The 144179-nt window shown below is 38.2% G+C and overlaps 1 pseudogene; it reads left to right on the top strand.

Moving 5' to 3' along the window:
- Positions 1-28584: 28584 nt before the first annotated feature.
- LOC140518692 (splicing factor Cactin pseudogene) lies at positions 28585-85834 on the top strand (annotated as a pseudogene).
- The last annotated feature ends 58345 nt before the right edge of the window (positions 85835-144179 follow it).

The raw sequence follows: 144179 nt of genomic DNA on the forward strand, positions 1-144179 counted from the left end.
TACTATCTGGAAAATAGCCCAATTCATCTGAAGTAAATTAGAAACTGTTAAAGTCATACTAGTAGCTTCCGGTCCACAAAGGATAAATAAATGGTCAAAGAATCTTAACAGACAGTATTCAGAAGAAAAAAATAGAACTCTTTAATAATCCTTTGAGAAAATGTTCAACTTTTCCAATGATTAGATGCAAATTAAAACAAAATTGACATACCACTGCACACCTATGAAATTGGTAAAAATTATTAAGAGCAACAAAACTCAATTCTGGCAAGACTGGGGGGAGGGCAGAAACAGCCATGTTTATTCACTACTGTGGAATTGCAAACACAGAATCTTTCTGGAATGTATTTTGGCAATATGTAGTAATGGTTACCAAAAAAACTTTTAATCCAGACATTCCAGTGTTGGGAAAAATACTTTAAAAGTATCTAAAACAATTATAATTCACCTGTTCCAAAATTTATTCAAATATGTAATTGTAAAAAACAAAAACTGGAAGTGACCAAAATATCCAACAATAGGGGAATTAGGGAATGGTTATATTTATTGTGGCATGTTAATGTAATAGAATACTATAATGACATTAAAACTGGTATATATAAGTAATGCCGTTAGATCTGGGAGGACCTATATGACATAATGGAAAATGAAAGAAGAGGAGCCAGAAAAATGCAATACACACCAATATCATATAAGAAAAGTGCATAGAATTGGGGTGTGGAACAATAGACAGCACACTGGTTCTGGATTCGGAAGACATGGCTCCAAATCCTGGTTTTGATCGTCATTACCTATGAGACATTGGGCTTCCATGCCTCAGTTTCCATAGCTGGATAATAAATCATTTGGATTAGATAGATGGCTTTTGAGGCCTCTTCCAGTTTTGAGTCCATGACTCTATGATCCATGATCCAATGAACAGACAAATAATCTTGAAGAAACTTACAGGAGGCAACCAAAAAGCAATCTTACTTTATGCATTTAAATTAATTTAAATTTAAATAGCTGCTCTCAAGAAGAACAGGACTAAAGAATGTCATAATGTGTGATGAAAAAGAAGATGATTTGACCCCTTGGCACAGATAAGGGATAACAAATGACACTCAAGTGCTCTCCTGCTGTCCCCCAGAAATTCAGGAGACCACCTAACAGAAGGTCAAAGGATATGAACAGGCACAGATGAAGAAATTAAAGCTATCTATAATCATGTGATGCTCTAAATCGCTATTGATTAGAGAAATATAAATCAAAACAGTTTTGAGTTACCACAATACACTTAGGAGATTGACCAACATAACAAAATGCTGGAGATGTGGGAAAACTGGAACACTAATGCATTGTAGGTGGAGTTGTGAACTGATCCAATCAGTCTGGAGAGCAATTTGAAACTATGCCCAAAGGGGTATAAAAATGTGCATACTTGTTGACCCAGCAATATCACTAAAAGAGAAAAGGACCTACATGTACAAAAATATTTATAGTAACTCTTTTTATGGTGGCCAAGAATTGGAAACAGAGGGGATGTCCATTAATTGAGGAATGATTGAACAAGTTGTGGTATATGGATGTAATGGAATACTCTTGTACTATAAGACATTATGAGCAGGCAGACTTCAGAAAAACCTAGAAAGACTTACATGAACTGATGCTGAGTGAAGTGAGCAGAACCAGGAGAACATTCCATACAGTAACAGCAACATTGTGCAATGACTAACCTTGATGGACTTAGCTGTTCTCAACAAAGCAAAGATCTATGACAGCTTCAAGGGACATATGATGAAAAATGCTGTCCACGTCCAGAAAAAGTACTATGGAGTCTGTATGCAGATGGAAGCAGACTATTTGCTCCCTTATGTTGTTGTTGGGTTTTTTTTGTTTATTTCTTCTTTCTTGTGGTTTCTCCCATTGATTCTTATTCTTCTTTACAACATGACTAATAGGAAAATAGGTTTAATATGAATGCTTATGTAGGGCCTATATCAGATTGCATGACATCTTGGGGAAGAAGAGGAAAAGCAGGGGAGAAAATTTAAAACTCAAAATCTTATGGAAGTGAATGTTGAAAACTAAAAACAAATAAATAAATTTATTTTTTTAAAAAAGTTAGGAGAAAGCCAGAAAGGCAAGTTTATGGATGGACATGGACAGGGTAGCCATGAATGGGCTGTAATTTACATCAGTGCAAAGAATATCCAAATCGATAAAATCATCAAATGAGTTACCAAGCCAGTGTTGTATAGTAGCATTGGGTATTTAAATTTAAGTTTTAAAATAAAACATCTGACCTTTTAAAGTAGCCTAATTCCCTTTAAACTACTGTTCATCTCTCTCCTTGCATCTGCAGAGCCTGTCCTCTATCATGCCTGGATTCTACTCCACTTTTAAAACTCCACTCCTTAGAATTCCCTAGTTGCTACCAAAGCTTGGATCCAGAAACACATGAAACCTTTCTTAAACTCCCCATCTCAAAGTGCATCTCACAATTACTTGCTATTGATTTTATATATTTTTTTATACACACACACGCACGCACACACACACACACACACACACACATCTCTCCTAGTAGAAGATATGCTCCTTTATGGCATAAAAATGATTTCTTTTGGTCATTGTATCCCTGGTGCCTGAGACATAGTAGATACTTAATAAATACCTATGTGTGATTTATTAATTTATATACTTTTTTTAAAAAGAGGGTTTCTGGGTTTTTCCTGATAGAATACACATATTCTATAAAAGTCCTTCTCAGACGCCATGTGGGGGTGAGCTGGATACTGAGTTCTCAATGACTGTACCCCATTGGAGCACAAGTTCTGGTTGTTTCTAAAAAGATGAAAAGACCAAGAGGAATTAGGGTATATGCATATGTATACATATGTATGTATGTATGTATACATACATACATACATATATATTATATATACATACATGTGTGTAATATGTATGTGTGTATGTACTGAGGGCCAGTCTACCTTTGTCACTAATGGTTTGGCCACTAGTTGATGAATTCTTTGTCTTGAGGACCCTTCATTTACATACTGGATAAATTTGACTGAGTCATCAACTTCAGAAAGCGATGAGGTCGGGGTCAGTTTGTTAGAAGAAGTTTTGACGATGCTACCACAGGTGTTTGTGGACAAAAACTGCTGTCACAGACATTTTAGAGACCTCAGGAGGTATTTCTGAAATGTGAAGTGGAGAGTTGGATAAAATGATCTCTAAGGTTCCTTCTAGTTCTAAATTCTAAGATGTTACGGTGTCCTTTAGCTCTCCCGTTCCAGGTGACTGCCTTGGATTCAAATATAAATGACTATACCTCACTGGGGCTTAGTTCCTTCCTCCGTTCCATCCACCCATCTCTCTACAGAGATAGTTTTTAAAGTTAAACAAAAAACTCTTGGGAGAAATGAGATCTCTATGATTCCTTCCAGATCTATATCCTATGATCCTACCAAAGTCACATTTCTAAAAAATATACATATGTGTGCACATGTGTGTATATGTATACATATATTTGCATTATGGGGGTGTGTTAATACATGTTCATGTGCACACATGTGCACCATTTTCCTAGGGACTAACAGAAAGCTATAACTCATAAATGTAATAGATGAGTTTTATTTTATTTTCAAGGTAAAAATTTCCAATATCCCTTCCTTCCAGTTATTTAATTTTTTAGTACTTGAGATGAAATTGGAATGGCAGCTTTGAAGTTCAGAGGGAAAGTATCTAGAAATATGTACTTAAGGGAAGAAGGGAAGGGGTGGAGCCTGATAGGGTACCATCCTTCCAACAGTCTTGATGGGGGCTTTGACTATAGCCAGGAAAGCTTTCGTCACCATAATACAATTTTGTATGTTAAACAGATGTCAGATGGAAGAAAGACACCAGGGCTTTTCTTTTCTTATTCTGAGGGACTTGATTCCCCCAAAGCAGCCATTTTTTTTTTCAGTTACCATGACAGTGGTAACTCCTATTAGGAGTTTATCGTTTTCTCAAGCCTGCTGCATGTTAATGTGGAATCAATTCATGAATGTTACCCGTAAGACCTAAGAGGTTCTAAACCATAGCCTCCAATTGTATTCAGGGGAGAGAGAGACAGAGAAACAGAGAGACAGAGACAGAGAGAGAGAGAGAGAGAGAGAAAGAGACCGTTCTATTCCCCTTCTCTTTCCCTTTTTCTATCACCAACAACTCCTGAGTAGCAGCTATGAGAAAGCACAAATAATGATTTTTTAAAAATTCTTCCTATTTATTAATCCATCTGTAACAGTAGACACAGACCAATTATGCTTTTGCCTTTGGTAACCCAGATCCTCGAATGGCTAGTTTAAAAAAAAAAAACTCACCTGGTCCAGAATATGTTGGGACAAATGCCAGAATGTTCCCAGGACCATTTTCTGTCTAGCTTTATAAACATCAAACCAGTCTGCTTTGTGAAAGGAAGAGGCACTGTATATGACATAAGCAGTTTTGGAGGATGTGGGGAATCTGGCAAGACAGCTGACTTCAGAGAAAAAGAGAATTCAAAAACTTTTTCATGTCTTCAAAAGTAGCATTTCCTACATTACGGGCCAAGGGCACAATTAAACAAAGAAACTGTCAACGAGCAACTTTTGGCTCTTAACCGAGTATATTTCTGTTGTAACAAAATATCCAGATATAGACGCTTTCCATTCTGGCTGCTGGTGTTTACTTGTTAATACACTATTTATTTTTCAAGCGGGTAATATCTTGAGGAGCTGTTGAAATTATTTACTCGAATTGTTACTATATTACTACATTTAACAAAGTCACATTTTTCATTGGGGGAGAAGATCCTTCAGAAAAAAACTTAGCTTATTGTGGTCATTTTTATTTGCAACAGATTTTTCTTTGCTGGCATCTGGAGTATTTGATTCCGTTTTTGGTTATTTGGAGTTGTCCTTTTATCATTATCTTCAGGAAGCAGCATTAGCATGCTACAGATAAGAGGCACATCCAGATGTGCATATCAAAGGATGAACAACTGCTTATTAAGAAAAACTTTTTTTCTTTAAGCGGAGCAAGGTTCAAAGGAATAGTAAAAACCTATTTTTTTTAAGGTGACAAAACTGTCTGGCAGTTCTGGGGATTGTCACCATAATGCATTGAAATTTTAAAAAATTGAAGCTCAAAGAGAAAAAGTAAAATAAAAGATGGAAAACCAGAATGAATTGGTCTCTCTAAACTTGCCCTTTCACTTAATGCCATGTTTTATACCTGTTTTTTGGGGGGGGAGGTAATATTTAACCCACAAATTTGATTCAATTAATTTCAGGTTTTACCAGGTATTTATTATGATCATAAAACTATAAGACAACTGGGGGGGCATATAATGATAGCACACTGAGTTCATGGTCTAATAGAACAGTTAAGCTAGAAGGGAGTTCAGAATTGATCTAGCCCAACTTCCTTATTTTTCAGAAGAGAAAGTTAAGGCCACGAATGGTCAAGGGATTTGTCCAAGCTCACATGTGTAGCAGCAAACCACAGAGAGTCAGAAGTCAAATCCAGTTCCTCTGACCTTAAATAATAATAATAATAATAGCTATTACTGTAAGGTTTACAAAATATTTACAAATATTGTCTTATTTAATCCTGCTAACAACTCTGACAGGTAGGTACCAGCATTATTCCCATTTCAAAGATGCTGAAACTGAAGTTAGTGACTTACCCAGGGTCAGTCACATCGCTGGTAAGTTTTTGAGGCCACATTTGAATTTAGGTCTCCCTGACTTTAGATCCAAGGGTTGATCCACTATACCATCTAGCCATCTAAAAACCAATGATCTTTCTATTCTATACTGAGGTCACAACACATATACACACAAATAGTTATCATACAAAATGGAACATAAAAACCTGAGAGTGCTTAGAGGCAGCTGAAAGCACTGTACCTAGAGTCAAAAAGATCTGAGTTCAAAACTGACCTCACTTACTAGCTATATCACCCTAGACAAATCATCTAACCCTTGTTTGCCTCAGTTTCCTCATTTGTGAAATGGAGAAAATAATAGTACCTACCTCCCAGGGTTGCTATGAGATCAAATGAGGTATTTGAGAAGCACTTAGCACGGTGCCTGACACACAATAGGCTCTGTATAAATGCTAGCTATTATAATCATAATTATTTTTAAAAGGTATTGGATGAGTTTCTTCATCTCCCCTTGGGACAATATGACAGGTCCATGGAAGAAGTGGCATTTGAGCTGAGTCCCAAGGGAAATGACCAACCAGTATTTAGGCACTGAGGATGACAAGAATTTAGCAGCATTGACCCTCAAAGACTGATGCTGGGAAAGGCTGAAGCAATAGCAGAGGATGAGATGAAGCAATGAATCCAAACCTGGACAGACTTCGGCAGACAATGCAGGTTAGACAGGCCTGGCATGCTGTGGTCTCTGGTGTCCCAAAAAGTCAGCAGGACTGAATGACTGAACAACAACCACCCTAAAGGAGTTTACGTTCTGCTGAAGGATGGGATGATATTTCATTGTATGGGGAACTCTGAGGGAGAAAACTTCCTTTACCAATGCAGGTTTGTACCTACTTTGTACTTTATAATCTAAGACAGTTCTCTGGAGCACAGGGAGTTTAAATGAAGTGTCAGGAATTGAACATCCAGTATGTGTCACAGGCAAGACGTGAAGCCCCATCTTCCTGATTCAGCCTTGATATCCATTATAGCACACTGTTTCTCTACTGTACATGTATTATGATTTGCTCTTGTTGTTATTCAGTCATGTCCAACTCCTCATGACCCCATGTGAGGTTTTCTTTGCAAAGCTACTGGAGTGAAGTGTCATTTCCTTCTCTAGCTCATTTTACAGATGAGGAAACTGAGGCAAACAAGATTCAGTGATTTGCCCAGGATCACATAGCTAGTGTCTGAAGGCAGATTTGAATTCAGGTCTTCCTGACTTCAGTCCTGGCGCTCTATCCAATGATTTACTATAGTTGATATAGAGTTATCCTTGAAGTAAGGAAGACCAGAGTTCAAGTTTCACCTCGGATACATGCTGGCTGTGTGTGATTTTAGGCACTTCATTTAATCCCTCAGTGCTCTGGGCAACTCTCTAAGACTATAAGTTTCAGAGAAGTTGCCCTCCTGTGTTGGTAGAGGGCGTTTCCTCACCTGGAAGTTCCCTATAGCAATGAAATCACAAGTCTTGCCCTTATTGATCGATATCCTTGGTTTAACTGTGTCATAACTTTGAAGATCTCCTTCTACTGGACATTATGTATATTAATTTCAACCTCACTGTCACTGCCATTAACATAAAAAAAATTTTCTTAAGTGACCGGGGAAATTAAATATGTCAGAATGTACCAAGCCCTAAAATAACCCAGACTCAAAGGAGACATAATATGATAACTCCTTACTCTGCAATTCTGGAATTTTCTAGGAGTTTGTGTTTGTACATAAACTCTGTAAATAGAATTGCTTTTCAGTTACGAGGCAACTGATTCTGACTCTAATGGTTTGACTGGGTCCAGGCCTGTCTTAAGGGTGGTTCTAAATTCATATCAAGAAGTCTTATGCCTGTCATTTAAGTCAATTAAGAAAATAGTGAAATGTCTCCTATCACAAAGTCAATCACATTATCTGAGAGTCAAAAGGGGCTTCAGAAACTATCAAAGTCTAAACTTTATACCATGAACCCCACTACCTCCCCATTGCCACCTACCTGGACTATTGCAAACATTTTCAGTAATAATAATAATAATTCATATTTAATGATAATAACAACTCACTTTAACATATACAAAGAGTTTTCTGCCTTCATAACAACCTCATGGGATAGGTACTACTTGTATTATTATATTCATTTAACAGATGGGAAAAATGAGGCTCAGAGAAGTTGTGACTTTCCCAAAATCAATCACTCAACAAGAATTTATTAAGCAACCACCATGTATCAGGTGCTGTGGTAAGCCTGGGAATCATAAGTAAGACAAAACCATGGTCTCTTTCGCTAGGTAGTTCATATTGTAATAAGGGAAATAACATGCCAACATCTATGTACATACAAGATATATACTTGTTCGTGTCTCTTGATTGAAAATTTACTATCAATAAAGCCAGAGCCAGGATGGTAGAGAAAAGGCAATGACTTGCCTGAGCTCTCCCCCAAACCCATTCTAAAACCTTTAAATAATGCAATAAAATAATTTCTGGAGCAGCAGAACTCACAAAAAGATGGAGTGAAATATTTTCCAGCCAAAGACAACTTCTAAGGTCAGCAGGAAAGGTCTGTCACACCCAAGTGAGAGTGGAGTACAGTCCAGCACAGGCCATGGCAGCACAGACTCAGCCTCAGCAAACCAGGAGCAGGCCTTGGTAGCCATTGAATCAATAGTGGCAGTGGCAGCAGCAGAGGCTGCTTCCAGAGATCTGAGCCCACAATACCAGTTGTTCAACTGGCCAAAAGGAGATCTATAGGGATCTCTTTGCTAGCACTGTGCAGGACTCTGTTGCTTTGCCCATACTCGTTTCCAAGTCACAGTCCTTGGGGACAGTCCCAGGGTGATGAGGGGCACAAGGACACTAGAGCTTATGGCCTTAGTGGAACAGGAATCATCTCACGGTTTCAGGACAGAAAAGAGTGCTTATGGTCATTCATGGATCAGAGAACTGGCTAGAAGAGTAGGAAACACAACTTTCCTTATATCATACTACCTTGAAAGAACCAAAAAGTTACAGATCCCTAAAAGTATCTCTGAAAACAGATGGACAAAACCCCTGAACACTGGGAGAGTGTGCCCCCACCCCCACCATGGAAGTAGAGTCCTACTTTAACAAAGAGTTAAAAATCAAGAAATAGACTGGAAATGAGCAAACAACATAAAAAAAAATTCTGAACATAGAAACTTACTATGGTGTCAAGAAAAATCAAAACGCACACTCAGAAGAAGATACTAAAGTCAAAGCTCCTACATCCAAAGCCTCTAAGAAAAATATGAATTGGTCTCAGGTCATGGAAGAGCTCAAAAAGGATTCTGAAAATTAAGTAAGAGAAGTAGAGGAAAAATTAGGAAGAGAAATGAGAATGATGCAAGCAATTCATGAAAAATGAGTCAACAGCTTGGTAAAGGAGACATAAAAAGTCACTGAAGAAAATATGGTAAAAGAGGTCCAAAAAGCCAATGAGGAGAAAAATGTTTTAAAAAGCAGTTGGCCAAAAGGAAAAAGAGGCACTATTCACTGAAGAAGAAAAAAAAAACTTCTTTAAAAAATGCAATTGGCCAAATGGAAAGGAGGTACAAAAGCTCACCGAAGAAAATAATTCCTTAAAAACCTTAAATTAAAAATTCCTTAAAAAAGACTTGAACTCCAGGGAAGACAAAAAGGGAGAAGGGAGAAAGAAAAGCATGGGGGACGTGGAGAGGAATAGGATGGAGAGAATGACATAGAAAGTAATCGTAACTGTTAATGTGAATGAACTCCCCCATAAAATGGAAGTGGATAGCAGAATGGATTAAAATTCATAATCTTACAATATGTTGTTTACAAGAAACACATTTGAAGCAGAAGGATACACACAGGGTAAAGCTAAAATGCTGGAGTAAAATATACTATGCTTCCGCTGAAATAAAAAAAAGCAGGAGTAGCAATCCTGATCTCAACAAAGCAAAAGCAAAAATAGATCTAATTAAAAGAGATAAAGAATTTAGCTACATCCTGCTTATATATTATACACCAAGTGACATAGCAACCAGATTCTTAGAGGAGGAGAAGATAACAGAGTTACAGGAAGAAATGGAAAGCAAAGCTATACTAGTTGGGCACCTCAGCCTCCTCCTCTCTGAACTAGATAAATCTAACCACAAAATAAACAAGAAAGAAGTTAAGGGGGTGAATATAATTTTTAAAAAAGTTAGATATGGTAGACCTCTGGAGGAAATTGAATGGGAATAGAAAGGAATATACATTCTTCTAAGTGAGACATGACACCTACAGAAAAATTGACCATATACTATGGCATAAAAACTTCACAGTCCAATGCAGAAAGGCAGAAATATTAATTGTATCCTTTTCAGATCATAATGCAATAAAAATTATATGTAATAAAGAACCATGGAAAGATAGACTAGAAATTATTTGGAAACTAAATAATCTAATCCTAAAGAATGAGTAGATCAAACAACAAATCATAGAAATAATCAATAACTTTGTACAAGAGAATGACAGTAATGAAACAATATATCAAATCTTATGGGATACAGTGAAAGCAGTTCTTAGAATAAGTTTTATATCTTTAAAGGTAACTTATAGGAATAAACTAGAGAAAGAGGAGACCAATGAATTGGTCGTGTAACTAAAAAAGCTAGAAAAAGAACAAATTAAAAATCCTCAATTAAATACCAATTTAGAAATATTGAAAACCAAATGAGAGATTTAAAAAATGGAAATTAAGAGCTGATTTTATGAAAAATAGATAAACTTTTGACTAATTTGATTAGAAAGAAGGAGAAAACCAAATTACTGGTATCAAAAATGAAAATTGTGAATTTACCGCTAATGAAGAGGAAATTAAAACAATAATTAGGAACTATTTGGCCCAACTGTATGCCAATAAATTTGATAATGTTAGTGAAATGAGCAAATATTTACAAAAATATAAATTGCCCAGATTAACAGAAGAGGAAATAAAATACTTAAACAAACCCATTTCAGAAAAAAAAATTGAACAAGCCATCAATGAACTCCTAGGAAGAAATCTCCAGGGCCAGATGGATTTACAAGGGAATTCTAATACAATATAGACTATTGGGGAAACTAGGCAAAGAAGGAGTCCTACCAAATTCTTTTTATGATATAAATATGGTACTGATACCTAACCAAGGAAGATTCAAAACAGAGAAAAAAAATTACAGACCAATTTTCCTAATGAATATAGATACAAACATTTAAAATAAAATATTAGCAAAAAGATTACAGCAACTTATAGTGAAAATAATACACTATAACCAGATAGGATTTATACCAGGAATGTAGGACTGACTCAATATTAGGAAAACTATCAACATAATTGACCATATCAACAAGAAAACTAACAGAAACCATATGATTATATCAATAGATGCAGAAAAAGCTTTTGACAAAATATAACACCCATTTCCATTAAAAATACCAGAAAGCATAGGAATCAATGGAATCCTGTTCACATCCAGAAAAAGGACTATAGAGTCTGAATGCATATTGAAGCATTTTTATTTGCTCTCTCTCTCTTTTCTTTTCTCTTGTCGTTTCTCCCATTGGTTCTAATTCTTTTTTACAACACGACTAGTGTGAGAATTGGTTCAATATAAATGTATATGGAGAGCCTATATCAAATTACATGCCATCTTGGGGTGGGGGAGGGGAGAAATGGGGAGAAAATTTAGAACTCAAAATCTTATGGAAATGAATGCTTAAAACTAAAAATAAATTTTTTTAAAAAATTAGAATTGAGCAAATGGAAGCTAATGACTTTATGAGAAATCAAGAAACAATAAATAAAACTAAAAGAATGAAGAAATAGAAGATGACATGAAATATTTCACTGGAAAAACAACTGACCTGGAAAATAGATCCAGGAGAGACAATTTAAAAATTATTGGACTATCTGAAAATCATGATAAAAAAAGAAACTAGACATCATCTTTCAAGAAATTATTAAAGAAAACTGCCCTAATATTCTAGAATCAGGGAACAAAATAGAAATTGAAAGAATCCACCAATTACTTCCTGACAGAGATCTCAAAATGAAAACTCCCAGAAATATCACAGCCAAATTTCAGAGCTCCCAGGTTAAAGAGGAAATATTACAGAAAGAAACAGTGCAAGTATCATCTAGCCATAGTCAAGATAACACAAGATTTAGCGATTTCTACATTAAAGGATTGGAGGCCTTGGAATATGATATCCTGGAGGGTAACAGAGTTAGGATTATAACCAATCCAGAAAAACTGAGTATAATCCTTCAGGGGCAAAAAATAGACATTCAATGAAATAGAGGACTTTCATACATTCTTGATGAAAAGACCAGACCTGAATAGAAAATTTGACTTTCAAATATAACACTCAAGAGAAATCTATAGGAAAGAAGTAGGGGAAGGGAATAAAAGGTGGGAATGACAGATTGGAAAAGGGGATAGTCAGTAGCAAAAACACTTTTAGGAGGGACAGTGTGAAAGGAGAGAGAGAATAGAATAAAGGGAAGGAAATAGGATGGAGGGAAGTACAGCTAGAAATAGTAACTGTCAAAAAAATTTTGAAGTAAGTTTCTCTAATAAAGGCCTCATTTATTGAAAATCATTTCATTTTGTTCCTTTCATTTTAGCTAAAAAAACTTTCCCCCCCTTTTTGGCTGTGTTTCCATAACAATCACAGGTATCTCCATGCTTGGATAGATTTCTTTGCATTCTTGGCTCCCATTAACTAGAGAGAAAAGTAGGCTTTATTTCGGGGAAACTTATGCCTATGCACAGATAGGCTTTCTATGATTGTTTGTTTTTTAAACTATCTCAACAAGTCAACTTGCCCTCCCCAAAGTTTGACTGGTTTCTGGATGTCAAATCCCAGGCCAGGGCAGGTCATAGACTGTCTTTCTAGGGAAAAAAAAAATGTAGCCTTCTGGGGCAACTAAATCTCTCCTGAGACTGATGCGCCCTCTTCTCCCTTCCACCCATTTGGAAAGTCATGCCTTGCCACCTGGAGACTGTTTGCCAGTGCCTCCGATGTTGGCAAAGTACTGAATGACCTTCTTGGTATTTTCAGTCTTGCCAGCACCAGATTTTCCACTAGAGATTGAAAAAGAAACAGAGGCCCATGAAGAACCAGGAGACAGAAAGCACCATCACTATAACAGCAGCAGCCAGGATTCATATCAAGAAAGGCCATCCTTCCTAGTATCTCCTTAGTAGAATACAAGCTATGTGAGGGTGAGAGACTTTTTTTTTTTTTTCAAATAATTCTTCGTATTCCCAGCACCTCCATACTGAGAATAATGATAGGCAGGAGGGTGATCAGAGTGCTCCACTAATAACTTTATGAAGTCAGGAGAAAGTATAAGGCCTCCATCACCAGTGTGGTCAGTGCCAGGAAGACCTCAATGTAAATTTTTATTGTGAGCATTCACATCTTGGAAATCAATAAATACTATGAATTAAGAAAAAAAAAAAATAAAGGCCTCATTTCTCAAACATATAAAGAACTGAGTCAAATTAAAAAAAACAAGAGCCATTCCTCAATTGATAAATGATCAAAAGATGAGAAGCTTTCAGATGAAGTAATCAAAGTTATCTATAGCCATATGAAAAAAATGCTCTAACTCACTATTCATTGGAGAAATGCATATTAAATAAATTCTGAGGCACTACCTCATACCTATTAGACTGGCTAATAGGACAAAAAAGGAAAATGACAAATGGTGGAGGGGATGTGGGAAAAATGAGATATTAATACACCGTTGGTGGAGTTGTGAACCGACTCAACCATTCTGTAGAGCAATTTGGAACTATGCCTGAAGGGCTATAAAACCCTTTGACCTAGCAATACCACTACTAGGTTTATATTCAAAAAGAGATACAAAACAAAAAGAAAAAGGACCTATATATACAAAAATATTCATAGCACTTCTTTTCCAGTGGCACTGAATTGGAAATTGAGGGGATACCCATCAACTGGGGAATGACTGCACAAATTGTGGTGTGTGATTATAATGGAATACTATTGTGCTATAAGAAATGATGAGCAATATGCTCTCAGAAAAACCTGGACAGACTTACATGAGTTGATGCAAAGTGAAATGCACTGTGTTCAAAGTAATAGCAATATTATAAGATGATCAACTGTTAATAACTTAGCTATCCTCAGTGACACAAAGGTCCAAGACAACTCTAAAGGATTTATAATGAAAAATGCTATCTATACCCAGAGAAAGAACCAATTGAATCAGTACTTATTTTACTTTTTAAATTTCTCTTGAGGTATTTTTTTGTCTATGTGTTCTTTCACAACAGGACTGATATGGAAATGTTTTGCATGACTACACATGTATAACCTATACGAAATTGCTTGCCTTTTCAATGTGGGGGTGGGGGTAGAGAGGGAAGAAGGGAGAGAATTTGGAACTCAAAGTGTTAAAAACAAATGTTAAAAATTGTTTTTATATGTAACTGGGGAAAATAAAATACTAAATAATGTTTTAATCTACTAATAAGAATGTATTAAGCAGCTACAATGTACAAGGTACTAGGGGTTGCTAAACTTTGGGGATTCAAAGAAAGGCAAAAACATGGTCATTCCCAGAAACAGTGCTAAGCATTCAGGATACAAAGAAAGGGGAAAAAAGTCTCTGTATTCAAGGAACTTACATTCTCATGGTGGGGAGGGAGACATCATATGAACAACTAAATAAATGGAAAATACATCCAGAATAAATGGAAAGTAATTGGAACAGGGAAGGCATCCGCAGTTGGGGACATGAGGAAAAGCCTCCCCCAAAAAAGTGGGCTTTGATCAGAGTCTTGAAGGAAGCCAGGAGGCAGGAGATGAAAGAGCTGAGCATTCTAGGCATTTCAGTCAGTGAAAACACATGGAGTGGGGAGATGGAGTACCATGTTTAAGGAAAAGCAGGTAGGTTTCTGGGGATATAAAGAATGGTGGGGAAAAAACAGTCCCTTCTTCAAGAAGCTTATAGTCTAATGGAAGAGACAACATGCAAACAAGTATGGACAAACAAGCTATAAACAGGATAAAGTGGAAGAAATCAACAGAGGGAAGGCATTGGAAATAAGAGGGATTGGGAAAGGCTTCCTATTGAAGATGGAATTTTAGCTGGAACTTGAAAGAAGCCAGGAGACAGAGACATTGAGGGAATGTGTTCTAGGCATGGGAGATAGCCAGTGAAATTTCTTGAAGTTGGGAGATGGAACAATTTGTTCAAGGAACACAAGGAAGCCATATTGCTTTGAGAGTGTCACATTCATATATCTCCACACTGGCCTACAGTTACTTTCAAATTCAGCAAAAGTGAACAATTTCCCTTCCTCTTCCTCAACCCAGAGCCTTTATTCAGATTATTCCCAATGCCTGGAATGCCCTTTATCCCCCCACTCAACTCTGCTGAATTTCTATCCAAGTATGTAGGAATGATTTTAATTATGTGTGTGCACACACATATCTGTGTCTAATGGTAGCCATGGGGTGGGGAGGGGAGAGGAAAAAAGAAATTTACACGATAATTTATTACATATTTAAATAGAATAGCAAGTTATACATAATAGATATGCAGTTTCACATGCAATCATTTTTTCATTATGGTATGCTATAGAAATGCTTGTTTTATCCCATAAATTTAAAATTAAAATTTTTTTTTAAATCAAGTGTCACCTCATCCAATGAGCCTTGTTTGAATACTCCAGGCAATTATTACCTTTCTCTCCTAGGAGCATAGAGTTTTTTGCCTATTCAATCAAGCCACCAGCATTTACTAAGCACCTAATAAGTGCTAGACACTGTGCTAGACCAGGGGGCAAAAATTAAAGAATGAAGCAATCTGTACTCTCTAGGAGTAGTATAATCTTAAGAGCATTGACTCTGGGATCAAATATTGAGTACAAATCCCAAATCTAATGCTTTCTAGCTCAATGACCATGGACAAGTTACATTAGCATAGCTGTCATTTCTGTAGTGCATGCTATGTGCCAGGCACTGTATTAAGTCCTTTACAATTATCATCTCGTTTGATCCTCATGACAACTCTGGGAGACAGGTGCTGTAATTGTCCTCATTTTACAGATTAGGAAACTGAGGCAGACAGGTTAAGTAACTTGTCCAGGGATCACACAGCCAGTGTCTGAGGCAGGATTTTAAGTCAAGTCTTCCTAACTCTAGCACCATATGTAGTGGTCCACCTACCTTCCTCTATTACCCCCTTGGGCCTTAGTGTCTTCCCCTGTAAGCAGTTGGACTGGATGCTTCTGAGGTCCCTTCTAACTCTAAATTTATAAAGCTACAAGAGCTAATAATAACATATATAACTATGCTGAGTAAATATAAAATAATACATATAAAAAAATGTATTTATGTGGTAGATTGTGCTTGACCTTCACCTTTTATTTTGTGTTGTTGTTGTATTTGTTTTGTTTTTGGGAGGCAGTTGGGGTTAAATGACTTGCCCAAGATCACACATCTAGTAAATGTCTGAGTCTGGATTTGAACTCAGGTCCTTTTAACTTCAAGGTCAGTCAGGGTTTGACCTGCATCTTGAAGGAAAAGAGGGAATCTATGAGGTGGAGGTGAGGAGGAAGGACTTTTCTAAGAACTTGGGGAGGGCTAGTTTGAAAGCACCAAGAGGAAATATGGAGCATGATGTGTGAGGAACAGAAAGTCCCATTTGACTGCACCAGAGTTCAGGAAAGGAAGTAATGTATAATCAGTTTGGAAACATAAATTGGCTACAGATTATGAAGGTCTAGAGGATGATGCCTGCATTTATATGTTCTTATAACTTTTACAACCATGCGAAGGATGGATTGGAGAGATTTGAGTCAGGGAAACCAATTAGGAGACCACTGTAATAGTCTAAGTGAGAGCCGATGAGGACCCAGACTAAGGTGGTTGCTGTTTGAAGAGAGAGGAGTTGGATGCAAGAGATGTTATGGAGGTAGATGCAACAAGATATGGTAAGTGATTAAATAAGTGGGATTCAAAGATAACACCAAAGTTGTAAACCTGGATATCAGGAAGTCTTCCAAAGGAATCAGCAAGTTCAGAAGAGGGGGAAGTTCAGAGAGAAAGATATGAGGACAGTTCTGAACATGCTGAGCTTGAGATACCCATGGCATTTTCCAGTGTGAAATGTTCAGCTGGCAGTTGGTATAGGTGGGACTAGAGCACAGTAGAGAGAATAAGGCCAAATATATAGGTCTGGAATTTATCTGCATAGAGATGATGATTAAAGTGTAATTGCTAATACAGCCAGCAAAGGAATATGAGAGAAAAGAGGGTCCCGGACAACCTTGGGATACACACACAGTGGGAGAATGTGGTATGGATGTTGATCAAATAACACTTCAGGATCTGTGACCTTAGAATTCAAATGTAGTGGTTCCACTCTCATTGATGGAGAAATAGTCTCATAGAATCTTGAAAGATCCTCCTCTACCTCTTCTTTTTATTTGTTGTCACTCCTGCCCTCATACTTGGGGACTTTAACATACATACTGATACTCCATCCAACACCAGAGTCTCACAAATGTTCAACTTATTTATTTTGCATGACTTCCACTTCTACCCTACCTCAACCACACACAAAGATAGACATATCCTTGATCTTGCCTTCACCCACAAATGCTCCATTTCCACGTTTGTGAATTCCTTTATTTGATGACAATTTATTGTCCTCCTATCTCTTCTTTTGCCTTGAAACCTAAATCTCTGCTCTTTGTCCACCCCACTTCCTTCAATCTTTTAACCCCTCACTTCTCTCCCAAGTCATCACACCTATACTTGCTGCACTCTTTTCCTTCCCCCATATTGACACCTTGGTGAACTATTTCTACTCTACAATTTCCTCTTCCATTGAGTTCTTGGCCCTCTTATATCACCAATTGTGCCTTGCCAATCTTCAGCCTTGAATCACTCCTTTACCCACTGCCTTCAGTTCTGACACATCCTGCTGAATGAATCTGGAAAAAATTTTAAAGCTGTGTTGACTGGGTCAATTACAAATTTATGTCATATAACCTCAACTGGGCCCTCTCTGGTCCAGCAAGGCAATCCTTTTCATCTCCCTAATTAACTCATTATCCCACTCAACACAGCTGTTCTTCTAAACTTTCATTTGTCCTCAAGCATCTCATGGCTCCTTCACTCACCCTCTGAGCTGAGAACCTTGCCTCATATTTTACTGGAAAAAAAATGAGAATATTCATCAAGAGCTCCCTCTTCATCTCACATCATCCACGTCTTCTACCACTATCTCACATGAAGAAGTAGCCCTTCTCCTTGCCAAGACATACTCCTCCACATACACAAGGGATCCCATTCCATGCCATCTTCCTGAGCAGATTGCCCCCTCTATCATCGCCCATTCTCATTTATTTTGACCCTCTCTTTGCCTACTGGCTGCTTCCATGATACATACAAACATGCCCATATCTCCCCCATCCTCAAAAAATCTTCACTTGATCCATCCATCACTAATAACTATCATCCCACATCTTTCTGGCCTTTTGGGACAAAATTTTTTCAGGAGTCTGTCTATAGGTGACTCCACTTCTCTTCCTCCAAACCTCTTCCTAACTTTCTATAGTTTGGCTTCTGATCTCATCATTCAACCAAAACTATTCTTTCTGAAATTACTAATGACCTCTTACTCACCAAATCTAATGGCCTTTTTTCAATCCTCATTCTCCTTGACATTTCTCTGGCCTTAGACTCTATCCCATCACCCTCTTCTCCTTTTTACTCTCTTCTTCCTGGTTTTTTGTGACATTAATTTCTGCATATATGTGTGTGTGTATCCATATATGTATATAGAAGTACACACACACACACACACAACTTTAGTTCAGGTGCTAATCACTCCATACCTGAACTTGGTCTCCCTAACTCAAGCCTTTTCCAACTCTGATTCATACAACACTCAGCTGCCAAGGTGATTTTTTTAAAGCACAGACCTGACTACTCCACCTTTCTCCTCAATGAAAAGCAGTGACTTCCTATCATCTCCAGGAGCAAACAGAGTCTCCATTTGGGAGTTTAAAATTCTACATAGCATGGCTCCCTCCCATCTTCCCAGCTTTCATATACCTTATGCATTCTATGATCCAGCTACGCTGGCTTACCTAAGATTCTTAGAAAACTACATTCTTTCTCCCATTTCCATTCCTTTGCACTGATGGTTCCCCATGCCTGGAACGATCCTTATGATTATCAATTGATACCAATTAAGCAGAGTGGCAGTGTAAGAGTATTTGGTACAAAACAACCTCCCCAAACTGATATACTCCCAGAAGTAAATATAAAGTCCAAGGGAAAGTATGTGTGTGTTCATGCCATCAGAGATATGACTTGCACTTGACTTTGTTTTAAATGAAGGAGGGCTGTGCAGGTCACCAGCCTCACTTCTCCTCCAGAGCCATGTGAATCCAACGACCAGATATTCATCAGGATGACTAGACATGACCCAGGATGAGGCAATTGGGGTTAAGTGACTTGCCCAAGGTCACACAGCTAGTGAGTCTCAAGTGTCTGAGGTGACATTTGAACTCAGGTCCTCCTGACTCCTGCACTGGTGCTTTATCCACAGCACCACCTAGCTGCCCTGCAAGGGAAAGTGGGTTTAAGGTTAAGTGCATATAGCAAAGGGAGAACTGTTAGAAAGGATTTTTCCCCTTCATGGGAAACTCAGAAAGTCCCTCATAGACATAGTGTACCTTTTCTGCTAGGTTTCCCGTAGTTTTGAAGTTGCTTTTTCTCAGTGTGTCTAGTTTGTCCACAACTTCCAATGCAGACAACTATTCTTACAATTAGGAAATTGCTGGGAAATCCAAAATATTTTGACACTGAGAAGTTCACAAAGACCATTCTCTGATTAAGGAGTAAGGGGGAAGGGATGTAGACCAAGGTCAAGATTGAGGCTGAGATTCTCCTTACCCTCCAAGCAATTTCTCCTCAGGAGCTTGGCTGGAATGGTTCCAGGGACTAAACTTCCAGACTACAGAATCCTCTAGGCCCCAAATTAGTTTCTTATTTTATGCAAAATGTTTGTTATTTTATGCAAAATCCCCCCCAAGCCTACTCAACTAATTCAAATATGCTTACTATATGCAGTCTCTCTAGTTTATCTGATGACTTCAAGGACTTTCAAATTTATCAAGAATTTTTCACATTTAGTGTGAAGTCTTGGGTTGATTTATTGATTTTGTGTTTAGGTTTAGTTCACACCTAATTCACACTTCTGGTTGATTGATTGTTCTCACCTGACAAAAGTATTAGGGAGCCACCTTGTCACTTACTTTAAGTGGGATAGATTGTCTCAATTGACCTTCACCTTTACAATAAGATCCCATATTCAGATCTGGAAGGGACCTTAAAGGTTATTTAGTCTGACTCCTATATTGTTTACAAATGAGGAAACTTTCTGAGACTCAGGGAGGTTTAACTGACTTCTCCGAGATCACACAAGTAAGTGATAAAGTGAGTATTTGAACCCAGGTCTTCTAATTCCAAATCTAAGGCTCTTTCTACTGAACTATACTATATATCTGACCCAATACGGCAGTTCCTATGCTCTTATATTCCTATATTCCAATGAGGTGAAGTGTTTGGAGAGTAAAAATAAGTTGTAGGGGAAGGGAATCAGTAAAGACTTCATGTAGAGAGTAGTGTTGAAGCAAAGGAAGATATTTCATAGCCATCAGATTTGGCTGAAATGACAAAAAGGAGAAGTGAGAAATGCTGGAGGGGCTGTGGAAAAATAGGTACTAATGCAGTTATTGGTAGAGCATGAATAGCCCAACCATTCTGGAAAGCAATAACCCTTTGACTTATCAATACTGATAATAGGCCTATCCCCTAAAGAGATTTCTTTTTAAAAAAGGAAAAGGATATAAGTGTACAAAAATATTTAAAGCAGCTCTGTTCATGATGGTAAAGAATTGGAAAGTGAGGGAGTAGTCATCAATTGAGGAATGATTGACCAAGTTATGTTATATAAATGGAATGGAATACTATTGTGCTATAGGGAAAGATGAATGATGTAGTTTCAGAAAAAGCCTGAGAAGATTTATATGAACTGTTGCAAAGTGAAGCAAGCAGACCCAGGAAAACAATTTATATAATTACAGCAATATTGTGAAAATTGTCACCTTTGAAAGAAACTGATCAACCCAAAGACGAAACACAATTACCAAAGAACTCACAATGAAACGTCCGTATCCAGCTCTAGAGAGAGAACTAACAGACTCAGAGTATAGATGGAAGCATATTTTATTTTATTTTGTTGGAGGAGGGATACATGGCTAATGCAGGAATTTGTCCTCCATGACAGTATGTATTTGTAATGGATTTTGTTTTTCTTATCTTCTCAGTGGGTAGGAGAGGGAGAAGGCACACAGAGATAGAATTCAGAGCTGAAAACAAGATAAACCTGAGTTATAAGCAAACAAATAAATAAATAGTAGAAATTCAACAGATCAAAAAGAAAGAAGAATATTCCAAGCACAGGGAAGAGTATATGATACCTTATAGGCTCATATTTATACCTTATATTGATTTACAGTGATTGTACTTTTTACTGAAGTGATTCAAAGTTTGCAAAACATTTGATCTACATCACCTCATTTGATTACCTAAACAATCCCTGAAACAGCGCCATTATTAACCTCCTTTTTACAGATGAGGGAATAGAGACTCAGAGGGACTGAGTGACTTGATCAGGGTTACACAGCTACCGAGTAGCTGAAGCAATATTTGATTGCAGATTTTCTTCTATTTCTGACATTCTATCCATTGTGACAGGTGGCATGGTACATAGAGTGCTGGGCCTAGAATCAGGAAGACCTGAATTCAAATCTGACTTTAGACATTGGAAGGAAGGAAAAAAGGAAGAAAGGAAGGAAAGGAAGGAAGGAAGGGAGAGAGGAAGGGAGGAAGAAAGAATTTATTAAGCACTTACTGTGTGCTTAAGCACTGCGTGCTGTGAGAGGTATGATGTACTGGGCTTACACAGCTAATTAATGGCAGAACTGAGAAGGAAAAGGTTCCAATAAGGTCTAAACCAGACAGATCAAGAAACTAGTGGAAGTACTTAAAATTCAGTAGAAGTATTGGGGGGGAAAAGGGGGGAGTTGTATGAGAGCATAAAATTCTTGACTATGAGGCCTAGCTTTGCCACTAACTCTGTGGGCATATTGGAAAGTCACTTCAGATGATTATAGAATTCATAGTAGAAAGGAAACTTTTTTGTTGATCAGTTATTTCAGTCGTATCCAACTCTTCATGACCCCATTTGGGGTTTTCTTGGCAAAGATACTGGAGTGGTTTGTCATTTCCTTCTCTGGCTCATTTTACAGATGAGGAAACTGGTGCAAACAAGTCAAAAATGACTTGCCCAGGGGTCACACGGATAATACATGTCTGAGGCTGGATTTGAGCTCAGGAAGATGAGTCTTTTTGACTTTAGACCTGGCACTCTATCCACTGCACCTCCTAGCTGCCCAAAGGTGTACAGAATGCAACAAAACATAGTTTTCATCAAACTTTGGCTCAAACACTTCTATACAAGGGTTTTTTTTCTGATTTCCCCCACCTTCAGTATCTCACTGCACTCTTCACCCTCAAATAACTTTCATATATTTTGTATATACTTATATGTGTTAAGCCTTCTCCCCATTAGAATGTAAGCTTCTTTTTTAAAAAATTAATTTATTTGTTTTGTTTTCAACAATCACTTCCATAAGTTTTAAATTTTCTCTCCCTTTCTCCCCCTTCCTTCTCCAAGATGGCATGCAATCTTATATGGGTTCTACACATGCATTCTTATTAAACGCATCAGTCAGGTTGCATAGAAGAATTAAAATGAATGGGAAAAACCATGAGAGAAATCAAACCAAACCAAAACAAAACATAACAAAAGAGAAGATAGTCTCCTTCATTTCGCATTCTGATTTCATAGTTCTTTCTCTGGATATGAATGGCATTTTGAATCAAGAGTCCTCTGAGAATGTTTTAGGTCCTTGCATTGCTGTGAAGGGTTAAGTCTATCAGAAAGAGTCTGGAGTGTAAGCTTCTTGAGGGAATAGTAAATTTCACTTGTGTTTGTAACTTCAATGCCTGATATATAATATGTGGTTTATAAGTTAACCAACTAATGACAAACACTAATTAAGAGCTGAGTGCCAGATACTGTGCTAAACTCTGGTGATGCAAAAGAGAAAACTGGTCTAGTGTTGACTGATTGATCTGTAAAATGGGGCTAATAAGAAGTTAATGTATATAAAATACTTTGCAACTTTTAAAGTGCTATACAAATGCCAATTATTTTTATTGTTAATACTTGTACAAACTACTTCACACCATTTCAGAATAAGATAGTAAATGTAAAGTGCTTTGTAAAGTGGTAGAAATTCAACAACTTTGTTACTAGGGGCAATACTATTTGTTGGCCATCTCTGTATTGCCTCACTATAATGATAAAATCACAGGTCTAGTTAAAAAAAAAAAGAATGTACTAGTTACAAGAGAATAAGATGCTGAAAGAATGAACCATAGGACAGTGAAGGGAGTTTTTAAAAATTTAAATATGTATTTGTTTAAATATAAGGCAGATCAGTTTTGACAAGGAGGGAGGATTGGAGAACATCAAACAAGTGAGCAAAGACCAGATCAAGGCCAAGTGCCAGAAGACTCTTGGGCACTGGTCATTAAAAGGAGGTGAGAAAGTAGAGGTAGAAGGAGGGTTGAAGAAAAAAATTAGCCTATTTCATAGTGCCAAAGAAGCAATGTTGAATGAATTGTACCTGTTTTCCAGGAGCTTATTGTATAATTAATAGTTATGCATGTAGGTAGTACCTAGATAGAGTATTGAACTGGGAGTCAGGACCTCCTTAATTCAAATCAGATCTCAGACACTTACTAGCTGTGTGACCCTGGGCAAGTCACTGAACCTCTGTTTGCCTCGGTTTCCTCATTTATAAAATGAGGGTAATAATAGTACCTACTTGCCAGATTTGTTTTGAGGATAAAATGATATAATATTTGCAAAGCGCTATATAAATGGTAACTATTATTATTATTAGGCCAAGAATAAATGATGTTTTCCTTGGCATACTAGAAGCAGTACTAGACTAAAAGTCAAAAGATCTGATTTCTTGTCATGTCTCTGTAGCCAACTAGCTGTGTGAACTTGGACAAATCATTTCCATTCTTTTAGCCTCAGTTTTCTCATGTGTAGAATGTGAGGGTTGACCTACAGAATCTCTAAGTCCTTTCCTGACATTCTATGATCCTAGCAGTTCATCCCTAGTACAAAGTATAAGCCCCTTAATTCTCCCAGGATATCAGAGGACCCAGTGAGGAAAATGTAACATGTAACAGGAAAATGATACATTTAAGTAAATTTTTATTGTCAGCTTTTGGTTTTCTGTCACCCACACTTTCTAATCTGACCTTCTGTTCTCCTGCTACTAGAGAGTAATCCATTATGTCAAAGAAGAAAAAAGAAGGAAAAAAATGTTGAGTAAAACTAGCCAACACATCAAGAAAGTCTGAAAATATCTGTAGATAGACCTTTATTTCTTGTGGTCATTCAAATGATTTTACAGTTTCCCAGAACAATGTAGCCTGCCGTCTTCTTGTTCAGTCCTGGGCCCAGCTTATTCCCTGTAGTATCTATGAGAGTCATTACTTGAACCCCTAAGTACAGCTGTCAAGCTTTCATTGACTCCTACTATGTTAATGAGGGATTCTTCAACAGCATCACCCTGAGATATGTCTCCCTTGGCCCTCGTTCAGTCTCCCATGGGAATCAGCACATAACATTGTGGTGACCCTATTTTCTGAGCCAAATATTAGGAAATATGGTCAAACAAAAGACATTCCTTTTGCAAAGTCTTATTAAATGTGTATTATTTTCATAATGTAGGAAAAAGAATAGAAAAGCACTGGCTGGGAAGATTCCAAATAGTTTCAGATTTAGTCTTATTATTTCGTACCTTTAAGAGACACCCAGGACATGGTAGAGGGAGCGTCAGACTTGAAATCAGACTATGCAACCCTGGAAGTTACTTAATCCCTACCTTCCTCAGTTCCTCATCTATAAAATGAGGGGATTTGACTAGATAGACTAAGCCTTCCAGCTCAAAATCTCTGGTACTATATTTGTGTAACAATAGGCACAAAGGGACCCTAAGTTTTCCCCATCTCCAAACTCATGGACTGGGATTAAATGATCACTGAGTCCTAACATTTGATCTGGGTTACAGAATCTTCATCGGCATTTCTGACAACATAAGAAAGATGAGACTTTTACTTTATTTGGGTGTCTGACAGATTTTCTGGCTTGGAATACCAAAGGCGAGAGGATCTTGAACTGAGATTTTGGAGTTTTGGAGTAATGTAGTTGCTTTATTGCTTCCTCAGAGATCAAAATTCATAAGCTTTCCTCTGAAAATATGAGGTTGCATATCATGCTACATTTTAACAAATCTGTTTTTGTGCTATAATTCCTACCTCCAAGTTTCCTAACAGGTCAAATAACCCTTGGATTTCATTTAAGGTTTCCATTATTCTCTTTTGAAAGGAGCAAACCAGCTTTTATTTGAACAGCTTTGGCGATTCCAAAGGAAAAATTGGGCATTATAGGAAACACAAAAGATTCGCTTTCCATGCATTAGCTTTTCAATTCCTTTCTTAATGTGGAGTTGGACAGGATACCATAGACAAGAAAACAAGATCATTCTGTGTCTATAGCAGGATGTCAATATTGACAGAAATAAATGGAATTTCACAATAGATCTTTGCAAAGATAAAGCCTGTGGCATTCAAGTCCAGCTAAATTTTACATCATTCCCTGTGCTTGGCCAGAAGTATCCCTGCTCCAAACTGTGTTTTGTTTTCTAAGGTCAGCATGAAGCATGGAACAGGAAAGAAATATAAGGACTTGGTTTTCTTAGAATCTCATCCCCAAAGGGGGGGAGTGGATTAGTGATTTAAATCACAGTAGGTAGCTGGCTCCCCTTCATCTTGGATACTTAGGCTGCTGAATTGATGCACAGGCATAAAGACATAAGGTTTGATTCTTGCAGCTCTTAGATCTGTTGGCAGCTGCATATCAAAAACTATGGCCTGGAACTGGGCTTTCATTATATGAAAGAGCCGTCAAGAAAAAAAGAATGAAGAAAGTAGAAATTGTTTCTATGTAGCATGATAGGATCAAAGAATGATTGAGATCTGGAAAGGGAGCTTAGGGGTCATGTTGCCTAGCCCTTACAGATAAAGAAAATGGGGAAAGCTAAGTGACATACTGTGACTCACCCAGATAATAATAGCTGGTATATCTTGGGCCAGAGTTTTTCCATTATGCTTTTAGATGTCGTTTGATCTAGACCCCTTATTTACAAATAAGAAAACTGAGGCTCAGTGAGGGGAAGAAATCCATGGTCACCATGGACACCATGGTAACAAGACCAGGATTTGAAACTAGATCCTCTGACTCTAAGTGTTATAGTTTCCCTCCCCACTGCTCCTGTTTTGCCATTTTGGAAGCCATGTTAACATATTATGCTCTTATTTTCTGAATCAACCCAGAGATGTTTCAAAGTATAACCACCATTCCTATCCCACAACAGAAGCATAATATCATTTTTCAGAGTGCCTTACATTGCCAATTGTATGGCCCTAATCACAATGGGGCATCTTTGCGATATTTCCCATTTGGAGATATAATCCCTCAGGTTTTTCTATGAGGCCTCTTCCTCTCTAGTTACTGACATTTTTGTGTAATTATTGTTGGGACTTTGTCTATCTAGGATTCATACATAGATGCATGCCTCCAAGCAAAAATTGCAAAGGGAAATCCTATTAGCCTACATGACCCAGAAGTCCTCAAACTATATGCTTTTCAGACACTTGAGACTGCATAGCAGAATCTATACTTGTGCTTTAACTCCTGAAAACATTTATAAGTCTACATCTGTCACAAATTCCCACCAAACATGTGTCACAAAACCACCTAACCCCAATGAATATGCTCTACAAATTAACTGTGATGAGTTCTGCATGAAGAGATATGTTCCAGAAGCTTATCCATCAAGACATTTTTATCAGTAAGGCTGACCTTTCCTTCACAGACACACATGTGCTAGGCAGCAGCCTCCCAGTCATTCACCTGGACTTGCAGACCAATGAAAGCAGGGAAGAAAGAATGGAAGAAAGCCCTGGGCAGAAATGCTTCTTTTCTCCCACTTACTTTTGTCAATTACATGCATACATACACATAGATAAGATAACATATAAGATAGGTTTATGTCAGAGATATTTGATTTGCATAGATTTTTTTAAAATTTGAGTTTTTCTTATTCCAATTGTATTAACTCTCATGCAAAAAAATGTTTTTTGTAATTTTATTTAATTGGAATTGTGTATTTCAACTTTTATCCTTTTTGGGTTACAAATTTTCCCCCCATCCAGAGTTGTAAATGATACCTCTTTCCACTAGTGTGACAAAAGACTAGCATTTTTGACATAACTTTCTTCCTCCCACCCACATGAGGAGGCTTACCTAAAAAAAAAGGACAAATCTGTATACCCCTTTCCCAGGGACCTGATTGGTCTTAGCTTCCCTGACCAAGCTTCCTGATCATCTACAGGCATTAAAAGGTTCAGTCACATGGAGTTGGGGCCCCTAAAACTTGGTGGGGACCTAAGGGACATGTCACTTCATGATCTACTGACATGCATTCCAACTGGAGAAAACAGGAGTGGGCGAGGGAGAAATAACATCCAGAGAAGTTAAGTGGCACCGTATTCTTGCATTTTCTTATTGCAATAGGGCAAAATACATCTTTTTGTTAAATGTTCAAGGACTTGTAAGTGCTTCATTTCATCTGAACATGGAATCTGGGTGCTAGGATAGGAGTCTCATCAACAACTTCTAATTTTTTAAATCATATGACCTTTTTGATCATCTATCAATTTGAAAACTTATTGTGGAATATGGTATAAGACACTGTGCTAAACCTAATTCCTACCGAAGTGCTAATTCTCTAGCAGTTCTTGTCAACTACAGAGTCCTTCCTCTGCTAGTTTATGGTCATGGGTTTATCAGACACTGGGCTATTCTCTTTGATTCTTTCTGTATCTTGTTTATCTAGTCTGTTCCACTGATCCACTTTTCCAATTTTTTTATCCAGGACCAAAAAATTTTTATGGCTTTAGTGTAGCATATTGAACACAGTGCTAAGGTGGTGGCATGAAATGATGAGTCAAATCCCCACATATATCTTTGAACTACCATCTAGAACATAGAGAGATAGGAACAGAGGAATTGAGGCACATACCCCTCTCTTCTTTGGCTCTCCACTTTTAAAAGTGTATCTCCTGAAGGACAGTAGATAACAGCCACCAGGGTCTGAAACCTGAATGAAGCTCTTAGGGAGAATGATGGTGGTAGAGACAAAGTCTGGAAGTGACACTGAATATGGTGATTCCCCTCCAGGACCATTAATGAAACTGTATGAGAGAAGCTATGACCAATATTGGAAAACACATCCAAGCAGAGATGTAGCATTATCTTTGTTAACAAAGAATCAAGTTTTGGCTTTGCACAAGAAAATAATTCATAGATCTATTGAAAAGTGGAATAGGTGTGAGCAGAATCAAGATGGCAGATTAGAGGCACCAATCAGCTAAATTCTTCCAATATTCCCATCCAAAGAACTTTAAAATAATGCCTCAAATCAAATCTTAGAGCAGCAGAGCCAACAAAAGGTCAAGGTAAGACATTTTTCCAGCCTAAGACAACTTAGAAAGTTGGAAGAGACGTCTGTGAGACCAAAGCCCACATGGTGACAACATCAAGGGTAGACCCTGGAGGTGGTAGCTACAGCAGCTGTCGCAGCAGCAGCTTCCACGATGCTCAGCCCAGAGACTGTAAAGGGACTGGACAACTGATCAGGAAGAGATTTCAGGAGACCCTCTTCTGGCACTGGGTGTAGCTGGTACTGATTAGCAGCTCTACTGCCCATACACAGTTCAGGTAACAGTTTCCAGGTGAAAAGGAATGCCTGTGGTCAGTCACAAGTGAACAGGAGCCCTGGTCACAGTTATAGGGCCAGGAGGAGCACTAGAACTTGTAGATGCAGATAAGCGGGGCCCCTTTCTGGATAAAAAGCATAAAGCCGATCAGTAGAGCAGTGACCACGCTTCTCTCAGATCACACCACCTTGGAAGCTTTGAAAACTTGCAGATCCCTAGAACTAGCTCTGAAAATAGCAGCATGAAAAAGTCTGAAGCTCAAGGCACTGTTTCCCCACCCCTAGGTGAGAAAATCCCAACTTTAACATAGAATCCAAAGACAAGAAATAGGTTGGGAAAAAACGAATAAACAATAAAAAAAGAACTTGTCCATAAAAAGCTACTTTGGTGGCAGGGAAGACCAACACAGATTTTCAAAAGAAGATGAAACAGCTACCAAAAAAAGCTTCAAAGAAGAATGCTTACTGGACCAAAACCCAACAAGAATTCCTAGGAGTGTTAAACAAAGAGATGAGTAATAAAAGAAAAATCAGAAGTGGTTAGGATATGAAAGCATAAATGATTGTAATCCATACTTGTGAAGGGAATACTCATCTGTGAGCTTACAAAGCCATTAATGTATGTTTGTATATTTTATTTTTATTTTGTACAAACGTATTCTTGAGTTCTTTAGTGTAAATATTCCTATAGATCAAAGGTAAAAGAAGGAAATCATTTATTAGTGAAGTTTTCGATGGCCTCTTTTCAGATTTGGGAAAAATCTAGACAAGTAGGATCACAGATTTGGAAGCAGATGGGACTTTTGGAAGATATCTGGTTCAACTTCTTTTTTTATTTTATTTTTTATGGATGAGGAAACTGAAGACCAGAGAAGTTGAGTCATTTGCCCAAAGTGACACTAAATAGGCTATGGCTATTGTTGAATTCCTGCTATTCTACTGAAATGCCTATTTTGAAATGTGTGTGTGTGTGTGTACATATATATGTACATTATATATACATTTTATACACAATCATATGTGTGTGTGTGTGTGTGTATACACATCTTATTCGGCTTTATGTGGTATGGAAGGAAGAGACCTGAACTTGAAGTCAAAGGCCTAGGCTCTAAATCCAGATTCTACCACTAACTAGCCATGTGACCACGGGTAAGTATATTAGCAAGCATCCTAGCACATCCAGGATGGTTCTTTGATCTTCTTTATAAAGGAAAGACAGCTTCAAAGGAGTTAACAGTCCTTCTTTAATTAAACATATATGTCATTCACTAGTTCAGGGGAAAAGTTAACACCCTGAATGTGGAGAAAATACAAGCAGAGAAATTACCACAAAGATCAACAGACAGGTGTCCAACTGTCTTACAAAGTAATACAGCCACCTGCATACACCACTGGATAGGGGAGTGTCAACAACATCTGAGTAGTCTCAGGATCTTAAGGAACGGCTACTCAGAGTTCCAGCCAGAGAATCAGAAGATCTTTCTTATAAGTGAAACCTTCAAAGCAAAATGCCAACCTCCCAGAATATATACCAAAGACTCTTCTCCTGATTGGCTCAGAGTCAGTAGGCACGAAACCTATGTGACTCAGCACAGCTGTGAACCATCAGAGTTCAAAAGGAGGTCAATCCTTCAGATGTTTTCAATGAGGTTGGGAAACTAAACTCCAGAAAGAAAACAACAAAAAATTCCACTTTGCTTAGGCTTACAGTAAGTCACTTATCTTCTCTCTATATATGCCTTAATTTCCTCAAGTATAAAATGAGAATAAAAATCTCCACCACCACCACCCCCCCCCCCCCCATCCCAGGATTGTTTTAAGCATCAGGCTAAATAACAGATGTTGTGATGTGAATTATATCCTGATTCGTGCAGGTTAGGTTAGTTTTTCCTTCAAAAACTTTGAAACTTTCCTTGAGATTTAATTGGTTGAGGGGGAATAAGGCTCAGACTTTTTAAAAAATAAATTTATTTATTTAATTTTAGTTTTCAACATTCACTTCCATAAGATTTTGAGCTCTAAATTTTCTCCTCATTTCTCCCCTCCCCTTCACCCCAACCAAGATGGCATGTAATTTGATATAGGCTCTACATATACATTCATATTAAACCTATTTTCACATTAGTCATATTGTAAAGAAGAATTAGAACCAATGGGAGAAACCATAAGAAAGAAGAAACAAAAAAAGAGAGAGAGAACAAATAAGATGCTTCAATCTGCACCCAGACTCGATAGTTCTTTTTCTGGATGTGGACAGCATTTTCCATCATGACTCTTGGAGTTGTCTTAGATCCTTGCATTGCTAAGAAGAAATAAGTCTATCAAAGTTAATCATCACACAACGTGGCTGCTACTGTGTACAATGTTCTCCTGGTTCTACTCACTTTGCTCAGCATCAGTTCCTTTAAGCCTTTCCAGGTTTTTCTGAAGCCTGCCTGCTCATCATTTCTTATAACATAATAGTATTCCATTACATTCATATACCACAACTTGTTCAGCCATTCCCCAATTAATGGGCATCCCCCTCTATTCCAAGTCTTTGCCACTAGAAAAAGAGCTGCTACAAATATTTTTTTCCCATTTGTATGATCTCTTTGCGATACAGCCCTAGAAATGATATTGCTGGGTTAAAGGGTATGCACATTTTTATAGCCCTTTGGGCATAGTTCCAAATTCCTCTCCTAAGGCTCAGACTTCTGACATGACTTCCTTGTCACCTGAATACTAAAATCATTAGCGACTCCAGCTCAGCACTGATGCTTGACCAACAGAACACCATAGACAACCAGAGATAGAGAAGCTAGGATCAACTGAAAGGTGTATTCAGCTGAATATTCTTGCATATCCTTCCCCAGCTATCATGAATTAAGTTTCCTTTTCTTAATTGTCAGTTTTTTATGAGTGTTTCATTTCATTTCAATATCAAACCTGAAGTAACGGACTGACTTGGTCAGTCTTTGCCTGCAACAAATACGAACTTAGTTTGTGCCGTCTGAGTGGTAAGGCTTACGTGTATCTCTCAACATCTTGAAATCAGTCACTCATTAAACGTATGACAAGGGCCAACTCTGTGCCATCTGAGATCTGTATTAGGTACTAGAAATACAGAGATAAAAATGAAAAAGGCCTTGCCCTCAAGAAGTTTAAATTCTCTGGAGGGACACTATACATACATACCTAAACACATATGTGTGTATATATACATATATATACGTATATATGTGTATGTATATATTCCACTCCTGATTCTTCATATTTCTCCACCATGGACAAACAGCCTTCTTACCCTAGAAGGTGCCTCTGTCCCTGTACTTTTCCTCTTTGATTAGTGGGTTTCTTCTTAGACCCTCCCTTTGAGGAAGTTGCCAAGGCAGCCATGCTCATTCCTTCAGCCCTCTCCTGATTCTGGAACTTTCTTCAACATGTATACCCCCTACTCTTCACCTCTCCTTGGTTGTCTTCTCCCATTAGAGTATAAGCTCCTACAGGGCAGGAATTGTCTTTCTGCTTTTCTTTGGATTCCAAGTGCTTCATATATATGCATATATATATATATGTGTGTGTGTGATTATATACATATAATATGTATATTATATATATATAAGCATATATAAGTGATTAATAAATATTTAGCTATCTATCTATTAAATAAAAATGGAGTTGAGACCCTGTCTCTACCTCCTGGCTTGGCAGGGTTGAGACTTTATCATCTAGTCCCTTCCCCTGGTTCCTCCTCCCTTCCTCTCTCCTGAGGTTGGGGAGAGGTAAACTGCCTAGTCTCAAGAAGGGAAACACTTTGGGTAACCACAACCAAAATTAGTGAAAGACAAGCTTGTGGTTTCAGGGGGCAGGTAGAAAATCATAGGTTCACATTCCATTCCTTCCCTTGGATACTGAACTATGAAACATATAGGATAAAGTAGCTCATAAAATATGCCCCCTTGGTGGTCTCCTTGATCACTAAAACATGAGTGAGATCCTCGCTTATATATTCCGCGAAATATGAAACCTTTGCAGAACTGCCCCAGCAAACTTAAGTGGCACTTACATTTTTAATGCCCTGTTATAATAATTAGTTTAAGTTGGGGGGGGGGGGAGGTAGGGAATCAATATTTTGACCCCTAAGATCTACTTGATTCATTCTCTTTAGCTTTAGGGAGTTTATTTTCAGAGGGAAAGTTCTGAGTTCAGTTACAATTGTTTTGAGATACCAGTCAAGCAAATTGACCTAGTCAGAGCTTGAGCTCTCCTCCTACCTTTTCATTTATATATCGTTCTGGTTGCCCTTGGACTCTTTGTAATTGAGGCAAAATTCAGTTTATCGGAAACATCTGTATAGTAGGGGTCTGGTGTAAGTGCAGACTCTATCAGCTCGCGCAGCTAATGAAACTTTTCCACGTAGTGGACGTGAGGGAAATTGCTTCCTTTCTAGGAGAATCAAAATAATGTATAAGGGAAGTGGCTTGGAGAAACTATGGGGCATGTGTGGACATTCTGTAACTGGTGCTAGATCTACGTTGTTGGAAAGAGCCTTTTTCATTTGGTGGCACAGCCAGAATTGTTTCCAACTTCAAAAAAGGCTTGAGTCAGCTTTACCTGAGTTCTTTGCTTCATTCACTTTGGTAGAACTCAATGACTTTCTGATGGCATTCAGTGAGAGACCCCGGTGTATGCAGAGAAGTTTGAGGGCTTTCTCCTCATCTAAGACCATATAGGCCTGAGTCTTGGCCTTCTTTGTTTGTTTGTTTTTTTCCCTTCTAGGTGAAGGGAGCAGAACCTCATGACCTGATGACCATGAAAAGTCATCAGAAGCATAAGCCTTTATTTCAGCGTTGCAGAATCTTGGTCCCAGAGCCCCCTCAATGCTCTGATGAGCGAGGAGTAATCTTTGGGAGTAACCTTCAGCTCAGCAGAAGAATTTATCTAGCAGTAACGTCAACTTTGACCATGAATTTGGTAGGACCAATGTTATGTAGGAACTGAGTCAAGTTTTGAACCTACTTTCCCAGAGATGGAGGTCATATAGAGAAGAATATGCCTTAGAAATATTGAAGAAAATATTTCTATGTTAGCTCTTGGTACATTTTTTAAAACAAACATAACTTTGTTAAAGTGACCTGTATTAAATGGTTACATGGAATTGGGGGGGGGGGGGTGATCATGAGAGACCTTGCTAACAAATTGGAGATAACATAGTCAATAGGGGTTCTAGATGATGGCAGTAAAGACTTTCCAATCTCACAGGGTTACACTTGAGAATCCTGAGGGGTCATTTAGCAAATCTAGACCAGAAAGAGTGGGGTAAAAGTGAACATATTCTATTTAGCTAATGAAAAAAGCAGATAATGTGATATATGATGCAATATTACATTGTATTGTATTATATCAGATATCATATCACATCATGTCATGTGATATTACACTTGAAGAGAAGTAAAGGAAAGGTTTTTCATGGGATTTTCCTCAGCATGGATCTTCCTCTACCATACTTATAAATGTAGGATGTATGATGTGTTCAGGTAGGACTAGCTCCTCAGATGTGAGGGTTTGCCAAGCCGATTCACTTTTGGTGTCTACCTGAATCACCCAATTCTCACCTGGCACTCCAAGAAGTGGTAGCATGTGCAGTGGTCATACCCCGATAAAACCATCTAGGTAGATAAGGCTAAAACAGGTTGAAAGTAACCAACAAGCCTCAGACCTATCGGTGAATTAAGGGGATGTCTACTCCAAGCATGTGAAGACTTCCCCCAGCAGAATGGGCAGATGAAAACAATTTGCCCCAACAGCCATGAAGGAGGCTGAAGCAGGTGCTGTGGAATTCTTAGAGCATGTTCACGCATTGAAGACTCCAAGGTCATCCACTGTATCCTGAGCCATCACTGATCATTTTGATTTTTTTTTCTGTCACTAGACTTTGATGACTCAGGAAAAGAGAGTAAGGGAGACGACTTCATGAAACTCTGTCTCACTTACATGCAATTCACACACCCCTCAAGACGTCATCTGCAATGCCATTGGCCCTCTTTAAAAACTAAGGATGGACAACAATGCTTGTAAATGTAATTATTCTCCTTATTCTCATCCTTCTCTTCTACAGAGAGATTGTGGATAATCCCTCCCATTGCTCCAACAACCTCTCTCATCCAGAAGCTGAAAATTTCTTCCCTCCCTACCACCCAAGCCCATCTCTCGTTCTGAGATAGTTTGTCCCTTTTATACAAATTTCTTAGGGTACAAACCCAGGCTCTCACAAATAGCTGTGACTGACTCTTGAAAGTACATAACCAACTATATTAACACTTAAGTCTTGATTGTATTAGATCTAAAAAGCATTCTTAACTAGTCAAGGCACCTGACTTAAATGGATAAAATGGTTAAAGCACAGGAATTTTTTAAAGGCACTTGTAGCTCGGGATGATCAGTAAAAACCTCCTAGTAAGCCTTATTCTATATAGAAGACTTTTTTAAGTCAATCAATAGAAAGACATCCTTCGTCAATCGATAAGAATTTGAAGGTGCCTACTTATATGCTAGGGAGTTTGCTAAGCACTGGAGATACAAAAAAAGAGGGAGAGCAAAAACTCTCTATTCTCAAGAGTTGGCCAACTTATGGGGAGACAATACAAAGACAACTATGTACAAATAAGATATAGATAGGATGAGTTGGACATAATCTCAGAGGGAAGGCGCTAAAATTAAGGACAATCAAGAAAGGGTTTGGGTTTTTTTTTGGTAGTAGATAGGATTTTAGCTGAGACTGGAAGGAAACAGAGGAGAGCAAGGAGATGGAGAGGAGGAAGGAAAGAATTCCAAGCATGAAGGACAACAGTGAAAATGCAAGGAGTTGAGAGGTAAAGAGTCCTGTATAAGGACTAGCAAAGATGCTGATGTCACTAGATCACAGAGTAAGTTGGAAGGAGTAAGGTAGAAGAAGTCTGAAAATGTAGGAGGATGCCAGGTTTCCAAGATATGAGGACCTGGACCAGGGTGGTAGCAGTGTCACAAGAATAAAGAGAGGAGGGGGCAGTATATGAGAAATGTTGTCTACTATGTGCCACATACAAGGTACTGGTGATACATATGCAACCAAGGAAGACAGTTCTTACCCTCAAAGGGCTTACAGTCTAATGGGAAAGACAACATGCAATGGGGTGCCGGCTGACCTGGTAGAGACATCAAACATAAAAGCATGTCCTAGAGATGGCCCAGGAGTGAGGTGAAGGCCTGGATTGAGGCTGTTGTTGTTGTGTTCCTTCATTTTCAAAGAAGACCACGACATCAGAGAAATGATGCCATGACTTGCACTGGACTTTGTTTTGGGTGAGGGAGGGCTGTGCAAGGTCACCAACCTCACTTTCTCCTCCAGAATCATCTGCATCCCATGACTAGATATTCATCAGGATGACTGGAGACAGCCCAGGATGCAGTGGGAGACCTTGGCCTTTTCAGGGATTCACTTAGAGGGAAGTAACGCCCATTGAGTGAAGAGGCTTCTTTAAGAAGTAGTCAGGGAATGACCCTTTTAATGAGCAAAAGAAAAAAAAATAACTGAATGAAGCTGGGAGGGAAAGAGAAATTACAAGTATTGATAATAATCCTAAGCCAACCATTAAGTGGAACTTGGACGTTGAAAATGAAAAGCATTTTCACCAGAGGCCCCTCCATGGATTTTGTCTGAAACTGAGACCTGGAGTATCTAATGAACATTGTATGTGCATCCACAAGTGTGCAAGGACAAAAAATGACAAGTCCTTTAGAGGCCTCATATGACTATTGTATGATCCGCCAGAAGAGTCCAAGGAATAAACATGACTAGTCCTTCAGAGGCCTTAGAGTTCATGTGCTACTTCATTACCTCTAAAGGAAACTGAGTCCTAGAAAGCTGAACAGACAAGTGTAAAATCACTCCCAAGCTCCTAGGATGAAAAATATCAAGGCATTCAATGGCTTTACAGCCAGACCCTATGTGGTGACTGTAGGGAGGGGGAAATTAGGACAAGGGAACTTGAGGGACCTGAAGGAGATCATCTACAGGTTCCTAGGCCTAGAGCAAAGAGGACCTTCAGGGCATTTACACTAGAAGCCCCTTCATGGACTTGCTCTGAATCTGAGGCTTAGAGAGTTCAGTGACTATTATATGTGCATCCACAAGTATCCAAGGACAAGAAGTGACAAGTTTTTCAGAATCCAAGCCCTTTATGTGACTCTAAAGGAAACCGAGTCCTTGAAAGCTAGATAGCCCAGTATAAAATCACTAATAAGATCCTAGAATTAAAAATATTCAGGCTTTCAAAAGCTTTTGAGCCAGACCCTTACTGTGAGTGTAAGAGAAACAGAGGCCTAGGGACCTGTATGTGAGCACCTACAGGTTCCAAGGCCTAGAACTAACAAGACCTTAAGAGTATTTACACTTGACAGGCTGGCCCTCATTGGACTCTGCCTAAACTTGGGGCCAAGAGAGCTGTCTCAGGCAACATAAAGTGAAATGCCCCCCTTTGAGAGCCTTGTTTCAAGGTTGGAGTCTAAGTTTCTAGGTAAGAGGAGGTAAAGATAAAAAAGGAGATAGAAGCAACATGGTCTGAGGATACCTATGAGGATGTTTATTGAATTGACTTATATACAAATAATATATAAAAAATGTGGAGGATGAGCCAAGATAGTAGAGTAGCAAGAATCAGGACAATGAACTCCACTCTCCCCCAAAGAAACTCCTACAAACAGGTCTAGAAAATTCATCAGATCAAACTCTGATGGAGAAATCCCCAAAAAGTCAAAGTCACATTGAAGCATTTTTCTAGCACCAATACACACAAGAAAACTGACAGAGAGGTCTGCGGACAGTAGGAATAAGATCTGGCCAGGAACATGGCCATACAGAACACTCCAAAGCACAGACAGAGATTGTTCACAGGGGCAACAGTACATCCCAGACTCATATAGGATACCCAAGACCTAAATGGAGAGACTATGATGAGAATAGGTGCCAACTGGAAGTTTTACTACCTACTACAGTTTCAGGTCACAGGTCTAGGGTGGGACATGCTCTCAGGAATGGCATCCAAGGTAAGGAGCAAATGCAGAAGCAAGTAGCACTGGTATCACTTAGACTCCCTGAAGGTTTCAGTTCCAGCTATTAGCCCAGACTGAAGCCTGCAGAGGAATAATCAGGGCAGAAACCCCAGAGCAAAAGGAAATCTGTAGTTCTGTCACTCTGAAAAAGCAGAGTTTTCCAGATGACTGATAGAAACTGAGCCCAGCAGCAGTCTACTGTTGCTCAGAATCAAATTCAGATAATGAATTTGCAGAGCTCAGACCAACAGATAACAATAAGATTTTGCCCTGGATCACACCACTTTAGGGCACTGAAAGCTTGTAGGTCCTCAGCACTTGCGAATGTAAGGAACAGAAGAGCTGTTCTTGAGATTCTAGAATAACCCAATACTCCAAGAAAGTGGCAGCAGGACCAACCCTGACCTTCCTTCCAGAAGTATAAAGAGTCCAGCCTTAACATCAAATCTGAAGTGATTAAACAGGCTAGACTAATGAGCAGACCAAAAAAAAAAACTATCGTCAAAAGCTATTATTGTGACAGTGATGCTTAAGACATAAAATCATTTTTAAAAAATTACTCCAAAACATCTACAGGTAAAGCTTCAAAGAAGAATATAGTTGGGGCATAAATTCAGATAGAATTCCTGGAAGAGATGAAGCAAAAGCTTTTTTAAAAAAAGTTTAAAATGTTTCTTTCAATGAAATGAGAGCACTAGAGGAAAAATTAGAAAGGAAATGAGAAGTATGGAAGAAAGAATTTGAAAAAAAAATTAACAGCTTTGCATAAAAAGTACAAAAGCTTTCTTAAACAATAAACTCCATGAAAATTAGAATTGGTCAAAGAAAAGCCAATAATTCCATGACACATCAAAAAATATTAAAAACAAACCAAAAGACTAGAAAAAATAGAAAAGTAAGGTATCTTACAGCAAAAACAACGGACCTGGAAAACAGATAGAGGAGAAAGAAATTAAGAGTAATTGGGCTACCTGAATGATATGACCAAAAAAAGAAATCCTAGACATCAAATTGCAAGACATCTTAAAAGAAAACTGACCCAAACCTCTTAGAACCAGTTGCAAAATAGAAATAAACAAAATTCAGCAGTTGCCTCTGAATTAAATCCCAAAATGAAAAGTCTGACATACATCAGAGTTCAGAACTTCAAGATCAAATAAAGCACATGGAAAGAAATAATACAAGTACAGAGGAGTCATAGTCAGGATCATACAAGATATAGTAACCACCACTGTAAAAAAAGTGGAGCTTGGAATAAGGCATGCCAGAAGGCAAAGAATATGAGCTTACAGCCAATAATAACTAACCCAGCAAAACTGAAAATAATACTATGGTGTTGGGAAAGTGGGGAAGTAGAGTAGGGGTGGGAGAAATTAGAATGGATCTTTGATGAAATAGAGGGCTTCCAAGTATTCCTAATGAAAAGATCAGAACTGGGCAGAAACTTTGAAATTTAAAACCAGAATTAAGAGAAACATAAAAAGGTAAACATAAATAAACAATTATAAGGAACTAAACAAGGATAAACTACTACATTGAAATACAGGGAGATGGTACATGTGTCCCCTCTGAACATTATCATTATTAGGGTCGCAGTGGTAGTCTAATTAGACAGAAGATCTAGGAGTGGTTTTGTTATGTGTGCATCTGAAAAGATGAAAGGACAGAAGAGAAATACACTGGGGTGGGGAGGTAAAAGAAAGTTTAGGAAAAATGATCTCACATAATCAGGGCATGCCAGTAGATATCAATAGGAATAAGGAAGGCGAAGCCCTTGACACCTGAAACCTCAATCTTATCTGATCTAGTTAAAGGAGGGAAGAACACACACACACACACACACACACACACACACACACACACAGAGTATTGGGTACAGAAATACATTTTGCTTAATGAGAAGATAGGAAGGAAAGTGGAAAACAGGGAAGGATTAGTCCTAAGCAAAACAAACTTTAACTAAGGACTTGCAAAAATATTTTTAACTCTTTTTGACAGTAAAGAATGGGATCCTGAGGGCATGTCCATAAATTATGGAATGGCTGAACTAGTTATGATATGTAAATGTGATGATGAAATACCATTGTGCTGTAAGAAATGATGAAGAGGATGGTTTCAGAAAAATCTCAGAAGGTTTGTATGAGCTGATACAGACTGAAGTGAATGAAGGACAATTTATACAATATGGTAAAGATAGACAACTTTGAAAGGGTCTGGATCTCTAACAGTTGTAATGATCAAGCACAATTTCATAGGATTGTAAAAACATGCTACCTACCTTCTGATAGAGAGGTGAAGGAAGAGGATTGCAGAATGAGACATTTTTTTTATCATGGGGAAGTGTGGAAATTTGTTTTGTGACTATACATTTCTAACGTATAGTTTGTTTCTTTTTCATTCTGAATGATGGGGCAGGAAGGGAAAGAAGGTGGATTTTTGCTGATTGAAAAAAATACTTTTCATGCTGTTTGCATGAAATATGAAATAGCTGGGCTATTTTCTCCACATAGAAAAATGAACTTATTGTTTATGAATGGTTTGTTTGGATTTTTTGGCATAGACACTATGTGAATATTAAGAAATCCCCTGGAGAAATGTTTTTCCATGGAACGGCAAGATTTATGTTGCAGGCTCATTTTTAAGAGCATTTCTTTGAAAACTTTATAGTGAGAATGATTCTTTGAGCTCCCTACAAGCACATGGAGATATAAAGTTCTCAAAAAATCTGTACCTTTGTTATTTTATCTCCTTTGGAAACGATTGAACTATTCCTTGGTATGATTCTGCCTGCCCAAAGCACAGACCTGTCTTATGAAATGGTTTCTTCAAAACTTACCTTTATTTATTACAAAGCATTCTCCTACTAAATTTAAATACAAAACTCAAGTCAATGGTATTTAAAATAACTGGTTTGTGATAAAACCATTCTGGAGATCATTTTGGAATTGGCCCCAAAGTCTATAAATCTGTCCATATTCTTTGACCCAGAAGTAGCGCTAGTAGGTTTGTATCCCAAAGAAATATAAAAAAAAAGGAAAGAAAAAGGACCTATTTATACAAAAATATTTATAGCAGCTGTTTTTATAGCAACAAAGAATTGCCAGAGCTAGTTTAGTGTTTGGGAGGTTTTGAACAAAGTGAGGGAGAGAAGAGGTATTAGACTGCTTACCAGACTGAAGGAGTAGAGAGCTTTTGTACTGACCTGATTGTTGTATGTCTGTGAAACCTGGATGTATACCAGCACCATGCCAGGAAACTGAATCACTTCCACCTGATCTTAGGAAGATTCTGAAGATCAAGATACCGGACATTGAGGTCCTTTCTCAAGCTAAACTGCCCAACATTCAAATTCTACTGCAGAGAACACAACTCCAGGTGTACGTTTGCCACTGTTTTATGGAGAGCTCACACAAGGAAGGCTCTCACATGGTAGTCAGAAGAAGTGATACAAGGACACTCTCAAGGACTATCTGAAAAACTTTGGAATCAATTGTATGACATGGGAGACATTGACACAGGACCGCCCAACATGATGTGTCCATGTCAAAGAAGGCACTGTGCTCTATGAATGAAGCAGAATTGCAGTAGCTAAAAATAAACATGCAAATATGGAGATATCTCCACTCTGAATGTTTATATGGACTATTTGTGTGATAGAGCATTCCAAACTTGTATTGGTTTGAGCAACCATAGTCGGACACACTGTACACTGACCCCACTGTAGTGTTATCATTTTAGTCATCTTTGAGAATAAAGGACAACAACCAACCAGTCATTTTCAGTTATATCCAACTCTTCATGACCCTATTTGGGATTTTCTTGATAAAGACACTGGAGTGGTTTGCCATTTCCTTCTCCAGCTCATTTTACAGATGAGGAAGCTGAAGCCAATGGGGTTAAGTGATTTGCCCAGGGTCACACAGCTAGTAAGTGTCTAAGTCAGGATTTGAATTCAGGAAGTTGAGTCTTTCTGACTTCAGGTCTGGCACTCTATCCTTAAGTGAAAAAGTGGAAATTGATGGAATTTATTCTGTAAAATTTGGATTCAGTCAAAAGGTGATACTTAAAGATCTAGAAAGCCACATGTGGCCTCAAGACCACAGGTTCCCCACCCTTGATCTAAATGAATGCTCTTCACATGGCAAATAAATATTATTAGGCTGCTTAACTTCACATATAGCAAAATGGTAACTTGCAAGAGAAGCATATGGCAAGTGGCTGTTTGCACAGGCGAACCTGAGAAGGGAGTTCCTGAATCTCCAAATCCTGACTGTCTTCTGCCTTTCTCTTCCTTTTTATGAGCACAGTAAATGACAAGACTAGATCTAAGTATGTCTTTAACGTAGTGATCTTTCCGCTATACCACAGCTGAGTGATTTCAGCACTGAGAAGCAGAGATATCAAAACTGTGGTGTAGTGTAAAGAACATGGAAATATGGAGTTTGAGGACTTCACCACTTACTAACTATATTAGTTTAAGCTGACTCTTAGTTTCCACATCTGTAGAATGGCCATAATAATGTGTGTTTGGGAGGTGTTGTTGATCAAATGATCCCCAAACAATAGAGTCCTCCAACACACTTAGTAGAATTATTGAACATAAGGGGCAAAAACCAGAGATAATGAGGACTGATCCCTTTCAGACTCTGAATGGTTGTGTTCACAGCTGGACAAGGGAGTGAAACCTTGAGTGGCTCAGTCTTGAGGGATTCTTTCATAAAAGATAGATGGTACAAAACTGAGAGTCACCCTTTAAAAGGTGTATTCTTTAGACTTTGATGGGCCAGTATAAAAGAAAAGTATTGAACTTTAGCCTGTATGAAGCAGTTCCACCATTGAGCCATGCTCCCAGTAACATTTAAAAAAAATGTCTGAGCAACCTCTAAAAAGGTTAGGGGAAATAGTGTGAGGACTTCTGAGCCCTGCTGTGCAGTACATTTAGCCTTGACCACATGTGTACTCAGTGTATATGCTGATTATTCTCACTGATGCTATGTATTTTTGTGGTAGGGTACAACCCAGGTTTATTGGGGGGGGAGCTATTTTGTCACTAGTATTCATGCTATGCCCTTTCGGTAACTGCCTTTGCCTTGAGTTCATTACATCAATTGGGTGACTATTAAAGATGAAATTACTAATGGACACTCCCAAGCTACAACTGTGAAAGTAAGGACCCACAGAGTAGCTCAAACCAGGGTAATCATCCCTTGGGGGACTCAGCTTGCGACTGAAATTTGAGGGACAGAACCCCAGAGGTGACATTATACACACTTGTTCTACAGAGTCATATTAAATATCAAATAAGCTAAAGCACTTTGTCATCAGTCAATAAACATTTATTAAGCAGGCCAATGTATCAGGCAATATGTTATTAGGGATAAATATGAAGAAGAAAAATACAATCCCTGCTTTCAAAGAGCTTACAATCTAAAGGGGGAAGACTATACAGAAATGGAAGCTGAAAAGAGGGGAGACTGGTCTGGGAGACCTTAAATAGAAGTTCTGGGAAAAGTTCTTCAATTCGAGAGACTCCCTAGGGCAAGAGGGCACTGATCATATGAATATCATAAAAGCCCATGTCAAAATAAGAGGTTTTTGTTATCAATTAAGAGTACGAGGTTATATCAAATTGCTTATTGTCTCAAAGAGAGAAGGGAAGAGGGAGAGAGAGAATTTGGAACTTAAAATTTTTTTAAATGAGTTGGTTTTTTGGTTCATAGTTATTCTTCAAACAATAATCCTATAACTGTATGCAATGTTTTCTTAATTCTGCTCCCTTCACCCTTCATTATTTCATGCAAGTCTTTCTAAAATCAACCTGCTCATTATTTCATACAGCACAGTAGTATTCCATCACAATCATATACCACCATTTGTTTAGCTATCCCCCAATTGATGGACATCTCCTCAATTTCCAGTTTTTTACGACCACAAAGAGAGTTGCTATAAATAATTTAGAATATATAAGCTCTTTTCCTTTTTCCCTGATATCACCTTGAGAAACAGGTCTAAACAGTAAATCAAGGGTACATACAGTTTTTATACTCTTTGGGCATAATTCCAGATTAGTGGTTGGATCAGTTGACAATTCCACCAACAATGTACGTGTCCCAATTTTTCCACATCCCCTCTAATATTTGTCATTTTCCTTCTATTATTTTAGCTAGTCTGAGAGGTGCGATTAATATTGTTTTAATTTGCATTTCTCTAATCAAGACTGATTTAGAGCATTTATTTACATGACTAGATAGCTTTGATTTCTTCATCGAAAAACTGCTTGTTCATATCCTTTGACCAATTATCAGTTGAGGAATGACTCACATTCTTATAAATTTGATAAAATTCTCTATATATTTAAGATATGAGACTTTTATCTGACAAACTGTCTATAAAATCCTCCCCCCAATTTTCTGCTTTCCTTCTAATCTTGGTTACATTGGTTTTATTTGTACAAAACGTTTTTAATTTAATGTAATCAGAATGATCCATAAAATGAATTTTTAAAAATAGTTTTTACATGTAATTGGGGAAAAATAAAATACTATTCGGAAAGAAAAAAAACCAGCACTAGGATAAGAAAGTGTGACCTTGGGCATTTCACTCCTACTGAGGCTTTAGTTTTCTCCTCAGTAAAATGGGGATAACATCTGTTCTACCTACTTTGTAGGGTGTTTGTTTTGATAATTACATGAGATAATCATTGTGAAAGTGCTTTGAAAAAATATCAGAAAGGAGTTCACTCTGCTTAGACTAGACTATTCTAGGGGAAAGTTGACACTGAGAAGCATATACACTAAGACATCTGAAAACCAGAACTGATAGGGAGCTTAAAGATCATATAGTCCAAACCCATCACTTTTCTGACAAGGAAACCAAGGGAGGGAAGGTCATGTAACCAAGCTGGGATTCAAACTGAAGTTCTCTGATTCAAAGGAGAAACACAGTTGGATAGCTGAATAGCCAGCACCCTGGAAATCCAGTTCAATTCAGGAACACTTAGTAACACAGCACTCATTCTTCTGAGCTCTTTCTCTGAAGACACTTCCCTCTCTGTACCTCAGTTTTCACATCTCTAAACTGGGTGCATTAAACTGGATCATCTGTACAGTCCCTCCCTGCCCTAAAACCTATTGAATAATAAGTCAGTCGGTCAACAAATATTTTATTAATAGGCTTACCAATTACTTGAAAGGTTCCATGGTCTCCATGGAAGTGAACTAGGTTTAGGGATTGTTTCCAAGTGTCTTTGAAAATGTTAGTGAGATTTTTTTAATGGAGAAGCACCAGCTTTTCTTCCTGTTTGCACTGAGAATGTGTCCCACCATTCCTCTACCAGCTCCTACCAATTCCCCCCAAGTCAGGTAGCACAAAGAATAGACATTCCTAGTGAGCTTCCTAACGGAGAAAGGGGCAGTCCCTCCTCAGTCATCCCTAGATTGTCCTGGTGTTTCCTGCTCCCACACCTGCTCAGGCCTGAATTACTGTTAACATTTTACTAAACATTTTTATGAGAGGGCCACCTTAACAACTTCCAGGGAAATAATTCCCACCCCCCACCACAGGCTCCCCTTCCCCCACCACCAGGCCATTCAATGTGAACAATTCCATCTCTGGTTTTATGTATTTGGCATAAACATTTCTTACAGCTCATAAACACCTTTGCCATTTATCAGTGTCATGAAAGATGTTTATGGCCTGAATATGAAAACGAAGAGGGAATTCATGTTTAAGTAAACAGACTGTGTTATGCTTTTTTTAAAGAAATATTTCTCCAAACGGGCAAACGAGTGTGCAGATGTGTCCGCGTTTATGTCTGTCTCTCTGGATAGATACACACACATACCTATATTCTCCACTCTGAATATAATTTATTGCTTCAACTGTTTAATATAGCTCAGTAAAAGCCTTGGTCTTGCAGTTTCAAACAGCTGCTAGCTTCCTGTTTGCCCACCTTTTATAGGAATATTCCGTTGCAAAGTGGAGGAAAAACAATTAAAAAAAAAAAAAGAGCAAGGTTGGGCAAAGCAAGAGGTTAATAAAAATCCAGTTTGTCTCTTCAGAAGTAGCCTTCTCCCACCCCCCAGTGCATAAGCAGGCTTCCTCTGCCAAACCCCGAAAAGTGCCTTTGTATTGACAGATGCCATTTGTTCATTTACGATGTGATAATCAAAACCTTCGGCGTTACTCAATGTTATTCTTTTCCTCTCCTGACAGGAGGGCACCAAATGGTTTGTAGTCCACTCAGCAGGCATTTTTCATTAGAGATGATAAGTTTAAGATGAAGTATGTTAGAGAGTAGGAGTTTAGAAGAGGTGCAGTGTTAGTCGGAAAATAAAGATGTCTATCTGCGGGCACATCCCACCACCCGATGAACTCAGTAAATAGTGTAGGGCGTTTTATACAGGCGTTCGCACAGCAGAAGCCTTGGAAATGCCTTCATTGTATACAGTAACAGCAATATTATTTTAAAACAACTTTGAACAAATAAGTCATTTTGACCACCATATATACCCAAAGTAACTATAAAGGACATCTGAATGTTCTCTGCATCCAGAGAAAGAACTGATAAATAGAAGTATGTATAGAATGGTTTTACATATATAAACACATACACACACACACACATACACACATATATATTTGTGTCTAATGTAGCCATCTCGGGGAGGAAAGGGGTAGAGAATAAAAAAAAGAAATTTCCACAATAACTTTATTATATATTTAAAAGGAATAGCAAATTGTACACAAATGATTTGCAGCTTCTGTGTCATCATCTTTTCTTTTATTATACTATGTTGTGGAAATGCTTGTTTTATTCTATAAATTAAAAATAAAATAAAATATGCAAGGAAATGCTTTCCTTTTACACATTTATACATAGTGGAAGCATATCTTTTGAGTGACATGCATCCAGACTCCTGCTCTTCTAAAGCTGTTTATGCGTACTCTCTCGTTAGACACCCAAACATTATCACCTACTTTCTCAGGGTTTTTTTGGTCCATCTTTGACAGATAGCATGTCATGGTAGAGAGCTAGTCTTAGAGCCAAAAGGTGGTGGCTGTCTTTTATTCTTAAAGAACATCAAAATGACACCATGATGTCAGGGTCAACATACAGTGTGTCTGACTGTGGCTGATCAGACCAATATGATCTTAGAAGACTCTACCGCAGGTCAGGCACATATGAACATGAGCCAAGAAAACTTAGGGCCAAGTCTGACCTCTGACATATAACAGCTAGGTGACCAGGAGCAAATTTCGTCTCTTTTAGCACTTTACCAATGGTGTCAAACTCATAAAGAAACCAATCCCCATAGGAAGGAAATTGACTTTAAAAAACCACAAATTAACATTATCTATATTGTATATTTTTATTTATTTTGTTAAACATTTCCCAATTACATTTTGGACAACAAATTAGAAATAACCAAGTTATACTAAGAAATCTACCAGATCAAAAAAAGAAAGAAAGAAAGAAATCTACCAGATTCCTCCTTTCTTTAAAAAAAAAGTTCTGGGCTTGTTTCACTCAACATTTCAAATTATTGTCAGGTTGAGAATCATGTTTACACTGATCAGTTATAATAAACAAGATTATCTTTCCTTCAACTGTTTTTCAATAAAGTTATATGCAAAAATACATGGGCATAAACCATAAATATTGCTACCTACTAGTAGCTAGAAATATATATTATTTTTATCATGTAAATATATCCCCTCCCCCCAAAAACGTCTCATATTGTTCTTTTCAAGTAGTTATCCTTTGAGCTTATTTTGTGTTTAATTTGGAAGGCCATTTTCAACAAAAGTCATTTTTCTCCCCATAAGAAACATTCTTTCTCTGAATGATCATTGAATTATCATTGGTATTCTGAATTCTTGCCCCTTCCTAAAAAAATTTTTTTAAACCCCAGAGCTTCTCAGTAGCCTAAAGGATGGAATAGTGTAATCCTGGGGAAATGATTTGTGGGGCACATGTCTCAGAGGCTCATTCTCCTTTCATCTGCTTTCAGTTACTAGGAGACTTCTGAAAATCGGTTTTGTAGCTGTAATAAAATTCATTCTGTGGCCTAGCAAACACACCAAATGGCAAGTCCAATTTAGGAGCCCAGAGATCACATAGAACAAAGAGAAAAATCATAAGTTTTCACAGGGAAGAAAAAATCATTTGCCTTTAATGAAGTACCTTAAACATAGTAGGAGCTCAAGAAATATTTGTTGCATGAAGTGGAATAAATTGCATCTGTTTTCCAGGGAAGGGAGCAAAGAGATAGAAAAGAAAAAGAAAATCATATCATGAAAAGAAAAATGTGTCCCTATGTCTGGTTTACCTTTGGTTATGAGTACTCAGCAGAGGCAAACAAGCCCCATTTCAGAAAGGAAATCAATCCATGAAATGTATCTTTCACATCTCATGATTTAACACTCGTAAAACCTGATAGTGAACATTATTCACTTTGTGAACATTCACCTTGTAAGAAACCAAAAAAGACAGAAATGAGCTTCAGATTGGAGGGGTTATTTTTAGACAGCTCTGTCATCTGGGAGCTGATAGATCCGAGGGTCAAAGGCCACTGATGGATAGAAAGAAAATTAATGCCATGCTAGGAGCCTTTCAGTAGAGTTAGCATTCATCTAGACAATTCTTTTGAGACGCTTGAGAGGATGCTCTATTAACTGAACTTGTACTAAAACTTTGGATCTCATATAGGAAGGGCATAGCTATATTTTTTAAAATAGAGAGAAATTCTGCATTTACTTCCAGGGTCCTACCAATAGATTCAAAAGGACTGGCTAATTTACAGTGAAACAATCATAGATTATTGGGAATGGAAGGAACTTTAGAACGTAGAACAGAGTGCTGAAAGGGACCTTACATATAATTTAGTCCAATTCATTCATTTTAGTGAGGGAAATAAGGCTGGAGAGGGGAAGTAAATTTTTTAAGATCACACAGCTTATCTATCTCAGTTAGGATTTGAACTCCAGTCTCCCATTTCTCTGTGAGTGACTCCTCCCATCAGGTGGCTTCCTGTTGCTGTCCAAGTTAATAAAAGTAGTAACAAAACAATAACAAATATCCTGTTTGCATAACGCATCCTTTTCTTATTCTGTGGTTCTTCTATTGGGACTGGCAGTGGAGTACACTACATATAACCCTAACTAAGGTAAAACCTACAACAGTGGCCAGGGAAATTTTGACAATTATCCTGGAGGTTCAAAATGGAAAAGCTATGACAGCTGAGCTGATGTCAGGTGAGGGGGTAACGCTTAGCAGAGTAGGTGAGCAAACTTAATATGAATAATCAATTTACAGATTCATGTGAATTTATTCAGTCTTGTTTGCCTTGAATCCTAGCTGTCTTGGCAGTGTATCACTTGAGTCTCAGCAAAAGAGACTGGAAGAAGACTTGGAATCCAAAGGTCTGGGTTCAAATCCCAGCTCAGCTACTTACCACTTTTCAGTACCAGGCAAGTAATTTCATTTCAATAGGCTTCATTGCCTTTCCCCAGAGACATTCTATGTTCTAAAGTCTATGATGGTTTCACTGTAAATTGGCCAGTCCTTATGAATCTGTCAACATGTGCAAAATGTTGAACTAAATGTTCATTTAATGATGCAGTCAGCTCTTCTACTAAATGACTAGAATTTCAGCTCATTTTTGAAAGGTATACCTATTTCTGGGAGCAGCGTAATCATTTTTACAGATTTACCATGCTCCCCAAATATTTCTGTACCACAGTGTGTATAAGCAGATTCGTAGGTACCACATTAAAAGATGTTATGTGCCTGCACTGTCTAATCTTTTCCATTTCACAGAAATAACTGTGAAGCCAAGATGGCTTCAGATAAACTCTTCCTGTGAACCTGAATGGAGAGAACTGACCACAAGACTTCAATTCCTTTTGCCTTGATCTCCCACTTGTGAATCTTGGCAGTTTTTCAGTTCTCTGAAAAGGCTGTTATTGTGGTCACATCATCACTATAGCAGGATGATGTCAAGCACTCTGAAAGAGCCTGGGAAGATCCATCTTTGCATCATCATAGCTAGGCAGAGCCCAATGGAAGCAGAATTGTTGGGGGCTGTATACTATGCTAGAATGGGTGAGTATGGCTGGACTGGGAAGTTAAGTGACCAAGTTCTAGTCCTGTCTAGTTGGGTGATCAAGCAGTCAGTTGATAAGCATTTATTAAGTACCTAAGATATGTCAGGCACTGTGCTAAGTGCTAGAGATACAAAGAAAAGTAAAAGGCTCTCAAGAAGCTCACAGTCTAATGTGGGAGACAATATACAAACAACAATGTACAAGCAAGATATTAACAGGCTAAAATGGAAACAATCAGCAGAGGGAAGGCACTAGATACAGGTACTAGATACGGGATGGGGAACCTGCAGCCCTGAGGCCATATGTGGCCTTCTAGGTCCTTGGGTGTGCCACTTTTGACCAAGTTCAAGTTTTACTGAAGAAATAATTTTATTAAGGGGATTTGTTCTGTGAAGTTTGGATTCAGTCAAAGGGCCACACTTTAGGACCTAGAAGGTCATATGTGGCCTCAAGACCGCAGATTACCCACCCTTGCACTAGAATTAAGAGGAATCAAGAAAGACTGCTTGTATAAGGTGGTATTATAAGGAAGGAAGTCAGGGAAGCCAGAAGGCAGAGATGAGGAGGGAGAGAATTCCAGACATGGAAAAATGCCCAGAGTTGAGAAATGGTGTGTCTTATTGAAGAGACAGCAAGGAACCCAGTGTCACTGAAGGGAAGGGTGTGTGTGTGTGTGTGTGTGTGTGTGTGTGTGTGTGTGTGTGTGTGTGTGTCTGTGTGTGTGTGTGTGTGTGTGTGTCTGTGTGTGTGTGTCTGTGTCTGTGTCTGTGTCTGTGTGTCTGTCTGTGTCTGTGTGTGTGTGTGTGATAAAAGGCTTTAAAAGAAAAACAGAGGATTTCATATTTGAGCTGGAGGTATAGGGAGCCCCTGGAGTCTACTAAGGAGGGAGTATGACATGGCCAAACTTTCACTTTAGGAAGATCACTTTAACAGCTGAGGGGAGGCTGGGCCAGAGTGGCAAGGAGACCAAGGAGCAGGAAATCGCAATAGTCCAGGCATGAGGTGATGAGGACCTCCATTAGAGGACTGGCAATATCCGAGGAGAGAAGTGGGCACATATGAAACACATTACAAAGGTAAAATCACCAGGCCTTGGCAACAAATTGAATATAGGGTGTAGGGATGATCAGGCAGTCAGTCAATAAGCATTTATTAAGTACCTACTATTTGTCAGGCACTGTGAGGAGAGAGTAGGTCCCGAACCTGGGAGACTGGAAGGATGGTGGTCAATGATAGAAAGAATAATTAGGAAAAGGTATCAAAGCACTCAAGCTCTGTGCCCAAATTTCTTAGTTTCTAACATGATAGGATCTTATATATGAATATGTGATGCTTTACTGTTAAAAACAGCAATGCTGTAACGTTCAGTGTTTCAATGGGTCCTTACAACAACTCTGTGAAGTAGATAATTCAAGTTATGATGAGCCCCATTTTACAGATGAAGAAGCTTAGGCTCAGACAGGGAAAATGATTTACAAGTTTTACAGGATTTCAAATTGGTTGGGGCCCCAGGGATCATCTATTCCAGCTCTTGAATTTTACAGATTAAAAAAAAATCAACATATAGAGGTGAAATGACTTGCTCAAAGTAACACAGCTAGTAAGCAATAAACCAAAATTTTAACTCAGGTCGTCTGACTGCCAATCCACTGCCTTTTCTGTTATACTGTCCTGTTTCTCCCATAGTCCTGTAGCTTGTAAATGGCACAACCAGAACTCGAATCCCTGTCTTCTCACTCTGAGTCAAGTGTCCTTTCTACTACTGATAAAAATAGCCATAGCGAGGATTTATTTGGTACATACTACATGCCAGAAACTGTACTTAGTGCTTTGTAAATATTATCTCATTTGATACTCACAACAACTTTGGGCAGTAGGAGCTATTATCATTTTACAGATGAGGAAACTGAGGCAAATAGGAATTAAATGGCTTGTCCAGAGTCACACAGCTAGTATCTAAGGCTGGATTTGAACTCAGGCCTTCCTGACTCCATCCACTGCCCCACCTAGTTGTTCCTATAACCAAATGAGATCGTGTATCACTCTGGAATGGAAAAACTATATAAATATCAGCTCTTGGTATTAATCCATTTTTGTTAATGAGAAAAAAATACATCCTTTCCACAAAGTGAAGATAAATATTTTGATGGAAATGGCTAGAAAGTGTAGTGTACTAGAAGGTATAGAATCCTGGACCTGAAATCCAGCTAGATACCTGGCACAGTCAATAGAGTGATAAGTCTGACGCAGGAAGACCTGAGTTCAAATCTAGACTCAAACACTAGATGAATGACTCTGGACAAGTCACCCTATTTGCCTTTGTTTCTTCAACTGTTAAATACAGATAATACCACCTGCCTCAGAGTTTTTGAGAAGATCAACAAATAATATTTGAAATGTTTAGCCCAGTACTTGGCACACAGTCAGATCCATATAAAAGCCCCGCCCTCCACATGACCTCAGACAAGTATCTTATACTCTCTGAACCGTTCCACCTTCCTGCCCTCTGACCATGATATGAGTTAAGCTAGATTTGGCATAAAAGCCAGGATTCAATTGACTCAGGGGAAAGATAAGGATCAAATCTTACCTCCTTCACACAGCTTCCTCATGACTTCCAACTGTGCTTTCCTGGTCACCTGGGGATATACGGGACACCCATTCCTATGAGATCAATGTTCTTCTGATTTGGTGATTGCCACAAGGCAAGGCAAGTCATCACATCCTGCCCATATGGAAATGAGGAATACAGGAGAGGCTTGTCTTTATCAGCTAAATGCTACTGTATTCTTGTTGTAAATCCTTTCTGTTAAGACTAAGTAAATCTCCTTTAGTTCAACCACCTTTGAGTACCTGATTTCATCCCAATGCTGAACATGAATAGGGTACAGGCATAAGGCCCACCCCTAATAGCTGCTCTCTAAATTCTCTTCTAGTTGTAAAATATTCTTAATCTATGATTCTTAATCTATGATAGACCCTTTTTGCTTCTTTCTCTATATTAGTTCACTTGGTGATCTCATGGCGGGAACAGAGCCAAGGTGGTAGATCAGAGGCAGCAACCAACTTAACTCTCCCAAAATTCCATCCAAACAACTTTAAAATAATGCCTCAAATAGAATTTTGGAGGAGCAGAGACAGTAAAAGGTCAGAGTGAAACTTTCTTCCAGCCCAAGACAACTTTGGAGGCTAAAAAGATATCTGTGACTCATGTCTGTAACACTGTCCCAGAATCAGTGGGGAGACTAGGTGGTAGCAACAGAAGTAGCAGCAGCTCCAGGAGTTCTCAAGTCAGAGATGGTAAGGGGACCTGGCAACTGCTCAGGAAGAGATTACGGGGATCCCTATGCTAGCAGGACAAGATGCTGTTTGGCCAATCGATTGCCTATACCCACTTCTGAGTCATAGTTCAAGGACTGAGCAGAGCACTTTCAGTCAAGAGTGAGTAGGAGGTCTGAGGGCAAAGAACTGGAAACTGAAGGAATACACATCAATGGGTGAATGGTTGAACCACTTATGTTATATGAATGAGATAGAATACTATTGTGCTGCAAGAAATGATGAAGGGGATGGTTTCAGAGAAACCTGGGGAGACTTATATGAACTGATGCAGAGTAAAGTGAGGAGAACAAGGAGAATTTATACGATAACAACAAGATTATAAAGATAATCAGCTTTGAAAAACGTAGGAACTCTGATCAACAATGACCAATCACAATTCTAGAAAACTCATGATGAAAGATGCTATCTACTTCTAGATAAAGAACTGATAGATTCAGAGAGTGAATTGAAGTGAATTTTCTTTTCTTTTCTCTTCTGTCTTTCTTTTGGACATGGCTAATGTAAGAATTATATGGCTATGCATATTTGTAATCGGTTTTATGTTTCTTGTTTTCTCAATTGTTGGGAGAAGAGAGAAAGAAGATTTGGAACTGAAAATTAAAAAAAAACAAAACACCTCAATTAAAAAAAAAATAGTAGTTCTAAACTTTCAGCCAAAATGGCTGCATGAATGGGAGTCAGATCACCCAACTCTCATATAAATACTGCATCAAAACTCTAAAGTTTGCACTAGCCTGAATAATTAGGAAGAAATCCAAAGGGAAACTAAAGTGATGCCAGTGCAGAGTAACATCCTAGTGTAATCAGAGATGCCAGAAATGTGGATCACACACAAGGCTCTCTCCACAGATTCAAGAGCAGAGGATTCCCATGAAAAAGTCTAAAAGTAACCAGAAATTCCCATAGTTGTCAGAAATCCCAATGGTGGGAACCTTGGAGATCTCAGGGAGTATAATGGACAGCAGGCAATAAAAAGGACAATGCTACAACACTAATACCTCAACAATCAAGGCCCAAGGGCTATAAGGTCCATAATATTCTATCCTGAGGACCCAGAAAGAGCCTTGAAGATCCATCTCTCTGAACTTCAATGACCTACAGAGCCCAGTTCTCACAGGTAGAAGCCAGTGAAGGAACCCAGTTAACCCAGAGTAAAATCATTCAAAGCCAACTACCCCACCCAAAAGTATAACAGGGGTAGATCCTGGTCCTCATACAAAGCTCCAAATCAGAGAGGAGTAAATCAGAAAAACATTGAGTAATATTAAAAATTATTATAGATGCAGAGAACTTTGCAAAGAAGGAGCAAGTAATTCAATAACAAATACTAAGAGAAACTCAGAGGAAAACAATTGATTTTACACAAGCATTAAATAAATACCTAGAAAAAAATGAAGCAAATAGAAGTAAAAGCCCTGAGGGAAACACTGGAAGGAGAGTAGATTAGAAGAAGAAAATAAACCTTATCCAAGAAATGTACTCCCTAAAAATGAGAACAAATCAAAGAGAAATCAATGACTCCATGAGACACCATGAAATATTAGAACAAAATCAAATGACTGAAAAAATAGAAGACAGCTTATGACATCTAATACGTAAAAAAAAAAACCAACCTGGAGAAGAAAAAGGTTAAAGAGAGATAATTTAGGAATCATTAGATTCACTGAAAAACTGTAATTCTTAAACAGCCTGGACTTTGTACTTTTTTTCTTTCTTTCTTTTTTTTTTTAGTAAATGGCATTTTATTTTTTCCAATTATATGTAAAAATTAATTTTCAATATTCATTTTTATAAGCTTTTGAGTTCCAAATTTTTCTTCCTTAATCCTAGATAGTCCCCTCCCCAATACAGCAAGCAATCAAATTCAGGTTATATACGTGCAATCATGTTAAATATATTTCCACATTAGTCATGCTGTGAAAGAAGAAACAGAACAAAAGCAAAAAATCATGAAAAATAAAAAAAGTAAAATCATTATGATGCTGCATTCTGCATTCAGACTCCATAGCTCTTTCTCTGGATGTGGATAGAATTTTCTGCCTTGAGTCTTTTAGAATTGCCTTGGATCATTGTATTGCTGAGAAGAATTAAGTCAAATCATAGTTGATTATCAATGTTGCTGTTACTATGTACAACATTCTCCTGGTTCTGTGCACTTCATTCAGAATCAGTATATGAAAGTCTTTTCATTTTTTCTGAAATCTGCCAGCTTATCTTTTCTTATAGCACAATGGACATTGGATTTCAGTAACTCATGAATGAAAACTATCCAAATCTATTAGAACCAGAGGGCCAAGGAAAAATGGAAAGAATTCAGTGATGATCTCCGAAAGATACCCCTAGAAGAACATTCCCCAGAATGTCATAACCAAAATCCAAAGTTCTTGTGTTAAAGAAAAAAAAAATATTGCAAGCATCCTGAAAGAAGCAGTTTTTAAATGCAGAGAAGAAAACCAAAGATAATTCAACAGGAAGCACAGAAAAGGAACTAAATTGCAGATCACACAAGTACTAAGGAACTATAATCAGGCTTATATTAATTCTAACAGCTTCTACTAAAAATAAAAGAAAATCTTGGAATACAATATTCCAAAAGGCAAAAAAGATATGTGTATAACAAGCCATGATGTATCCTGCAAAGAAGAGTATACTGCAAGGAGGAAATGAATATTTAAGGGAATAGAGGACTTTTAAGCATTTCGAATGAAAAGAACAGAGCTGAGTAGGAACTTAGAACTGCAAATATAGCAGCCAGAAAAATGAGAAAGGTAAATATATTTGAGTAATTTGAAGGAACTATATGATGATGTCATCATAACTATTCCCCCAATCAGAAAGAAGAAACACTTGTTTCTTCAGAATCTTAAGGTTTTTGAAGAGTATTCAGGGAGTTAAGAAAGAAAAACTGAGATCCTGGGTATGAAATTGAAATCATCTCTTCATTTCTCACCAGGCTGTCCTTAGGACTTCACTACAATGCCCCTAGAAGAACAGACCTGCAATTCACATTTCAGAAGTACTCTCCCATTCCAACACCCCTTGCCTCTGATTGGATGACTCTTCCCAGAACCTTTTTTTAAAGAAGGAACCCAGTACAGACTCTCCTTTTCTCACCAGACTCAATTCCAGATTTCTCCATACTATTCCTCTAGCTGGGTACCTTTGCCCTGCACCCTTCTCAGTTTCCATTTGTGTTGTGTCTCCCCATTTGTAAGCTTTTTGAGGGCAGGGACTATTCTTCTGTTTGCTTGTATTTGCATTTTCAGTGCTTAGCATAGTACCTAGCACATAGTAAACTCATACTGAATATTTTTTAACTAACTGAATTCTTTCTGTTCTGAGAGCTTGAAAATGAGAAAGAAGACAGAGTGCAAAAGAAGCACACTGGGATAGAAAAGAGGAAGAAAGGGATAGAACTCTCTATTTCTCATAAATTAGGCTGTATAAGAAGAATGTAAAAATATAATTGATATTGTATTTCTTGCCTTCTCTGTGGGGGGGAGGGGGAGAGAGAAAGAATTTAGATCTGAAAATAAAAATTTTAAAAAGTTTTTAAAGAAAGTAATCCCTGGAATTTATTATGTACTTCTAAAAAAGCAAAGCATATGAAATGAAGTTAATGGTTTTATAGAGAATACTTTTCTTTGTTCTTCCATTTGGAAATATTCCCCCCCATCCTTTGGGGAGGTGTATTTAAGTTCAGATTTTTAAAAATCACAAGTCACATTTTTTTTAATATATCAGGCATTAGGAATACAAAGACAAAAGCTGCTGTTGTTGTTTGCCCTTCCTTTTTAAAGAGGACCAAGGACATCTTGGGGTGACAGAAAAAATCTGCTGTTCTCAAGGAACTTAGATTCTCTTGGAGAAAATCCGTACATAGAAAATTAAATACAAAGTCATTGGGAAGAGCACACTGGCAACTGGAGGCTCAGGCTGGACTTTCTGTGGGAGATAGAATTTGAACTTTGATTTGTTGGAAGTTACAGCTGTGTGGAAGATGAGAAATAGTTACAATAGTTCAAGTGAGAGGTGGCAAAGACCTGAACTAGAGTAATAAGCTATGGAGATGAAGAGAAGGTGATAGATATAAGATACATTGTGGAAGCAGAACCAACAAGACTTGGCGAATGGTGAGATGTGAGGGGTAAGGGTCAGGAAAGAATCAAAAACAACTTCAAAGTTTCAAAAGATGATGCTTAACAAAAATAAGTTAGGGGAGTTTGGGGGAAGGGAATGAATTTTGTTTTTTGATTAGTTGCTTACGAGATATCTATTAGAAATTCAGATGGAGACATCCAGTCAGGATTTGATGATGTGGTACTAGAGTTCAAAAGATGTGACTGGATATAAAAAATATATATTTGAATATATTATAATTATACATTTGTGTGTATGCGTATATAGATATATGTATACATATTGTCTGCATGCCAGTTAAACCCATGTCATTTAAAGAGAAAACCAAGAATACTAGGAATGTCTCAAGATGGAGTCTTAGGATACATTCTTGCATAGAAGATTAGGACAATATTGATGATCTAACAAAGAACACCAAGAAGGAAAAGTCAGTTCAGACAGTAAAAGAACCACGAGAGTGCAATATCTGGAAAATCCAGAAAAGAGAGAGTATTTAGGAGACAAGGAGTGGTCAACATTGTCAGATCTTATGGAGAGATAAAGAGTATGAGTAATTGAGAAAAGACCTTCTTGTTTGACAATTAAAAGAGCACTGTTATTTTTAGAGAGAGCAGTTTTAACAGGGTGATAACATGGGAAGCCAGATTACAAGGTATTGAGAAGTGAATTGGAGGTGAGAAGATAGAAACAGTAAGTCTAAACAAGTATTCTAGAAGTTTCTCTATGAATATAGGACAGCTTGAGGGCATAGCAGGATCTGGGAAAAGTTTGGTTTGGTTTTTGTTTTGTTTTAGGTTGGGGGAGATGTGGACATATTTGTGGGCAGCAGGGAAGGAATCAGTGGACAATGGAAGAAAGGGGATGATCTAAATGGCAGGCTTAAGTGATTGTTGAAAACTAAAAATAACTTAATTTTAAAAATAAATAAATAAATGCACAAATTAATAAATAAATGGTAGGCTTTGGGAAATAAGGAAGAGAATGGGATCAAGGGTAGAAGGTAAGAGATTGACATTTGCAAATATGAATGAGCACCTCCTGCAAGATTAGAGCAAAGAAGGCTGGGAATCCTGTTGAGATGATATGGAGGATAGAGAGGGGGAGAAAAGGAAATATCTGAAGGAAGATTTGTTTCCTTTCTCTTTCTTTCTTTCTCTGTATTAGTTGTCCTCCACTCCTAGGATGTACTTCCTTCTTACTTCTGCCTCATAGAATCCCTAACTTCCTTCAAATCAGAGCCCATATGATTGATCCTACCTCAGGGTCCAGTTGCTAAGTGCTTATCCCATCCTATTCCCAGGTTCTTGTGACCTTCCCAGAAATTGCTTTGTCTATTTTGAATTGTGCCTTTTCTCCACCATTCCCCATCCCTTCTCTCCCCTTCCCCCCAAGGGTAAACTCTTCAAGGTTAAGGCCTATTTTGTGGTTCTTTGTTTGTTTTTGATCTTTATGTTCCTAACACCTAACAAACAAAGCTTGCAATTTAATGTTGTTGTTTCTTCTTCATTTTTGAAAGGGACCAATGACATCATGGGGTGACATCTTGACTCACCTTTGAATTTAGATTTCTTTTTTTTCCCTTTGTTTGGTAAATATATTTTATTTTTTCCAATTACATGTAAAGCTAGTTTTCAACAATCATTTTTTATAAGATTTTGAGTTCCAATTTTTTTCTCCTTCCTATCTTACTTCCGTTCTCTCTCCAAGAGAGCAAAAAATTTAATATAGGTTATATATGTGTATATATGTATACATATATATGTATGATCATGTAAACATATTTCCACATTAACTGTGTTGTGAAAGAAGACACAGAATAAAAGGGAAAAGCCACAAAAAAAAAGAGGGGGGGAGAATAGTATGCTTACCTCTGCATTCTGAGTCCATCAGTTCTTTCTCTGTATGTAGAGAGCATTTTCTCTCATGAGTCTTTCGTAGTTGTCTTGGATCATCACATTTCTGAGAAGAGCTAAGTCAGTAATAGTTGATCATCTCACAATGGTGCTGTTACTGTGAATAATGTTCTCCTGGTTCTGCTCACTTCACTCAGCATCAGTTCATGTAAGTCTTTCCATATTTTTCTGAAGTCTGCCTGCTCATCATTTCTTATAGCACAGTAGTATTCCATTACATTCATATGCCACAACTTATTCAGCCATTCCCCAGTTGATGGGCATTCTCTCAATTTGCAGTTCTTTGCCACCACAAAAAGAGCTGCTATAAATATTTTTATACATGTAGGTCCTTCTCCCTTTTTTATGATTTCTTTGGGATACAGACCTAATAGTGGTATTGCTGGATCAAATGGTATACATAGTTTGGTTGCCCTTTGAGCATAGTTCCAAATTGCTCTACAGAATGGTTGGATCAGTTCACAACTCCACCAACAGTGCATTAGTGTCCCAATTTTCCCATATCTCTAAATTAGATTTCAAAGAGGTAAAGTTGCACAAAGTTAAACACCTAGCTCTCTCTCCCAGAGTCATTAAAGTCCAGTGGCAGGACAAAAGTCAGGATGACTGGAGATGGCCCAGGATGCAGTAGATGACCTTGGCATATTTGATGTATAATTAAGGATTCTACAGTATCTGCTTCAGCTGCCTTCATGGCCATTGGAACAAATTGTTTTCATCCACCCATTCCTCTATGGGAAGTTTTCACATGCTTGGGATAGACATTCCCTTAAGTCACTGATGGATTTGAGGCCTATTGGTTCCCCTCAACCTGGTCTAGTCCATCTGTTGAGACAGTTTTCCTAGAGTATGGCCACTGTACATGCTATAACTTCTTGGAGCCACAGGTGGGAGTTGGGCATATGGGATGTTAAGAAAGGACTAATATGTCGGATGTGAGGGCTACTGAGACCTTTTCAGGACTGCTCATCCACCTTTGGTGTCCAACTAGTCACCTAACTCTCGCTCTCACCTGTGAGACAATTTAATAAAAGCTTGGAGAAAATCTTCCCCTGCAAGTCTAGCAATGTCTTTTTTTAGTCATAGTTGCTTCTACATTCTGGTTCTATCTTCCAAATTGCTGCTATGGGACCTCTCCACAGCTCACTTGATCAACTCAATTCACTCAATATCCCACTCAATTCATTCAATATTCCACTCAATTCACATACAAGTCTAATAATAAGAGCTGATTTTTATATTGATTGAGCTTGAAGGTTTATAAAGCACTTTGCATATATTATCTCATTTGATATTCAATCAGTCCCGGAAGGTGGGTGCTATTATTATCTACATTTTACAGACTGAACCACAGAAAGGCTACATGACTTAGTTGGGCTCATACATTTAGGTGAATGACTTAGGTAGGATTCAAACCTAGGTCTCTCTGACTCCAAGTTCAACACTCTATTCTCTGTGCTAGGGCTGGATTTGTGAGCCAGTCGTCTTTAAATTCATCCGTTGACTGTTGGTGTTTATAACTGATGCTTACAATTTACTTGTTGAGTTATTCCTGTGAACCACTCTTTAGGAGCTCTTAGGACATCAGTGGGGACAGCTGGGTGGCTCAGTGGATGGAGTGCTGGGTCTGGAGTCAGGAAGACTCATCTTCCTGAATTCAAATTGGCCTCAGGCACATGTTAGCTGTGTCACCCTGGACAAGTCACTTTACTCTGTTTCCTCATCTTGTTTATTTTTTAAAGAGCTGGAGAAGGAAGTGGTAAACTACTCCAGTATATTTCCCAAGAAAATCTCATATGGGGTCACAAAAAGTCTGACATGACTAAACAACAACAAGGATGTCAAAAAGTTAACCAGGTTTCCTGAGCATTCCCTCTAACCAGAATGCCTTTCTTGTTTTCAGCACCCAACCCTCTACCAACCCAGTGACTACCAATCTTTAAAAACATAGTTAGAATGACACCTTTTCCTCGGGTCTCTTCCCTGAATATCCCTGCCTCCTCTAAACTCCCACAGCATTTTATACCTAACCCTAACTTTACATTTTCACATTCCCCCTCTAATTATAATTATTCACGTATTTGCCTTAGTTCTCCCATGAGACTCTTCATTATGGCCCAGGGTCTCCCTGAAACCCTTTCAAGGATCACAAGGAGGCCCAAACCATTTTCATAATAATATGAAAATGTTATTTGCCAATTAAAATACTCTTCCCTTTACCAACTACATATCTGTGTGAGGTTGGATTTTCTTTCTATACCTCAAGCAAAACAATATATTTCAACAGATTGAATGCAGAAGCAAATATGAGAATCCAGCTGTTTTCTGTTTAGCTAGACGTTAAGAAGATTTATAAATACATGTAAAATGATGCCACTCTGTCATGAATTTTGTTTTGGGAAAATATAGTTATTTTCATTAAAATAATATTTATGTTAACATACAATAGTTTTATTATTGTCATTTTAAATGAATTAATAATTATTTTAAACTGTTATCCATTTTCATTTCTAATACAGTAAATAATGATGGAAATTGTGCTGGTAAATATTTAACAACTGGCTGGGAGGTAGCATGTACAGGAAACACTTTTCAATTTAATTTGCATCATTAACATTTTCTCCATCACTTTCCCAAGTCTAGACAATTAAAAAAACCCAATAAATCAAGCCCTGATGTGTAGCATTTACAGATTTCTGAGGTATAAACGCTGACCCTAAAAATTTAACTATTGTCCTCAAGTTCCCGGAGGACAGGAATCGTGTGTAATACTCAATTTTGTTTTCCCCACAGTGCTTTGTACATGGTAGGTGTTCCATAAGAACTTTTTTGAATGAATCCAAAATCATTTGCTATAGTAATGGACCCTAATAGGGTTGGCAACACAATTAAAAAAAAAAGAACATCAACTAACCAGTTTGTGTATGCGTCCTTGATAGTTAATATTTATTAGTCTGTGGATTTTTGTTATCCTATATATACTGAATTTAACCAGCATACAGATTCTTTGGTTCTAGGTCTACTTTAGTCACATTTTCATTTTTTAATTAATTTCAGTGTAGGATCATCAGAAAATAAAACACGTAAACATCATCAACTTACATATTACAATAATCTGCAATAGAGTTAAGGGTTCATGTGTAACCGTAAAGGGGATAAATTGTGAAGAATCAAAGAATTATTCTCGCTGTTGTTGGTCAATCATTTCTGACTCTTTGTGACTCCATTTGTGGTTTTCTTTGCAAAGATACTGGAGTGGTTTGCCATTTTCTTCTCCAGCTCATTTTACAGATGAGGAAACTGAGGCAAACAGGGTTAAGTGACTTGCCCAATGTGAAACAGGTAGTAAATGTTTGAGGCCAGATTTGGACTCAGGTCTTCCTGCCTGGGGAGAGGAAGGGACACTTTATTCACTGTACCACTTGAATTAGGTGCATGCAAGATATTTACAAATGCCCACAGAACTATTACAAATAGTTATACTTGCCTTGCCCTTTCCTCTCCAACCATCCAAAATTAATAGGTTAGTTGTCCAGCTTTTCAAATGCTCTTCTGATGAACAAAGAGGTCATACTGAATAGTCATGACAGGATGGATTCAGGTCAAATTGAAAATTCCCCAATTGCTCCCTTTTTAAGGTGTAAGAGTGAGAGACTTAACCTTATTTTATTCTTTTATATTTTATTGATTCTCTTTATAGTGTAGCATTTTTTTTCTGGAAAGGTTAAGTAGAACACTGTTAATAAGATAAGCTGCCCTATCTTAAAAGCCACAGCCTTATTGTCAACCAGCTTAAGTCAGATAAACAGAGATAAGAAGGTTATTACGACATTTAAATCAATGCATTCTCTCCATGCCTCCTGAAAATCCATTGTAAATTAAAGTTACCAAAAATAATTCTAACTCTGTGTGGAGGATGGGCAGCATGGGGGTAGGGTCAAAACTGGAAAAACCCAGACTCAAATCCCATTTCTGAGAAATATTAGCTTTGTGACCTGGGCAAGTCACCTACTTTCCTGCTCTAGGCAGCTAAGAGCTTAAATTGTAAAGAAGGTAACAACCTGTTTTGGTAGAGGGACTTTCTTCATCTGGGATTCTCCAAACCAGTGAAAGCACAGGTCTAGTCCCCTGTCCTTCTCCTCCTTCACAGGGGGATAGTTCTCTCCTTAAGGCAGTCTAATATAAACCTAAAACAACTTAGGAGTTTTGAAGAATTTTGAGATGGTCCCAGCTGCTTTCATGCTAGAAATTTACCAGAAGGCTTCTGAAACTGATTGAGAGAGATAAGAGCCCAACCTAGAAGTTTGATACCATTCCCTGATATTTCATAAAAACTGCAACCTCGTAAAATTCTGGAGTTGGTTAACTTGGGTCCTTTGAAAATTCCTTTGTTAGCGACACAGTTAATTAGGTAGCTATTGCAACATATGATGCTTTCTATACTGATATTCCTTCCAAATATCAGTTATCCTGAAGCAAAGAGTGATTTCAAAACTGGGAATTCAGGGAAAAATGGATCTAAATGATGGCACTGAGCCTTTTATTCCTCATTCACCCCCTTTTTCCTCACACCTGAGAAGTTAACTATCCATCGAACAGATTAATACAGTGAAATTTGATCATTGAAACTAACAAAGATGGCTTAACTGGCTAATCTGCTTCATCCTTTTATCATTAAGTTACAAGTCCCTCCCTGGTTTGGCTTTGCAAAACAACAGACAGTGGGCTTTGTGGGAAGTTTGGGACTGAGTGATAACTTCTCAGAGTTTTGGATGGTTAGTTCAGAGTGAGAAGACAAAGGAAGTGTGGGCCACAGTCTCCATGAGAGTAAAGAGGAAAAAAAAGCTTTGGATGCCTTTCCTGGTGCCTTCCTGAAATTACTTTCCATCTATTGTAAATCTCTTGCATGCACCTAATTATTTATGTGTTGTCTCCATTAGAATGTGAACTCCTTGAGGCTAAAGGCTATTTTTGCATCTTTGTAGTCATCATTTCATATAGGTCCCATCTCATGGTAAGCATTTAATAAATGCTTGTAGATGAATTGATTGGATTTGGATCTCAGGACCTGGGTTCAAATCCCTGGATTTTCCATTTACTATGTGACCTCAGGCAAGATCTTTCTGCTCTCTGGGCCTCAATTTTCTTATCTGTAAAATGAAGGGATTGGAATAGATCATTTCTAAAATCCCTTCCAGCTCTGACTAAAACCTATGATCCTTCTGGCTCAGAGACTTCTCTGTGTAATTTTATTTTTGTTGTTTTTAATTGATGAACATGTGTATACACCAAAGTTGATCATGACAGAAAAGCCCATTCATATGTGATTTCTGGCCATTACCACTATCGAGGGTGTCCAGCACTTAGGAGGGTGTCTGGCATAGTAAGCATTTAATAAATGCTTGTTGATTGATTATACTCAGCAATGGTTTCATCATGTAGCCCTTCCTTCCTCTGGGGAAGTCGGTTGCAATCTGACTTCTTCTCCTAATAAAAAACCATGGTCCCTCAGTCAACCTTCTCCAGCTCCACCCTCAGACCCTCAGAGTGCTTTGATGGTCACTTCCTGTAGATTAAACTGAATTATTTGGTGAGTCACTTAATGACTCTTTTTCTCTGTCATTACAATTTCACGCCAACTTTTCCAGGATGCTGGTGATTTCTTCCCCTGATATAAAAAGCCCCTGATCTTCAGAGCTTAGAGTCACATGTCAGTTGGAAGGATTAGATGAAACTGAGATTTAAACAAATATGTGTACAAACCTATAAACACAGGGGTAACTGTTTTGAATTAACATTTTAAAATATGCCCTGATGGATTTGACTCTGGGCTATAGGGTTTTTTTTTTCTTTCAGATACCAAGGAAAACTGGAAAAAAAACAGGCCAGTAAAGGGGTTATTAAATGCCAGTCAGCCTGATTCTGGTATAACATTCACTACATTGTCATTAACAAGTATTTCTGTTTCTTTTGCTTACATAGTCATAGAAAAGTTGAACTAACCTAGCATGAAAGTTTTATTAAAAAAACAAAGATCCTAACAATTTAGGATATTGTTTTTAAATGTGATCTCATAGAAGTTTCTACCTCTTCCTAAACATTTCCTAAGTTTTCTCAGATGTAGAATGAGAGGAATGGAATAGTTTAATATCCGCGGTCCATTCCAGCTCTGAAATTATATGTTTGAGATCTAAATTCTTGTATTCATCAGTCATTTAATTAATGTTTAAATCCTACCTCTGATTACTTACTATTATCTTTTGACCTTGTTGCAAGTCACTTAATTTCCTTGGGGCTCAGTTTATTCATCTGTAAAATGAGAGAATTGAATTAGATATAGTCTCTGAAGTTCCTTCAATCTCTAGAGCTATAATCCTAAACCCTTTCTTTCCAGCAGCTCAGGGAACTTTCTGTATTATTACATATTCATATTAACAATAGACCTCTAATAAAAGAGCTTCATTTTCCCCAATTCATAAAATTGGGGGGGAGGAAATAATGCCCTACCTCATATAGATGTTGTGAGAATTCAATGTTAGAATGTATATGAAAGCACAATGTACATTATAATACCTTCTATAAAATGTGAGGTATTATTGGTCTGAAGGCTAGGGTTGGATAGAGGGGCAGGAAAGGGGGAAGGGTGTGATTCTACCTAGCCTCTTTTGCATGACTATAAAAAAAGGAAGTAAGCCTGATATTTGATATTAGATCAAGCCCTCTCTTTGTTAATAACTGCATATCATTCCTCCTGGGGCTATTTTGTATTTATTAGTGAGAAAGGTATTGTCCCAAGAACATATTTAAATTTCAAATGTAGAAAACCCAGCCCAGCAGTTTCTGAATTCTCGGCATAACTCGAACTGATCTCTAACTCTTGCTCGTTCACAGTTTACCCTCCAATCTTTCTGCTACTGGCAAATTAGTCCCCAAGATCTACATGGAGCTCAGTTTCACTTTAAAAAGGCATCAATCTTGGTTATGTGGAATACTATATGCTAATGTGTGTTTTATTTTCAGCAAGACTTATTGATCTACTCTTTCCATTCATCCTTATTTCTCCTAGGCAGCTCTACTCTTAAAGGGTCAGATTTCAAAGTGATTGCATCCCATCCCCTCTCTCTCTAACACACACACACACACACACACACACACACACACACACACACACACCCCTGCACACACATGCACCCACATTTCTGGAAATCCAAGTTGAATATCTATCCTATGATCCATACTGATAGATTTCGTCATTCCAATCAGATATGAAAGGGAGAGCAAACAGATTGTCTTATCAGTTAATACATAGGAAGACCCTCACTTGTCTAAATGAATTCCCTAAGGTTCTTAATAAAGTAGTAAAAAAATAAAAAAATTTAAAAAGTAATGAACCTTTTGTGTTGAATGTATCCAAAAAGAAATACCTTGAGAACTTGGGGTAATTTCAGAATCTTAAGAATTTCTGAACTTCTGCTCAGATCATGCATTTGCAGCTGGAAATCAGTTCAGACATTATGTAGTCCAACCCTTTTATTTTACAGAAAAGGAAACTGAGGCTTAGAGAAGGTAAGTTCTTCATCCAGGTTCAGATAGGTAGTGACAGAGGTATGATTCAAACCCAGGTTTGAATCTAACTCCAACTCCAAATTATTTCCTACTATGCCTTCTTTTTACTTCTTCCAAAGAACCTCTTAAACTTAACAATTTAACACCAGTGGTACTAGTAGTAGCAGCAGGAGCAGTATTTCTATAGCACGTTAGGGCTTGCAAAGCATTTTTCCATGTGTTATCTGACTTGATCCTGTGAGATAAATACTATTATTATTCTCATTTTACAGAAGGCAAAACTTAGGCTGAGAGAACAGTGTTCCTCTCCTGCTATATATTTAATCTTTGGAGAAGGCACAAAATCCAAAGGTCAAAATAGAGGCATTTGTACAACATCCCTAATCTCAAATTTTTATGCTTTATTCTCCTACTATAATATTTCAATGAATCTGGCATCACATAAATATGGGCATTCCTTCTAGTCTGATACTTCTCTTGTGCCCTCTTATAAAATTGCCACAGTATCCCCAATAGCATCTTTGTATTCTCTTTGCATTGTGTGGATATCACTGGAACACTTAGGTTATTTATCATTACCACTCCCTTCATGACAAGCCTATCTTTTTACTGGTCACCTCTACACTGATCTATGCAGATCTCTGCAGGATCTAGTGGGTATCACTAACTGCTTACTAGACATTTCTAACTGGATGCCCTGGAGGCATCTCAAACTCAACATATCTAAAATAGAATTCATTATCTTCTCCCTCAAAACAAACCCCTTTTCTTAACTCCCTTATTTTTATGATGGTTGCCCCAATGTTCTGTCCTAGCCCCTTTCCAGATCCCAGTCTCTCCTCTGAGCTTCAGTCTCTCATGAGCCATTGCCTACCTAACACTTCAAACTGGAGGTCTTAGAGATATCCCAAAGCCAACACGTCCAAAACTGAACTCATTGTCATCCTTTTCACCCTAAACTTTTACATCTTTCAAGCTTCCCTTTTTTGGTCATCGGCACTATCATTCTTTCAATATTCCAGATTAAGAACCTCAACATTTGGCCTTTTCTTCCCTCTCTAAAAAGACACAATTTGTCCCATGGTTCTCTGGAAGGGGAAGGGGAAAACGTAGGTTACGGTGGTGATCTAAAAAAACAGAAAATAGCAACAAAAACTTATTTTAAAAAGAAAACTTCAGCATCATCCTCATCTCTTCATTCTTGCTTACCCTACGTATCCAATTAATCATCAAATCTTGCATTTCTACCCCTTTTCTTCCCTCCCTTCTTCCCTAAACTACTACCTTAGTTTAGACCCTTATCCCCTCTTGCCTAGATTATTGCAATAGTTTCCCAGTTGGTATTCTGTGTGTGTATGCATGTGCACACACATACACACACACACACACACACACATCTGGAGGACATCATGATCAATAGGGAATCATCTTTGACACAAACTCTGCCTTTAATCTGTGTGACAGTAGCAAACACCTTTGGCAGCACATATATTTTTGTTTTATGTCTTGCATCGCATGAATATATTATTGGTATTAATCAGAGGAGGTACCACCTTATACTCATCAGATTGATAAAGTTGAAAATAAAGAAAGAAAAGAAAATTACAAATATTGGATTATGGGAAAACAGGAACAAACAGTATGTGTCAAGCCATACATCCGTTCTGAATTGAAACTATGTCCCTAAAGTTACTAAAATTTATATACCTAATGATACCCTATTGAATATATATCCCTAAGAGATCAAAGAAAGAAAAAAATAAATTATCCACACAAAAATTTATGTGGCTTTTTTTGTCATGGCAAAGAAATTGAAACTAAAGGGATGCCCATTAATTGACGAATGGCTGAACAAATTGTGGCAAATGGATGTAATGAAGAACTACTGTGGCATAAGAAGTGATGAAAGGCATGGTTTTGGAGAATGTAAAGACTTGTATGAACTGATACAGAGTGAAGATAGCAGAACCAGGAGAACAGTTTAAGCAATAGCAGCAACCTTGTAAAAACAATTTTGAAAGACTTAAGATCTCTGGTCCATGCAATAATTAACCATGATTCCAAATGCCATGATGAAGAGTTAATAACCTCCTAATAGAGAGGTTACAGACTCAAGATGAAGAGTAAGACATAAATATTTGGACTTGGCCAACATGGAAATTTGTTTTACATGACTGTGCACATATGTTTAAAAGATTTTTAACCCTTTCTCAAGGGGGATTGAGAAAATGGCACGGAAAAAATAAAAAGCAAAAATATATTAGGGAATCATTGAACAAAGTTATCTCTGATATTAAATCCTTCAATAAAGCTTGCATAAATTTAAAATGCATGTGAGACTTTTTGTTGCAATTTTTTGTTGTACGGAATTATAGTCAGCAACAGCACAATCTCTCCACTTTCAGTCAATTGGATAACAGTTACATTATGGTTTGATATAGAATACTGCTTATGAAAGACTGCTTGTTATCTTCGAACGCATTGTAACATATCATACCAGTCTCTGGGCTTACAGAGAAGAGGTTAAGTCTTGGGGGTGGTGCCCATGATTAGTCTCTCTTTGCCTCCACTCAAAATTCCCTCAGGGATATCTCTGAATATGCCCCTCTGGTCTAGTTCTCCATAGATTTTGATAAAGAGTCCCTAATTCTGATATAAGCACAAAAGACAACCATGCACATTGACTACACAAAAGCTTCTTTTCTAGCCCTTAGAATGCACATAAGGAATTCACAAGAGCCCATAAACAGTCGATTTTAGTTTTGTGTTTATTTTTACCTTTGTTCAAATAAGCTGCTGGTTTGCTATTACTGTTTAGTTGTTTCAGTCATGTCTGACACTTCTTAACCCTATTTGAAGTTTTCTTGGCAAAGATATTAGAGTGGTTTGCCATTTCCTTCTCCAGCTCATTTTACAGATCAGGAACGGAGCCAAACAGGGTTAAGTGACTTACCCAGGGTCACACAGCTAGTACGTGTCTGAGATCAGATTTGAACTCAGGTCTTCCTAACTCTAGGCCTTTCTCTCTATCCACCAGGCCATCTTTTATGATTGTACAAATTCAGAAATGAATCCAGTAGCAGTAACAAATCATGTACTATTTCTTGAAATGCAATCAATTAAATTTTTGTGATATTACTTGGTGTTTGTCATGTCAAGCACCTCCCAATTCTTTTCTAAAAGGAAATATTCATTATGTGATTAGTGTATGCTAGTAGATGTTTAACAACCAACTCTCCAGGTGGGGGAAAGTATCTAGGACATACTTTTAATTTTTTTTTTTTTTTTGCATTTTCCCATTGTTTTCTTAAGTCTAGACAAGCAACTAAACAAAAAAATTTAAGCCCTGATTTGTAGAGTTTGCTGATTTCTGAAGTATAAATGCTTGAACTGAACATTTAACTACCAGTTCTCTCTAGCTGGCTTCAACATGCCCATGTACATGTTTGATTTCTGAGTAATCCTGAGAAGCTTTTGACTTCTCTCTTTCTTTATTCATGAACCACATTTTCTAATAAATATGTTGCCATTTCCCCCTAATCCAGCCTTTGCACTGAAGTATATGTTTATTTAATCTGGAGACTATCAGGATGCTTTCCCTAGAATTTCTCTACCCCTCCATCCTCTACAATAGATCTTGGCTCCCAAACTTTCCTTATTTTCATGATGTTGGGAAATACCTATTACAAATACTGCAAGATTAGATGACTAAATGTCCTATGAAATAATATTTCTTGTTGTCTTTTGGTGAAACCAATTGTGCCAACTCTTATTTCCTGAAGAACTGAGGTACCATGCTTTTATTCATCTACAGCTTCCTTTTGTCTTTTAGTTCATTTATAGTGAGAATGTAAAGATTGATTTAATTCAGTTTTTCCCCTTAATAAATACTCACTAGTCATTGGACAAGAATCTCATAGATAGTCTAACAGTCAATTTAATGTTTATAGATAGTGCAAAAACTGTGTTATATATACTTAGCACTCTCTGCCCTCTTTTCCATCATTCTGTTATCATCACTGCAAAAGAGGGATGAACAAGACTGAGGACCATTGTATGTATATATGTATGTATCTATGTATCTATGTATGTCCCTCTGGTACAGTGCCCCTCCTTCCTTAACTATGCCAATGCGACCATAATTAGTGCTTTTTCCAACATGGTAGAATCTGCCAGAGCCTGTACTCCACTGTCATAGCCATTGAGAACCAAGGATCATCTTCATTCCATGATGAGGTATCAGAGTAGGACTTTTTGGATACATTCAAGCATTATTCTGCCATACAAGCTGTATTTCTTCTGCTGAGAAGCAGGTTGGCTATAGTGGATAGGCCGAACTTGCAGTCAGGAAGATTTAAGTCCAAACTCCGACACTTATTAACTGTGGGACCCTAGCAAGTCACTGAACCTCTCAGTGTCAAACATCTGCCTAGGAGTACTTGTACCTGACCTAAGGTAGCACATTCCAAGCTCATATTGATCTGATCAGCCAGAGTCAGACACACTGTAACTTGACTCTAGTATAGTGATGTCATTTTGGTCCTCTACAAGAACAAAGCACAACAACCAACCACCCAACCAGCTTGGAATTACCTACTAAGTCATAGACCATTGTGATCTGCCTTGGTGGAAGGAGTTGTCTAGCATCTATTATGACAAAAATTACAAATACTTGGGTATTCTTGGATGTTTATAAAATATTTAATATTCTATTGTGCATAAGATATGATCTTTTCAAGGAATCAGAACAATTTAAGAATGGAAAGGGACCTAGTCTTGTTGTTCAGTCATGTCTGCTGCCTCTTTATGACCCCATGGGCCATCACATTACAGTGCTATCCATGGGATTTTCTTGGTAAAGATACTACAGTGTTTTGCCATTTCCTTCACCAGTGGATTAAGGCAAACAGAGGTTAAGTGACTTGTCCAAGGTAGTATCTAACTAAGTGTCCAAGCTAGTATCTAAGGTGGCATTTAAACTCAGATCTTCCTGATTCCAGGCCCAATGTGTGATCCACTGAGCCACCTAGGTACCCTCATATCTAGTATAACTCTAAATTCAGAGTGTTCCAGAAGTCTTTCATAATTTAAAACTCACTAAGACTTTTGGGACATCCTGTACATTAAGAAGAACAACCTATTTTTTCTTCTCTTTTTCCTTTCATGAAAAATAAGTTTTATTGATGCTTTTGGTCTTTTAACTACTAAATTTCCCTCTATAGTCCTCTCTTCCTTTTCCCAGAGAACCATCCTTTAAAACAAAGGCTTTTTGTAGTAAAAAAAAAAAAGAAAGAAAGAAAGAAAGAAAAGAAAAGAAAAAGGAGAAAATAAAATCTGCAAAATGGATCTTTACATCCAAAAATGAATCTGATAATACATTCAATATTCGACACCCATGGACTCCCCAGCTCTTCAAATGTTGGAGGAATGATGTATCTTGTCACATCTCAATCAATCAATAAACATTTATTAAGTACCTACTATGTGCCAAGAACTGTACTAAGTACTGGGAATAACAAAAAGAAGCCAAGGACTTCCCCTGCTCTCAAGAAGCTTACAATCTAATGCAAGAGACAACATGCAAACAAATATATACAAAGCAAGCTATATACATGAGAAATAGGAAATAATTAAAAGTGTAAAGGCATTAGAATTAAGAGGAGTTAGGGAAAACTTCCTGTAAATAGTGTAATTTTAGTTGGGACTTAAAAGGAAGCTAAAGAGGTCAGTAGTAGAAGCAGAGGAGGAAGCATAGGCATAGTGGACAGCCAGAGAAGTGCCCTGAGTTGGGAATTGAAGTGTCTTGTTTGTGAAATAGCCAGGAGGCCAGTGTCCTTGGAAGGAAGAGTACAAGTCAGGGAGTAAGGTGTAAGAAGACTAGAAAGGTAGGAGGGGGCTAGAGTATGAAGGGTTTTGAATGCCAAACAGACCATTTGGTATTTGCTCCAGGAGGCACTGGAAAGTCCTTGGAGTAACATGATGAGACAGACCTATGCTTTAGGAAAATCACATTAGTGGCTGAATGGAAGATGGATCAGAGTAGGGGGATACTTGAGGTAGGCAGATCCACTAGCAAACTATTGTAATAATCAAGGCATGAGATGATGCGGACCTGAACTATAGTTGTGGTAGTGTCAGAGGAGAGAAGGGGGTGTATCTGAGAGATGTTGCAAAGGCAGCCTTGGTAATAGTTTGGATGAGGGGAAGGGAGGTGGTGGAATGAGAAATAATGAGGAATCTAGGATGACTCCTAGGTTGTGAGCCAGAGGGACTAGGAGGATGGCATTTTGCCCTTTCCAGTAATAGGGAAGGTAGAAAAGGGAGAAGGTTTAGGGAGAAAGATAATGAGTTCTGTTTTGGAGTTTCAGATGTCTACTGCACATCCAGTTCAAGATGTATGAAGGCGGTTGGAGCTACAAGATTGGAAGTCAGCAGAGAGATTAGGACAGGAAAAATAGATTTGAGAATCCTCAGCATAGAGATGGTAATTAGATCCATGATGAGATCCTTGTGAAGTAGTATAGATGGAGAAGAGAAGAGGGCCAGGGACACCTAAGGGAGACACCTAAGATTAAAGGGTATGATCTGGAGGAGGATGAAACAAAGGAAATAGAAAAGGGGTGGTCAGATACATAGGAAGAAAACCTGGAGAGGGTGGTATTCTGGAGATCTAGAGAGAAGAGAGTATCAAGGAGAGATAAACAGTGTAAAAGTCTATAGAGAAGTGAAGGAGAATGAGGATTGAGAAAAGACCATTGGATTTGGCAGCTAAGAGATCTTTAGTAACTTTGAAGGGAGTTTTGAAAAAATCAGAAGCAAGATTGTAAGGGATTAAGAAGAGAGTGAGAGGAAAGAAAGTGGAGGTAACCTATTGTAGAAGGCCTTTTTGAGTTTTAACTGCAAAGGGTAGAAGTGATATGGGACTACAGTTAGTGGGTATGGAAGAAAAAAAAGAGGGTTTTTTGAGGGCCAAAGAGAGCTGGACATGTTTGTAGACAATAGGAGATGAGTCAGTAGAGAGGGAGGAACTGAAAATAAGTGAAAGAGTGGGAATGACAGAGGGGCACATCTTTGGGGCCAGGATTATTCTTTTTCATTTTGAAACATTCACATTCTGTTGTTTATAGCTGCTATTCTATTAACAATGTTTTGGTCCTCATATATCTTATTTTCTTATCTCTGCTTACTTCACGTTGAATTCTCTTTTCTATGATTCTCTGTATTCATTTCATTCATTGTTTCTTAGAGTATAGTAATACTGTGTTCCATTCATGCACAACTTGTTTATCCGTTCCCTAATTGATGGCCATATACTTTGTTTCCAGGTCTTTGCTACCATAGAAAGTGTTGCAATAAATATTTTAGTGTGCATAGAGATAGCCTTTAAAAAATAAAACAACCTCCCTCACCACCACCGGTGACCTAGTTGGTGTTTTATGCCTAGCAGTGAAATCCTTGGGTCAAAGTGGACATTTTATTCACTTTGCATAATTCCAAATTGCTTTCCAAAATGGTTGCACTAATTCCCTGGTCCAGTATTAACATGGTAGTCACAATCTGTTCAAGAGAGATTGTTTATTTCTTTTCCAACTGGCTGAGGGTGAGGCAAAACTTCAGTGTTGTTTTGATTTCCATTTTTGTTGTGATTAGTATTTTGAAGGAGTCTTCCAAATGGTTGTTCTATAATTCTTTGGAGAACTATTCATATCTTTTAATCATTTATCTTTTGGAGAATGGCTTTTGGTTAAACATACATATATGTATATTTCTATGTATGTATATGTATAAATGTGTATGTTATTCCTCATCAACCACTCTCCTTCTTTTCTTGAATGCATTAATTTTGTTTGTGCAGAAGTCACACAATTTCACATAAAACGAATTAACTGTTTTATCTCTTTAAAATACCTTTGTTCCTTTTCGAGTTAAGAATTCATCCCCCATCCCTAGCTCTAAAAGGTATGTCACCTGTTTCTCTTCTAATTTTTTAGTGGTGTAATCCTTAATACTGAAGTTCCATGGACATTTTAAATTTATTATGAAATATGGTATAAAATGTTTGCCTAAACCCAATTTCTGCTAGATTCCTTTACCATTTTCCCAGCAATTCTTATCGAAAACAAATAATTTATTTGGGGAAATTAAATACTGGATTATTAAGTACCAGTATTTCTGATTCTCTCTCATATAGTATGTTCCACTTTTGTATTTTTAAACCAGTACTAAATGCTTCTGATAACTGAGGCATCGTATCACTGTTTGAAGTCTTGAAGGACTATTCCTCTTATTGCTGCCTTTTTTCGTTATTTTCATTGATATTCTAGACCTGTTGTTCCTCCAAATGAATCATTATTTTATCAAGTACTGTAAAGTATCCTTTTGGTAGATTCACTGGCATAGCATTTAGACAGTATATTAACTTTGGCAGAATTGTCATTTTTATTATACTGGTACAATGAACACTGAATATTCCTCCAAATATTTAAATTGGTCTCTTATTTCTTAAGGATTGTTTTGTAATTGAATCTATTCAAGTATTGAGTGTGCTGTGACAGATTGCTAATCATTTCATGCATTTTCCTTTCTATTGTTTATTGGTTTTGTTATTATTACATAGAAATATTATTGATCTTTGAGGATTTATTTTGTAGCCCCCAACTTTACTAAAGCTATTAATATCTTTTTTGATTCTTGGGAATTTTTGAAGTCACTCATCAGCAAATAAAGATACTTTTACCTTTACTTTGCCTGTATTTATAGTGTTTATTTTTTTCTCATCTTGTTGTTATTACTAGCTTTTCTAGAACTTTATCAAATAATAGAGTAGGCAACCTTGTTTTGCTACCATATTCATTGGGAAAGTTTCTAATGTACTCCATTGTATATCATGGTAATTTGGAGTTTTGGATAGATACTTTTATAATTTAAAAAAACCAAACTTCTGTGCCTATACTTTGTAGAGGTTGAATTTTTTTGTTCGTTCCATTTTTTAACATAAATGAGTGTACTTTGTCAAAGGTGTTTTTCTGTATGGAGATAATCATGTGATTTTAGATGATATATCAGTTCAACCAAGAAAGAGCCCCCAATTTCACCCAAATTGAAATTCCTCCAAAGTTTTTAGTGTAGCAAGTTATAAATTAGAGACATGCTAAGGTCCTCTACTTTTTTCCTTCTTCCCAAAGTCTTTCTAGTCTTTCAATGGCCTTTTCTTGAAAAGATCTTGGAATTTTCATATGTCTTCTCTTGAAGGCAGAAACAAGACCCCGTCTCCTCTCTCAAATTCTTAATAACTCCTTCTCTCATGCAGGCACTGTATGGCATAATCATTCTCTTTACCCATGAAAAGAGTCTTTTCCAAATGTACCAGGTTTGAATCCCTTTCAACAGAGTTTTGACTTTCAGCCTAGCATTTTTTCTATTGTTATCATGCTTAAAACTTTTCATTGAATAAGTCAAAACATTATGAATGATATAATATCTTCTTTACTTAGGCAATAATAGATCGATACCACCACTGTGCTATGACTCCATTCAAAATACCTTTGATTTAGAATCACACGCTGCTTAGGCAACTGTTTCTTTCCCAGGCTACTGCTCCCCATTTCCTCATATTCAGGTATATCAGTCCTTTCCCTTTCCTGTCCCTATTCCATTTTACCCTCCCCTTCTATATGCCCTATAGAACTCCCATTCTATTGCTACCAAGTTGCCTCCTTCATATTAGACTTCTTTGTGCTCTTTCCATCTCCTTGCAACCATGAAAACCTGGCTCTCTCAGGAAGAATTGTATCTCTGAGCACTGTCTCCAGAAGTGGATGTGCCTTTTCTTATATACTCTGACACACTCAACCAACAGGACAAATAAATAGGCACATGCCTTCTTCCTTACTCCTTCTTCTAAGCCTTACCTTTACCAAGATCATTCAGCCACCTCACCTGTCTTTCCAGTTCAATCCATCCATAATCATCCTAACCAGATTCTGGGGGCTGTTCTCTATTGATTCCTAGCTCATTTTCCCTACTGACTCACAGTCTTCCTGTTCACCTCACCCCAACCCCTGCCTTTGTATTAAAGACTTCATTTCATTTGGAAATAAAGGTTGAATCTAAATTGCATCTTCTGATTGGCATCTTTGAATGTTAAAGTCTCTTCAGACACCCTTGCTTTCTGGTTCATCAATCTCTTCAGTTAATTAATAAATATTTTGTAGCTTTACTAGTAACATGGCAGGAATGAGAGGTTACAGATGAACAGTCAGAGTACTCCCAGTGGTATCCTCATGTCAGGAGATATTGAGGAAGGCTTCTATATTTGAATTCTTCCTTTCTCTTGAGCACTAGCTCCTTCTGCCACTGTCAATCAGCATCTGCTCTGTCACTTATAGAGTATTTCAAAAACCTTGAAATAACTTCATCTCCAGTTTTCTGGTGGACAGCTCCAACTGGAAAATGAAGAATAGGTTGCCACTATTCTTGAAGTCACCAAGGTTCATAACTTTTGAATCTTCTATTATTCTGCATTCTCACTCATCCTCCCATATCTGTCTAATCAGTTGCTAAATCTTGTAATTCTCCTTCTTCAACATGTCCCCCATCTGTGCACAGCTCTGTCAATTTAATTTCCCTGCTCAGGAAATTTCAATTGCTCCCTATTGCCTCTAAGAAAAAATACTAATGCCTCTGCATGATGTTTAAAGTTCTTCACAGTACGACCCACAATATCACAGTCTATCTTGCCATGCTTTTTACATATTACTTACTCCCTGTATTGTACTCTACTGTCCAGCCAAACTGTCCTCTTTATTATTTACTTATAGACAACATTCCTTTTCTCACCTCCATACTATTATACAGGCTATTGTTTCCTATGATTGTAAAGTATTCCTTCCTCACTTCTGCATCTATTAGAATCCCTAGCTTCCTTGTAAATCCAGCTTAAAACCAACGTCTCTCAAGGGGATTTGCCTAATCCCTATAGTTTCTAGTGTCTCTACCCCGAATCATTTGGTATATACATTATTTTATGTTTTATGTGAGTGTACACACAGTATTTTCCCAGCAGTAAGCTCCAGGAAGGCAAGTCTATTCAATTTTTTTCTGTGTAACTTCAGTGCCTAGCATAGTATGCTTGTGGAACAAATGAATGAATTGAATGTAGCATCTTTAGAGAAACTAAGACCATTTAGACTATCTACTCCCCTCACTTTACAGATGGAGAAATAGATCTAGAGAAGAAGTATAACTTACCCAGATTCACATAGCTAGATTGGGACAGATCTCCTGACTCCCAGTTCAGTACTCTTTTCACTGTATCCTATTCCATTTGTTTAGAGGAATAAATTTCATTACAAATATTACAACTTTAAATTCTTAATTAAATAACATCAAAACTGGGAACTTATGGCATATATTTCTCTACATATATTTCAAAATATAAAATATTTGTCTATGTATATGCATCTGTATACATGTATGACATGTATGCCATAAGATTCTTTAAAAACCAAGCCTGTGATTTCCTTCCAATGAGGAAATTTCCTCTACCACCGTCAATCAGCACCTGTTTCTAGTTTTAGAGAGATACTTGAGGCCCTGGGAAGTTGTGATCTGCCCAGAGTCTCATAACCAGTATGTGTCAGGTCTTCCTGACTTAGAGGTCAGCTGTCTATCACAGACACATTGCTTCTCACTATAAAATAAGACACTTAAACTGTAACATCATATAGTAGTAGAGAGCACTATCTCTGGCTTCAATAGGACCTGGATTTAAATCCTACCTCACAGACTTAAACAGAGCATATGCATGAATTGATGCAAAAAATTTATTATAATTTTATGCTGAAATTAAAATTTTCATCTTATTTCTATTTTCTTTGCCTTGTAGGTTTAAAACAAAATCAGTGAGTCAGTTGACTTACCTTGGTCCTTTGAGATCTTCTTCAGTTCTAGTACTTCTACCTGTGTAACTTTGGTAAGTCATTTAAGTTCCCTGGGCCTCAGTTTCTTTTTCTGTAAAATGAGGGAGTTGGACTAGGCAGCCTCTGATATTTCTTTTAGCTCAAGATCTATGATGCTATGACCTTCTTAAGTGAATTTTACTGCTCAGGGGAAGTGTTGGATTGATACTGTTAAAGATGTCATTTTCACTTTTAAGCAGCAGAACTCAGTACAGAATGACAGTTGTATAAGACGCCCGTCCTGCCTTCACTCTTAATTCTGATTAATATCTGATTAGTATCACAAAATAACTCCACTGTTAGTAACCACCAAATTCTCACCTCTTCAAGATTTATTAAGCAAGGTTTCCTTAAATCTTCGTTGTCTTAGTTGTCTAAACTTCAAGATATGCAGAGTGATAAAACTCAAACATTTTCTTGATTTTCTCACCTGGAAAACAGTCATACCATCTCCACATCCTTCCTCCTCTCCCCCATGGTTGTTATAGTCTCTATCAATCACTAGGTGCAGCTGCGAATTGTTCTTCTGAAGTTTCTAAAGCATTCTCTGACCCTACTTACTACGTTCTCACTGCTTCCATAACCAAAAATGTACCTTTTGCTCATACATTCAGGAAACAGCTCTTACTTTTCTAAAAACTGGTGGCTTACTTGTTCATTTCACAAGTAGCTCTATGAGGAAATGCAAGTACATTCTTGGAAGTACATCTGTTCCATATTTGTGCAGTTACATGGTGTGTAAGACTACATACACAGTATGTTCATAAGTCACTAGCATTGTTGGTCACGTTAGCACAGGTATTACAGGAATTGAGTATCTGTTTCTGAGTTTCTTTTGCGCATCTGAGCCTGACCTCTTATTGATATCTCGGAAGTAACATGTAGTAGTATAGAGTAAATATAGTAGTACAAAGTAAGTGGGAGACTTGAAAAGAGTAATTAGATAAAGATTATTACAGAGCATTTTAGACTAAATAAATAGTTAGGTACAAAAATGTATCTGGATATACTACAGTGTATAGATACCATATATACCACATATAACATATATACATACTATAAGGTTTGTATGTACTATATATTTGGCATAATGATAAAAAGTACCAAATTTGGAATTAGAAGACCCAGGTCTGAAATCAGTCACTATTATTTACTGTCCTTATAACCTTGGGCAAATCACTTAAACTCTCTTGCCAGGCATTAGTTTCTTTATATGAAAACTGAGCTGGTTAGGTTTGCAATGTGACCTTTTTTCAAATTCCACTGCAAACACTTAGTGATAGTATAATTATAAGGATGTCATTTACCCTTCAAAGCCTAAGATTCCTCATCTAAAAAACAGAGGGAATGATACTTATAGTTCCTACCTCATAGGGTTATTATAAGAAACTCTGACTATCATTAAAGAAGTAGCTTGGTAAAAATAGAAAGAGCATTGGCTCTGGAGACAGAGCTTTTGGGTTCAAATCCTACCTCTGGTATTTATTACATATGTGACCTTGGGCAAGTTACTTAATTTCAGGGCCTCAGTTTCCTCATCTGTAAAATGGGAGAGGAGATTGTACTAGATAGGTTCTGAGGTCCCTTCCTGGTCTAGATCTGTGATCTGGTTCCTTCCTGTTCTAGAGCACACCTTGGGCAAGTACCTTTCCCTTTCTGGACACTACTTTTCCCATTGTAATATGAGATGGGACAAGTTGTAAGAATTTTGCCAACTCTAAAATTATATGTCTATGAACATGAGAAAACTAGCATTATGTACGTGAATTCATTGGTAAAGTCTCTTCTTTTTCTGGGGTATGTGTTAAGACCTAGGAGGGGACATCCTAAAATGGAAAATTTGCATAATTTATCTCAATTCAGATACTCTGTGTATTTTAAACATTGGCATTACTGCCAGCTCCTCTCCCACTGAGTAAGATAAAAGGAATGAAAGGAGCTCCTAACATAGTAAAAACAAGTACTCAAAACCATTCTGTGGAGGGATAGATCAGAGACTGTAGGGTTTCCAAGGCTGTCTTCCTTAAGTCTACCAATTTACCTGTAATGGCTGGAGGTCAGAAGACATATTCTGAATGAATAGATATTCAGACCATTTTCACCCCCTCCCAGCTTCCCATCCCTCTAAAATACTCTGGTTTTTTAGTTAAACTGGTTTCCAAAAACTATGACTTGAAAAGTTCAAACTTATATGAGAGTGGTTCCATGTTCTTTGTGTGGCCATAATGGGGTTATTTATGGGAGATGGAGGCCGCATTGTGGGAAAGATTAAAGGTTTTGATAATAAACGAAAGCAAAAGCCCAGGAACTGGGTGTCTCCTTATAGCAGTGACTCTTCAAATAGGATAAATCATCCAAGCCACCATTAAAACTTCAAGAAGATTGCTTGTAAACCTCTAAGCCATGCCAATAAAGCATATTCTGGGGCCGGGAGCAGCCCATATGGTGGGACTCAGCAGTTTTTCCAAACTAAAGGCTATTCACCATTTATTTAACCCCAGTGCTGGTGCCAGTACTGAGCAGGGCAGTGGACCAGGGATCTCAAGTGCACTAATCCTCTCCTTTCCTTTGGGAGTCAGTGGGTGGCAAGGAGATATAACTTGGCCATCTGGTGGTAAAAGGTAAAGTTTGGAGAAACAATCTGTCTCTGAAGAATGAGGAGTCTCATGAGGATCTTGCTTATCTAGCATTTGTCATTAGTGTGACTTTCAGAGGTATCTCACTAAAGAACTTTAGGAGCACATTTTAAAAAATTGGTAACCAGAAATCCAGGGAATATTTAGAGAGTCCTACCACACACACACACACACACACACACACACACACACACACACACACACACACACACACACACACACACACCTTTCAGCCATATTGCATTTGCAATTTTAAAAGTCAAGTCTAATTGCCTATAACTTCCCCCATCCTCTCCCTTGAAAAGGCCAAGGCAGTGGAGCGAACCATAAATCACTTCAGAGGTCCATGTGGCATGGCTTGGGCAAGTAGACCCTAGTGAGCTGTGAATGTATCTATTTTCCACATCAGCCTTAATCTAAAGAAAATGAGATCCTCTAACAAATTCAGGGGATATCCAGCAAAGACTGAAAGTTGCAATCTTCTCATACTAATTTATGATTTGGGGAGGGATGATATAACATTTCAAATTTTTGCTCACATATCAGTAATAATAACAAGAATTCAGTTCAAAATAAAATGCTTTCAATTACAGTATTTGACACCTTTTGTCAGTGCTCACTCTTTTACTCAGTCTTGTATTTTTAAGATTGGAACAGCTTCCAAAGAAAAAGAAAACTATAAAGACACTTTTCAGAGACGGCTAATATCTATCTAAAAAGAAGAGTATTCCAAGAGGATTGTGAATGGAAAGAAAGGGAAGTGAAATAATATCTGAAAATTAAAGCAGAAGTGAGATAAATATTGATGTGAATGATAAATGAGGTTATTTCCCATATGCACAGATCGTTCTCTCTAGAGAGAGATATATAAGTAGATTGAGATAAGATATTCATCTTTCACATAATCCTATATCTAGGATTAGAGACACATTTGAATTTCAGTGTTCGTCATTCATAATAATAATAATAGCCACTGACATTCATATAGCACTTTAAGGTTTGTAAAGCAGTTTCATATAATTCATATGGTCATGTGTAGAGATTTGAGATGTGTATAGATAAGTACAGATGAAATAGAGCATTCACAATTTATATAACAATTTGATAACTTCTTTTCAGTTCCCAGATGTTTTTTGGACTCATGTTTCTCTATCACCTACCCACTCTCATCACTGTTCACAAACCTGTTTTAATAACACAGGCTAGTCTTAAAGACCTGTATCAGGAAATTGAATAGGGAAAGGAACTCATTATTCTGTGTTTCCATCCTTTACATGTAATGTTAGGGATAGACATGAAATAACACTTTTAACATACACATGATATTGTTTCTCTATTATAGACTCACCAACTATGCTTTTATTAACTGTCTGCATAATACAATAATATACTTATGATATTTAATATATGTATTGTGCACATTGTAAAGACACAGCTTTTTTCAGGCTGTGTGTAGAGAGTTTCTATTCTCTCCAGCAACTACCCTATTGCCAAATCCATCCATTATTACCTCGGAGATTACAAGTTAATGTGGAAATCTTAACGTGGCTTCAGCAAATAACTGCATCTAGTGGCTTTCTCTGGCATTTCCATTTTATGGCATCTTTTTATATTCGGCAGTAGGGCATTCTGAATAAAAATGAGACAGGCTTTTAGGGTTTCTTTTTATTATTAGCATTTGGTAAAAACAACCTTAATGAGCTGTTAAGAGTCATTCCCCATCCTATTGTTGGGGCTGCCTGGGAGCCCATAAAGTGTTAAAAAGGCAAAGGAGAATTTATGATCCTTGATGCATCCCCTTCCTGACACAATTCTTCAGAAAGGAAGATCTTTAGTCTAGGAAGCTCCTCTATTTAAATGCCTTAGGATGCTCTGTCTGAAGTAATAATTAAACTTTATTAAATTTAATCACAGAATTGAGGCCACCACGTCTGTGTCTGAAAAGCTGAAGTGATTCTGTATATGCTCTCTTTGTGCCTCCATCATAAAACCCTTTTCAAAAATGCATTCTATTTTTCAGTGAAGCCCAAGTTTCCAGAAATTGACATGCAAATTTTTCTAATGAGGTGAGAACTAAGTAAGAGTCCATACTTCCTGTAGTTCTCCAAACAAGTTACTTCTTCCTTCCAGGGAGGACCAATAGCTGAATGCAAAGTTATGAAGCTGTCCCTATAAAAGGAAAAAGTCACTACTGTCTCATTGGAGGTTGACAGATTTATTCAACCCAGTGGAGGAGAAGCCAGGCAGCAGGGAGTTCCCCTAGATTAGCACATCAGAAAAAAAAACAAAAACAAAAAAGGAGCTCCCACGACCCATTTTCTCTTTGAAAATTGAATGTTGCCTGGAAAGTTAGGTGTGCTTCCTCTCCCACCAAAGGTGATGAAGAAGAAATAAACATTTGTGACAAAAGTGGAGGCCTTTAATTTTAGAAAAAAATTAGGCCTTTAAATTTTAGATTAAATCTTAGAGAATTAGAAACCAGTTTTGGTCCATCCAAATCCTTATCCCTTTGTGGTGTTTGTTTAAATTGTACTTCTGTAAGAGGAAACATTCTCAAAAGCCTAAGATTCAGGAGCTAGCGGTTGTATCCAGGTTGGCAGATGGTTTGGAACTGGAAGTCAACCTCACCAAAGAATGGAGGAGGAGAAAAAAGATGGTCTGGAGTAAGGATTATATGGGCTACACCAATACTGAGGACTCCTTTGAAGACCACAATCTTCTGGGGACATTCATATGGAACAAGGCACTAGAAAAGAAGGGGATCATTCACCTGGAAGACAAAGAGCTGAAGGGGAGAAAGAAGAGAATTCAGGACGACATTCAACTAGAATTGCAGAATGTGAAGCAGCCATACTTGGAGTGAGAGAGGGAAAAATCCATTCAGGAACAAGAGTTGGAGATGCTGCAGAGGGAGGAGGCAGAGCACTTAAAAGGGAGGAACAGGAACGTAGCTTCCACCTTCAACAAGTCAATCTGAACAAGGGATGGAAGGGCCAAGCCCACTGACTTCCTGGTCAAATATAATAGCGCAGATGCTGATGACTTGGCTGTGGAGATGCATGAGCCCTATACCTTCCTCAACAACTTCACCATGTCAGACATAGAAGATCTGCTCAAAGACATAAAAGTATACATGAATTTGGAACAGGGCAAGAATGTAGATTTCTGGTCATCATTACAAAGCATGAGATTCTAAATTCTGAAAGCTTAAGGCATCTGGAAAGTGTCCACGAGGGTGTTGAGAAGGGGTGAATGCCTCTGTTAGTTCTGATGTACAGTTGATATTCCAGGGAGATGTACAGTAGATCTTCCAGGGAACTGAGGGCAAGGTCCAGGCAGGGAGGCAGAACCTGGATGTTGGCTACTGGGAGAGCCTATTGCAACAACTCAAGGCAAATGTGGCCAGAGTCAGGCTCTGTGAGCATCACCAAGATGTACTCCAGCAGAAATTGTACAAGCTGAAACAGGAGCAAGGTGTTGAGACTGAGCCCCTATTCCCCATCCTCAAGAAAGAGCCAACACTTCCTAATGAATGTCAGGACCTGAAGACCAAGATCAGGCCCAACTGGGGCCTTTCACTCCAGGTGCCTCAAGGAGCCAGAAGCTGAAGAAGAAGAAGCTAGAACTGAAGGGGAGCCTGAGACTGAGGGCAAGGGTGAGGGAGAAGCTGTACTAATGGAGGAAGACTTTCTCCAATAGAACCTTGATGACTATGATACTGGAAAGTACAGCCCCAGACTGATCATCTCCCATGAGCTGCCTTTCGATGCTCATGTGGTAGAATAAGAAGAGGACCTTCAATACCTCCTGCTGTCTCTTGAATAGCTACAGGTCACTGGAGCTGCCAGTGAGAGGACAGAAGACATCTTCCATAGAACGATGCAGGACATGGGGGTCAGACAAAGCCCAGTTCAGTGAGGAGATGCCCCCACATAGGCAAGGGCTGTCTGTGGGCAGACAAATACCAACCCTGCAAGCCTTGTTTCTTCAACCATGTCCAGATAGGCTCTGAGTAGAACAAGTACAACCAGACTCCCAATGACTTTGACAATCTCCTCCACCAAAGACCATGCACGACTACAAGTTTAACATCTTTTACCCAGACCTAATTGACCAGCACTCTGCACCAGAGTATTTCCTAGAAGCATGCCAAGACAACAAGGACTTTGCTATACTGTGCTTCCATGGTGGACCTCCCCATGAGGACACTGTCAACCAGGAGTGGGAGTATTCACACTGACATGGCTTCTAATGCCAGCTTACCAACAGCATCTTCCAACTTTGGTTCCCCTTTAAGCAATACTGCTACTACCAGTGGTAGGGGAATGATGGGGATTCAGAGTGATCCTGTCCCCAAACTATGACCTCTGAAACAGACCAGAGGCAGACAGATAGACCCATCCTTTGTTGACCTTCCCTGGAAGAGCTGTCCTTTTCTAGTCTCTTTTTGTTCCTTTGGTGGAACATGAGGGTATATATACTTTTTGTCCTATGCTTTTTCCCTTTTGAAGTCCTCCTTTGTACATAGGTCCAATGTCACAATTTCTTCAGGACTACTTTCAACTAAATAAAAGCAATTTTGGAGGTTTTCTTTTTTTAAGGCTAAAAATCTACTGGACTTTTATAAGTAGCAGAGTCATGCATGATTTCATCACAGGTCCTCCAACCTCAGACACAATGAAAGCTCTTTCCACTACATAGCCTTTGAATAGTACTCCTACTATTTCCCATTCACTGGCTCTATAATTGGAGTCCAAGCTTCCTTTGGTCTAGATAGTATTTCTATTTGACCGGAAAGTAGCACTGAATCTTTCATAGAAGTTGCAATGGATTTTGTCAGAGTTAGAGGGGATCCCAGATCATAGAATGTTAAATCTTAAAGGGAAAATCTCAAAAGTGAAAATTGAACACAGAATGTCAGAGCTAGAAGGGATCCTCGGTGCTCCTCTATCACTTCTTCTCCTTCATTTTGTGGATGAGAAAACTGAAGCTCATGAAAGAAAAATGACCTTGTAACCAAGGTATTCTCGTACCTAATTGTGCACTCTTGCTGTTAGATCATACCTTTGTAAACAAAGGTTAATAATAATGTTTAGCCATGAAAAATTCTGTAGTGTCTCAGAAAAATTTTCACAGTAAACCAGAATGTTTCCTTTGGTTTATGGTTGATACATATATTCCTCCCTCTGTAATCTAATCCCCACTAACCCAATCTAATGTTTATTCAATTTATTTATTAAATATCTCTTATGGGCTGCAGTTGCAGAGATAAAAATGAAACAATTCCCCACCTTCAAGGAATTTCCATCCTTCTAATGTACAACCTCGTTTTAAAGAGAAAGAAACTGAAGAGCAGAAAAATTCAAGATCACACAGTTAGTTTCTGTCCTTGACAAAGCCAGAACTCCATCAGGTCTCCTAACTTCTAGTCTAGTTTGCTTTCCATTATTACACATCATGCTGAATCACATGATCTTGGGAATCACATCATTGATCCTTGAAGAGAAAGAATTAAATTTAAATTCACCAAACAGATACAGTACGTTTAAGCCTATAACTATATTAAGACTTTGGGGACATGCAATGTTAAGCATGTACTACTGTATATAATGGAGGGCAGCTAGATGACTACAGTGGATAGATTTGAGGCCTGGATTTAGGAAAACTTGAGTTCAAATCTGACCTGAGACATCTATTAGCTGTGTGACCTGGACAAGTCACTTAATCCTGTTTGCTTCAATTTTCTCACAGAGAAGAAAATGGCAAACCATTCCAGTATCTTTGCCAAGAAGACCCCAAATGGGGTCACAATGAGTCAGACACAACTGAAACAACTGAACAACAATAAAATATACGATGAATGCACCAAGTTTGACTCCAGGTATATAAAAACAAAAATAACAAATATGGGTTCTGCTTTCCAGATATTTACAATCTAATGTGAGGAAGGACTCCCACACATATGACTGATAGAAGGGGGATCTGGATAAGTGCTAGGAGAAATTTAAAATAACTTTCACCTGGGGGAAAGGGGAGAAGGGAGAATAAGGAGAGACTTCGTGGACAAGGCAGCATCTGCAGTGATCTTTGAAAGACTTTCACATAGAGAAGCAGGCTAGCATGCAAATAAATCCATCGATATATCTATGATTGTCACCACTTTGATATCAGGCAAGGTTAGTAGGTAGTATAGTATGGAAGAGAACACAATGAACCTGTAATGAGAAAATCAAAATTTTAGTCCTTTCCTTGACATTGGTTTGACCTTAATGAATCAACTTAATCTCAGAGTCTCCATTTCTGTAGGATGGAGCCTAAGTGAGAGTCAGCATGCATGGTACAGTAGAGTGATCACTGGATTGAAGCGCAGAGGACCTGTGTTCCAATCCTGCCTCTGACATTACCTGTGTGACACTAGGTATATCACTTAACTTCTCTGTCTCATTTTCCTTATCTGTAAAATGAAGAAGGTTGGAATAGATTGTCCATTAGAGCAGAGGTATCAAACATGTTGCCTCTACCACCACCACCACACTCCAAGTGTGAGTTGAATCAGATTAAAATGGGAAATATTTAACAAAATAAATAAAATCACAATATGACATAAGACAGTGTTAATATGTGGTTTTCTAAGTCAATAAGCCTCCAGCAGAAATCCTTTTGTTCAACTCATTTCTATTTGAGTTTGACATGACTGACTTAGAGCTCTAAATTTCTGATGCTGTAAAATATCAGTCATGCGATCTGCGCCAGATTGTTGTGAGGATCACATGGGGTATTTGTAAAGTGCTTAACACAGTGCTTGGCATGTAGTAGACACTTAAATACTTATTTCCTTTCCTTTCCTTTTTGCTTTGTTGTTAGTTTTTTAGGGAGTTTAGCAGGGAGGAGGGACTTCAGATGAGAGAATGAATATGAAAGCCAGTCTAAACTGAAATAGCAGTACCTCTTGAGGGAGAAACAGGAGATGGCTTGTGCCAAGTGAGTTGGCACCATTTTGACTCTCATCTCACCTGAGACATATTTAAAGACAGTCCAGGTCTTGACACCCAAGAGCCTTGGGAATAGCAGTCCCCTTCAGATTGCTTCTTCTTCTTGTGGTTCAAGCTCTATAGCCATTAGTGAGGGGAGAAATCACTGTGGAGAAAGGGCCCACCTCATGCCCATTAATTGGGGAATGGCTGCACAAGTGATATAAAGATGAACCAGAAGAACAATTTATACAAATTATACAATTTATACAACAACATTGTAAAGATAAGCAACTTTGAAAGACTTAGGAATTCTGATCAACACATCTACAATTCCAAAAGATTCATGATGAAACCTGCTATTTGCCTCACATTAGAGTTAATGGACTCAGAGTGCAAGTTGAAGCCCATTTTCTGTTTCTCTCTCTCTCTCTCTCTCTCTTCCTCTTTCTCTCTCTCTTCCTTCTCCTCTTCCATCTTCTCTCCTTCCCCCACACCCTACTTGAGAGACATCTACTAACTGGATTTGATCTCTTCTACCAAGAGATATATGAACAACTGGAAGCTCTCCTATCTGAAAGCCAACTTTGGGGATTTGGCCTCTGTATACCATGAGAATGTAGAATTAGCCATTGCCCTATTCTAAGCAGGACCCAGTAGCAGATGCCTCTCTTTTCTGGTCCTGATCTCTTAACCATGGCAGTACCTGGTAAGAGGCAATGGCATGGGTTTGAAACAATGCTCATTGGGAACTTCAAAGAGGGAGTGTTTGGGGCAATAATGTATTGAGATGTTTTCTTTTTATCATTATCCCTATTACTCTTTAGCATAGCCAAACTGTGATAATATCACAAGTCAAGTCATCACCCATGATGTCACTGGTCCTCTTCAAAAACAAAGGACAAGGATGTCCTTTGTCTACTGCTTTGGGTTTTCATAGAAAGTTGAAAAAGAAAAATATATAATTTTCTTTCTTCAAAGAGTATGCACATTGGGTGTATTGGAAAGAACGCTAGATTAGAAGTCAGGAAACCTGGGTATAATCCCTGGTCCTGCCACTTATTGCTGTAAAAATGAGTTAAGTCCCTAAATCCTGGAAATCAATTTCTTCATCTGTAAAATTAAAATAATAATACTTCTATTACAGGTCTCATTGGAGTGCCTCAAGTCTCAAATGAGGTAATGTACATAAATTTTTTGTTTTGTAAATATGAAGCCAATATTCATGCGAGATATTGTTATTGGGTACATATGCTACCTTGCCTCAATTTTTTTGTATTTTTCTAGAGTTGGTTTTTAGTGTGCCTATGGCAAAGTCAAAGTTATGCCATTCAATTTCTATGCTTCCTGATTGCTTAGAAAGAGAATAATAAAATTCAAACTTGTTTTCAAGGTATCTTCATAGGTTTTAAAAATATTCCTCAAGGGATGCCCACCAATTGGAGAATGGCTGAACAAGTTATGGTATATGATTGTAATGGAATACTATTGTGCTACAAGAAATGATAAGCAGGCAGATTTCAAGGAAAAAAGATGTACATGAACAAAGTAAAATGAGCAGAACCAGGAGAACATTGCACACGGTAATAGCAACATTGTACAATGATCAACTAAGATTCATTTAGCTCTTCTCAGCAATATAATGATCCAAGACAATTCCAAAAAACTCATGATGGAAAATCTATATCCAAAGAAAGAACTGATGGAGTCTGAATGCAGATCAAAGCAGACTATTTTCACTTTATTTCTTTATGTGCTTTTTCTTTTGTTCTGTTTCTTCTTTCATTATATGACTAATATGGACATATGTTTTACATGATTGCACATGTATAACCTATATCAAATTGTTTACTGCCTTAGAGGGAAAATGAGAGGGAGAAAATTTGGAACTCAAAATTTTATTAAAAATGAATGTCAAAAATTGTCTTTACATGTAACTGGAAAAAAAATACTATTAAAATATTCCACAAAAAAATTCCTCAAAGCTAGATCTATACATATAAATGAATCAAATTTCATAGACAGCTAGTGCTAAAAGAGACCTAAAAGATCATCTAATTCAGCACTCTTCACTTTTCACATGAGGAAATTGAATCCCAGCAAGGTTAGGGTTAAATAGCTTGCTCAAGGTCACACACTTAGTACTGAGTAGTAGAACTGAGTAGTAGAACTTCTATACTTTCAGATCATAAGCATCCTGATAATTATAAATATAAGATAATATGCTGGAAGAATTTGATCAGGTATATAGAAGGGCTGAGTAAATGCTATGGGAAATATACACTGTTATCATTACTTCCTACAAAAATTCACAGAATTGACAGGAAGATTGAGTACCACAAGTACTTTATAAACACCAAGTACCATATATAGTTACTATCATTATTATTGTTCTTACTGTTGCGGCTACTCAAACAAACCACTCTGTAGCTAAATATTGGAAAAGATTATCCATCCATAATGAAAGCATGACAGATAATGCTCAGATAGCAGTGTTAGTCGGGAATTCTGAGGGCTATCATTCTAATGAATGAATGAATGGTGTGATCTAGTCCTTCCCCCATCCTTCCCTTATTAAACAATCTGGTTTGCAGAAATTTATAACAAAGTTCTCCTTTCTCTCACTAAAGAGGTTATAGCTACAGATGTAGAAAGTGGTATATGCTATTACATGAGCAGAGATTACTTAACTGATTTTGCTTCTCATTTTCTTTGTTACAATGGAGCATTCAATGATGAGGCAGAAAGATGAGGAGAAATATCTTGGTATAAAAACTAAAGGTAATAATTAAACTTTTTTTTGAAGGAAAAACTTTTAAAAACCCTAACATTAATTAAGGGTAACCCCAGTTACCCTTTGGTATGGAATTTTCTTCTTACTGGTGGAGATCAACTCCAGCCACCTCTGAGTCAGGGTGGGGCATTGATCTCTAGCAATAAGGAGAGAGTCTCATACTTATGGTCTTTGGGAGTGGGTTATGCCAGTATTATGCAAACTCTATGTGCCTCTGTTGTTTAAAAGAAAAAAAAATGAATTCTACTAAAGGCTAAAGAGAAATATTATTACTGTTTTCACAAGTTTTCTCTACCCATTAGCCAGTCACATTATCTATATCTATCTTCATTTACCTCCTTCTAGTCTTCCATAAAAACTGTCCCACATGTTCCTTCCTCTTAAGGCTGTGTATCATCAGGGTCAGCATTCAAGGTGGTATCATGGGTACTGTTCAGTTGTTTCAGTCTTGTCTGACTCTTCATGACCCCATTTGGGCTTTCCCTGGCAAAATTACTATTTCCTTCCCCAGCTGATTTTACAGATGAGGAACCTGAGGCAAATAGAGTTAAGTGACTTGCCCAGGACTGCACAGTTAATAAGTGTCTGAGGCCAAATTTGAACTCTTGTCTTCCTTACTCCACTGAACTCCCTAGCTTCCCGGCATCATCTATAGCTTCCTTCTTTGTTCAGTCTGATCAGAGTTTAATACACTGTTAACTAAAAATAGGTCTCCTGGCAGATTATTGGTCAGTCCATATTCCCACCATTAATCATTCCATTGATGGTTTCCAGAAGACCATGGTTAAAATGTAAATCTATTGCTAAACCGGAGGAAGGAGACATACTAACCTATCATACCTGCTATCATTCTAATGCATGAATGGTCTGTTCTAATTATCCTCTTTATTCCTCTTTTCCTAATAAAGCAGGTTTGCTGGAATTTCAGGACCCCAGAAATTATTTACAGGATCACAGTTCTAAAGCTGGAAGTGACCTTAAAGATCACTTGGTCTTATCCCTTCATTTTACAAATGAGAAACTTGAGGCCAAGGGAGGGATAAGTGACTTGTTCCAAGTTACAGAGCTGGAATCTAAACCCAAATCAGGTGTTCTTTTTTTATTATAACATGTTATATTCAGAGCTATCTCCATGGAGTCATGGTGAGAACTAACAATAGATATATATAGACCCATAAAATCATCCACTGAATTGAGAATTTGGGGTACAGGGAGAAAGGACTCTCCCCATCCATGTACCCCTATTTCTTATAACCAACAAAAAGCAAGGACCTCTTCTTTGGAATTTGGCCTTGGATATCCCAAAACTTAAATTTGGTCCATTAATAGCAAAAAAAAAAAAAAATTTTAAACTAGTCCCCAAGGCACATCCCATAGAGCTCCCCAACAGCCCATAGAGGTTATAGTTGTCACTTTGAACTTTTGAGACCTGAATATACAATTCTGAGGACCAGAAAGACCCTGGTCAAGATATGAAAAGGCAGAGAAGAACCCTTAATTCTCATGGAGGAGTGACTAAAAGTCATTACTCTTTTCTCATCATTAAGACCCAGAGCTTCAATTATTTAAATCTGATTTTATTAGTATAAAAAGGTTTTTTATGATTTTGTTCATACAGTGATGGGGTTTGTTTTGACAGGTATACTCGCAGATATTTTATATTGCTTAGCATTATTTTAAAGATGATATCTCTTACCATCTCTTCTTGCTGGGTTTTGTTGGTGACATATGAATGTTGACGATTTGTATGGATTTACTTTATATCCTGTTACTTTGCTAAAATTCTTCATCGTTTCAACTAACATTTTAGTTGTGTCATTAGGATTTTCCAAGTATATCATCTGTTTTGAGAACAACTTTGAGTGACTAAGTCACTTTGATTATTACAAATATCCAAATTAACCATAAAGGACCTATGAAGGAAGATGCTATCTGCAACCACAGAAAGAACTGATAAATAGAAGTATGTGTAGAATGGTTTTATACACATATATACATGTATGTACATATATGCATACAGATATGTATGTATATATATACATATATACAAATATATATATTTGTGTCCAGTGGTAGCCATATCTAGAGCAGGGAGGGGATGGAGAGAGAAGGGAAATAAAAGAAAGTTACATGATAATTTTATTATATATTTAAAAGGAATAGCAAATTGTACATAACAGATTTGCAGTTATATATGCAATCATCTTTTTTTCTATTCTATTGTTATGGAAATGCCTGTTTTATTTCTTAAATTCAGAATAAAATAAATTTAAAAAAAAACACAGAGCTTTATGAGTATGCACTAGCATAGAACATTTCTAGAGTATGAGCTGTGTACATTTGCCAATCCTCCCCTTTTGCCCACTCACACAGCTATCCCTCTGTCATGTCCTGGCATGGCTTCCTCCCTGGTCTCTCTGCTTCCAGTTTCCTCCTCTCTTATTCATACTTCACGTAGCTCCTCAATATTCCTCATACCAGGCCATGCCATGCGCCTGTTCTTCATGGGTTATTACAGCCAAAGGATCAATACAAACTTATCAGCCTTGCAGTTAAGGCCCTCTTCAATCTGGCTCTGGTCTACCTTTCAAGCCTACATTACTCTTCTCTTTTTTACCCACTCTGTTAACTCCTAGCAGAAATACTACCTCTGGCCTCTGTGCATTGGCTTGTGCAAATAATCCCCAGATTCTGGATTGCATCCCTCCTTCATCTTTGCCATTCAGAATCTCTCTCTTTCTTCAAGGACTAATTCAGTCATCACCTTCTCCCTGAAGCCTTTCTAGATTTCCTTGGCTAAAACTTCTTTAAAGCTTCTTAGAAAACTTTGGCAGAATATCTAAATTATATTTCTCTTGTATATACAATTCCTACTGTCTCCACCTTTGCCAATAAGTTCCTTGAGAGCAGGGATAGTCATTTTTCGGCGTTGTAGTCTTACAAATGAGCATGGTGCTTTATGATAGTAAGTGGTTAATAAATACCTACTTTTGAAAATTGTTAATGGTGACGATAATACATTTCTCTAGCCTGGTAAGATTTACAGAGCCCCTTTCCTCACACCAATCCTTTAAAGATCTTAAGTGTAGTTCAAACCTTTTTACGTAAAAGAAAATAGTGACACTGGCTTCCTGGCTGTTCCACAAACAGGACACTCTATCTCTTCACTGCATGCATTTTTTCTGATTGTCTCTCATGCCTGGAATGCTCTTCCTTCTCCACTCCAACTATAAACCCCACCCCCTTCCTTTGGCTTAAGTCTCAACTAAAATCCCACCTAAGCAACTAGGTGGCAATGGACAGAGCACTGGATTTGGAATCAGGAAGACTCATCTTCATGAGTTCAAATCCTGCCTCAGACACTTAATAACTGTGTGACCCTGGGAAAGTCATTTAACTCTGTTTGCCTCAGTTTCCTCATCTGTAAAATGAGCTGGAGAAGGAAATGGCAAACTACTCTTTGCCACAAAAACTCCAAATGGGGTCACAAAGAGTCAGACATGACTGAATAGCATACAGCAGCCAAATCCCACCTTCTACAGAAAGACTTCCCTAAACCCTCTTAATTACAGGGTCTCCCCTCCATTATTTATTTCCTATATATAGCTTTCTTTGTATATAGTTGTTTGTATGTTCTCTCCCATTAGATTGTAAATTCCATGAAGGAAGGGACTGTCTTCTGCCTCTTTTTGTATTCTCAGTACTTAGCACAGTGCCTGGCACATAGCAGATGCTTAATAAATGTTTTGAATCGAATTGAATTGAACAGGATCAGAGAAACTGAAGTCACTTGCCGATGGTCACACAACTGTGAAGCAAGAAAACTACAAAGGGAACCAAGGAATTCCTTGTCAGACAGTTGTTATTTATGGAAGGGAACATAATTTACAATGGCAAAGGATGAGAGATATTTCCTGGCATAGTGGATAGAGTGCTGAGCTACAACTCTCAGCTTTAGTTTCTTCATCTGTAAAATGGATGTAGTAATAGCACCTGACTCCCAGGGTTGTTCTAAGGACTGAATGAGAAAACACACAGCATGTCCCCAAAATCTTAGTGCAGTTTTATTTCTTGATAACTTGAAACGGCACTCAAACTTTTGGTATAGCCTGTGTTTAAAATTATACCTAACTGAAGTGCTAACTATTATTATTTATCTCTAGAGCTGGATGGTGGTATAATGAAAAGAAGACTTGGTCTATAACTGGGAGGGAGGTCATGGGTTAGAGTGGAGTCCCTATTGCCCTTGGAAAAGTCACTTAACCTTCAAAAGTTTCATTGTCCTACCCTGTAAAGTGAGAACAATAAAACAAGGCTATCTGCCTCCCAGGGCTGTGGTCAGAAGGAAATGAGATAATGTCTATAAAGAATTTAGCATTTGGAGAGCACCATATAAATGTGTCTAGTAATTGGGATCAGATATAAGGTTGCCTAAGATTCTGCTATCTTTAGTAATGTGAATTGCATGGAGGGTAACACACCCAAAGAGTAATAAGATGAGATCAAGATACTTAGATTTAATTCCTGGATTTCTTAATCTTTTGTGAATTTTTCTCTTTGAACCCAACCTTTGATTTCACTGGTATAGGGGACTCCTGGTAAGCAAAGTCCCTCTACTAAGGTAGATTGGCAGCCCCCATGGTCACATGGTCAGTGGAGGGGGGGGGCACTTGCAACTAAGTCTTCCTGACTCTGGAGGCTACCTCTCATAATCCTTTGTGAATAGATTATTAAAATTCAAAATATTTTCAAGGTGTTACAGGATTATAAAATTTAGAGAAGCAGGCCCTTAAAGATCACCTAATCCTTTCTATTGATTTTACAAATGAAGAAATTGAGACCCAGGGAAGATAAGTTACTTGGCCAGTGTCACACAGATAAATGTAAGTGACAAAGCTGGACCTCTGACTTGTCTCCTTAGGGTTTCAAATTTTCTCCAGACTGAATCCATACCGGAGATAGTATGATATAATGAAAGGAGGTCCAGACTTTAAGTCAAAAGATCTGGATTTAAGCCCTTGCTTTGTAGCTGTGTGACCAAAGGCAAAACCACTCAACTGAGCTTCAGTTTCCTCATCTGTAGAATGGCAATACTAATAATCTACATACCTCACAAGGTGACAGGGAGGAAAGTGTTCTTTCTGTAAAGTGCTAGACAAATATAAGCCATCACGATCATTATATATGTGGGAACTATGATGGTTCTTGGGGGAGCTAGGTAGTGTAGTGCATAGAGTGTCATTCCTGGAATCAGAAAGACTCATCTGCCTGCGTTCAAATCCAGCCTCAGATACTTACTAGCTGTGTGACACTAGGCAGGTCATGTAACCCTGTTTGCCCTCAGTTTACACATCTGTTAAATGAGCTAAAGAAAGAAATGGCAAACTACTGCAGTACCTTTGCCAAGAAAACCCCAAACAGGGTCACAAAGACAGATACAGCTGAACAACGTGATGGTTATCATTACATATCTAGGGGGCCAGATTTTCTTAGGTCCTTGGAGATGCGATTATTTTTCTAACATAGGAAAGCAGATGATTTTCAGGTCTGTAGACTAAAGCCAAATGCCTACATTTCAATTCTCTGGGAAACAAAGCTCTGAGAAGAGATTAGGTGTAATCCAGACTTGTTTCAGTGAAAGATTCCCCTTTGCTGAACTTTTAGAACAAAGCCATTGTTTTCTCCTGGTATGAAAATAGATGAGAGGCTGGAGGGGGCTTGTCAATTCTGCAGCAAAAATCCCACTGTTACCGCATTCCCCCCATCCACAGGAGTGTTCTCTTAATGCTTAACTTGGTGACCTCACAAAAATAATTGCAGGGAAGCAAATTTGCTTAGCCTCCTGCCTTTATTTGCTGACAGAGTGGCTTAGCCAATGGTTATATTGTTTATGGAAATGAAGAAGGGGGAGGGGGAAGGAGAAAGAAACAATACTAGTGTGCAGAGAAGATAGATTCATTGAGAGGATTCCAGGGATTTGAAAGCTTCCAGTGCTTCTAATTGGACTTAGTACTTTCCTCTCAATCACTCGCTCACTTGGGTAAAACACATAAGAACACCAGAGTCCAGGGGTAGTTAGGCACAAGGTCTCCAAAATCCTGTTTCTCTCACTTTCAAATATTTCTCTTTAGGATTGTCACTTGCATTTTAAAGTCTTTTATTTTAATCATCATTATTACTCTTTGAAAATTGGCTAGGGAATTTTAATTTTGACATCAAATTTTGAAGATATCATCCTACTCCATAACTTTTAGCTTACACCCAGGCAGAGGTTCTATCTAGACCCTTTCTGTGACATGGACCCCTTGGCAATATGGTGAAGTCTTTGGATCCCTTCTCAAATTAATGTCTTTAAATGCATAAAGTATAACAACTAGGATTACAAAGGAAACCAAAATCTAGTGAAAATAAAGATTTCATTTTTTTCCCTTCCAATTTCATGGACTCTGAAATCTTGCAGGTCTGTGGATCCCCCTAAGCCAGAGAAAATCTAATCTCAGCCTTTTGGGTCACTTGTGAATAGAATATTACAATTCAAAATCATTTTCAAAATGTTCCCTTGGAATTGCAAATTTTTCCTAAGGCTGGATCTTTACATGTAAATTATCTGGGTAAGCTTTTTTCAAACTCTGAAAAGTTTTCCTCTGTGTCCTGTAGTCCTAGATGAAAAGACAAAGAGGGGGAGGGGTACAAATCTTGAGATAAATGTGAAAGTTTTTGAAGGGGGTGGGGAAAGTTTTAACATTTTGGAGCCAGTTATCAGTGGCTCTAAAACAATCAACAAGTATTTATTAAATGCCTACTGTGGGCCAGGCACTGTGCTTCTATCTTGATATATTTGTGTAAGAGCTAGAAATGTGTGTCTTTGCAGCCAACTGCCTCCTCCCCTTTCCCAGAGAAAATTTCACCCTGCGATTACTGAATGGATTACATCCAGTTATTTGGGGCTTGACTCTGTGGCCAACATTCCCAGGAGACTTTAATGGCCCCCTTAATTTCAAAGGGATTTGAGACTGAGTGGGACTGTAAAACCAAGCTCTTTGTTAGCTGCAGCTGGTGAGAGGAAATATGAAAACAGAAAGTTAAAAACAATGGTTTCTAAAGATAAACCTCAGTTTGCAAAACTAGCTCCTTCCTCCATTCCAAGATATTGGCGTAGATTAGTTCATAAAATACATCCACACCAAATCAGGAAAACTATCAGATAACTGGTCATTTCATGTAATGAGATGTGTTTACGCTTTTTCTGTGGAATTTTCTTTTTCCAATAAAGCAATACAAATTGGGGAGGAGTGGAATGGAATGGTGATTATTTCAGGGAGAATAATTCTACAATTTCTAAGTAACCCAGGGCAAAAAAAAATGTCATGTCAAGTGCTGTTTGTGAAAAACAACTTTTAAAAAATTGATGAGATAAAGAACAACGATTATTTCCTAAACGGAAATGACAAACATATTATCCTAACTTTCTCTTCCAGATGGATGGGGGTGGAGAAAGGTGGAAACTTAAAAGAAATGACTTTCTAGCTCCCTGATTTCCTCATAACATCTTGTCTCTTCTCTTTCCCACTTCCATCCAAGAAACAGAAGAATTTTGTGATGTGAAAAAGAATATGTCTATTGCTTCTGAAAAACATGAACAAATTTGGAATATTTATAGGGCCATAGATTTAGAGTTGGAAAAGACTTCAAGGCCCATCTAGTCTAACCCCCTCATTTTACAGATGAGGAAACTGAGACCCAGAGGCTTAAGTAATTTGCCCAGTGTACTTTCCATTATGTCACTTGATGTGGGTGAATTATTCACAGTTCTCTGTGTTCCTGGAACACCTTTCCCTCATTAAATTATTTCCTTAGATACTGATATTTCCCATCCGAGTAGGGAGTTCCTTGAAGAGTACATATTATGGCCTACCCATAACTGCATGACTTTTGCCCAAATCTGTCCTTTAAGGCCAAATTCAAATGCTACCTCCTCCATAAAGCCTTCTGCAATGAGTGGATGACTCTAAAGAAGCAGATATTTAAAGCAGAATGGAATAAAGGGTAGAATGCTGTACTTGGAGTCCAGAAGACTGAAACCAATGATGTTAGCTTGAAACAGACTTGAAATGAATGAGATTAGCTGTGTGACCAATTGAAATTTGGGAGAGATCAACTAAATTAGCAGAAAGTAGATTCTAAGAGGTCAGGGACTGTTTGGTTTTTCATTGTGATATCCCCAAATTTATTGCCTTGCATTTAGCAGAGTTTAATAAAGGTCTGTTGCATTTAATGGAATATACAAGAGTCAAATACTTTAGGGGAAGAGAAAATTCAAATGGCTCTCTAGCAAAGAGTTGATTCCCATCCCCTTCCCTTTGCCTTCTCACTTTTATCCATGTACTCCAACCCCACTCTGAACTCACCTCCATATATATCAAAGGCTTATATATAATATATATTATATATATATATAATCAAGCCTTTCCTGCTAACTCTGATATGATACCTCCTTCCAGACCCAGCTTCAAACTCACACAGCCATGCTCTATGTATGATCTATGCTTAGAAGTCATTGAATTCAACCTTTTCTGTCCCCCCTCTCTACTCCCTTGAGCATCCTTGATAGTTGTTCATCCAATCTGTGCTTGAACATTTCCTATGACAGGGACCTTACTGTCCCACAAAGCAGCCTGATTTATTTCATTTTAGAACACCTTGAGGTCAACCTTAAAGGATGTATAGGATTATCCCCCACTGTATGTTTAGTCTCTAGTTCCCTTTACAACATGTCTTTCCACCCTCTGTGGTCCAACCAAACTGACCTCTCTGTTCCTCATACACAGCACTCCAACTTCCACTTCCAAACCTTTGTACTGGTTATTCCTCATGCCTGGAAGAAGCTCCCCCCTCATCTTTCTCACAGAATCCCTCATTTCCTTCCAGATGAAACCTGAGCACCATGGAAGGATCTCTTTGATCCCCCACACCACCCTAGACTGTTATAACCTCCCTCCCTAACTCCCTTGTATATATTTGTTTTGCATATAGTTATATATTTATCTGTAAAATAAGAGGGTTGAATTCCATGACCTCTGAGGCATGCAGCAATGGCTCCAGTACTGGACCTGCACTCAGAAAGATCTGAATTCAAATCCAGCCTCAGACACTTACTAGCTGTGTGACCCTGAGCAAATCACTTCACCACTGTCTGCTTCAATTTCTTCATCTGTAAAACAGGGATAATAATGATATCTTATTTCACAGGATTTTTGTGAGGATCAAATGAGGTTACATTTGTTAAGCACTTAGCAGAGTGTCTGGCACATAGTAGGTTCTTAATAAAAGTTGTTTCCTTCCTTCTTTTCTTCCTTCCTGTTTTCCTTCCTCTACTATCTCTTCCAGCTTAAATTCTAAGATCCTATATTGTCTTGCCCAAGAGAATGTAGTCCACAAGCAGGGATTGTTTCATCTTTTTGTCTCTAGATTCCCAGTGCCTAACTTAATTCCTGGCACATACTAGGTGCTTAATAAATGCTTGTGATTGATTGATGTCTTAGAGGAGGCCTAGAAGAGTAGGAAAAACAATACTAGAATAAGAATCCCTGGATTCCCATTCTGGTTCTTCTGCTTATTAGATGTTGGGCAAATCCCTTCCTCAGTCAATTTCCCCCCATATAAAATAGATTTTCATAGTTACTGACCAGTATCTAGTCATTTTTAAGAGGGAGAAACAATGGCTAAAGAGAAACTTTGACTTGGCCAAGGCCATAAAAGTTCTTAGACAACAAAAGAATTCAAGGGAACCACTTCCCATATTATTTTTCTTGGATTTAAAAAAGAATTTTTAAAAGGCTCCCTTTTAAGTTATTATCTTCTACTAAACAGTTTGTCAGGCATGCTGATGAAATTGGTCCTTTCTTTGGAAGATCATTTTTCCTTCCTAGGTTGGAATGTCCTTTTTTTCCTTCTACCTGCTAGAATCCTACCCATCCTTTCGGCCTAGGCAAATGTCAAGTTTCATTAAATAATGATAATTGCCCATATTCCAAGTACATTTCTCCACCACAAGCTTGTAAAATGTGTGTACATTCTTGATCCACCCAACAGAAGGAAAGCTTCCATTTCATTTTCTCTCTTTGTATCCCCATGCCCTGGCATAATGTCTTACATGTAGTAGAAACTTAATATATGTTTATTGAATTAAATTATCATCAAAGAAAGAGGAAAATGATACATGTGTAAAAAAATATTTATAGTGACTCTTTTTTGTGTGTGTGGTAGCAAAGAATTGGAAACTGAAGAGATGCCCCTCAGTGGGGGAATGGTTGCATAAGTCATGCTATATGATTGTGATGGAATATTATTATGCTCTTAAAAATATTAAAGGAGATGACTTCAGAAAAACTTGGGAAGACTTACATGTTCTGATTGAAAGTGAAGTGAGCAGGACCAGGAGAACAATTTATATAGTAATAACAATATTGTCAACATAATCAACTTTGAAAGGTTTAGTAATTCTGATCAACACAATGACCAATTGCAAATACAAAGGACAAGTGAGGGAACATGCTATTCACCTCCAGATAGAAGGCTGATGGTTCTCAAAGTATAGACTGAAAAATATTTCTTTGTCTTTTCTCTCTCTCTTTTTTTTTTATGGAAACATGGCCAATACAGAAATTTGTTCTGCATAACTGCACATATTTGCAATGGGTTTTGTTTTTTCTTTATTTCCCAATAGATGGAAGAAAGGGAGAAGGGAGGGAAAGTACTTGGAACTAAAAATAAAATCAATTAAAAATATTTTTAACTGATTTGAATTATCATGAGATAATTGAGGCACCTAGACATCAAATGGTCCTACAGCCAGTAAGCATCACCAGGGATGCAAATCCAGGTCTAAGTCACCACTCCCTAAAGTGACCTTGTTAGTTGATAAATTCAATAAATTTACTCAATAAACTCCAGTGGCTCCCTATTATCTCTATGAGTAAATATAAACTTGATTGTTTAGAATTTAAAGCCTTTATTGCCTGGCCCCAACTTATCTTTCTAGCCTTATTATGCATAAATTCTTTTCATATCTTGGACACTCTAGGTCAACCAATCAACATTTATTAAGTACCTACTACGTGCTAGGCACTGTGCTAAGCCCTGAGGATTTTTAAAAAAATTAGAGTCCCTGCCCTCAAGGGGCTCACAATCCTATGAGAGAGGCAACAAGTAAACATAGATAAAGGGGCACTCAAATTAAGAGGATTTGTGGAAGGTTTCCTATAGAAGATGAGATTTTAGTTGGGACTTAAAGGAAACCAGGGAAGCAGTCCAATCAAACAGAGTTTCTCATAGATGGCACTCCATTTCCAATCTCCATACCTCTGCAGCAGCTGTCCCCTCTGTCTGGAACATCCTCCTTCAGCTTAAATGCCACCTTCTGTGTGGGGTGGCACAGTGGATAGAGTTTGAGGGCCTCAAGTCAGAAGACCTGAGTTCAAATCCAGTCTCAGATACTTATTAGTTGTTTGACCCAGAGTAAATCATTTAGCATCTGTTTGCCTCAATTTCCTCATCTGTAAAATGGGGATAATAATAGTAACTGTCTCCCAGGGTTGTTGTGAGGATCAAATGAGATAATAGTTATAGAGATTTTAGCACATTGCCTGGCATATAGTAAGCATTATGTAAATGTTAACTGTTATTATATTATTCCACATGAAACCTTTCTAGATCACTATAGCTACTATTGTCCTCCCTGAAAAATGTCCTGGGAAGCCACGTGGCACCTTGGATAGAGTGCTAGGCTCAGAAGCAGGAAGACTAATCTTCATGAGCTCAAACCCAGAATCATTAACTTACCAGCTGAGTGACCCTGGGTGAGTCACTTAACCCTGTTTGCCTCAGTTTCCTCATCTGTAAAATGACATGGAGAAGGAAATGGCAAATCACTCCAAAATCTTTACCAAATGGGGGTCACAAGTCTGAAATGACTGAACAACAACAAAAAAAGGTTTTGTTATGATTCTTTTCCTTGGTCATCACCTACATGTTTGACTATTCTTTAGTCTTGTTTTCTGGGATCTTCATCTAGGTCATTTTGACTAACTGTGGGTATCCCTCAAGTCTCCATCCTGGGCCCTGTTTTCCCACTGTATTATCTTACTAGCTCATCAGCTTCCAGAGGTCAATTGTGATTTTCATATAGATAATTCCTAGCTGTCTCTACATAATCCTAATTTCTCTCCTGAACTCCATTCTCACCTTACCAATTGTCTTTTGGACACCTCGGATAAGATGTGCATGAACACTTGATGCTCAGCATGTCCAAAACAAAACTCACGATCTTCCCCACCCCCATCCCCAAGCTCTCCCTTCTCTTCCAAATTCCTCATCACTGTCAAGAGCACCACCATCCTCCTAATCACCCATGCTGCGACCATGGTGTTATTCTTGACTTCTCTCATACTCACCTTACATATTCAATCCATTGCAGCATCTTATAGTCTTCTCATTTCTTCCTTCACCTCTCTTGGATACATTCTCTTTTCTCTGCTCACATTGTCATCACCCTTTTGCAGGCTCTTAATATACCACCCTAGAATATTAGCCTTCCCGTTGGTTTTCCTGCCTTGTTTCCCCACCACAACATTCAATTCATCCTCCACTAAGCTGATAGTAATTTTTCTAAAGTCTGAATGAACTCCTTTCACTCCCTATTACCTTCACTATCAAATAAAAAATCCTATTTGACATTTAAAGACCTTCATGATCTTTGTCCTTCATGTATTTCCAGTCTTCTTACACTTTACTCCCTTCCACATACTTTTAGATCCAACGATGCCTACTTTCTTGCTATTTTGTCAAATATTACATTCCATCTGTGCCAGTCCTGTGCATTTTCACTAGCTAGTCGCCATGCCTAGAATACCCATTGTCACCTCTTCTTTCTCTTCCTCATCCATGTCCCAAGTGTTAGTGCCTTCCTCCTGAGTTAATAATCATAATAACAACAATAACAATATTTAACAACTGCTTTTTGATTGATGGATGGACTATAATGCTCCTCACTACATTTAACTAGCCTAAACTTTAATTAATGATAGCCCTCCAGGTCTCTACTCAAAGCCATCTAATGCAGCTTATCCTAGAACATAACCTATGAGATAGCAAGGACACTTCCACTACTGAGTAAAGGGAACTTGTTTTTTATGCAAAGAAAAAAAGAAAGAGAGAGAGAGAGAAAGAAAGAGAGAGAGACAAAAAGAGAGAAAGAGAGACAGAAAGAGAGAAGGAAAGAAGGAAGGAAGAAAGGAAGGAAGGGTCCCAAATAAATATTTATTTATTCACTTCTAAATATTTATTGAATTGAATATTTCACTTTAATGCTGAGAAAGAAACATTGTTCTTTTGAAAGCAGCTATGGTTGAGAACAATTTGAGATTTTTTTTTAACCTGTACTGGCCACCAGCTGGCAAAAAATGCTGGTGTTTATGTTATTGCTTGTCCTGCCTTTTCAGAGAGGACCAATGACATCACTGGTGATATCTTGACTTCAGCATGACTTAGATTTAAGTGAAGCAGAGTGGCACAAAATCAGCCTCATTCTTTCTTCTAGAGTCCTAGAAGTTCAGTGGCAAGACAAAAGTAAAGACACCTGGAGATGGCCCAGGATGCAGAGGATGACCTTGGAGTCTTTGATGTCTGCTTCATGGCTATGGAACAAATTGCTCTCATCAGATCATTCCTGGGGGAAAGTCTTCATCCACTTGGGGAAGATACTCTCCTAACTCACCTATGGGTTTGTGGCCCATCAATCACCCTCAAGTCCGTTTATCAGAGTGATCGCTGTGCATGCTACAGCTTCTTGGAGCTACAGGTGAGAGGTGAGTGCCAAGTAGACACCAAAAGTGAATAAGCATCCCTGAAAAGGCAGGACAAGCCCTCACACCAGAGGTGCAAGTCCTCCTTGAACACCCTGTATACTCCACAGTGTCTATGATGTATTAATCAGCAGTGGGAGCAGAAGGTTAGAGTAGATAATTGATACTTTCAGACAGTTGCTACTCAGTGGAGGCTGCCAGGTAGGTGAGAGTGGGGAAAACCTAGAGATAAACTCAAAATTATGGAGGAAATTTTTTTTAACTGAAAAGGTCATACTTTAGTTATACTTCATAACAATGGTAGGACTTTATGCCTTCCAAAGCTACAATACCTTATCTGACTTTCCAAAAAGCCCTGTGATGTCATTAAAGCTAGGATTCTCCTCCCTGTTTCACAGATGAGTGATCTGAGCCTCACACCAACAAAGTGATTTATTACAGGTTTCATGGATCATAAGTCTTAGAGCTGGTTTCAAAACCAGGTTTTCTAATGCCTAGTCCTTCTGATACATTATGCCACCTCTCCAAACATGCATGAATTTGAAGTTGTCATCTTTCTCATCAAATCAGAATTTTCCCTGAGCCTCTAAATAGTCAGGGTGAAAAAAGGAGATCCCTAGCCTGGTTAAACTGAAACTAAACTAGCAATCAAAACCTCCCATCATCCTGTTCACAGTCATCTTTCTAGATTTCACTGTCATTGCCACCAAAATCCTTGGTTCTATCAAATAGTTTGACATCAGAAAAGGATATCATTCAATCAATTTAGATGACTCCAAAGAGGTTGCATTACTACAGACCTTGCCACTACCCTTTAGAGCCTATGGAGCCTTGCCACTACACCCTAAGGATGAAGAACCTTTTGATCTGACTTATAGGGGAAACCTCATATATACTGTTTCCTCCAATTAGATTATGAACTTCTTGAGAGCAAGCACTAACTTGCCTTTCTGTTTGTATTCTCAGTGCTTTGCAAATAATAAATGCTTTTTCTATTCACTTATGTCACTCATTGTAGAGAGCCTCATAATTATTCTGCTTTAATCATAGCCAAATTTGGTTGCCTTTTCAGTCAATATTGGCATGGCTAAGCCAAATTTTGTCAAGAAAGGGGAACAGGTCAGAGTCTGAGTCTGCAAAACTCCCCTTTCTATATTCTTCATGCCAATTGCTTTTTAATAGGAAGAAATTAAACTGTAGTGGAACAAGCATTGCCAGCTGTCTACAATGGAGACTGAGTAAGACTATTGGGAAGGAGTTAAGTCTTCACAAGACCACAAGGACTCAGTTTATTTTAAAGAGGTCCAGATGAGATCTGACTGTCTTACTTAGGGAGTGTTCTTATTTTTGCTTTTTTTCTTTCCTCCAGGTTATGTTTGTGTCTGGCCTGAGAAACATATTTTGGCTGGTATTCACTGACTTGAAGTTTAGAACCTTAGTAGGAAGAGACCTAGATAGAGTTCCTATTTGTTTCAAGGGGATGTGAAGTAGCAGTAAGAAGCAGAGAGTGTCTACAATTCAAATTGTGATTCTTCCAGTGGCAAATTATAGTACAACCAAACAATGTCACGATGATGTTCTATTAGGCAGATGTCCAAGAGACATGAGAGCCAAAAATTTAATCTGTTAGCACATTGGTAACCCGATGGAACACAAGAGGGTCTAGCCATCCTAGGTCATACCTATCTTGGCAAGAATTGCTAACAGAAGCCACAGGATTCCAAAAGTCATTGGCAACATCTCCTTCACCTTAGTATTCAGTAGGGTTGATTTAATAATATAAAAGTTGACTTCTTTTGTGAGGGAGGGCCATCATGATCAAGAACCTCAGGAATAGCATGACCCCCCAAGCCATCAGCCTTCCTTCCAGTCTTACTCCTGCAGCCATTATTGAGGGTGACCCCTATAGAGAGGAAACTACCTTCTTTGATATCACCAAAACCAATTACCAGCCAACTATCATCAATGAGGGCATGTCTAGGGGCCCCAGAAATGGCAGTACCCCCACACCACAGGTTTTAGTTCCAACCCAGTCCCTTTGCATTCTACTTCTAGGCATCATCTGGGGAAGCAGCTGTTTTAAAGAAAGAGCCAGTTATCCCCACCAACTACCAACCAATGGCTATCCACAGGGTAGGCAAGCCAGCCTAGTTGAAGCATCAAAGGGCCCTGAGGTGTGTCAGGTATCAGGTGAGTCAAACACTTGTACCATTCTCATCTTGACTGCTATCTACCATGATGCCCTGATGGAGACATTTTGGGATCCTAAACCTTTAAACCTTGGGAATGCCAGTATTACTCAAACTATTGTTTATGTTTCCAACCCAATCTCTGCAGTCATTGTCCCAGGAAGTAATTCATGTGGAGATATGACCTGGCAACTTCTTCTGGTTCTGCATCCCTCACTCCTCCTCCAACCTCTTAAGCAACCCCAGACACTAAAGACCAGGAAGAAAATGCTTGAGACTAAAATGCTATGTGCTATTAATGGTTCAACATCCAAAACAGATATTATTTTATCACTAGAAATGACATTTAAAAAGATGCACTTCCATCTGTTTTGCAGCGGCACCCTAAGGACCATAAAACCTTTCCATCTGAATGACAGCTACGACGTTCTGCATATATTTATCTCCCCCTTTAAAATGTGGGCTCCTTGAGAGCCTCCCCTTTTCATGCTAAGCACATACTAAGAGTTTAATTAATACCTTTTCATTCACTCATTCAAATGAATCACCACTCAGTCACTCTATAGGCTCATAGATCTAAACAATCCACCCATCAAAATCATCACTACCACCGGTTAAACTTATATAAACATCTTCAAGAGAAGTGAGTAGTAATGGTGTGCTAGATATTATGTGTGGCACCTGGCCAAATGATCTTTCTAAGGCCAGAGAAAAAAAGGAGATAGAAAAAAAGTTCAGTTGCAGTTCACTAGGGGACCTTTATTTTAGGGGAAATGAGAAAGAAGTTGCTTCCTTTGATATTTCCCCCTGGCTACCATCTGCCCCATAGACAATGTGGTATCTTCTAAAGGAGGTTGTTTACCTGCGTGGGCTTCCTGTACAGATTGTCTTAGATAGGGGCCCACAGTTTACAACCAAGTTCTGGAGAAAACTTCAAAAAAGGTTAGGGGTTCAGCTATTGCTTACCATGGCCTACCACCCACAGGCCAGGAGATAAGTATCGCAGACAAACCAAGATATCAAGCAGTATCTACACTATGAGACAACACTGTTACAACAGGACTCAGTCCAGTGCCTGCTAGTGTTTCTAAAGGTCAGGTCTGACCATGTTACCCATCCCTCCACCCCCTCCCCTCAATAAACTTCAGTGATTCCCTAACACCTTGAGAGCAGGGACTGTCTCGCTTTTCTGTTTGTGTCACCAGCACTTAGCACAAGGCTTTGCATATAGTAAGCACTTAGTAATTGCTTCATTCATTCATTCACCTTTAGGATCAAATATAAACCCCTTTGTTAAAGCATGCCACATTCTGGCCCCATCCTATCTTTCTTTCCTTATTATTCTCCCTTCCACAATCCAGTCATACAGTCACTGACACACATACTTGCTGATTTTCACACATGGCATTCCATTTCCCATCTTTGGGGCTTTGCATTAGCCATTCCTCATGCCTTGAACACCCTTCCTCTTCACCTATGCCTCTCCAAATGGCTGGTTTCCTTTAAGCATCTGCTCAAATGTCTCTGTTCAAAGTTTCAACCATTTCCCATCCCTACCAGCTTCTAGTACTTTCTCCACCAAGATTACTAGTTCTGCTTTAAATGTGTCTTATATATAATGATATGCATACGGTGTCTCACTCATTAGAGGTAAGTCTCTTGATGTCAGGGGCTTTTTTGCTTTTGTGTTTGTATCTCCAGTATCTCCAAGCATGTGGCTAGAAAATAGTAGATGCTTTAAAAATGATGTTGATTTTTGTCCAAGTTGGCCCAAAATAGCACTGTGCACTTTGCCTTTGGAATCTTACCTTTGCAGGTGGCTTGTCGATTCATTCTGATACGTTATGTGCTTAGAAGCCATAGTAAATATTCAGCGAGTGCTAGTCTTGATATTTGGGAACAACATCTACTAAAGAAATCAGGATCACTCAGCAACCATGAGATAGGGAAGACAATGGGAGGGGAGAGGTGTTAGGGAACTATTTTGGAAAACTGGGGACAAAATCTCACCATGTCTTCATCTCTCTCTCTCTCTCTCTCTCTCACACTCACGCACGCACACATGCGCACGAGCGCACACACACACACATATCTCCTAGAACACAGGGTCTTTTGGGCTTTTGGCAATATACTATGTAGGCCTGAATATCTGAATTCAGTGTCCTCTGAGCTAGGACCATTATGAACCAAAGTGATCCACCTCTATGTGAGAGGTTTTAAGAGACAAGTACACAATTTCATATTCCCAATTGGAAGGGGATACTGTCCAGAATATGGCATGTAAGAGTTAGGTGACAATTATTCATATCCCCTCCACAGATGGGACTTTTCACCATTGGTAGCCTGGGACATCCCAACCACCTTTCAGTACCATGGCCTTGGAAAGCAACAGAGCTGGCAGTAACTGAGCCATGTGTTGGCTTGAAGTTACTGGTGTGCAGGGACAATGTGTAGCTAGAAATGTTAAGAAAAAAGGAAAAGTTTTTGATGATACTGGTGGACGAATTGTCCTACAAATGAGCTACAATGTAGTGCCATAGTAGATTGTGTTGTTTGCAGGATGAGATTTGGACCCAGGTATACCTTTGGGGGCTGCGTGATAGCATTGTCCAATCTCTTAAGGAAACTTTACTAATGTAAGTGTGTCTGTTCCAGTGGAATAATTGTGTGATTTGACTATACTAATTACCTTGCTAGATGGCTTGGGATCAATTTGAAGGTCCAGGCAAGTCTTGTGATGATGAAACCATTTCTTGAGATAGAACCTCTTGGTTACAGCAATTCTTTGAAATTCCACTCTATCACTCACTCCAGGAGCACATTTGGGAGCCCCAGACCAATATTCTATCAGCTCAGAAATGTTTTTTATTATATTGACTATTTTATCATGATAGTCTTTTGTTATGAAGAGCCTTAATTCTTATTGTCTGAGAGAAACCAGGGTATCTGGGAGGGAAGAGTTTTCCCAGTCTGTCTGAGTTTCCTATAATTAAATCATAAAGCAGCAGTTCTCACTTGTTTTCCAAATAAAAAATATCCAGATGCCTAATGTACCTGCTTGTATTATTCACTTGGGCAAATATATTTCCATTTCATATTAACAGCTCTTTACCTTCCCTCTCTTACCGGAACTTTCACAACATTGTAAGCAAGTGACCAATGGTAGACTAGGGTAAACTATAATCATTTCAACAAACAACTATACTTGAAAAAGAGTAGGAGAGGGGAATTATTTTATAAGACTCCAAAGCACAAGGAATTTGAGGAAAATTTCTGGATCAATACCAACATGCAATTTCATCAGATAAATTCTATGGATTCAGAATGTAATTATTAGTAACACCCTTAAAAATATAGGTATATAGGGGCAGCTAGGTGGTACAGTGAATACAGCACCATCCTGGTGTCAGGATAATGAGTTCAAATCTGACCTCAGACACTTGACACTTATTAGCTAAGTGAACTTGGGCAAGTCACTTAACCTCTATTGCTTCGCTTTAAAAAAAATATAAGTATGCCAGTACCAGGTTTGCTAGTGATATTGCTTCCCTTTAAAATATTACACAGCTGAATTGAGATTAAATATAAGAATCAGTTTTGGTCACCAGAGAAGAAATGAAACATTCTTCATTCATCTTCGGGAAAAGGTGGAGGACTATGGGTGTCGAATGTTATTGGTCACTATTATTTTGTCAGCTGACTTGGCTTAAATACTTTGTGTGATTGGGGGGTGGGGTACATTAGAAAATGACTGTGGTGTAAAAAACAAAAGGCACCAATAAAACTGTTTTTTAAAAGGAACATTCCCATCGAAAATATTTCAGTTAACAGATCCTTCGGCAGAGATCAAGTTTGTTAGTCTGGATACATCTCTGAAAAGAACTATCCCTACTTTCTCCCTAAAAACTAAAATATAGAAAAAATAAGGGGTGAATGTCTTTGAGCAATCATTCTGAGAAGCTTGTTTTGCTTTGCTCAGAAATCCACAATCCCAAGGAGAGTTTGTGGATAAATACAGAAACCTAAACTGGATACTTCCAAAGATTTTTGTTTTACTTCACGTGGCCATTCTCTACTAGAATATGGTTCTTTCACGCCTTATTATCAGTTTAATGATGTAGGCAAAAATGTCCTCAATCAGTGGCAAACCACATGATGATGAATTTCCAGGCCATCGCTGATTCCATAGTGAATGCCTTTCCAGCTTGATAAGACCTATCTAACATGAATGTAAGATAATCTGGGAAGGGAAAAGGTACTAACAGTTATATGGATCAGAAAAGATCTTAGGCAGAAGAGATGCTTGAGCTGAGGGAGAGAGGGGAGTGAATTCTAGGAATGGGAGAGGGACAACTTCTACAAAGTCATAGAGAAGATATACGGAGGGCTACATCAGAGAAATAGCAAGAAGGCCCATTTGGCTGGAATAGAGAGAGGGGAAAGGGAATCATGTATATAATTCTAGTGTCTTCTTTCTATGACTTATTTCCTATTTATCCTATATAGAGCTTATTTTGTATATGTTTGTTTGTATGTTGTCTCCCCTAGACTGTAAGCTCCTTGAGGCAGGGGAGTCCTGCTTAGTAGGTAGGGCTAGATACCCTCTGAAGTCCTCTCTGATTCTGACATTCTATCACTCCATGAGTCTAATTGAGTGGCTAAATACTCAGGTCTGAGCACAGAATTAGATGAGATCAAGGTCATAAATTCCATCCCCATGTAAGGTCAATTAATTAGACCATAGCTACTATGTACCTTCCTAGCCCTGGATAGCCATCTTGAAATATGAGGCAGGCCCTGGGTCACAAGGATGATTAAAGGAGAGCCTAACATGATCACTTAGTTTCCCTCAGCACCATTGCAGTTGAGGGAGGGGACACAGTCCCACCTTCTCCTGGCCTAGGATATAGCCTGAACTCTTCCATAGATTCTGAGAATTCTGGCCCTAGGCAGGGAAACATGAATTTTCACTGGGCTTTTCTTCTTCCCAGCTATTCACACACAGTCCTATCCACCTCCATTGGTCTACTTGCAATTTCTTGAACTCAGTACTCAATCCCTCCCCCTTCCTCCCCATCTCTGTACCTTTGCATTAGCAGTCCCCCATGCTTGCACCTTACCCCCACCTCATAATCTCCCTCGGTTCCTTCAAGATTCAACTCAAATATCACCTTCTGCAAGAGGCCTTTCCTGGTCCCCCAGCTGTTACTGCCTGCCTCTCTCAGATAATCTTCATCTAATCTTTATATCTTTGTACTTTATCTCCCCAATTAAAATATATGCTCCTTGAGGGCAGGAATGGTTTTTCTCTTCTTTGTATCCCCAGTGCTTGGCTCACAGCCCATCCCACAGTCAGTGCTTAATAAATAAATGCCTATTGACAGACTGACTGACTATTCCAGGCTCCCTACTTTTCCTTTTTTTTTTTGAAACTGACTTTAAAGAGTTTCATAGTGTCTTTAACAGAAAATAATAATAACATTAACAACAATAATAACAGTGGATCTCTACATAATACTGTGATGTTATAATGTGTTTCAAATATAAATATATGTATAAGTGTGCATATACATATACACGTGTGTGTATTTTGATTTGATTTGAAACTCATAACATTCCCGGGAGACAAATTGTGCAAAAAATAATTTTTTTCATTTACAGGTGACCTAGAGAGAGGGAATGACTGCTCCAAGGATACACAGTTATAAGTGCCAGGGCTGGTTCACACAAATCTAATCAAATCTCTAGAGACTCAGATCCAGCCCAAATATTTACTTACTATTTCATAAAATTTTAGAGCTAGAAAAAAGTTTAGGAATCATCTAGTCCAATCCCTTTATTTTTTTTCTTCAAAACTTAGTAACAATTAGCCAATAAAAGAGCTAAAATATAAACCTACCAACATCATTTTAAAAACTGTGTTTGATATGCTTCCATATCCCCTTCTTTTCTAAAATTTAAAATTTCTTATTTTAATTTTATTAAAAAACATTTCTTTCTCCCCTTTCTTTCCCCCTAATGGAAGCAAATGGAGCAAAAATAAAAGGAAATGAAGCCCTCAAAACAAATATGCCTAGTTCAGTCACACAAATTCCCACATTGGTCATGTCTGAAAGTCTCCCTCTGCATTTTAAGTCCATCACTTCTCTGGTAGGAGGTAGGTATCATGCTTCATCTCTGGTCCTCTGGAATCATGGATTGCCATTTGTACAGATCAGAGTTCTCATCTTTCAAAGGTGTTTTCATTTATAATGTCATTGTCATTATTTAAATTGTTCCCCTACTTAAGCTCATTTCACTCTGCATCAGTTCATAGAGGTCTTCTTATTTTCTCCTATCCATTTTGTTGTTTCTTCTGGTGTAATAATATCCCATTACATTCATTTACTATAATTTGTTTAGCCATTTCCCAATTAAGTGGAGGCCCTCTTACTTTTTACAGTTTTTTGCTACTATAAAAGAGCTGCTATAAATATTTTTGTACATATGGGTTCTTTTCCTCTTTCTTTGATCTCTTTTGGGTGTAAGCTTAGTAGTGATATTGGAGACAAATGGTATGGCGAGGTTAATGACTTTGGGCATAGTTCCAAATTGCTTTCCAGAATGGCCATACCAATTCACAGCTCTATTAATAGTGCATTAGTGTTACTGATTTCCTGATGTCCTCTTGTCCCCTTCTGATCGCTTCTATGTATTTTTTTCCCCAGATTTTGACCTCATTAGCATTAGGGGCTCCTTCTCCTATATATCATCAAGCAGATATTCCCTAATCCTCACTCCCATTTTTTAATTGTCCCCTTGTTATCATTTACTGTCTTCTATTTGTAATTTGGAATTCATTTCAAATATCTTTATTACCCAATATAATTCATTATCATTGTTATCTTCCAACCTCCAGGTTCTTCTTCTTTTCTCAAAGAGTTCAGTACCTGTCTCACAAAATTCCTTTCCATTCCAACCTCTGGCCTTATATTTGGGAACCTTAACCTATATGTCAGTACTCCTTTGAATAGTTTTCCAGTTAATCAACCTCCTAAATTCCTTGACCTCTATCTTCATTCCATCTCAGTCACCTACAAGAACAGCAAAACCCTAGATTCTCTAATTGTCCCAACTCTGTGATCTGACTCTAGAATTCTACTTTGTGACTGCAGTCTCTTCTTCTGATTCAATTCTTCTAAACCTAACCCTCACTTTTGCCTCCCTTCCCTCTCTTCACAATCTTGAGCCTTTGGTTGACCAATTCAGCCAAACACACAATTAGCTACCCTTGAATCCTTTACCCCCTTGTCCTATTGTCAATTGCTCCTTGCCAAATTCCAGGCCTGGGTTATCCAACCATCCACCTTCACTGTTCCTATTTGAAAGGTGGTGAGTGGTTGCTGAGCCATTCTGGAGAAACTCATGCAACCATGCCAACTGGGTATATTACAAACGTATGTTTCCTAGTTTCAACTGGTTCCTTACTGCTGAACACAAATCCTTTCATTCTTCCCTGAATGACCCTCTATCACACTCTCCATAGCATCCATTACAGTCCTTTTCCTTTCTTTTCAGACTTCCTAGGTCACCTTCTTTCAGTACAGACTTTATCATCTACCTTACTAGGAAAATAGTGCTTGTCTGTTTTTATTTCCCACTTCTCTCCCATAGCATACCTCAAAGACTCTCTTCATCACTCCCTACTTTCTCTTCCTTTGCTCCAATTTCTAATGGAGAGATAGGCCTTTCTTCTTGCCAAGACTAAACTCTCCATTTGTGCTCCTAGTTCTATCCCTTACTGTCTCCTCCAGGATCTTGACCCTTCAACGATTACCTCTGTTTCATCTTCACTCTCTCCTTAGTCACTGTCCTTTTGCATCACATATAAAGATTTCCACATCTCTCTTTTCCCTTTCACAGCTAAACTCAAACAAATTGTCTACAGTTGGCCCCATTTTCTCACCTCTCAGTTACTTCTCAGATCATTTTTGTCTGGTTTCCAACCCAAGCACTCAAATAAAATTGTTCTTTCCAAGGTTAATAATGACCTCTGAACTGTGAAATCCAATGATTTTTTTCTCAGTCCTCTTCCTTCATGACCTCTCTGGAGCTTTAAATGCTATTGGCCACCTCCACCTTTTGAATGGGGTCTCTTCACCTCAAATTCTGAGATCCTACTTAGTCTTCCCCCTACCTTTCTAATTGCTCCTTACTTGTATCTTTTGCCAGATTATCCTCTTCATACTATTGCTAAGTGTGGGAATTCCCCAAAGCTGTTCCTGAGCCCTCTTTTCTTCTCTCTCTATAGTCCTGGAGAATCTCATGAACTTCCAAATGGGTTCAATTATTATTAATACACAGATGACTCCTAAATCTATATATCCAGATCTAATCTCTCTCCTGAACTTTGGTCCTGTATTATCAAAATGCTGTTTGACTTCTCTACTTGGATGCTCTGTAGGCATCTCAAACACAGCATATCAAAAATGGAAGTTATTTTACTTCCCCCAAGACCCATCACTCTTCCAATTCATTTCTATTGAGGGCAGCATCATTCTTCTAATCACCTATGTTGGTAATCCTGGAGTCATCCTTAACACTCTACTTCCCTTATTCTCCATATCCAATCAGCTGATAATTCTTATAGATTCTAACTCCCCATCTTTTACATCAGTCTCTTTCCTTCCACTTAAATGACCCCTACCCTAGTTTAGGCCTTTATCATTTTTCACCTGGACTATCAAAACACTTCTATAATTGGTCTCCCTGATACCAGGGTCTTATCCAATTCATCCTTTACATAACAGCTCCTGGCTCAAGTCACATTCCAGATTTCTCTACTGCCTCATCACAGTCTTCCCACCCTAGAAATGACTCTCTTCTGAGGCCCAACCCCAACCACAATTTCATGAGGATCTTCCTCCCTGTTCACTTCACTCCCAACTCAGTTCACTCTTTGAACCTCACCTCCTTGTCAGAAGCTTTGCCCTCATGCAGATACCTAGCCCCTTCCAGTTCTTTTTGTTTTGTTTTTCCCTATTAGCATGTCACTCCTTGAGGATAGAGACTGTCTTCTTTTTTCATATTAGTATCCTGAGAGCTTAGTACAGTGCCTGTCACATTTTGAGTGGTTAATAAGTGTTTTATCTGTCTGTCTATCTATCTGTCTGTCTGTCTGTCTGTCTATCAAATTTATGGTCCTGAAATAGATCTGACCATATCACCACCACTACCCTTACTAAAAAATCTTCAACGGCTCCCTATTACCTTTAGGATAAAATACAACATTCTAAGTTTGATTTTTAAAACTCACTACAGTCAGGATCCCATCAACCTTTCTATCTTATTTCATAATCTTCCCTTTCCTAAATCCTCTGTTCTTGTCAAATTGGCCTGTGGTTAGTTGTTGGTATAGAACATTCCATCTCCTGCACCCATCCCTTTGAACAAGTAGTCACTAAGGTTGGAATAATCTGCCTCCATAGAGGCAACTGGTGGGTAGTGTATAGAGTACCAGGACCAGAGTCATGAAGACCTGAGTATAAATAGATTTCAGATATTTTCTAGCTATAGGGCAAATCACCAACCCTCCCATTTGCCTCAGTTTCCCCAACTGTAATGTGGGGACAATAATAGCAACTACCTAACAGGATTGCTATGAGGATCAAATGAGATATTTGTTTGTTTTTAAAAGTGCTTAGCACAGTATCTGGTACAAAGTAGGTGCTTTATAAATGTTTATTCCCTTCCCCCTTCCCTTCCTCACTTCTTCCTCTTAGAATCCCTAACTTCCTTCAAGGATCAATTCATATGTTCTTGTCCACCCTCCCTAACCCACTCTTAGCACTATTTCCCTCTAGAAATTACTTTATATCACCTGATATTTACTTACCTGGGAATGCATCATTAGCTACGCAAGCTTCTTGAGAGTAGGGACTATTTAAACTTTGTTTTTTATTTCTTAGGACCCAGCACAATGCCTGACACACCTTAGTTAAATTGAATTATTTTATATTGTCATAATACACATATGTGTATGTATGTGTATATATATATGTATACATACATATGGTTATGATTCTACTTTCTCCATTCTATATTACTTAGATTTCTTTCTAGATTCCTTTGTGTTCATGTTTGTCATTTCCTACATATCAATAATATTCTATGGTGCTCATATACAATACACAATTTATTTATTTCTTAAATATGGGCAATATGGATTGTCTTCAGTTTTTGCTCTTAAAAATAAAGCTAATATCGCTATTTTGAATAGCAGACCCTTCTTTCTTCTTTCACCTTCATCTATAGAATATTCTCCTACCAAGAATGAAATTGAGTCCCCAAAAGGTTTAGTGACTTGCCCATCTACAGATAAGTAAGTGTTAGAACCAGGACTTCAACCTTTATCTTTTGAGTCCCAAAGTGCTTTTTCTGCTATGCTACAGTCAAAAATGTATGAAAAAGCTTACGTTTTTCATATTTTTGTTCCTTATGTTTTTTGATTTCTGAAGAAACTAAATTATATGTAAACTTTGGGCCTTAACCCCTTTATGTCCCCTTCTCTAATAAGCTCAGAGTAGGGACTTAATGTTTTATTTTATTTGAAACCAAGAACTTCTCCATATTCACCACTTCATGAATTCTTTCTTTTCTAAATCACTCTTATCATTCCCATTTGAATAATGGGCTATACGAGACATAAGAAAGGTTCACAATACAGGAAAATAAGGAGAGACTTGGATTTGTACTTGGTCTCATGTTAAACTTATAGAAAAATTTCCTCAGTTTCATTTTTGTAATTTCCCTAACAATGCCAGACATTGCCAAAAATTCTTACAAGTATCATTGTATTTAGTCAATCCTGCGCCATTCCTCTCCCCTCCCCCACCACATACACACCCTTTGAAATCTAGGATCCTAAAGCAAAGGACATACCTAGATTGGAATCCAGCTCAATTGAAAAACAAATATTTGCTGAATAGTAGCTGTATGCAAAGCATAGTCCAGTGCTCTAAGAATACAAAGACAAAGCAACACAGTTACTATCCTCACGGAGGATATATTCTATTGAAAAGTCCCTCAAGTCCAGAATATCAATTAATCATCAATTAAATGAAGTGCCTACTATCTACCAGGTACTATTCTAGACACGATATGAAAGTGTAAAAAAATCAAATCATCCCTACTTTCAATGAGCTTATATTCTATTGGGGAGATGTCATGTATACCCACATACATACATATAGTATGTATGTATATGGATATGGATATATGTATAAATATATAGTGAATAAATACAAACAGATAAAAAGTAGTTCAATACAAGATAGCTTAGGAGAGAGGGCACTAGCAGTTGAAAGACACAGGAAAGGACACATCAGAAGTATGCTAAAGCTGTGTATTAAAGGAAAAGAAGAATTCTATGAGAAAAGGGAAAGGAAGGGATACATTCCAGGCATGTGGAATGGCCAGGGCAAAGGCAGGCTCAAAGGCCAGAGATGGAAGCTCCTGTGAGGCACAAAGAGAAGCCAGTTTGACTATTTTACAGAATGTGGAGGGTAAATAACATTCAATAAGGCTAGAAAGCTAGATTGGGGCCAGGTTGCATAGAATTTTAAAAGCTTGAACTAAGGTAGTAGCTGTGTGAGTACAGAGAAGAGATTGGATTTGAAAAAAGTTGGGAAGGAGAAAGGGCAAGATATGGTAACTAATTGATACATGGAGTGTGTGTGTTCATCCTTCGTTGCCGAAGAAGACCACGCCATCAGAGAAATAATGACATGACTTGCACTTGACTTTGTTTTGAGTGAGGGAGGGCTGTGCAGGTCACCAGCCTCTATTCACCTCCAGAGTCATCTGAATCCAGTGACCAGATATTCATCAGGATGACTGGAGATGACCCAGGATGAGGCAAATGGGGGTGAAGTGACTTGCCCAAGTTCACAAAGCTAGTGAGTGTTAAATGTCTGAGGTGAGATTTGAACTCAAGTCCTTCTGATTCCTGTACTGGTGCTCTATCCACTGCACCACCTAGCTGCCCCCAATACATGGAGTAAGGGAGGACAAAGAGCCTAGGATAATGCCAAGATTATGAACCTGGAAGGATGATGGTGCCTTTGAGAAAGAACACGCCTCCAGGTATCTCTGGGGTCTAGAAAGAACATGTAAGTAGAGACTGAGCTGCAGAATAGAAAGGAAACATCTCAGGCACTCAAAGGGCTTACATAACAGAGTTTAATGCCTAGGATATCATGAGGCATGAATTGTTTTTCTACTTACTACTACTACTACTACTACCACCACTACTACTGCTACTACTGCTACTGCTACTACTACCAATGTTCTCCCTAATAACAATAATAATAACTAGAGCTTACATAGTGTGTTAAAGTTTTCAAAGCACTTTACAAATATTATCTCATTTTATCCTCATAACAACCCTGTGAGCTAAGTGCTATTATTATCCTCATTTTACAGATGAAGAAACTGAGACAGACAAACGTTAACTGACTTACCCAGGGTCATAGCTAGAAAATACCAGAGGCTGGATTTTAATTTAGAGCTTCTTGACTCCAGGTCCAACACTTTGTCCACTATACCACCTAGCTGCCTAAGCTACATCTACTATGTTCCTCTTTGTACCCTTTGACTTTTCACAAGGGCCTTCATTCTTTCACTCTCAATTTTCTAGTACCAACAAGTTCTCTCTTTTCTATCAAAACCTTCTTTCAAGACAAGCCCAGAAACTCATTCATACTAAAGTGAAAATGACAGCTCGTATTTAAAGAACCGCCTTTCCCAGAGGTATTTACATTTTAATAGAGTGCAAAGCCTGAAATTAAAGGTATTAAACTGTAACTCTGGAATTTTAGGCTTCAGCATTATTAGGTGAAGGAAATGATTAGACCTGTCTTGTTGGACCCTAAAGTGCAAAGTAAAATTACAGAGAGCCAGATTTTAGACTACCTGTAGAGAAAAACTTCTTTACAATTCTTTACAATACAATTCAATTACAATTACAATTTACAACACTCCAAAAGTGGAGTGTTAAGTAAAGAGTTGCCCATTCCTGGAAGTGTTCAAGTAGATGACTGTTTGTCAGGGATCCTGGAAAGAGGATTACTGTTCAGATGGAGGCTGGACTGGATAACCTCTAATGGCCATGTAGTTCAGAGATTTTGCTACTTACCCTGTGGTGTGGTCTGAAGTGGGTCCTCAAGGCCAGAGTAAAACGTTGTGGTTCTCTTGGATTAGGGAGAAAGATGGGAGCAGGATTCAACTGTGTGAGAGGGAAGATCTAGAAATATCCTGAGCCATTTAAAAAGCCTGAGTGCCAAAGTTGCTGTCTATGATACCAGCAGGCCTAAGGAAAGAGAGAGAAAATGGATGAACAAAAAATGTAAAAGAATCTGGTCATTTTGGATAGTGTTAAAAGTAAATAATTTAAAATTTTTTTTAATTTTAAAATCATTTAAAAAAAATTTTTTCTCAGGGATGAGAAAGGCTACAGATCTGCCTTTCTAGCTTCTGCCCATTATATAGAAAATTTAAATGCCTTTCCTTCTAGAATTCTAGAGAAAACACCTTTAAAAAAATAGAAATTCCTCAAAATAATGGGATAGCATAGAATCTGAGGATGCCTGTTTTCTGTGTAAATAAAGTGTTACATCGGATGGTCCCCTCCCAACGACCTAGCCTTCATTTGTTTTCTTATCCCTAGGTCAGAAAACAGTCAGAAAAGGAGCCAGGTTTAGGGAGAGAAGAGAAGGGGCCCGGCATGGCAGAAAGGAAGAGAGGGAGCCTAGGCAGAAGCTGACTTTTTAGTTTGAAATAGCATAGTAAGCATTGTCACCTCCAGACTGAGAGTTTGAGAAATGACCATTTTTATTTTTATCCAAGGAAGTACGTGCTATTATGGACTGTGTTTATAGAGCACTTTGCATCTCCAAAGCCCTTAGCAACCATTGTTACCAGCTAGTCTGCCCAAGATGTCTGTGATGTGAGTTCCTGTCGCAGCAGTGGCCTCAGCAGCCACCTGTACTGTCCAGGCTCATTTCAGCATTCCCCAGCAGAGCCATATGGCACCAAAGCTGCCCAGCAAAGCAGAACTCAGGGCCGATGGGCTTCATGATCATTTGCTATCCAGTACAGAGTTTACTTTGGTAGTATTGTGATATAGTTAAAAGAGCCCTGGACTTGGGAAAGTTCAAGTCCCCAGCTGTGTTACAAACCGTGTAGCAAGTCCCTTAATCTCTGTGAGCCTGCTCCACATACAAAAGAGGAAGGCATTAATTAGACTTAGATGATATCTAAGATCTCTTACAGCTCTAAATGTATAAACCTATGATATTCTGTCCTAAAGTCTCTTTCAACTCTAACATTCCCATTCTTTGTTCTAAAATCTCTCCCAGTTCTAAAATTCCACTTTGTATATCCTAGGTTCAAACCTGGAACATTTGCCTAAGATGCCTCTCATTAGTGGAAGGAATGATTACTTGATACTATGTGCTTGCTGTAGTGAGAGCAGCCAGAGTCTGAGAATCTTATGCAAATGTACAAACCTTGGGCTAGATAAGGTTCTCCCTAACCAAAGTAATCGAACAAGTACAGAATCTATTCTTTCATTGGCCTCTTTCAAAGAAGACAGTAGATTCATATTCTCCCCCCTCTCTTGCAGATAAACAAAGCAAACAGTTTCTCAGGGACAGTTAAATTTTTTTTAAGTTTTAGTATTTTTTTCCAATGATACATTAAAAACCATTTTTAACCTTCTTTTTTACAATTTTAAATTCCAAATTCTCTCCCAACCTCCCTCTCCACCCCATTCTTTGAGAAGGCAAGCAATTTGATAAACGTTTTACATATGCAGTCACATAAAACATATTTCCATATTAGTCCTGCTGTTAAAGAAAACACAGACAACGTGTTCCCCCCCCCCCCAGAAAAATACAGTAAAAAACATAACAATACATTCCCAGTTGCATTCAGATTCCATCAGTTTTTTCTCTGGAGGTGAATAGCATTTTTCATCATAGGTCCTTCAGAATTGTCTTGGATATTTGTATTATTAAGAACAGCTAAATCATTCACAGCTGATGATGGCACACTATTGCTATTACTGTGTACAATATTCTTCTGGTTCTGCTCACTTCACTTTGCATCAGTTCATGTAAGTCTTTCCAAACTTTTTTTGAAAGCATCTTATTCATCATTTCTTATAGCACAATAGTATTCTATCACAATCATGTACCACAACTTGTAGAGCCTTTCCCCAATTAATGGGCATTCCCTCAATTTCCAATTCTTTGCCACCATGAAAAGTATTTTTGGACAAATGGGTCTTTCCCTCTGCTTTTCTTCATCTTTTTGGAATACAGAACTAGTAATGGTATCACTGGGTCAAAGAGTATGCATAGTTTTGTAGCTCTTTGGGCATAGTTCCAAACTGGAGAGCTGAACTCTTAAAGAAACACATTTGACTTCTTGGGTCACTGACAATTTCACATAATCAAGGCTCTTTCCCTGGAGGAAGGGAACCAGTATTTATGTAGCACTCACCCCGTGCCAGGCACAATGCTAAGTGCTTTTACAAATATTATTTCAAATGCACTTCACAACAACTCTGGAGGTAGGTGCTATTATTATCCCATTTTACAGTTGAGGAAACAGAGGCAAACAGAGGTTAAATAACTTGCCCAGAGTCATACCAGTGTGTGACTAAAGAAAGCCTGCATACTTAGTCTTTATACTTGGTACAGGGATCTTTGAAGATCCTTCCCCTCAGGCATATAACTATAGAATTTAGAGCTAGAAAGGAAATTAGAGGCCATGTAGTCTGAACCCCTCATCTTTATAGGCAAGGAAACTGAGGTCCAAAGACAAGCCCAAGATTTAGCTGAGATAACACAAGTATTAAGTGGCAGAGTCAGAATTTGAAACGGATGTCCTCTGACTTAAAAGACAACGTTCTTTCCACCATGCCTAACTCTCATGAATAAACCCCAACATTTTCCAAGATAATCTGGGTTTTCCATAACTTTAAAAAATTCTACTGGTTGCTTTTATTACCTCTTAGAGATCTACACATTTATTTACACTATTTATACATTGTACAATGTATTTATATGCCGCCTATTTATACAATTGTACATTCCTTTCACATGCCTTTTCTCATTTGATCTTCCTAGCAGGCCTAAGCAATAGCATTATCCCCATTTTACAAAGGAGCAAACTGAGACTTAGAGAGGTTAAATGACATGTACAAGACTAATAACTGATACATCCCTGCCGAGGGATCTGGAACCCAGGTCTTCTGGCTCCACGTGCTTTCTTTCCATTATCTTAAGATGCTTTTTCCCCCTCACTATGTCAGCAATACTAGCTGACATTTTATACAGGGCTTTAAGATTTTCATAGTCCTTTATAAGCATTATTTCATTGATTCTCACAACAACTCAGTCAGGCAGGTACCTCATTTTACAGATGAGGAAATTTAGGCTTAGAGAGCTTAGGTGATATGTTCATGATCACACAGTTAATAAAGCATCAGACCCAGGGATCTCCTGACTCCAAGTCCAGCACTTCCCCCTCACCTTCTTGTGTCCAAGATATATTGTCTCTCTTTCTAACAGTCCTCGTCTGTCCCTCTCTGTCCCCACCAGCTTGTTAATGCTTTCTTTGAACGATTTGCCTTGGTCCCCTCCTCCTAAGACCTCGCCATAGAAACCAAACAGAATTGTTTTTTTTAAAGGGGAAAATGGAACCTTCACATTTTCCTATGGATTATAAACCACTGTTACCTAGGGCAGCTCTAGCCTTATAGAAGAAATGAGGAACAATCGCAGAGATACCCAGGGCCAAGTCTACACCCCATTCAACCTGATAATTAATGGGAGCAAAGAAGAAGCTCTTGTCTTTCTGAGACTGATCCCCACTGCAATGGCACTCCAAACATCTGAAGGAAAAACAGTTTGTTAATTGCTGTCTAGACAGTTTATTGCAGCAATAAGATCAAAACACAGAATGCTTAGGTTCGTGGTATGAATCATGCAGACTAAACAATTGTTTTATTGCATTTACAGAGAACTTGATTTATAACTTTGCTGGGCAATAAAATTCCTTCATAGTTTATACTAAATAATTTCACTCCTTTTTCCATTGCTCTGCGATAATTCCATCTCTCTGGACTCCTAAAATGTGTTCTCTCTGTCACTTCTAAACAGTTTCTTATCTTCTATCTTCCTGCCATCAAGGAACATACAATGCTTAGTCCAGGGTTTAATCAATTCCTGGCAGAGGCTATTGCAGATTATAGAAACAGACAAGAAGGTACGGACTTTATAAATGGGTGATATATGTGCATTGTGTCTACACCTCAACACACTACCTAGGAAAAAGCCAATCAATTCACAGGTTGTAATGATTTGAAGCCAAATAACTGGTTGGATGAGCATGGAGAGTCAAGCAGCAGAACAAACACTGAGCTAGGAATCAGAACAAGTAGGCTTTAGGTCCAGGTTTTTCTACTCATTGCATAGAGTGACCTTAATACCTTGGCTAGGTCATTTCCACCTCTCAGTTTCACAAGGCTCCATTTCTGCAAAATGGGGGTCAAAAACACCTACCTCCACGAGTTGTGTTTATGTGTGAGACCCAGATGTGTGATTTTGTTTATATAAAGAACTCCCATTGTGGAAGCTTCCTAAACCAATGCAGATTATTTCAACAGCAACTCGCCTATAATGTATAGTCTTAAGGAGTTGACTAGAGCATTGAGAAGTTAAATGGCTAGCCTACGGTAACATAATTAGGACATTTCCAAGGCAGGTTGTGAACCTATGTCTTCATGAAGCCAAAGTTGGCTCTTTATACACTACACCATGCTGCTGGTTGTGAGGACCAAATGAAAACATGGATATTAAGTGCTTTACAAATGTAAGGTGCATTTTCAACTTAATTGACTGGATGTTTGACTGAATAAGTAAGATCAACCAGTTGAACTGGATTGTGTAAATACAAATATAGAAACTTATCCCCCTGATTTTGAAGGACTTAAAATCTAGGAGGTAGAATTAGAACACTGTACACAGTAATAGCAACATTGTACAGTAATCAACTGTGATTGAATTGGCTCTTCCCAGTAATACAGTGATTCAAGACAATTCCAAAAGGGCTCACGATGGAAATTCTATCCACATCCAGAGAAAGAACCGATGGAATCTGAATGAAGATTGAAGCATAGTATTTTCACATTTTTTTTTTGTATGTGTATGTGGTTTTTTCTTTTTGTTCTCTTTCTTCTTTCACAACATGACTAATGTGGAAATAGGTTTTACACGATTGCGTGTATATAATCTATATCAAATTGCTTACCATCTCAGGGAGGAAGAGGGAAGGAATGGAGGTAGAAAATTGGGAACTCAAAATTTCATTTAAAAATGAATGTCAAAAATTGTCTTTACATGTATTTGGAAAAAATACAATACTATTAAAAGGAAAAAATATATGAGGTGATAAGACATGTACAGATAGGTAATCATGGATTTTAAAAAATGAAAGTCCATAAGAGAATTTTTAGTTATACTAAGATTAGATGAAGTCTTCACAAGGAACTTGCAAAAATTAGTTTTTCTTGAACAGACAGATCAGAAAAATAATTCAAAAGTATAGTGGTTAGGGAATAAGTGCCTTTTAAAAAAAATCTAAATGAGGAATGGTAAATGTGTAAAGGAGTTCTCTGAGAGCAGAGAACTGGACTTACCTAAAACTTGTATTTTTATCAGAACCTACCACAATAATCTGAACACAATAAATATTTGTCGAATGAATAAATGAGTGAAAGTAAGGCATGGAAGCAATGGAGAAAAGATGGAAAGAGAGGGTATATAGTATAAGGTATGGTCTTTTGAGCCAAAAGCTACAACACATTGGCTGTCACTGGACTTTTTTCTGCATCCGTTCTTTATTATTACAGTAATAAGGACAATAGAGTTAGATCTTTATTGCGTGGTATAGGTTATGGATAGTGGAAGAGAAGTAAAGGAGAGTATGGAAATAAAGCAAAAAGAAAAGAAAAAACCCCAAAGACAAGGCCTGAATCTCTGCAAGTCACCTTGACTTCTGATTCCCCCAGAACTTCTAGCTACAGTGAGTGAAAGACAGTAACCACCCGGCATCCTTTTCCCATTATCAAACTGGGGCTGACTAAAGAATAGCAATCCCTTGAGCCCCTTCCCCCAAACTCTAATAAAAACATGGCCAATCCTCATCCCAAGTAGAAGAGGGAAGATACAGAACAGGGAGACACAGGCAGGTTGCAACCACCTAGGTGGGTGACTAAGATTAATACTGGGAAATGGAAGGAACTGAGTGGGGATAAGATGGGGCTTCAAACTAGCCACCTCATAGGGTTGATGGGTAGAAATTTCTTTATAAATTGCAAATGGCTATGGAAATGCTTATTGAAAGGTAACCTCTTATTATTAACAGAGAAATGGTAAATAGGTAACCAAATCTAAGATGAAGGCCAGGTGGATCAAGAAGAAAGTAATACAGCAAACCTGGAGAGGTTGTTAAGGAGAGGACCCTGACTAAGCCATTACAGCCTAGGAACAAAGGATGGTTGAATATGTAAGGGTGAAATGAAAAGATGGATGAGAGCAGGCAAGTGATCTGTATTAAGAATAGGAATATGTGGGAAATGAAATCAACACAGGGTTGTTGACCTATCAAGTGTTTCCTTTAAGGGAGTCTTTCGGACAGGATCCATATCAGTGGGAGAGGTACAGTGGGATGTGAGGGTAATGGAGGGGCAGACTTTGCTAACCAAACCTAGCTACCCAGCAGACATGCTCACAACTTGAAACTGAAGACATTTCTCTGAACTTATGTGGATCATCACCTTTGGTGGCTTCCCTCTACCAAATGTGACTGGTCACTATCTTCTCTGCCTTCTAGAAAGTATCCAGAGACATCACTTTATGTCAGGGAATCAAATGACCTGTGAGATTAGGATTAACCTGAAAAATTAGTGAATCTCATATTTAATGAGATTATATTCAGTTCAATTCTATATACTGTTTGCTTGTTTGTACTTCCTGAAAGATGAATTCTATAATAAAAATTTATATGAAAGAGAAAGCAGAGTATAGCGGAAAGAGCACTGGATTAGAAGATTCTAGCCCTGGTTTTTGCCACTCATTAGCTGTGTAATGATTTTAATCAAGCCACATTTACTGTCTGAATCTCACTCTCCTCATCTGTAATGGAAATAATAATAATAGTTGGCACTTATATAGTGCTTCAAGGTTCACAAAGTGCTTTACAAATATTATCTCACCGATCCCCACAACAACCCAAGAAAGTGGATGCTCTTATTTTCCCAATTTTAAAGATGAGGAAACTGAGTCTGAGAAGTTGAGTAGCTTGCCAGGAGTCACATAGTTAGTAAGTGTCCAAGGCCAGATTTGAACTCAAGTCTTCCCAGTTCCAGGTCCATTGTCTATCCACTGTGCTACCACATGTCCTCTATTTACTTCATAGCATTGGTGTAAGAGTCAAATGAGGTAATACATGTAAAGTGCTTTACAAATCTTAAAATGCTTATAAAGTCTCTGTATTAATGATAACATTAATCCTTTGGAGAATAAAATCAATAAGTCTTACTCTAAAGAGACACTTGACATCAGACTACCCCAACTCTCACTTTAAGGTCTTGAAAATCCTCCATCTTCTCCAACCAGCCTCAGTAGAAGAGAAGGGAAAGAAAGGGTTATAAATCAGGCATTCAAGAGGACAGAAAAAAACTGAATCAAATCCATGTAAATTTTTCTTCATTGATATGCAAAGGATGTAAAAATGGTAAAGACCATTGAGGCGCAGCAATGTTGCCCCAGTTCATCATTCACAATCTCTTCTCCAGGAATCAATACCTGAACTGGCATAGTAATTTGGAGCTAGGAGCCCTGAATTCTAGTTCCATTTCTGTCACTGACTCAGTTTGTGACCCTCAGCAAATTGCTTCCTCTCTCAATTTAGTCCTGAAATGAGACATTTAGACTAGATGATCTATAAAGTTCCTTTCAGCCCTGAGATTTTATATTCTCTGAAGTAATAATTAACAATGTAGAGGCTGTATCTGTGAAATTCATTTCCCACAATGCTCGAGGCCAAGAAATAATTGATTATTGGGAGAAATTATCTGAAGTCTTTACATGAGCCCATGGAATGGTGATGTCACCAAGGTTCTATAGAGTCAAGGATTAAAAGCAGTTAGATAAAAGCCCGGAGACAGGAAGATGAAAGTAGCAGGACCTGGGGTGGGGGCTGATGCACATCAGCCATGACATCCTAAACTCTGATATCCTCTTTAGACCATGATGATGGTAACTATAAGGCTGAGACAAGAGTCATTTTTCAGTCTGCTTTGTGTTTGTCTTTGTACCCCAAGTTTCTAGTACAGTGACTGGTTGTGTTCAGTTATTTCAATCATGCCTGATTCTCCATGATTCCATTTACAGTTTCTTGGCAAAGATAAAGGAGTGGCTTGCCATTTCCTTCTCCAGCTCATTTTACAGAGGAGGAAACTGAGGCAAATAAAGTTGAGTGACTTGCTCAGGGTCACACAACTAATAAGTGTGTAAGGTCAGATTTGAACTCATAAATTTGAGTATTCCTAACTCCAGGCCAGGTACTCTATCCATTGTGCCACCTACATACCCATACAGTGACTGGCACATAGTAGGTATGAATGTTGAATGAAGTAATTATTGCTAAGAGAAAGAACAGGCTATACAACCTATCAAGTAAGTAGGCCCTCAGGCTGGGGAATTTACTGAAAGGAAGTGAGATTATAAATCTTTCTTCCCACCTTTAAGAGATTTGCACCTTTTTATATATGGGTACTGTGGATATTTTGCTATTTGATTCGATTCCTTGTTATTTGCATGCTTAATGTTGTAATTGTTTTAATTAGACCCCTTTTCCCTATTGTATTTCCAAGTCTCTTGTGTGACAAACAGTAGGGTGACATGGGGTAGGGACTTAAGCCTTGGTTTGAATCATACCAAAATAGAATGCTAAAACTTGGTAGAGCTAAAAATGGTGCTACATTTGTGGGGATTCATCTGGGATACCTTTCGGATTGACTAAGGGTGTTTTGTAGTAGTGAGTAAACCATGACTACCTCCTGTAGTATTATATGGATCCAATGATGACTTTTCCTTTTATTAAAAAAACAAAAAGAAGCAAAACTAGGCTTCAATTTGACAGTTATTTTCCAAATGTAATCTCTTTCAGAGAAAATTGGTTCAAATTACTGCTGCATAATTGTATCTAAAATTGTCACTGAATTTCTCCTACCATGCACAATTAGATGATCCATATGAAAATGATTTGGATAGTTATGTTGTTTATTAAAGTAATATTGTATACCATACTGTGGAAATAATGGTAAATTATTTACTGTATAATTATGTATCATAGACTGACATTGATAAAACACCTTACATTGCACACCTGTGTACTTGGTACTCAGTCTGGCTATTCAGTTGCTGGAAAAATGGTACACAAAATTAGCTAGGATTTATCTTCTTTCCTTTGTACTTGAATACTGTGATATTTGGTGCATGAAAATGAATCATCAAGCATTTTCAGAGCTTAGTAGGTGCCAAGCACTAAAGGCACTGGGCATGCAAAGTAAATGCAAAAATATTTCCTGCTCTCAAGGAGTTTAGATTCTAATGATGGGGATAATATATACCCTAAATCAGTAAACACAAAATACATACAGAATACATGGAAGGAAAATAGCCTTAGAGGAGAAGGCATATTAGCAGCTGGTTAGACTTGGAAAGACCTCTTGGAACATGTAATGCTTGAACTGAGTCTTAAAGCAATCCAGTCATTCATAGAGGCAGAGGTTAAAAGAGAGAACATTTCAGGCATGGGGATAGCCAGTGCAAAGGCATGGGGATGACTTATCACAGTGTAGGCACACAGTACGTACTTAATAAATATTTATTGATTGAAATGGAGCATTAAGGGTACAGAACAGCAAGTGAACCAATTTGACAGAACCATAGAGTGTATGATGAAGACCAATATATTAGAATACTAGAAAGATTCAGTAATAGGGAGCCACTGGAGATTATATTGGTAAGGTAATAGTATGGTCGGGTGAGTGCTCAAGACGGAAATTCTGAAGTTACAAAGGGAAACAATTCCAATAAGGCATAAGAATGGAATTTTTCTGAAGAGACCTATGCGAATACCTAGAGAACTCACCAACTAACTTAAATTTTAAAAAGAAATATACAAAATAGGAAGCAAGTTATGGTGACAGGGGATGACTATAAGAGCATGTATGCCTGGATCCTATAAAAAGTTTCAGGAGTGCTAAAGCTAAGATGCTTAGGGAAGTTATGGACCCCACCCCACCCCCAAGACAATCCATTTTTTTCTAACTATTATGGGAGAAAAAGAAGGAACAACAAATTACCAACTTTCTGGTCAGTGATAGAGACTAACAAGTGCTGCCTCAGTTAAGGGGTCATATTCAAATAGAAATGCAATCACGACTCCTTACATATGAATCCCCAAGGCTGCATATTGACTCAGTTTTAAAATGTAATAGTATCTATGTTTCATTGTAGTTTTATTTATTTTTAAAAATATTGTCCAATTACATTTTAATCTGGTTCAGTGGCACTACTATGGGCCCCATGTAGCCCCAAGGCTACATGTTTGACACCTCTGATGTAAAGGATCCATAGATGAAGTGTTATAATGAGAGCATTATAAATAATCTTGAAATGTAATGTATTGCATGTGTTATATATTTTCCCACATTAAAAAGGTTTTGCATTGTCATGCTGACTATATATTTAGTTTCTGCATATGATTTCTATATCTGTCTGGTCTGGTCCGGTCATCCCAAAGGCAGATTTTGAGTACTATGTACCTGCTTATAATCCATCCATTTGGAAGCAGTCTGGGAAAAGTACTTGCCTCTGGATTCAGAGGATACAGCACATAATAAACACTGAATAAATGCTTGTTGACGGACAGAAATTTGTCAGGAAAAAAAGCATTTAATTCAAACATGAAACAATATGAACAGGCAAGTGATTTAAACACCAACATTCTTTGTACCTGCACACAAAATGGTAAAAATCTCCCATATCACAAGAAAGGTTATAATGTCACCTCCAACTCTCACCACCAACGTTTACTTCCTATGTGACTGGGCAAATCACTCGCTTCCCTAGGCTGTAGTAACTGTGATTTGATGGTGAATTTGTGACTAGGATATATGTCAATTAATGAGTTTTTATACCTCTGATATATCTATGGACCTAGTGAGATTTGCTGGAATGGCAATTATTTTGAAGGAAGTGCTAGAAGGGAAGCTATATGTCTGTGGAATCTATTTCCCACAATACTTGTTTCTGAGAGAGCCTTGCTTCATTAGCAGAAATTCTCTGGACCTCATTTCCTACAAGGGAAATGACTATGGAGGATGTTGCAGCAAAATAAAGTCATTAAGCAAAGACTGATCTTGCCTGTCACTTACTAACTATGTCACTTTGGACATGACATTTAAATGCTCTAGGCTTTAGTTTCTTAATCTGGAAAATGCAGGTGGCTGGGACATTGAACTAGATGACTCCTAAAGTCCCTTCCCACTCCATATCTAAGATCCCACAACTCTAGATGAGAAGGCTTTACAACATGGATGGTCTAGAAGCAGGATGGTGGAGACAGAAACTAGAAGATTCAGCAGAGATGACAACAATGCCATCCAGAAGCCTGGCATTCCTTCTAGACCTTGATGATGACAACAAAGGTGACAACAAAGAGTTAGAATGGTCAGTCTATGACAAAGGAGCCCCTTAGAGATCTGTTACCTTACTTGATAAACATCAACTACTTAGCATTTGAACAGAGATGTGTGATAGTAAAAGTTTAACCAGAAGGTCTAAAAAAATGTAAGCACAACACACATCCATCACTCTCTTAAATCTAGACAATCAACAAAACCATCAAGCCCTGATTTGTAGCATTTGCCAATTTCAGAGGTATAAATGCTGACAGAAAAATTTTAAAGATAGACTCTTGGAAGGCAGCAGGAGCCGTCTCCAGCACACCCCTGAATGTGAGTGCAGATATGCTCTCCAACTCTGCTGACGAGTTATATGGATGGAAAAGGAACAAGATAAGATCATAATCTTCCTCATTAGCATGTGAGGTTTTTATTCCTTTCATTTTGCCACTTGAGTCACTTTTTTGTTCATATTGTTTCATGTTTGAATTAAATGCTTTTTTTCTATCAAATTTATGTCAGTCAAAAAACATTTATTAAGTGTTTATTATGTGCCAGATACTATGCTAGGCAGCTGGGAGAACAAATTGTTGGTGGTGGTTTTTCATTTTGGAAGAGGACCAACGACATCCATCACAGGTGATGTTTTGACTTGCTCTGAGCTGTAAAGCCACCGGCCTCACTCTCTTTTGCAGAGTCCTTGAAGTCCAGTGACAGGACAAGAGTCAAGATGACTTTAAGTAGAAATAAAGTCCCTGTCCTTAAGGAGTTTACAAACTGAAGGGGGATGACAATACATGAAAGGAAGCCAAAATACTGGGGGATTGCTGGGAGAAGGTACTAGAAAGAGTGGGGGAGCATGGTACAGAAAATCAGAGAACAGGGAGTGAAGAACAGAAAGGAATGAAGATGTTACTGAGCTGGACACTTTCCTTAACATGGAAGTTTGGGATGAATCAACCAATCAGAGGAAGAAGTCACAGGGGCAGAGAATTCCATACAGAGGAGGCAGGGGATGAAAAAGCTGTTATGGCAATGTCTGAGATGCCTAGCAATACGTTGGGTGGGGGCTTTGGCCATGGTTTGGATAGATATCACCCCCGAAATAGCAAGCTGAACTTTGGTACAGCTTGGGGTGGGGATACCTGAGAGTGTTATTGCACTGTGGCTCCAAGTATTGCAAACAGGTGTTCTTTCCCTTAATTCTTTGATCTTCAGTTTCCTTATCTATGGACTAAGTCAATAATAACTTGATAATTGGTGCCTGCTCTCAAGGAATTTGCAATCTAGGAAGAAATACAGGTCTGACATTGTCATCCCTTATCACCTGGAAATATTGCAATAACCTACTGCTTGGTCTCCTGCCTCTATAGAGTCTGTCCCTGCTCCAGTCTATCCTCCATTCAGCTGTTTAAGCGATATTCCTAAAACAAAAGTCTGACCATGTCACAACCTCCTCCCCTTTTCAATAAACTCCAATGGCTCCCTATTAGCTCCAGGATCAAATATGAAATCCTCTGTTTGACTTTTAAAGCCCTTCAGAGGCTTCAGACCCTTCATACCAATCTTCTTACACCTTACATCCCTCCTCAGACAACATTCCATCGCCCTACTCCAGACTCTCTCCCTTCTCATCTCCATCTCCTTCCTTCTCTGCCCTGCCTTTTGTTGCTTCCTTTGGTTCTTAGCTGAAGTCTTAGCTTTTGTAAAAAGCCTTTCTCAGGTCTCTTTAATCTTAGTACTTTCTCTTTCTTGATTATTTCTAGACTATCCTATGTATAGCTTGTTTGTACATAATTGCATCAAAAACAATAGTTGTTTGCATGTTTTTTCCTCTGTAGACAATGAGCTTGAGAGAAGAGATTGTTTTTCCTTTGTTTGATTTTGTTTTTCAGCTTTCTTTATATCCACAGCCCTTAGCACAGTGCCTGGCCTGGAACAGGTGCTTAGTAAATACTTCTTGACTTGACTTGAGATACAAATTAATAAGGTACTCTGTGTTGTGAGGATCAACAGCGTTGAATTTTGGAATCAAACCCTCTCTCTCATTCTGACAGTTCAAATGGGGGCTTTGCTTCTTCTTGTAGACCTCTGGCAGGTCAATGAACATCTTTAGGTTTGAGGTTCTCCATGTGTAAAATCAGGAAGTTGGAATGGTTCATCTTTAAGTTTCTTTTTAACCTCTAAGCCCTCTGTGAAAGTGTTTTAGTAACTCTAAGCCACTAAATGTGGACAAAGTATTCTCAGTCATCATCATTGTATCTATGAGAGGTTTTCTGGATTGAGAGGAGTTCAACAGAGTGGAAAGAACCCTGGTCAGTAAAGAGCTATGCCTGAGTTCCAACGCTGAAACTTACTAGGTGTGTACTTCTGGGAAAGTCATTTTCCTCACCTATAAAGTCCCAGTTTCCTCACCTATAAAATGGTTACAACAATACTTGTACCATCTACCTCATATGGATGTTGTGAAGAAAACACTTTGTAAAATTAGAAGTGTCATAAAAATGGCAGCTGTTATTATTTCTGTCTTTGTCATGGTCAGGAGGTTGGGGAGGGATACATCTGCTGGCTCACATATTCTTTTCATATCAGGATATTTGAATATTGACAGGCCTAATCAGAGCTGACAACATGTTCTAGACGCCCCAAGCAACCTTAGGAATAGATCAGGAGAAGGGGCAGTCAATGCAGTGAGAAGTAATCTTATAGATTAAAGACTTGGGAATGTCCCCTGATTCATTCCCCAGCTGTATGACTCCAGGCTAGTCTATTAACTTCCAAGGCTGTTTCTTCCTCTATAAAACAGAAGTAATATGACTTACAAATGAATGAACAGCATTTATTAAGCACTTACTATGTTAAATAATTAGGGCAGCTAAGTGGCAGGCACAGTGGATAGAGGGCTGGACCTGTAGTCAGGAAGACTCGTCATCCTTAGTTCAAATCTGCCCTCAGACACTTACTAACTGTATAACCCTAGACAAGTCACTTAACTCTATTTGCCTCAGTTTTCTCATCTATCAAATGAGCTGGAGAGGGAAATGGCAAACCATTCAAGTAAATATGCCAAGAAAACACCAAATGGAGTCACAGAGAGTTGGACATGACCAAAAAAAAACCATACAACAACAACAAATGGTAAGGAACTGTAGAACCCTTTCAGGCTTGTTCTGGGATCCTTGGTTCAAATCCATCTCTGATAAATAGTACAGTATGACATTAGATAAGTTCCTTGGATTCTCAGGGCTCTAGATAACTTTTTAAGGCTCTCAGTTGTAAAATTTATTAATAGAGGGAATTTCCTCAAGCAGGGATTCCACACCAATGAAATATCAGGTCTAGTACCTGTGCTTGTATACAAGGACATTATTTGTACACAAATAATCATTTATTATGATTAATATATAGGAGGTGCATTCTGTTAGCCTATCCAAATTTTACCCAGCCTTCAAGGCTGGCTTCAGTTTCCACATTTTGTATAAAATCTTCCTATGTTACTCTAACCCACACTGAACTATAGTCTACATCAGGAATGAGAAAACTACGCCAGGAGGGTCAAACCTGTCTACTCCCTGCTCTGGTAGTTTGCCAACCCCTGGTCTATTCCAGCAACTCTCAAAGTGTTGTCTGGGAGTCCACAAGACCCTTTCAGGGGATCTATGAGGTTAAAACTATTTTTGTAATAATACTAATTTGTTTTCATTTCTAGTATGATAAATATTGCTAGATTTAATCAGAGATTACTGGTAAATATTTAACAACCAGCTTTGGGAGGACAGGAGAATATGTCCATGATACTTTTAAGTTTAATGTGTATATAAATCAAACCCTGATTTGTAGCTTTTGTTTATTTCTGAAAAGTAAATACTAACACAGAAAATTTAACAATCAGCTCTGCCAGTACGAGTTGACTCCAGCATATCCCTGTATATAATTCACATAAACAAAAGCTCTTTTGGCGGGGGGGGGGTGTCTTCAATAATTTTTAAGAATGTAAAGGGGTCCTGAGACTAAAAGTTTGGAGAACTGCTGGTCTATATCATATAACTGAGAACATAATTATAACCTATTTTGCACTGTCTGTGTTGTTTTCTGTGGGCCTTTTCTCCCCTGCTAATATGTAAGTTCATTAAAAGCAAAGACTAGGTTTCACATCTCCTAGCAGTTCCAGGTTCCATTAGTTCATAATAGAAGGGAAAGTAGACTGCAGAACTGCAGAAGAAGTTTTGAAGGCCATTAGGCTCCTTTCATGTGGCAAAGCACCTGGTGCTGATTCTATTCCAGCTGAGATTTACAAGGTAGGGGGACCATTGCTCATACAAAAGCTGACTGAAATAGTCCAGGCTTTATGGCAAGAAGAGGATATCCCTCCGGAGTTCAAGGATGCCTTCTCTCCATTGTCCATCTCTATAAAGGTAAAGGGAATAGATTGTCCTGAGACAATCACAGGGGGATCTCTCTCTTCATCATTGCTGGCAGAATTCTTGCTAGAGTCCTCCTTAATAGGCTGATCGTTCACCTGGAAGATGGTCATATACCTGAGAACCAGTGTGGCCTCAGAAAGGGCTGAGGAACAGTCAATATGGTGTTTGCTGCCTGGCAACTCCAGGAGAAATGCCAGGAGCAGAACGGAGGTCTGTACACAATGTTTGTAGATCTGACCAAGGCCTTTGACACTGTTAGTCATGAGGGCTTATGGAAAATTATGTCAAAATTTTGTTGCCCAGAGAAGTTCATCAATATTGTATGTCAATTTCATGATGGCATGTTTGCCTGGGTTTTGGATAGTGGACAAAGCTCTCATGCCTTTCCAGTCACCAGTGGAGTGAAACAGGACTGTGAGCTTGCTCTCATGCTTTTTAGCATGATGTTTTCAACCATGTTGACAAATGCTTTCAATGAGAATGAAAATGGCATCAAGGTCAACTACCATACTGATGGTAAGTTCTTCAATTTGAAAAGGCCATAAACTAAGACCAAAGTAGAGGGAGTGTTGGTGCATGATTTTCTGTTTGCAGATGATTGTGCACTCAACGCAGCCTCTGAAGCTGAGATGCAACAAAATATGGATCAATTCTCTGCTGCCTGTGCTAATTTTGGCCTAATAATTAACACCAAGAAAACACAGGTGCTCCATCAGCCACCACCACATCATCCATACCTGGAACCATCAGTTACAACAAATGGAGAAGTTTTGAATGCTGTGGATAAGTTCACTTACCTTGGAAGTGTATTTTCCAGGGATGTACACATTGACAATGAGGTTGATGTATGCATTGCCAGAGCTACCTCAGTGTTTAGGAGACTCTGAAGAAAGGTTTGGGAGAGAAGAGGTATTAGACCAACTACCAAATTGAAGGTCTACAGAGCCATTGTGCTGACCTCATTGTTATATGCTTGTGAAACATAGACAGTCTACCAGCACCATGCCAGGAAGCTGAATCGCTTGCATTTGAGCTGTCTTAGGAAGATTCTGAGGATCACCTGGCAGGATAAGGTACCAGACACTGAAGTCCTTGCTCAAGCTGAACTGCCAAGTATTCAAACTATGCTTCAGAGATTGTAACTCTGATGGGCTGGCCACGATATTTGAATGCAAAATGTACACTTCCCAAAAAGACTACTTTATGAAGAACTTGCATGGGGCAGACGATCACATGGTGGCCAGAAGAAACGATACAGGGACACTCTCAAGGTCTCTCTCAAGAACTTTGGATTTGACTGTGCAACATGGGAGACACTGGCACAGGACCACTCAGCATGGCGTGCCCACATCAGAAAAGGTGCTGTGCTCTTTGAGCAAAGCAGAATTGAGACAGCACAAAGTAAGCACAGGATGTACAAATTTGGGATATTCACCCCAAATATTCATACGGACTACCTGTGCCCAACCTGTGTAGAGCATTCTGAGCTCGTATTGGTCTGATCAGCCACAGATGGACACACTGAAATTTCACTTTATCATGGTGATGTTTTTTTGGTCCTCTTCGAAGACAAAGGACAACAACCAACCAAGTTCATAATAAATTTCCAACAAATCCTTGGTGATTAATTCACCTGCATGTTGTTGCAGTTGAATAGTAGTGTCTAACTCTTCCTGAGTCACCTAGCTGCCATAACTTGCCTGCATATTCAATCCCAGATCTCAGGGGTCCCTGACCCCACCCTTTAATCAAAATAGAGTGGGAAATGATGTTTTAGAGGCAGGAGGAATCTAAGAGACCATGTCATCTAACCCCATCATTTTATGGATAAAGAATTGTTCACAGGTAAACTTCTCAAGGGCAAAGGACTGTTTGTCTTTATTGCACTGAGTACTCTGCCAGACATACAGAAAGTGCTTCATCAATGCTTACTGGTTGATTGATTGATAAGAAACTCCATGGGTGGAAGGGCAGGACTCAAATGAGATTATAGGAAGTGCTAGCATGCTATGAAGTGCTGTTTAAATGAGAATTGCTATTGTTATTACTATTATCATCAGTGAGGTAATCTGGCAAACTGTACCATTCTGCTCAGAGAGAGGACCAGAGAGAGATAGACAGTAACAGCCAGAAAAACTGTGGATTCCTCAGGCATAACTACAGCACTGAGCATGAAAGGATTCCGACCATCCCCTGTGTGCATGCTCCCCCCCCCCCAAAGGTTTCTCTGGTTGGCTTACCCTAGACTGGATGCATCTACAAAATGTGCCAGCTCCCTCTATACTCCTATGCATGAAAGAGGGTGAGCCCTCATGTTCAGGAGCTGTTCAGATTAGTCTGCAGTCCTGACAAAGCTGTGATGTTCTCTATTGGATGCCTAGATTATCTAAAAGATCGAGGGCCCTCCTCCCCCATTACTGCCAGCATATTTAGAATCAGAGGAAGACACACCTATGCATCATTGTCATAGACTGTCACATGCCTTGTACCTTTCATTTTCACATCAATAAATCACAACCAGCTAAGTTTCTTGGAGTAAGAGCTGTATTTCTTTTCCTTAAATCCAGAAAGAGCTATTGCATATAGCTAAAATGTAGCAGACCTGGAACTTGACCCCAGAACTTCTCATTTAAGAAGGAGTGATTAAGATTTACAATATGCTACCTCCTTGGATAAATCACGTCTCTCTGAATCAGTTTCCTCACCTATTTAATGGGATTTTAAAAATGCATCAGTGAGTTAAGTGGTAAAGTAGAGAGAACACTAGATCTGGAATCAGAAAGACCTGAGTTCAAATTCAGCCTCAGATACCTCATTACTGTATGACCCTGGGTAAGTCATTTAAACTCTGTTTGCCATAATTCCCTGGAGAAGGAAATGGCAAACCATTCCATTCTCTTTGCCAAGAAAATCATATGGTCCATTTAAAAATAGTCTTTCTGACTACTTTGGGGTCATGAAGAGTTAGACTCAACTGAACAACAATGTGTATATAAGGGTGTAAAGGGAGAATGGGGCTAGGTCAGGGGTGGGGAACCTGCAGCCTTGAGGCCACATGGGACCTTCTAGGTCCTCAGGTCCTCACTTGAGAAGAGCCTTCAATGTCAAACCAGAGTTTCTGTTTGATTCTAGAGATAATAAGGAACTACCAGAGTTCACTAAGTAAGGGTGGGAGTAGCGAATAGGGGCTGGGCATGATATGATCAGATCTGCTTTTTTAAAAAATTGCTTTGGCTACTATGTGAAAGATAAATTGGAGTAGGAAAAGACTTAAGGCAGGGAGAGCAACCAGAAGGGTATTGTAATACTCCAGGCACTAGGTGATGAGAGCCTGTCCTAGAGTGGTAGATATGTAAGTAGAATAAAGGGAACACTTGTAAAAAAATATGACAGAGAATACTGTGATTCAGTATTCAGAGAAACTGTGGATTCTAACAGCAGATCGAAGCACACTATTTTTCACGGTTTTGTTCTTTTGGTCTGTTTCTTCTTTCATAACATGACTAATATGGTTTGAAAACAAAAGACAAACACAACAATATGGAAATATGTTTTACATGATGGCACATATATAACCTATAGAAAATTACTTACTGTCTTAGGGAGGAGGGAGGTTGAAAATTTGGAACTCAAATTTTTTTTGAAAATGAATGTCAAAAATTGACTTTACATGTAATTGGGGGAAATAATACTATTAAAAAAACAATTAAAATATGATGTAAAAACAACAAAATTTGACAGATGATTAGATATCAGGGTAAGTGAGAGTGAAGAGTGACCCTTAGGTTAAAAGATTGCAATCCTGGGTTTCTGGAAGAATGGTGACTCTATTAGCAAAAACAGGGAAGTTTGGGAAAGAGGTGAGTTTGAGGGGAAAGACAGTTCAGTTTTAGATATATTGAATTTGAGATTTTTATGGAATATCCAGTTTGTAATGACCAATAGGCAGCTCAAGAAACTATGACTGGATATGCAAATATGGGGGTTATTTGCATAGAGATGATTATTAAACACTGATGAGCTGATGAGTTCAAGGAAGAAAGGGCCTGCACCAGGGAAGGATAGATTGAAAGGATTTCTCTCTCCTTTGAATTTTTATTGATGTCTTTTGTTTTCCCATCATCTTTGATCTCAAATGTATCCCTTCTTCCCTTTACCCAAAAAAATCATCCTTTACAACAAAGAGTTTTTTAAAAGGGGAGTAGGAGGATGCAGTTTAGCAAAACTAATCAGCACATTAACTAAGTCTAGCAATATATTCACTGGCTTACTAATGGGTGAGATTTTAAGAACTGGGGATGAAGGGAGCATTCCAGGGGAACAGCTGAAACCAAGGACCAATGTAGAGCATAACAGGGGATGACAAGCACTAAGGCAGGAAAGGTAGGGTAGGATTAGGTTGTGAATACCAGGACAAGAGGTTTGAAAATAGTTCATTGAGGAATTGGGAACTTGTAAGGGGTCTTGAGCAGAAAGTGCTATGATGTGAAGCAGGCAATAGGCAATGCAAGTATTCTTATTCTATTTAATGGTGGGGGTGGGGGTGGGGAATGAGACCCAGAAAAATGGATTAACTTGCCTATGGTTATACAGCTATTAAATGACAAAATCAGTATTCAAACCCAGATCTTTCCTTACTCCAGGTCCAGCATTTTTCCCATTATGTAATACTGCCTGTAAAGGTAAATTGAGTCTAAATCTTGGAGAACCTTGAATGTCAGACTAAGGAGTAATTTCTTTCTCCAGTTCATTTTACAGATCAGGAAACTGAGGCAAATGGGATTAAGTAACTAGCCCAGGGTCACACAGATAGTAAGTGCTTGAGGACAGATTTGAACTCAAGAAAATAAGTCTTTCTGATTCTAGCCCCAATCCTCTATCTACTTGTACCACCTAGCTGTACTACAATAAAATGTAGATAATGTTAATTGGTGGTTTTCTAAGTTAATATGCAGTTCTAAGGGATCCTTATGCACAATTTAGTGGCTACCTGTTTCTAAAGGAATTTCATATCACTGCTCTAGGCAACTCTTGTTAATAGTTTCTTTTAGAAGTGGTTCTCCTGTCCTCAGACCCTTTGAGGGCATGTGTGAAGTCAAAACTATTTTCATAATAATACTGACATTTTAATTTCTAATACAGAAAACATCTATATAAAATTTCTCAATGTATTTTCAGAAAGCTGATTGTTAAACATTTTGTCAGCACATCCTGGTATATAAGGCATATAAACAAAAGCTCTTGAGGGGCTGAAGCAGGTCCTAAATGGTCCAGGAATCAGGGGGACCTGAGTTCAAATCCAGCCTCAGATACTTAATAGCTATGTGACCCTTGGCAAGTCACTTAACCCAGATTGCCTCCAAAAAGAAAGAAAGTATATGAGACAAAAACAGTTTGAGAATAACTGCCCAGTACCAAAGGAATCACAGGTGCAGCCCCTAATGTCCATCTTGTTGGAGAGGCAGAAGCTAATCTAGGACTTGGATCCCTGAGAACTGCATGTGAGTCTAGCCCCCACAGGACTTTATTTACTTAGCAGGATGATCATATAGGGCAGGTAGGTGACACAGTGGATAGAGTGCCACCTAACTCATCTTCCTGAGCTCAGATCTGGCCTTTGACACTTACTAGCTGCATGACCCTGGGCAAGTCATGTAACCCTGTTTGCCTCAGTTTCCTCATTTATAAAATGAGCTGGAGAAGGAAATGGCAAACCACTGAAGTTTCTTTGCCAAGAAAACCCCAAATGGGGTCATGGGCAGTCAGACAGGACTGAACAACAACAAATGACCACAAGGCAGACACTTACCCTCTAGGAGCTTTTGTGGTCTCCTTTTTAAAGTGCGGATAATAATACTCCTCTTCCCCTCTGGGTTGTGATGAAGAAAACACTGAAGTGGGTTTTTTTGAGGGGGAGAAGTGAGGGGGTTTGATTTGGACAGTGATTTTATCAGCATCAGTTACTCCCTGCCTTTGCAGATCTACAGTTCATTTGCAATTTCTTGTCTTAGAGAAAGAAAGTGCCTGCTCCACCCATTATCTTCCTTTTTATTTTGTATATATTCATGTGTGGACATATCTATTTCTTTAGATTTTTAAACTTCTTGAGGACAAAGAGGGGTTGCATTTTGTATAGCCTGGATTTAGCAGGTAGTAAGTAGGTGCCTCATCAATCTTTAATTGAAAGAATTGTCTGGGAGGTACTGAGAGAATTAGTTGGTCTGTATCTAGAGTCTGAAATTGAACCTATACCAGTCTTCCCCTTCATAAACCATGAATAACTATTCTGTCATTTCTATCTATTGTTGCTGAAATTCTCCACTTTGAAATGGAAATGGTCTCACAATTCCCAAGTTTTACAGTCTTGGAGATAGGGAGAGAGAAAGGAGTATAGGAGCATGATTTTTTGGCAGGTTCTGGAAAGCTGGAGAGGCTTTGAGTATGTGCTAGTAGAACATATTTTGTACAACTGCAAAATGTATATACAGTTCTAATTATCTCCCCCACTCTTGTCCCCCACCCTAGTTCATCCTCTACATATTGTCAAATTGATCTTCCCAAAATATTTGTCCAAAAATGTCACCCCTCCTACTCAATAAACTCCACTGACTTCCTTTATCTCGAAGATCAAATAAAAATCTTCTGACTGGAGAAGTGGACCATATGCCTGGAATCTGGTGACCAGTCTTGTAAGATTCATGGATGCTCATCACTAGCTTGATCACAACATAATGGATTTTTCAACCACTGCAACTCATGGAGATCATCTACCAAACCATCAGCCTGGTATGGGTGGAAAAAAGTGCCACGAGAATGAAATCAGGAATACTTGAAGTATCATATTCTAGTATTTACAAAAGACTCATATAGCCAGGAGGGGACCTAGGATAAACTCTCAGACTTCCCAGACAGAGGCCCAGTAGTGATAAGGAATGTTGCTTATATTCAATAACCTTAACCAGGAAGAGCAGTCTTAAAGATACTCAGAGCATTTAAAATATTTCATTTCTCTCTTTTATCTCTCAGCTGCTCCTGTGATAACATCTAGCATTTTGAAAGGCTACAAACAATATGCATTTGGTCGTTAACAAACTTTCTTGTGGTTTTATTAAGCTACCCCATTGTATGCTAAGGTATAGTGGATTTATTACTTATCTCTTTTTACAAAAGTCCTTTGTTTCTTATTTGTCTCTATATACTTATCACTTAGTGTATATCCCAAGACTCTGGGAATTAGGTTGCTACCTGGACTCATCCTCCTGAAATTATTTTCTCAATAATTTCAAAAGAATTCTTTTCTCAATAATTAATAGGGTTTTGATTTTCAACTAGAAGGAGGGATATCAGAAAAGATTTTAAAATTGTAAAGAATTTGTTGGACTTTAAAAATCCCAAAGGACCAACTTCTAAATTCTAGTAGAAAAACTGGGACTCCAGGAAATTCTTGGATTCTTGCCAGATTTCTCCCCTGTGGGCCCTTGTTTATTGTTATTTCTGTTTGTTTCAGCTCTCAGAAAAACCAGCATGGCAGCTGATGTCTGTTGATTAGTGGTCAAGGCATTGTATAATATGATTTATTTTGATCTTTTTCATTTGACTGCTCAGACTTGGCTAGGGTGAC

Source organism: Notamacropus eugenii, chromosome 1 (genome assembly GCF_028372415.1).
Source record: "Notamacropus eugenii isolate mMacEug1 chromosome 1, mMacEug1.pri_v2, whole genome shotgun sequence".
Classification (NCBI taxonomy): Eukaryota; Metazoa; Chordata; class Mammalia; order Diprotodontia; family Macropodidae; genus Notamacropus; species Notamacropus eugenii.